We start from the raw sequence: 144,179 nt of genomic DNA on the forward strand, positions 1-144,179 counted from the left end.
AACAATTCACAATTTTGTTATAATTGAAGCAATATTATGCCCCACCACCTTAATGCCAGTCTGTCAGGAAGGGCACGCCAGAAGACAAGATGGCCCCCTGTGACAGATTCTTGTTCATGGCCCTTCACGTGCACTTAGAAAATGTTTGTGCATAGGACACACCGCATGAAAGATGTTGGCCCCAAATGGGCTATTTGAATTGTGCCAGTACTCAGGATCAGTGCTGTCTTGTCTACAGTCTTCCTATGCTAACCTACAACCTGTTACTCTGCATCTGGCTCCAGTTATTCACCTGGCCTGCTTAGACTTTTCCTGAATTCCCTCTGCATTGGCCTCGGCTTGTTCCTGACCTTGCTTCCTCCTGTGCCCATTACTGCTACTCTGCTGATTTGTTACCTACCTGGCCTGTACTGTAACTTCGCTCCTGTTTCCACATCTGTACCCGATCTGTCTCCCTTTGCAAGCAGATTTGCCCAACAGGACCTTACATATTGTAGAATGATACTTCATAGTGTTGTTGCATAGGTTCTCTAGCTACCATAAAGCGTTACTAAAATGCAAATACAATAATTCAAATAACAAGCATGTCATACTAACCTCTTCTTCTGGGATCTCTTGCTGGTGCTCTTGGCTCCTCCTCTTCACCACCATAGCAAACCACGCAAACCACTTGCTTATGGGGCCAGCCAATGTGAACTCTGAGCCAGACTGGGTGTGTCTAAAAACACACATAGCGTGGATCAGCTGTGCCCCCCCCACACCCTCCTCACTGGATTTGATGGACAGCAGCAGGAGACAATGGCTCCCACTGCTGCCTTTGAGTCTAGTCAGGATTGAAAGAAAATGCAGAGCTGTTCTTCTTGGGCAAAGCGCTGGATCGAGATCGGGCTCAGTTAAGTACTTTAGGGGGGCTGGGGGGAGCTAATCATGGAATTTTTTTTTTCTTAATGGAGAGATTGCATTAAGGTGAAAACCTTTACTGTTTAAAACCACTTTAAAGTGTATCTAAAACCCCCTTTTTTTTCTTTCAGATAGAATTGGGAATGCTTGAAAACGTTCTGCTTTTTAATGCTGTCTTTGTCCACAGTGGCGAGATTTTCTCTTCCCATTAGTTCTGGTGATTATTGTGATCAGGACAGAAAGTGAAGGGAAATCCAAAATGTAGCAGCTGTCAAAGGAATATGAAATATGGATCAATATTCCAATGGGGGACACCTGTTTTAGTGACAACTCTCCACTCACTTTTTGTTTTGTCTCTGTGACAGGACATTAAGGGAAACTTTCCAAATTGAACACAGGCAACAGAAATAAACTAGTTTTTGTGGTCTGGATTGATTTCAACCAATCCTTGCCAAATCAATAAAAAAAATAAAACAGAAACCTTGGGCCTCAAAGGATAAGTCAACCCTAAAGTCCACCCTAAATCCAACACTAAAATCTCTGCATCTATAGATCTCCATGTTCTAACACTAACCTATCCAGCCCCGTAAAGAAGAAATCAGTATACGTACCTTTTTTGAAGCTGATCTGACCTGATCCCACGCTGAGATGTCAGCCGCGGCTTCGCTGTGGAGGCGGGTGCAGAAGACACAGCCAACAATGGAAGCCCCTCAGTAAGTCTATGGGTGACGTCACATCCCATTCATTTCACAGCCATTGTTGGCCATGTCATCTGCAGAGCTTCTGCCGCTGGGAACCGGACTGAATCAGCTTCAAAAAAGGTATGTATACTGATTTCTTCTTTACAGGGCTAGATAGGTTACTGTTAGAATGTGGAGATCTATAGATGCAGATATTTTAGTTTTAGGGTGGACTTATCCTTTAAATATACCCATTAAGTCTTTCCCACTCTATCCACAGAAAAGAAAAACACTTTGTGCCAAGTTCAGATATATTAGGTTTGCTTTTAGCCTTTTAAGCTACGAACTACATTTTGTATCAGGAGTTAAACTACCAAATGTAATGGTGTCTGTCTAGATGTAGAAGATCAAAATAGTGTTGGGTCATGCAAGAAATATGAATCCAAAGAACAAAGAGTAAATCAACAATAACATCCTCAACTCAATCTGAATAAAATGTTGTGACATGAACTAAAGTGTGTAATTAATGTAAAACATCAGAACGTATACTGTATATATATGAACTTTAACTTAAAGTAGTATTAAACCCAAAACCTAAAATTTAACATTTTGCAGTGTACCTGTCATTAGATGTGGTGGCTGCATATTTTTTTTTTTTTTAAGACTTTTTCCCTCTGCTTTCACCTGGTAATCTGGGCAGTAACACATCTTCTGTATTGGACTGCCTCCACTCTCAGGGGCATCTTTGGACAGCAGCATTGTCAGTCTGGGCAGAGGGGAGTGTTAGATTTAACAGATTTAAATTCAGTAAGAGATTGAAGCTGATCTCCAGCTAATGCTAACAAGCAGTTGCAGCAAACAGTTTTTTTCCTTCTGGCATAAAGATATCACATGAATAAATAAAAACTGATTATTGTAAGCACCTCCGCCAGTGTTAATGGGTCTTTCTCATCCCTGTAACTGCAGAAGAGTGTGTTCTTTTGAAAAACAACAGACTTACTGGCTGAATCACCAGATGAAAATAGAAGGAGGAAAGCCTGAAAAAGAAAACAAATGCAGCCATTGCATCTAAAATTTGCTCCCTCCATGGCGAATTTGTTTATGGCCAAGTGGGAGGGTGACGTCGTCTATACGGACTCTGTTCCGGAGCTCCTCCTATGGAGGCGCTATATAGACGACGTCATCCTCCTATGGAAGGGCGATAGGACATCGTTGGATGCGTTTATGGTGACCCTAAATGCCAATGACAGGGGTATTGAACTGAAATATGTTGCTAGTGACTCTGAAATCAACTTCCTGGATCTAAAGATTAGAGTGGAAGGGGGTGAATTAATAACATCTACATACTTCAAAGAGACGGACCGTAATGGATATATCCATTTGAGTAGCTGTCACCACCGTCCCTGGCTCAAGGGCCCAAGAGTCAGTTCAGACGATTAAGGAGAAATTGTTCCCGTTTGGAGGACTATCAGGCGGAGGCTGATATGTTGAAACAAAAATTTATCTCAAAGGGATACAATTTGGAGGAACTGGATAAGATCGCTGAGGAAGTAGGCTCTTATGATAGGAAACACATCTTAAACCCTTCCAGCAGACCTTTATCGTTGGAGGTGGCCACGAGGACCCCCAAGGTTCCTCCTAAGTTTACTTTTTTCACTGGATATTCTTCCCAACATTATCTGGAGAAGAAGCTCCTTAATAAACATTGGGGGATCCTTAGGAGTGATAGACTTTTGGGACCACTCCTTCCTGAGGCTCCCCCTGTCACCTTTAGGGGCCTTCCTCCGTTAAGGTTGACTGTTGCTCCAAATATTGTTGAACCCCCTAAGAAACTTGGTCCCTTCTTTCAAATGAAAGGCTTTTATCCATGTAGAAAATGCTTGATTTGTAAATTGAACCAGCTTAAAAACAGAAAATATACTGAGTTCTCATCTAATGTTACCAATAGAAGGTATGAGGTGGAGCACTTTTCTACATGTTGCACAAAAAATGTAGTCTACTTCATTACTTGCCCTTGCGGCCTACATTACGCGGGCCGCACTATTCGTGCCTTTCAGACAAGAATGAATGAGCATGTAGCGAATATAAGAAAGGGCTTCCCTAAACATTCCCTGTCTAAACATTATGATGAAAAGCATAACAGGGATCCAAGGGGTACCTCCTTTATGGTGATAGACGTCCTCCAACCTTATTGGAGAGGCTGTCACATAAGGAGGGAGATATCGAGGTTAGAGACAAGATGGATTTTTCAGTTAAAGGTATACAGACCATTTGGCCTTAACATAGAATGGGACGTCAATGCATTCATCAATAACAGTTAGATCTTCCACTATGTCTTTAGCTCCTTTAATGATTTGGAAAGAGTTTTACAATTTTAAAATTTTAAAATCTTAAAAAAAATTTTTGGAATATTTTATCCTCCATTTTTTCCTCTGCTTATTAATTTATGGTATTAATGGCTTCATGTATACATTGTTGTGTATGGTTTTTATTTTATTTTATATATATTTTTGTCATACAAGGATTTTGTTTTTTTTTTGGTAAGCATGGTGGTTTGCTTGCAGCGGTGTTCCCCTCGGATATCCGAGTGTGGTGTTTTTTAATCTAATCTATTTTTGAATAAGGTCCGGTCTATAATTAGCCTCATTAGGTATTCGGGGTTGTGTCCCCTGTGAACCCGTTATGTAAATCTACATTTCCTGTTCCGATCGGATACTGGATGACTTCCTGGTTCCATGTAGTGGAACGCACGGGTCATTTCCGGTTCCGGGGCGGTCACGCCGGCACTGATTATTCATTTGTTTCAGCTGGATTGCGCTGAGATGGACTATTTAAGGGTGATGACGCTGGCACTCGGCTACACCCCCTCCTTTGAGAACGTCGTAATGATGAAACGCGTCAGAGGGAGCTAGCCGAGAGTCATACGTCACACTCGGACATCCGAGCGCGGCCATCTTTCTGGTTGGTTATGCAGAATGAACACCACTGCTGGGCAATCTCTGGCTTGCTACTATTTGTGATACTACATGCTTGTTTGTAGCACCTTAAGGGTGAGTGCACACCTGTGTCTTTTATTTTCAATAAACTGGTTTGGAGATAATGCACTATGGGCTTGTCCATTTTGTTTAATATCCCCCATTGCATGTGAGGAACGGCACCACCAGGACTCAGTAAGGGCTCTGTATCAACTACCTGACATCTTCGTTTGGGTTTTGGAGGCACTTGGGAGCTGCACGGTTCTGGCAAGTGGCTGCAGTGGTCCTTAACCACGCATTGCTCCAAACCCACCATTGTCTGGTAAGAGGCAGTATGTGGTGGCTGGGAACTCACTTTTTGTTTATGTTGATGAACACCTGGGTGGAAGACTTTTAAGTGTGCTACTATACATCCTTAAGTGCTCTACAGGTTGAATTACTGCTATCATTCACCAATATCCTGTACGCCTACATCTTCAAGCAATTGATCACTTGTGGACTGTTGGGTTCTTTTTATAAGTTCTAGCGCAACTCTCTCTTTTATATGCATCTAAAAATTGGCAAGCCGCAAAATAAAAAATAAAAAAATCTTGGTTTTTGGGATTATTACTGCTTTAAATAGTTATGTATACAGGTAAGGTAATAATTTTTTTTCATCATATCGGTTATGTTAGAGTGATCCGTGTTCTGAATTAGTTTTGTATATTCAGATTCGTTTCATATATTCAGATTCGTCTTGTATATTCGTTGTTCCAAATTGATTTGTATTTCAGAAGATGGGCTATATTCATTTTAACGTGTTAATTTGTTATTTCGGGAGATTACTTAAGCACTCTGTTTGAAAAATGTTAATGCAACATAAAAATAAAATGGTTCTGAATCCATTTGGATCATTTTTTATGTTGTTACATTATTTTGGATGCTTCAAACATTAACAAAAGGGCCAAACTATTGCATCATGTCATCCGAATGAAACAAATTAATACAAAATACATTTATTGTTTCGTTATAATTTAATTCTGATTCGTTGAAATTAATTACTATTGCGTTTCAGAGATTTGTATACAACTGAATTGACGAAAAACTGAATATTTGTCTGAATTTCGATTCATAACGAAACAAATGGCACATGTCTATATACAGCAATAGGTCTACATACTTCCTAAGATCTGCACAAATGTATTAGCATCTACAGAAAGCATTTGGTTAAAGTACACCTGCCGATATTCTACACAGTGTAACCTAGTATTAAAAATCAAATGCAGACACCCTGTAGAGGCTGTAGATACTTTCATCTCTTTTTATAAACGCCCTGGGAACCCCAAAGCTCTAGGTGTGCATTCAAAGTAGTCTCTTTTGAAATTTTACAGTTATCAGGATTAGAAGGACAAGGTATTTTTTTAAACACTTATGAAACTTTAAATTATTCTAAACCTTTACTCATCTATAATAACATGTTGTATAAATAGATCTGTAAGATGCCTGGAATAGTTTTATAACAATTTTTTTTTTTTTGGATTGTCAGATCATTGGGCTGGGCTGTATTTACAATATTAGCACGCGTAGGCCAGTGCCTAGGGGGCAGGGTTAAAGCGGACACCATTAAGCCTTAACATTTACAAACTCTGATAACTTTTTGCTGACTATGTTGCCCTCTTCTGGCCAGATCTAAATGCTTGTAATTATATCCAACAAGAGAACTATGGGAGTAATGCTGTGCAATGAATGTTGAGAGGAGTCACAATAGGTTTTCAGTTTTATAACATAAACCCATTTCTAAAACCATTTATTCTTTCTCTTTTTTGTTGGTCTGGTCAATTATAAAGCAGCTGTGAATATAAAGTAGACAGCAGGGTGCCTCCAATAGCACATTCTAGTAGTGGGTTCTGATAAAATATTCACTTGATACAAGGGGCTGTTAAATACAAAATGTATTGCTCATCTACCCTAATGTAATTGTAATATGTGAGCTTGCATTTTTATTACATAAACTATTTATGTTCAAAGTGAATCGGTGAATACTGCTTATAAATTTCAGCACAGTCATGATGGGGAGATTCCATGGGCCTTTTACAACACCGTTTTGGCACTAGGCCCCTTTGGAACTACCTGTACCTAATTTAGGGAAGCATTTGAACCAGCTTCAGTAACAATGCTGACATGTGTGATGAATTCAGGTAGTTCTAACTGCCCCTTTAGGAACATGTTGCTATGGCAGTGACAGATTCTAAAAGAAACAGTTCACAGATTAGCACACTGGTAGTAATTATGGCCAGCTCTGAGGGAGGTACACCAGTATTCAGAGTGGGGCATATCTGTACTGGGAGGCTGCCATGAGTGTGACAGCTTCCTACACCGTACTGTATTCCTAGCCCCATTTAGTTGTCAACTGGGAGATCCCACTGGCCAAATGCTTAATGTAAACAAAGGGGTTGGGGATATAAGTGATGCTATTATCTAAATATGGCAATGCCCAGATTTGGGAAATGGCTTGTGTGACTGGGTGAACGGAGCATGATGGGGAGCAAAGTGACGAGTTTCCAATTAGAAAAGTTCCCATCACACACCTTCCTGGATATAGGCACATCTGTTGTGGGTGCTGGAGCGATCACCAGCTGGACACTGAATCTATCACAGATACAGACATATTCGCCAGCACACCATGGATCTTGCAAAGTAGCCCGAAGAAACTTTTTATTGCAAAAGGATCACATCAGGAAACGTGCAACGTTTCAGAGTCACGCAGTACACCTTCGTCAGGCATGTGAAAATTTTACCAATCAAATCAATGGAAAATTGTAACACCCCCCCTCCTCTGACGTCATGTTCCCGCCTATGACCGTTTAATAAAATAATCCTTTGAACTGTAATGAATGTAGTAGTAACATATGAGTAAAACTGTATATTCATGGGGGCCTTTCCAATTTAGGTCCACTTTACTTTTAATTGGCAGTGTTTAAAGGCTATGGGTAGATTCGAAAGCTGCTATTGGACTGAACAGCAGCTATGGATCCCCCCACTGCTGTATGATGTCAATTAACAGCAAGGTGGATTTGAAGGGTAACTAGACCCTTAGTACCCCATCAGGTTTGTGCCTGGCTGTTAATTGACATCATACAGCAGTGGGCGGATCCATAGCTGCTATTCAGTCCAATAGCAGCTTTTTTGAATCAGCCCATAGCCATACACTGCCAATTAAAAGTAAAGTGGACCTAATGCGCCTGCCAGTGTAATGGGTGCAGTGGCCAGAGAGGGGGAGAGAGCACCGAGGATGGAGTGTCCAGTATGGATTAGCCTCAAGCGCTCACACTTTTGGTGCAGTGGCTGATGATGAAAGTCTAAAGGGTACCCAGTAATCTACAACACCCTTTATGAATGTCCCTGATCTTTATATGTGATATATATTCTTATATTCAGACTATAGATGTCATATCTAAACATATTTTCAATAACTACTATTTCATTTGCTTCCAACAGATTCTAATTGTCTGTTTTTTTTCCAATTCCAAGGGGATTTTGTAGAAAAAAAATCGCATTGCAATTGCGAGCCAAGCATTTGGCTCATGGCTACATGCACTTGTATTGAACCTATTGGTCAAGTTTGACAGGTGGTGAAGCCTGTCAAACTCTGCAATCTGAGTTACAAATGCAGCAGCTGTAAAATGTTGGGGCCACAGCATGTGTACAGCTCTTTCAGGCTATAACATTAGCAATTTAGTTGTGGGAGGGGGCTATAAAACTGCTGATAGGGGCTTGCTTTTACAGCCTTCCCAGACCACCCGTGTGAAAAAGCCCTACGGGGTTCATACCTTCTGCATACACCTCCCTGGTCCCTGTTACACACTCCTGTACTGCTCATGCCCACTGTCATACACTCCGCATTGATTTCCTGCACACACCCTCAACACTCAATGGCTTGTTGAATGCACATCAAAAAAGTGTGAATGGAACTTTTCTTGAAATGTTGGCAACTATGCACTTGTTGGGGATTCAGATCTTTAGAACACCTATCTTACGTTCCTTAATGCTGCTCCCTCTCTCCTACTGGGCTCATCCTGTAAGTTTTAGTTTGCCTCACCTGCCAGAAGCCAGTGAGAGGAAGCGGGGATGCATAACCCTGCAGCATGGGTATGTATTCTCTACTTCCCCTCACTGGCCAGCTAGCAAACTAAAATTATAATGCTGAGCCTGCCCATATGGGGGTTGCATAATGGAGGGAAAGGGAGGGGGCTGGCGGGAGTATGGTGGTGGGCAGCAAAATGCACCTTCGCCAGTTTAGACAAAGATCCTTGAACTTGGCTTGAACTTAGAAAAGACAAATTTGACATCATGGGATATTGCTTTAATATTCCATCAAGTTTCAAGTGATCAAGTGCATGCTAATTTAACCGTCAATGTATTTTTATGGTTGGGTGTCAGGGGCTACAAGGGTGAGTTCATTAACCATTGCTGTTTTTGCCAAAGTGTGTCCTATATCATAAGAGCAGGAGTGGACTGACAACTTATGGGGCCACCAGGCAATAGGAGATCACGGGGCCCCCTGTGTCCTCGCCCAAACTCAAGCCACACCCCCACAAAGCCACACCTACATATTGCAGCTCAGCTGCATAGAGGGGGCATTTAAATATCTACCACAGCATTGCCTGCATGGTTCCCCTCACCATCACTGGCAGTCCCTTGCTCGTTGGTACACATCTCTTTTCCACCTCCTCACCTGCTCCCATTCCGGGCTCTTCTCTGAGCCACATTCCTGTCTGAATAATGTGTCTGGGTTTCATATGGACACATTATTCAGACAGACCTAATCATACTACCCCTGTATTAGATGTGTGGAGACTCTCATAGGGCCTCCTGCTGACCCCAGGCCCTTGGGCAGTGGCCGAGTGCCCGAATGGTCAGCCCGCCCCTGCTTAAGAGTATGTTTGGTTAGTAAGGCTGAGGACAAGGCCAGGTTTTTGAACTGTTCCTGTGCCCAAAGAATTGTACCCAGATCCTGGCCCATGAGAATCTCTCTAATCTCAGCCCACTGCTTCCCTTGTTTCCTGTAATGGTAATCTATTGTTTAACCAACATTACTACTTGATAATATTTTCAGAAATTGGGTATGCCTAATCACCAGAAGACTTTTGCATAATCTGAGATTTTGGCTAAACCAGAAGTAGTTCTGATTTTGGCTCTTGGACCTGAAAAAGTTGTGGGTATGGAGATCAGCAACATTTCAAAGAGATGTTTGAGCAGCTCCGTTTGTTGTGTAAATGCTTGTACCTAGGGCTCCCCATGTCTTATGCTATATAATGGGTAGTAATAAGCTGCACATCTTTTTGCTACCTCATTTGAGGAATGTTTAATTGCCCCTGATGAATTTTTAACTTTAGGTATATAAAAGTGTGATTCTTTTTTTTTTTTAACGTATTCGTGGTTTCCCAGTCTTGTTTCTCCCTTCAAAAATGTTTGGTATGTATAGTAAAAAAAAAAATAGATTCTAAATCTAGTAATTTATTTGCCAAGCTAGGGTTCCTATTCTACCTATCTGTTGTAGATGGGTGTTCTGCATTGCTGCTATTTTCTAGCTGGAAAGACCACCTCTGTCATTTTCACTAAAGAATCATGAAATGTCCACTCACACGGTAAAACAAAACCTGAAAAATTCCCAGCTCAACTCACTTACCAGTCTGCATAACAACCAAATTAACCTGTCTAACAATATGCGTTAAAAACAGGGATTTAGTTGGCACACATTTGCAAACGCATGCGTAAGCTGCAAGGCCACATTATGGCACTCTATATTACTTGCAGACCTAACTCCTGTAAATTTATGAGTCTCCACAATGGAAGCACATGCATTCTAATGGATAGATAGGGGGCAGGTGGGTCCAGTCCTCCTTAAAGGCACAGTGTCTCACACAGTGTCTATAAAATAGGATCTGAGATAGGGGATTCATTGGGATGCCAATTAAAGGTTTAGGATTCATTGTTGCCTTTATGCATAAGTATATTTGTAACAGAATGCCCATTTACTCACCATGCTTAAATGCCAGTGAAGGCCCCTTTTCCTTTAATTATCACCACACCCCTTTGGGCTATTTAACTTTAATTCCCACAACATCTCTATGTTCCTGGAACTGGACATGTCCAGGGAAATTAAATACTTCCACATTCCTCCTCCAGCAGCACAGAGAGGCTACATCTGATGAGGCAGAGGTAGCTGGGCAAGTGATATGTAGCCAGATGAGTGGCTCTCCTTTGTTAGAACTGGGGTGCAGCTGGGGAGGAGACTAATAATATGTAGCATATTCAAAAGATCCATCCATTGTGGGGAGCCCCTCCTCCATTGCTAATAGAGTACTTAATTTCCAATGTGTGGCCCCTTGTCCTTGGGCATTGGATCCAACTGTTTATCTGTGTTACCAGAGTTGCCCTGGGATGGGCTGTCTATGTCTAAAGGGATGCTGTCTATGAGATAAATTGCAATTAGCTGTTTGTTTTCTGAACTCTTTGATTCTCTAAACTCTCTGTTGTTATATAGTCTTAAAGAGACTGTGCTGTGCAGTCACATGTTGCCCTAATCAAGCCATAGAAACATTGCAGTGAAGAATCCATGTTTGTACAGCTTTCAAAATTTGTTTTGTATTATTCTACATAGTATGCATACACGCTGCCATACTAAACCTCTTTTGGATTATTGCTTTTAAATTTGTACCTGTTTAGTAAACTGCAAGTTTTAGTTACCCTTGACTGATCTTTCAGCTGATTACCTATTCTGTTAACCTCAGCTCCAGAGCATTTTTTTTTCTTTGTCGCATACATGTAAAAATCCAAATTTTTGGCAATAACACCATATGCTGTAATACCCATTTTTGGTTAAAATATTTAAAAAAGAGGTTGCATTGAGTAAATAGCTACGTAACATTCCATGTTCTAACATTGCATGCACCCACGATATCACCAAAAGCGATGGTGCCCAAAAATCACCATAGGCGACGATCTAAATTGATAAGCTGTTATAGCTCATCAATTTAGAGTTAACTAGGAGATCTTGTGCTAGAATTATTGTTCCCACTCTAACAAAATGTCACATGTGTGGTGCGGTTTGCATATATGCGCCCTGGGCTTGCGTTTGCATTTGCGCAGGTGTGCGGGGCTACAGGGGTTTTGGGAATATATATATATTTTTTTCAATTTAATATATTTTATTATTATTTTTTCTTTTTGTGTCCCCTGGCTGTACTGGCCAAGAAAGTGTGCATATGAAACCGGAAGTGTCATCACTTCCGGTTTCATTGTTTGCAGATGAAATCGAAGCATGGATTTGAATCGGCCCCACTGCACTCTCTCATCCCGCCAGCAGATGTGTTTCTGGGTGTTGGTAAGAACTAAGCACTGGAATAGCCCAGGAAGCCATGGGAGGAGAGCGGGCTGCTGGCGGGAGGGTGGTCCAGGGGTTGCACAGCGTGGCCGGCTCTGTAAAAGTGGTCGGCAGCTATGGAGCTGCCACATCACTTTCTCTTTGAATTCGGTCGCCGGCTCTACAAAACTCACACAGGCTTATGGCTGCCACTGCAGTCATCATCTTGGGATAAAATTTTCGCTCTTTGGACGTACATAGTATGGCCAAAGAGCTGAACTGATTAAATACTGACTGGGTCTTTATTCAATATTGTGATGTTATGTATGTTGGCTTCTTAAATGTTGTCAAAATATTGCGATTTACTAGTATTGGATATAACCTAGAGTAGATAGAGTGAAGGAGTCAAGTAAGTAGGTTTTGAGTAAAATATACTGGAACATAATAGGGAAATCACAATTCAATTCCAATGCTTTTAGAAAAGTTTCTGGAAAAACACTTGGGGAATTTATTGGAGTAGAATCTGGGGGGATGTGTCATTGGAAGTGGTTTTCCTGTAAACACACTGTCTTCCCTTTAAGGTCGGATAGCTGATGGAATATCTTATGTCTCACTTTATCAGGGACACCAATCCTTTACCATTATCTGAGATTATCTTTTAAATATTCTTACAGCAGGTGATTGCTATTACACAACATTGCATAAGTATATTTGTAATAGGAGGACAGAAAAATGTACACATAGGGGGACAAAACAGTAGACTAGGGCAGGCCATACATGCTCAATTTGCTTTTATAATTTTTCTTTAGATTTACCAAAAACCATATAATATGAGGTCAAACTAACTAATAACTTTCAATTGTATCCGATTATGCACGCCCTTGCACTATAGCTTGAGGTAAATCTAAAGGGACATTTTACAAGATAATTCAACAGCCTAAGGTGTAGGGCCTACAGATCAACAATGCCAACATTATGACTAGAACTAACCAAAACTATTTTTTTATGCAGTCTATGGGGTTTATTTACTAAAGCAAAATCTATTGTGCACTACAAGTGCACTGCACTTGGAAGTGCAGTCACTGTAGAGTTAAAGAGGAAATCAAAGGAAAATAAAAAAAACAGCATTTTTGCCTGCATATGATTGGATGACAGAAATCAGCAAAGCTTCCCCTCATTTTAGATCTTCCCCTCAGATCTACAGTGACTGCACTTCCAAATGCACTTGCAGTGCACTTGTAGTGCACTATGGATTTGCCTTTAGTAAATATGCCCCAATGTTTAATCAGGACAGATGGAAAGCTACTAAGAGGTCTGATCAAAAGGGCTGCTCTGGTTAAGACCTGGCATACCATCATAATTACAAATAATCTAGTGAATTCCAAAACTGGTATACAAAATGTATACAGGATTTTTAAAACGGGAGGTATCTATTGCTCATGGCTAACTAGGCAAGTGTTCATACATTTAATTCTGTAATGCGATGTTTAAGCATTTAAATATGGCGTGAGATGGGAAAGGTGAAAGGATATAAATTAAAGGTAGGGCATAAGAGGGAAGTATGGAAAAAATGGCAAAAAGAGGATTATAGCCACTATAAATTGAGGAACAATTCCTTGAAAATCCTATGAGGTGCTAAATGCAGGGCCCAGGAAGAGCTATATCTTTGACAATGACTGCCTGGCTTTTTGTGTTTTGTGGAGCTTTCTGCCATGTGAGTTGCTGGAAGATAAGGAAGAGGTCCAGATGGTCCATCCCCTCCAGCAGCCTAACTTTCAGAACATCCAGTTTGAAGCAGTTTCTTTTTTTTACGTTGGAGGAGACCGTTATGGTCAAACCATCAAACTCCATTTAGAAGATCCCTCTTAGCTTCTGAATAATAGCTTCTTTATCTTCAAATTAGTGCAGGTGGAACTAGAACTTCTGATACATAAAGAGGATTTTGACAGCTTACATGACAAACTTACAACTGTCCAAGGGTATTCCCTGTATCAGAGGGACGGGGTAGGTAGAAGAGGGGGATGGGTGTGCCTATATGTGAAGAGTGATTAGATGGTGAATTTAAGGGATAACATTGCTAATGGGGCCAGTGAGAAAGTGGGATCTTTGAGGCTAGAGAGAGCTTCAAAGGGATGAAACAAACATTACATTGCTTGTGGGCGTTTGCTAAAGGCAAAAGAGGAGGAGATCAGTCTCCTTTTGCAGTCAGATATGGTGGGGAAGCAGGGCAATATTATAATCATGGGGGACTTCCAACTATCCTGACTTGTCCTTTCTTAAACTCAGGAAAATGTAATGAGTCAAATGGTGGAAATCTCAACTAGAAATAAGGCAAAAAAAAGTAATAAGGCTCTGTTAGACCTACAAATTAAAAAACAACACAAAGCTTACTGTTGACATGCTATAATTGGCTATAACTAATCACATGGTACAGGGTGCTGTGATTCACCCAGGTGCCAATCACAGCATCACTCTATAGGAATCACAGCTGTTATGCATGAAATTCATTCATAAAAGCTTTGTTGACATTGTGATATAGTTGATATATGTTGACATAGTGATCACATGATCCCCAGACCCTCATTGCGACCAGGTACCGGGAACTGTAATCCTTTGTGTCCTGTGGACACAGCTGTTATGGGAGGGGCACACCAGTGTGCATGTACCAGGCAATATACATTTATGTTGCTGAGCCTGGCCATCCTGCCCATCCATAGTAAAATTACTGTGGGTGGGCGGCAAGTGGTTAAGGACATATTAAACAATGGCATTTGTCAGTGCATTTCAAAGGGAAAAACATAAAAATGAACAAAAGTTAAACCTAGGTTGGTAAAAAGGAAGGTTAAAAGGAAAAAATTGAAGAAAATGGTAATTTTAAAAATATAAGGCTGAAGGGTCACCATCAGCATTCCAAAAATACAAAGAATGCAATAAGAAATGCAAGAGTGTGATTAGGGCAGCTAAGGTTGGTGATTATTGGCATCCTGTTTGAAATGTCCGAATGATCTAGAATTTTAAGCAGCGTACACCAGGGCCATCTCCTAGGACAAATTCTGCTTAACTTGTTCATAAACAATAAAAAGGTTTTCTAAGCAGGTAAATAACTTCACAACAGTATACAGAATGTTTACAAAAGGACCTAGTGGGCAGAAAGATGGCAGATGAGGTTCAGTATTGAAAAAGTTAAATGATTGCAAAAAATATGAAAAAGTACCCCCTATACAATAAATGGGAATATTTTGTGAAGTAAAGAGTATTGCTCCTATAAAGTGCTTAATAAATAAACATGAAGTGAAATTCACAAGAAAAAAAAAAATACTAAAACCTAATATCAGAGCATATTCATTCTAAAAAACTTTGCTATATAATAAATTATATAAGTGCATTATCACAACACATATCTTTACCAAAATGAATGTGACACAACACTCAAAAAAGTGCAAGAGCATAATATATCAATGTAAACAGTACAAGTGCGCATTGAAATATTTTTTTTTTTAAATCAAACAAATTTTTATTAAACTTATATAATACATATTCCAAAGCATTTGTTTCAACAATAGCACATATAAAGAAAATAACCTACAGAGGCATCTAAAGACATAACATCAGACTGTATATGTATACATAACTTTAAATACCAATGACAACCTATATAAGACCCCTCAGCCTCTCCCAACTAGTATATGCTCTATAACAAGCTCCACCAGAGCCAGGCCCTGTGTGTCCAGCAATGGTGCCCAGAGTCTATCAAATTTACCTGGGCATCCCCTATGTTGAAATATGTATTTCTCCAATCTCAGGGTATCCCCCATTAGGGCTATCCATTCTTTAACTGTGGGAGGGGTGATACATATCCAGTTTTTCAAAATTTGTTTTCAAGACTGAAAGAGTGCTCTAGCAATTGCTTGCCTAGAAAATTCATCCACTGGGAGACCGCCCAGGAACTCCAGCAGGCACATTTTTGGATCCTTGGACAACTGAATCCAAAAAACGTTATTTACTGTTTGGATAACTCCCTTCCAATAGAGATGAAGCTTTGGGCATCGCCACATCAGGTATATCAGATAACCATGGTCTCCTCTGCATCTTGTACAAGTAGAACTGTCCCTCCTATCCATACAGCACAATCTAGCTGGCGTATAGTTTACCCTAAGGAGCAAATAAAGTTGTGAGAGGCGCTGGGCAACATTTGGAGAACACTGCTGGACCGCCTGTAGGGCCTCCTCCCATTGCTCCTCCTCAAATGCACCCACATCCCTCTCCCACCAGGAAGATATGTTAACGTGTCTATGTTATACAGGCATTGTATACTGGAGTAGGTGACTGCACCCAGAGGTCCACTCCACCCTGCGCCTTCACCACATGCTGCAATTGCACATACAGTGCATTGCGAAAGTATTCGGCCCCCTTGAACTTTTCGACCTTTTGCCACATTTCAGGCTTCAAACATAAAGATATAAAACTGTAATTTTTTTTGAAGAATCAACAACAAGTGGGACACAATCATGAAGTGTAACAAAATTTATTGGATATTTCAAACTTTTTTAACAAATAAAAAACTGAAAAATTGGACATGCAAATGCATGCAAAAAAGCCCCCTTAAGTTAATACTTTGTAGCGCCACCTTTTGCTGCGATTACAGCTGTAAGTCGCTTGGGGTATGTCTCTATCAGTTTTGCACATCGAGAGACTGAAATTTTTGCCCATTCCTCCTTGCAAAACAGCTCAAGCTCAGTGAGGTTGGATGGAGAGCGTTTGTGAACAGCAGTTTTCAGTTCTTTCCACAGATTCTCGATTGGATTCAGGTTTGGACTTTGAATTGGCCATTCTAACACCTGCATATGTTTATTTGTGAACCATTCCATTGTAGATTTTGCTTTATGTTTTGGGTCCCAGTCTCAGGTCTTTTGCAGACTCCATCAGGTTTTCTTCCAGAATGGTCCTGTATTTGGCTCCATCCATCTTCCCATCAATTTTAACCATCTTCCCTGCCCCTGCTGAAGAAAAGCAGGTCCAAACCATGATGCTGCCACCACCATGTTTGACAGTGGGGATGGTGTGTTCAGGGTGATGAGCTGTGTTGCTTTTACGCCAAACATAACGTTTTGCATTGTTGCCAAAAAGTTTGATTTTGGTTTCATCTGACCAGAGCACCTTCTTCCACATGTTTGGCGTGTCTCCCAGGTGGTGGCTTGTGGCAAACTTTAAACTACACTTTTTATGGATATCTTTAAGAAATGGCTTTCTTCTTGCCACTCTTCCATAAAGGCCAGATTTGTGCAGTACACGACTGATTGCTGTCCTATGAGTCTCCCACCTCAGCTGTAGATCTCTGCAGTTCATCCAGAGTGATCATGGGCCTCTTGGCTGCATCTCTGATCAGTCTTCTCCTTGTATGAGCTGAAAGTTTAGAGGGACGGCCAGGTCTTCGTAGATTTGCAGTGGTCTGATACTCCTTCCATTTCAATATTATCGCTTGCACAGTGCTGCTTGGGATGTTTAAAGCTTGGGAAATCTTTTTGTATCCAAATCCGGCTTTAAACTTCTCCACAACAGTATCTCGGACCTGCCTGGTGTGTTCCTTGCTCTTCGTGATGCTCTCTGCGCTTTAAACGGACCTCTGAGACTATCACAGTGCAGGTGCATTTATACGGAGACTTGATTACACACAGGTGGATTCTATTTATCATCATTAGTCATTTAAGTCAACATTGGATCATTCAGAGATCCTCACTGAACTTCTGGAGAGAGTTTTCTGCACTGAAAGTAAAGGGGCTGAATAATTTTGCACGCCCTATTTTTCAGTTTTTTATTTGTTAACAAAATTTGAAATATCCAATAAATTTCGTTCCACTTCATGATTGATTGTGTCCCACTTGTTGTTGATTCTTCACAAAAAATTACAGTTTTATATCTTTATGTTTGAAGCCTGAAATGTGGCAAAAGGTAGCAAAGTTCAAGGGGGCCGAATACTTTCGCAAGGCACTGTAATAGAATTGCATCGAGCCAGGGAGGCATCCCTCAACTCAGAAAATGTGCGCAGCTTCCCATTTGAAAATATATGGCATAGATGCGTGATCCCACGTTGTTTCCATTTAGCTCCATACTGGAGCCTAGCTAGTTCCGAATAGTGGGCATTATGCCATATCTGGCTGAACTTGATAAATCCATTAACCAATCCATTAACCAACTGTAGCTGCTTGGCCTTATTCCATATTTTCTGCATGAGAGAGTATGTGGGGAAAGGTTTGTTAGATTTGCGGAACCTCTGTGCCTCCAGACCACTCGCCACCCCCCCTGGGCCCACTGTGTATGTTAATAAGTTGGCTGGCAGATATTTACGTAAGGTGATGGACACCTTACATATAGATATATATATATATATATATATATATATATACCGATCAGCCATAACAATATGACCACCCACCCAGCCATAACATTATGACAACCCACATGAGATATGATGAGTATGGCTCCCTTTTGCTAAAACAGCCCTGACCCATTGGGACATAGACACCAAAAAACATCCCCATGAATGGCAGGACCCAAGGTTTCCCAGCAGAACATTGCCTAAAACATCACAATGCCTTTGCCGTCTTGCCTTTCTATACTGAATCCTAGTGCCATCTCTTCCAGAGGTAAGTGACGCACACGCAACCGGCCATCCACATAATGTAAAAGAAAAGGTGATTCATCAGACTAGGCCACCTTCTTTCATTGCTCCGTGGTCCAGTTTTGATGTTCATGTGACCATTGTAGAAGCTGTTGGTCGTGAACATGGGTCATCATGGGCTTCACAGCTCCATACACTACAAACTGAGATGCCCATTTTTTTTTTCTGCTTTTACCACATCAACTTCATGGACAACATGTTCACTTGCTGCCTAATATATCCCACCAACTTTCAGATGCCATTGTAACAAGATATTCCCTTTACCTGTCAGTGGTCATTTTATGGCTGATTGGTACATATATATATATATATATATATATAAATATTTATATTTATATATTTATATACTAAGTTTTGGGATCAGGTTTTGAGATAGTGACAAAATACATATAAAAGACTTTAAAGAAAAACTTCTATTTCTTATTTCACTTAGGGCTGATTTCAAACATGAATACCATTGTTAAAAAATGTGACTCTTTAACATCTTTAAAATCAACAGAGACTAAACATGACAAAAGCTGAGCTTGATGGACTTCTTTCAAGCTCAGTAACTATGTAACTAACTCCAGATGCACTTGACTTCAAAAGCCTGCACTTGTTAATCAGGGCACTTCTACCCTGTCTGTATGACGCCTACAAGTTAACAAGATTGTGAACTTCTTGAAACAAGATCTCCCTTTTAATAACTTGTGACATTCTCAGAAACTGCTCCTATCTAAAATATGTGCTACAGCATATTTCTTGTTTTCCAGCTTTACGGCCTTCTATAGCACTGTATACAATGGGCATGTGATGTAAATGAAATATAAATTCAGTAAGCAAGCACCAGGGGCTGCGTATGAAGAGAAGGTTGGATGAACAGAGCTGGAACCGAAGCAGAAAGGATCGTTGTGTTTGTGCTTGAAGAAGCTGCAGTGTGTTTGACACGCAGATTCTGTGCTGTGCCATTTCATGTGAGGGAGATTAGGCCGCTTTGACTAAATTACCCCTCCGATCTCCGCTCCTTTCCCTTCCAGCGCTTTTAGCATATTTTCCACCACGTTAGCCAATCAAGACTTTAGTTACACTTACTTAAAAATCAAGATCCTGTGTTGTTCTGTTGTGTTTTGTTAGCTGAAGTAGGAGGCGGTAGAGGAGCTGTATAGTTGGAAAAGTATTGGAGATGAAATGCACATCCTCTTTACACTAATGCTGTCTCAGAAGGCAGCAGGGTAATTATTAACCCTATGATAGATTGTGTGCCGCATTAGCAGGGAGAATTTTAATGAAATAACAGAAAGCATTGTCTGTCAAATGACAGTCATTACATATTATAATATTTGAACTACCAAATTAACAACAGACAGCAGAGCCATGTCCTGAAAAGGTTGTACTGTATGGCATGGCAGACAATACAGATTGGATTCCTAAAAGGTATGATTAGTGAATCGGTCAACAGTCTTCAAATGACTGCTCGAATGACTATGCGTATGTACAGGTATGTACAGTTTTTTCTAGACAGTAAATATCTAAATTTGTTGTATTTACCTTTATGGCAATAGAGTACAAGAAATTTCATAACTAAACCAGATAGGAAGCTCTGGGGTTGCATACATATAAAAATGCCCAAAGTCCTACAAGAAGGGTTAAACTTGAGGACTAGGTCTTAGTAGATGTGTCTGGTTTCGGTTCATAAGGGATTCATCAAGTCCAGCATGGGGACACGAGACACACAACCTATATTGCCTATCTTCCTCCGTTCTGGAGGTTTGGACTAGTTGAAGGCTCGGTGCTGACTATCCCTGCTCTGCCCTCGCATACGGCTTGCTGTATTGCCAGACCAGCTGTAGCAATATGTAATTCTCTGCAGAGTTGCTACCTGCTTAGCAGGTGATCGGTAGTTGTCCTCCCCCACGTTCTCTTCTACAAAATATGCTATGATATTCTGAATGTATTACATATGAAGATATCATTCTACTAAATCCCCATTAAGTATTACGACCATTATTATATTTTATTATACGCCCCTGAAGAAGCCTCCGGCGAAACATGTTGGGCGCTGAATGCTGCCAGAGTGAATGAACCAATGGCATATTCACTTTGAGCAACCATCGGCCAATTGATGCTATATGGTCCCATATTTATATGCATGTCTGTTCATATGATACATTCTACTATCTATGTATATATGTGTTTTCTTATGATTTTCATGTCTCCATGTATTACGATATTCATCAAATTTTCTTACAAGATGAATTTTTTAACCTTTTGAATAAAGCTATAATGTTTTAAACCCCTCTTTCCATTCATTTTTCTGACTGGTACCGGTAAAGTCCCACCCAAATTGGTTTAACCAAGCCCTCCCCTTTCTCGTCTATACGAGTACTCTGTAAATTCAGAGTTTTACTTCTATTCAAGTTAAGGGATGTTGGTACCACAAATTTAAAGTATATTTGTATTGAGTTTACCTCAGACACACCTTAAACTCATTTCAAGTCCAGCATGCAGATGAAAATTTGCAAACTTAAGGTGGGTGCACACTTTAAAAAAAAATTGGAAGAATAATTCCGTTGGAATCATTGCTGGATTTTCGTATAGTGTGTACACAATTTCAACATCTGATTTAGACTTTCCAAACAAAAAATTCCCGAAGGAACAAGCTGCAAAATTTTTCTCGTGTGTGAACAGAACTAAGGATTTTCGTTTAATGTGTACTGTTTCTGTATGGTTTTTGTATGAGAAAAATCAAATACGAAAGACTGTGCATGATCAGAAACAATAAATAACAAAAGCAAGCCTTTGTGGTATGAAAAATTTCATACAACTATCCTCAGTTTTGGCTTTCTGTGAAACATCGATGAAAACTGGACAATCATTCGACTGATTTTCTTATAGTGTGTCCCACAGTCTATTGGGGAGGCAAATCTTGATGATTAATTCTGGCCATTTTTACGGCTAATAGGCAAGAAGTTGTGAAAAGGAGTTGGGCCCTGCTGTGGAGGACATGTACTGATGCAGCAAAATGGTAAAAAGAATACAGTTCGGAACAGTATGATTCTCAAGAATCTCAGGGGCATTACATATTTTGCTTGTGAAATTGATTTTTTTTACCTATTGCTTGATTTAAATATAGAAGCAGCACCTCAGCTTGATTTAATGGCCCTCCTGACCCTCTTGTATTGAATTGTATTGTAACTGTACTATTTCCCTTTATATTGTAAAGCTTTGCTCAAACTGTTGGTGCTATAAAAAATGCTGTAAAAGAATAGTAAAAATAATAGTATTACTTGAACAACTTTAAAAAAGGCTTTGTAGGTAGTTTTTGGCTGCAAAATGGGATTTTTTTTAATTCAGCGGTAATAGGCCTAAATTGAAGAGGTTGAAGTAGCAGCCATAACAAATCTTAAAGCTACAGGAAAGTGTACTCTTAAAAAGAGATAAAGCCCTCAAGCTCTTGTATATATTAGCCAGTAGCATAACAGTTTCATAATAGTTTGTGAGATACTTTTCTACATTTTTCCATATTTTTTAGTTTTGAAATGTTAATAAAACTAAAACAAAACAAACTTAAAAATCGCAACCACACATTCTTCAAACCCTCTCCCATTCCTATATCCCCAAGTATTCCCACAATTCTAAATATAGATTTCAGGCATGTGTTTGGAAGAAATTGGCTAGTGTCAGGATAGTATATGAGCGCTTGAATAGAGTGCAGATTAAAAGAGAGAAGGCAAGTTGTGTCTTACAATAAAAATTAGAGTGTACTATATCTGATACAATACCCACACATAAAAGTGGCTGGACATTATGCAAGCACTTTGATAAGGCTGCACTGTAAGAGGAATAGAAGAATCAGTTTTTATCCTAAAATAAAAATTAGAGTGTATTTTTTGACAGGACAAAAACCACAGATATATTGTACAGTGGTTGAGGACTATTTAAACAGATTGGCTAAGCCCCAATATGAAAGAGAGAGACGAGGCTGTGTTACAGTACTCACAGAATCCTTTCTGGTATTATCAGAATCCCAATATCAGAATCCCTGCTAGGACATCCAGAACAGTACTTACAGAACCCCTGCCAGGACTTTCAATGGTACTTGCAGAATTCCTTCCAGAACCTCCAGAGTTCCCTAAAACAAGGCTAAGCATGTTCTCTGACTTAAAGGGTATATAAGCTCTAGCCTTTGAAGTGGCTAGTGCTGTATCTTAATGCCAGCTATCCTTTACGCAAAAGTGCTATTGTACTTGCTGATTATATTGCTTGTTTCTGATCCCGATTGACATAACATTTGTCACGCCTTTGACAACGTCTACAATGACGAAACGTGTCAGACACGCATGACGCAAGCACGCTATCGCCGCGGCAACCTTCTATTTCTATTTTTACATGCTGTTTTCATCCAACAATGTGTGAGTACCTGTCTTTTATCTAATAAATAATATTTGCCAGACGTACTGCACTATTGCCTTGCCCTTTATTCTTGCATGTATACTTGTGGAGGAACTGGGGAAGGTCTTAGCATATACGATCCTACACTGCTGACCTGGTATGGAGAGTCGATGAATGCTGTTGATGATCCTTTGAGCTGATCCCTTATCTTGCATGCCTGTTTGACCCATCATTAAGTTGAGGGTCCACCGCAGTTGGTAAGAGTATATAGCTTGTTTACTACACGGTGGTAGATTATCCTTTTGAAGTGGGGAGCGGCTTCCTGTCATCACTATTTCCTTCATCCCAGGGACTGATTCATACCAGGACTGAGTTCTGTTACTTTCTTGCATCAGTTACATCTTTTGTATGATTCATGTCAGGATTGGTTTCCATCATTTTTTATGCATATTCATGTTTGTATGCAAGGTTTTATCATTATCACTCAATGATCATTTAATGAATGTTTTAATTAGGCGCTGCACTTTATTTTTTAATAACATTTGTCTTGCCTGCCACCTGCTCATGACCTCTGCCTGGACCTGACTTCTCTCTTGCCTGCCACTTGCCCACCACCTCTTCCCAGACCTGATAACTTTTCTGTCTAGTGTTTCATGAACAGTCTCCACACCTTAACTGTTATGTTCGAGCCATCTCCTTGGTGGGACAACCCTGAGGGCCACAACCTAGTGATAGCTTTCTATGAAGAAAAAAGTTTCTGGCCTATCTACACCTTCAGGAGCTCACATGAAGTCCAGATCACTGCTCCACTCCTTGGGTGAGCCTGTGTCACTTGCCAGGCAGTTTTTGTCCTTTATTACTACTCCAATAAAAATAGCCACAAATATTGTACAGTCACTGGATAATATGTATGCATCTTGATTAGGCCACGATGAGAAGGAGATATGAGACAGTTTTTATCCTAAAATAATAATTAGACTGTATCATTCCAGAGATAATAGTTACATATACGGTACAAAGACTGGAGCGTTTATAAGCAGTTTGGTTGGGTTGCAATGTAAGAGGGAGAAAGAGATGAGGCAGGTTTTAGTCTTAATTAATAATTAGGATTTATTATTATCTTTGCTAGGCTGCAGTATAAGTGGAATAGGTGTGCAGGAATTAGCTTATATTAAACATTAGAGTGTATTATTTCAGAGAGACAATAGCCAAAAAATATTTTTGAGTTCAACAAAACTAAAATCTGCTGCAAACTTAAAGGCACAATGCAGGATCTATCCTATAGCAAACAATACACATTTTGCAGCTAAGGCCCAGCTGCAGAAATGTTATGTGTTATACTGTTAACCACTTCATTACCACGCTAGAGCCGAAAATGGCTACAGCGTGGCTCTGTTGTTCCAGGGGGGTGTCTATGAACGCCCTCCCGGGAACTATGCCTCCTGTACGCCCCCTGGGGCACACATCCAGGGTGCTCTGTGATCGCTGTGTTCTTTGGGCCCAGCTGGTCACAGATCATGGTAAAGGGCCAAGCACAGCAGCCCTTTACCATGGGCTCAGCTGTGTCCAATCACAGCTGAGCACAATGGAAACAGACTTGCCGGTTATTGGCAGTTCTTTTTCTCACGCACTGTCACAGCATGAGGAAAGGAGAGAGAACCAGCAAGTGTGACAGGGGACATTTACACAGATAATTAGGGCGCTAATCATCAGTGCCTTTATTATCAGTGCAGCCCCATCAGTGCCTATCAGTGCTGCCTATCAGGGCCCAACAGTGCCACCTATCAGTGCTGCCTATCAGTGCCCAACAGTGCCTCCTCACCAGTGCCACCTATCAGTGCCCATCAGTGCCGCCTATCAGTCCTTATCAGTGCCCATCAGCGCTGTCTATCAGAGCCCAACAGCGTGGCCTATTATTGCCCATCATTGCCGCCTATCAGTGCCCAGCAGTGCCACCTATCAGTGCCAATCAGTACCCATCAGTGCCACATATCAGTGCCTCCTCATCAGTGCCACCTCATCAGTAACCATCAGTACCACCTCATCAGTGCCCATCAGTGAATCCTACCAGTACCCATAAATGAAGCTTATCAGTGCCCATCAGTGAAGGAGAAAAATTACTTATTTTCAAAATTTTATAAAGAAACTAAAAAAAAGTTGTTTTTTTTCCAAAATGTTCTGTATTTTTTACATTTGTTTAACAAAAAATAAAAAACTCAGTGGTGATCAAATACCCCCAAAAGAAAGCTCTATTTGTGTGAAAAAATACTAATATTTAACATGGGTACAGTGTTGCATGACCACACATTTGTCATTCACAGTTCGACAGCACTGAAAGCTGAAAATTGACCTGGCCAGGAAGGGAGTGAAAGTGCCCAGTATTGAAGTGGTTAAAGCACCTGAACACTAGAAGAGGCTGCAAACTTTGAGGCAAAACTTAGGATTTACCTTGCAGTAAACATTACAAATTTAGTAGCCGGGGTCCAGCTCCTGAAATATTACAATGCATTATACTTGCCAGCTGATCATAGAATACCCTTCAATTTTTTTAATTAAGTCCTACCTCTGAATTGCAGGCATTGGAAGTGAGCCCCTCCTCTCTTTCTGAAATGGAATAATAATGTTACACTGGTGTATGGAGTTGTAGAGTCCAATAACAGCAACCTGCCACAGGACTCTACTTCTCCAACTCAGCCCACTAGTGTAACATCATTTAGTACTTGTAAAGAGAGCCAGAAGAGATCTTTCACTACTTATTTCTTCTGCTATGCTTTGAATTGTATCACTTCATCTTTTACAGGAAAAAAATCCTCTTCTGGATCTTTAGGAGCCTACAGCAGCAATTGGTGAACTGGCAATGGTGTACCTAGGGGAGGGGGGAGGGTGCACGCTCCATCCTAGGTACCACTCTTGAAGGGTGCTGCTTCACTGCAGCCAGTGGGAGCGGGGGAAGAGGGAGGAGTTTGGGATACAAAGGTAAGCAGAAGGGGGTTACAGGTGTAAGAGTGAGTGGAGAAGGGTGGCTGTGGTGCGAAGACAAGCAGATATGGGATTTGAGAAGAAAGGGGGTTGGGAATGGGACAATGAGCAGGGAGTTGGGTTTGGGATGCAAAGGTGAGTAGAGATGGGGGAGGGGCATTTAGAGGTAAGCAGAGAGGTGGGTTTGGGTGCAGAGGTGGGCAGAGGGGGGTTTGGGACAAAAGGTGAGCAGAAAGGAAGGACTAAAAGTTGAAGCTAGCTGATTACATACAAACAATTTACTACTATCTACATAGTAAAATAGTTTGTGAGGTTGAAAAAAGACAGTAGTTCATTTAGTTCAACCAACAAGAAAAAGATATTGAAAAACCCCCATGTACACAATCCTATACCCACAGTTGATCCAGAGGAAGGCAAAGAAAAATCCCAATGAAACATGATCCAATTCGCTCCAGTAGGAGAAAAAAGAAATCCTTTCTGATCCCCAAGAGGAAATCGGATATTCCCTGGATCAACTACCCCTGGTGTTATTACCTCTAAATATTATTAATATCTAGTTATATTATGAGCTTTTAGGAATGCATCCAGGCCTTTTTTAAAACAATCTACTGAGCTGGCCAGAACCAATTCTCGAGGCAGTCTATTCCACATTTTCACAGCTCTTAGTAGCATCTCTGTATGTAGTAATCAAGGGAAAATAAATCCGGATGGCTGCACTCCCAAGCTAAGATCCAAAATGCCTTTATTAACTATTAATCATGATGAGCACAACATATACAAGCAGAGGAGGATAGAGTCTTTTTCACCCCGCACTAGGCGATCCAGCCGTTTGAGCCGACTCACCTTTGAGCAACATGACTATGTGTTTGTGAAGCCTTTCCGTATGTGGAGGTTAAATCTCTTTTCCTCCAGACGTAAGAGTGCATCCTTGTCCTCTGTGATGACCTGAAAGTGAATAACTCTATACCAAATTCACAAAATGGACCACTTATGTATTTATACATAATGAAAAATACCTTCTATATATACAGTATTTTACAATTAAATTGTACAATAGGTTAATGACATGCTTATTTTAGAACCACAGCTATTTTAAATGAATGCCCCTAATTAAAGCTGAACTCCAGGAATTATTTGTATTGCATACGTATATTGGTCCAGATAAACAAAATGTAAGTATGTAATACTCATACCTGATGGACAACTGGGGAAGTCGAAAATGAGTTACCTCATCTCACCTATGTACAGCTCTTGTGGTTTTGGAGGGGTGGATATTCTTCTCACTGACTGCACCCCAACCCTCCTCTTCATACTCCTCCACTATCTCCTGCTGTGCCTACTTCCAGTAATAAAGGCAGTAGGCAAAATATTGTGCAGAGTCAAAAACAGCAAGAAGTCCTGATTTTCCTCCTCCTGCTGTGCCTCCAGTGCCAGTCTATCACACCATAAGTGTGTGCTCCAGCAGGGATCATGTTGCTAATTCCCACCTCTTGGAGATCACCAATCTGGTAATCTTTTCCAAGAATGACAAGATGCTACAGTATAGGGATCCTGAATCAGCAGCAACTGATGTGGTGAAGAGAATCCCAGCTCTTCAGAGTCTGTCCTGATCCCATGCTCACACAGATACTTGCAACCACTACAGCATGGCCAACATCAAGTTCCATCCATCTTGGTAGTGGCAAGGCTTTTCAGGGTACTGTTTAGCATAATTAACATTTATGCATTCTAAAAAAGCAGTTCTTTACTTTTTGAGCTCAGTTTCACTTTGAAACCAGACAATTCAGATCATAGTGCTATAAACATCTATTACTTGTGATTTACATTGTTAAGCAATTTAATGTATTTATTTTTGTATTTAATTTATTTACATGTTATTTTTTAATTCTTTTATTTACATTATATTTATATTTACTAGGGGCCAATTCACAAAGCTAACACGCAATGATATGGATCATTATTTTCAAAAAAGTGACAATTATTTATTTAGTATAATAAAAATTTAAAATTACGAGGGGCGTTCACATCAAACCAGGACTTTTAATCTTATAGGTCTAAAAAGGGATGCTCGCATGGCAGTACTAAACGTAGTAGTAAGTAGTACATGTGTCCTATGACTGATACGTGGTGCACATGCCACGGGCTAGTCCAGAGACAATTAATCAACATGGCAGACAACAGTGTTAGTGTGTGCATGGAACAGCGCGTGGTCATGACGTTTCTTGTGAACGAAGGTGTAAAATGTTTGTGGATATGCTACACAAAAAGAGATGGACTTCGCTAGCGGATCTGCCTGTTCAGCGGAGAATATGTCTGCTTATGCCCGCTGAGCAGGTGAATGACAGATCCATGTCCGATCTGCTTATTCCTGGGTTGAACGGAAAAAATCTCATAATGTGTACCAGGCTTTAGATGCACTAGCAGATTTAAATACACTAACAAATTGAAGCCAAGCTCCAGATAACGCTTTTTAGGCAGGTACAGAAACATTATTTTTCTTTTTGGGATAAAGGTTTTATACAAAGAAAATAAAAGGCGATCATTGTAAGCAGCCCTGTCAGTATTAAATGGTTTGTGTCAACACTGTAACTGATGCATCTGCAGGGCAACTTGTTCTGTTAAAAGCAACAGACTTTCACCTGGATTACCAGGTGAAAATAAAGGAAAGAAAGCCTAAAAAAAATAAATAAATGCAGCTACCACATCTAAGAATGGGTAAGCTGCAATACAATAAACATTTGCTTTTGGGATTAATACTGCTTTAACAGTTTTGAACAACCTTTTTTATGCAGCAGGAAAAATGCTACAAATAATTAGTAATATTGCTGAAATGAGTATAATATACAGTGTATACTGTATGTATATAAAATGCATACACTTTTATCTTTGCGTTTTCAGTTTTGAAAGATAATTAACACCTTTAGTGTTGAAAGATAATTAACACCTTTAGCACAATACCAAATTTCAAACAGAAGCTTTGCATGAATTCAAGGGAACAATATAATCCATTGTTCTTGAAAAAGTTAAAGATTGCCAGGAAAGGTGTTACAAGATCAAACTATTTTCCTTCATTACAACTGAAATATATGTTACTAAATTAGACTACGCCTTTAATCTTTCTTAAAGGAAATGCCATGGCTTTGGGTGAATTGGTGAAATACCATTTTCCCTCTCTCTTTCTACTACACTCTTCTAAATGTGCCTTCAGGGCAGAACCTCGTTAAAGTCTTTTGCAACCGAAGCATTCCCCATAAAAACATATCACTCAATTTATCCCTTCCATGGCCTATGATTGGCTGCTTTGAAATTCCTTATCCTGCACCCTGTAACTTCTGAGTGATAGGTCCTAAACAGGCCTTTTATTTTGGAGCACTCAGCAAGCAGTGAAAGGAGAGAGACTGACATAGGATCTTTTTTTTCCTTTCTTCAGGACAAGTACAATGATACATCTATCCCTAGGCACTCAGGTTGGAGACTAAGAAGGTGCTATGTTCACTGGAATCATACAGTAGTACAAACACAGAACGTGACGGCAGATTAGAACCACTTGGCATGCTCGCTTTTCCTATTTACTGTAAAATCCTTGATTGTCAGTTTTCTTTTACACTCACTGCCTCATACTGACTCAAGTGACTCAACACTATAATCATTTACTCCTATTAGAAAAGTTCATGGACAGGATTTGAATAAGCAAGCAGAAAAACGCATTTCTCTATATACCAGTTGCTTGTATTAGATGAACATTCAGAGTAGGTTTGTTTTATATATACATATCCTTTACATTATGCAAGATTTAAAACTAAACTACACCTCATCTGAGTACCAAAAAACAAAAAAAGGCAATTTTTATTTTTTTTTGTTAATCTTTTTATTGTTTAGTAAGTAAAATGCCTACAGACTCCAAGTGGAGCTACCCACGAAGGGGGCCCACTTGCCTAAGCAAAAACAACCGGGCTAACAATTGACAACACAGTTGGCTCAGGTGTCAATTCACAACACTTCAGCGGACAGTATACATTGCACATTGCATAGGTCCCAGGGGATCAAAGGGAACTAAAAGCAGGAGGGATGAAAAATGGGACAAAGATTAAACCAAACCTCAAGAGTAACAGTGAAAAAGAGGGGTCAGGGACCTGCAGTGGAGGGAGCCTCCAGCCAGTGAGACCAAACAGAATGAGATTTTTTCTTCCTATCTCTATTCTTGTATTTCTCATGGTACAGTGGGAGGTTTGTATTAACTATATGCTTCCAGAAGGGAATAGAGGGGGAGCTGCCTTTTTCCAGTGCAGAGCTATAGACTTCCTGGCATAGTAAAGCTGTAGCCCCAACAACGTTCTCTCTGCTGCTGTGGGGGCCATGGCCTCCACCAGACCCAGGCACAACTTGGGGTCTAGGTAGGGAGGATGAAGCATCAAAAGCACTATTTAATACATATTTAATATTCAAGAAATAAAAACGGAAATAATAATATTAATACAGCTGGGACACCAGCGTCATGTCACAACCCACACAATCCACTTACAGCATCTCTATTGGCGCTCGTTGTCCAGAAGAATCATCTAAGGAAGCGCAGAAGACACATAGATGTTGTAGTCACTGGAAAACTGGAAATTGTGCCAGTAATACCATGTTTTGCGGTGCTACTCTTCTTCGTCTCATAGCTTCCGTTAAACCTTCTTTTTTGGTACTTCCATTCACCACAGCGATCCACTGGCCCATTGTCGGGGGATCTGAGCAATTCCATTTTTGAGGGATACAGATTTTTGCTGCGTTCAGTAAGTGTATTAAAAAAAATCTCTTGTATCTATGCCACAAGTGCGGAATTAAGTGAATTAGGTACGTTTTTGGCCTGTTCTCTAAGCGTATGTCAGTAATCTTGAAGACTAAATCTCGAATCAAGTCCCAGAAGGGGCGGATGCGATGGCACATCCAGAAAATATGTTGCATGTTACCATTATCTTGTTGGTAATGCCAACACATTGGTGAGATTGCAGTAGGGTGTGTTTAGCTGGGAAAACCCCTACCTCCCCTCCTGATTTTTGACATAATTTGCCTAGGCCTGGAAACCAGAAAGTAACTGAGGAAATGTAAAGGTGCAGCTGTCCTTTGAGCAGCATCATGTGGTGGAAAGTGTAACATTATTCTTGAAATCAAGACAGATGTCAAAGACACAAAATGATGCAGTGATATTTACATTAATAAATCCTTAAATGCAAGTAGTGTAAGTACCTGAATTTGGTTTGACTCTTCTAGTCCCTGTACAGCAGAACTCGGGCGGAAGAAGTGGAAAGAGTCAATCAGTTGCACTGAAGTACAAGAAACATGGAGGAGAGAGCAGAGTGACAGAGTGACTTTGACTGGCGGTAGAAGGAGACCTGTAAGTGTTACTGAACTATAAGTCTCCATCCCTGCCAGAGAGGGCTGTGCTGTGTAGCAAATAATACCAGTGCAGCACATTACTGGATGAACAGAAATATGAATTCTTAGTTAGATAAACCAGGTCAGTATAAGTATTTCATTGGTGTATTTATTTTTTTGCTAAAATAATGAAAACTTATACTTACCTGCTCTGTGCAATGTTACTCCACAGAGTGGCCCCAAAACCTCCTCTTCTGGGGTCCCCCTCCGGCACTCACCACTCCTCCTCTTCTGTGTGTGCCCCCATACCAAGCTACATCGATGGACACACAGAGCATGGCCTGGCCCTGGCCCCTGCTCTCTTCTCACAGGATTTAATTGACAGCAGCTGGAGTCAATGGCTCCCGATGCTGCCTCTGTGTCTTGTGTGGAGGGGTACAGAGATTGCACTGCTGTAGATGGGCACAGTGCTTGATTGAGACAGGAAGGTAAGTATTCAGGTAAGTAAATATGGCAGTTGAAAAAAAAATATGGCAGTTGAGGGGGGACTTACAACTACTGGGATATTTTTTACCTTAATGCAGGGAATGCATTAAGATAAAAATGCCCTGACTTTAAAACCACTTTAAATTACTTACCTTCACGTTATACTTTACTGGAGACCTTCTCTACAAGTCCTGCATTATCTGAACTAAAGAAGCTGGCTCCATAGAATTAGATGGGACAACTGCTACATACAATAGATTAACCACTTCAATACAGGGCACTTTCACTCCCTTCCTGCCCAGGCCAATTGTCAGCTTTTAGAGCTGTTGCATTTTGAATGAAACACTGTACCTAAACCAAATTTATGTAATTTTTTCCCCACAAATAGAGCTTTCTTTTGGTGGTATTTGATCACTGCAAGGTTTTTTCTTTTTTGCTAAACAAATAAAAAAAGCCCAAAAAGTTTGAAAAAAAAAGTATTTTTTTTTATGTTATAACATTTTGCAAATAAACACGTTTTTTCCTGCACTGATGAGGCCGCACTGACAGGCACTGATGGAGAGGCACTAATATGCAGCACTGATGGGCACTGATAGTCGGCACTGATATGCAGCATTGATGGGCACTGATAGATGGCACTGATGGGCACTCATAGGCGGCACTGATGGGCACTCATAGGCGGCACTGATAAGCGGCACTGATGGGCAATGATGGGCACTGGTGGGCGGCACTGATAGATGGCAATAATGGGCACTGGTGGGTGGCAATGATAGATTGCAATGATGGGCAGCACTGATAATGAGGGCACTGACAGATGACATAAAGGGCTTTATGCTTTGACAGGTCACCTAGCTAGTCACCTAGGAGAGCTAAGTGTCCAGTCAAAGCATAAAGCCCTTTATGTCATCTGTGGGTTGAGACTTCCCTCCTCCCTCAAATCCATCTGATGACTATCCATTGGAATATCCAAGGTTACAACTTTCATTGGAATTATCAAAGACCTACTGTATCAGCTTATCTGACCCGTTTGCCGTATGGTATTTTGGGTCCACAGTCTCTGGTGAGCGCATTATTATCTCTCCTCTGATGGTGTCGGGATCTGGCAACCACTGTTACCACGCTTACCATTTTTGGATTGTTTGCTGCACTATTGACATGGGACTTTCTTATTATTTGTTTATTAACCATTTTTGGTGAATTCTTCTGTTTATGGACTTATGTGTTTAATCACTATTTTTTTAGCGCTGCACTTTATTTATTTTGTTCATGTTGTCTACTAACCTATTTGTCTTGTTTTTGTGCTAGCAGCTTGGTCCATGTTAATTAGCGCAGTTTATCACATTTTTTCTTGCACATAGTGAATATGTGTCACACAATTCAAGCGAGTAAACATGGGAGGAGATTCACAAAATAAGTTTACCAATTGCAAGATCATTCAGATTAATAGGAAATAAAAAAAAATAATTTGAAATAATTGAAATACAATAAAGAATATATGATTTTATATTCTAACCATAGATATGCTTTAATTATCTGGTTTATCTCATGAAATATGCCGTATTTACCCCGACGGCAGCAGAGGATCTTGGATTCCATAGGAATTGGATAAGCAGGTTTGATTACCACCTATCTCAATAGTTGTTGTGCTCAAAAGCCCTGCCTATCAGCTAAATATCCCTGTGTACCCCCATATTCTGGCACCTGAGAGTGGTCAGTTTTTACACATAGGACCTTTAGCATGTGTCTGTAATTTGATTGCAAGCTCCTCTGGTATAGGGACAATGTCAAGGCTTTAAATCTGTGTGAGATTAGAATTGTGAGTAGCAGAAAGTGTTGTTTTAACAGTAAAACTCATTCCATCTATCACCTTATTATGCAAGCATGAATTTATCTGATAATATCAGTCATATCAGCCTTTTAGTTTCAGTAGCAGAGGTAATTAGAGATGGAAACTGAAAACAGGAGCAATAAAAAAAGAAAAAGAAAATAATAAAGAACGTCGAAGTATACTAATGTGATTTAGGTGGAAACCAAGCAAAAGTGAAAGGATGACCCCCTCCCTAACAATAATCCTTTCTACTGCAAAGCCAGAACACTTGAAATGAGCTTGGCCGACTCATGAGCCAACTGGTTTCCATTAGGGAGACCCTAGAAAGTGATGATTTAGAAACTACTGGCGAAAAGATGCCAACGGACCGAAGCGACGCAGGAAATAATTTGCCTCCCGCTGTGCAAGGGGGTAGTGGTTGTAGGGAATGGAACATAGAACCAATCAGTGTACACTCTTAACTTTATTTAGCCATAAGTCAGTGAGAAGTTCCTCATAATAAAAAATTACACAGTTAATCCACTTCAAAAAATATTTGCAGGTGTCAGAGATAGATAGATAGATAGATAGATAGATAGATAGATAGATAGATAGATAGATAGATAGATAGATAGATAGATAGATAGATAGATAGATAGATAGATAGATAGATAGATAGATAGATAGATAGATAGATAGATAGATAGATAGATAGATAGATAGATAGATAGATAGATAGATAGATAGATAGATAGATAGATAGATAGATAGATAGATAGATAGATAGATAGATAGATAGATTTTATATTATGACCTGACAACCTGTACAGAATCACAGTGACATACAGCTTCTAGCTAGAAATTATTTTTTGTTTTCTCATGTCTCATACATTCATTTTTATTGCTTCTGATTTTGCGTACTTCTGCTGCCTTAAAACTATTTTCTAGGCAGTTTTTAAAAAATAAACGTTGAACTCCCACTTTACCCAGTGCTAGCTAATGACAAAATAAAAAAAAACAAAAACAAAGACCCCAAATGTTTCCGGAAATATCAGTCATGTGACAGGCCACGTGTGGTTTTACCTTCTTCTGCTTTACAGGTAAAAGTACTTGTACTGATAAATATTACCTTACCCTGGCAAATATTACATTTCAATTAAATAAAAACTTTCCTGTATGTAGCAGGTTTTCCAGGCATTGGGCCTGAGGTAGGTCTTCCATTGTTACCGGTAATACCTTCAGCCCATTTAAATTGAATACCCAAGTGTGAGATTGGAGACAATCACTGGGCTAGGCTAGACCTCCAGGGGTAGTTTGCAGTACTCACAAACTGGGAATGCTTTCTTGAAACTGGACCCCCTCAACTCCGCTGGTCCTCGGCATACCGGATCCTCTCTGTAGCTCAGCTCTCCGTCCCCTAAGGCAAGTCGCCTGGGACACCGATCCTTCTGACAGGAGGAGAGACAGCCGTACTCTCCCTCTTGGGACTCTGCTTCCCGCCAAGGACGCTGCGTCATGCACTCCCCTCAAACCTATACCCACTCCCAGAATCCTGTGCGGTAGAACCTGCCTTTCTGGGGTAGATACAGATCTGAATGTGCCATTGATTGGGTTTCCTCCACTGCCCAATGAGAGTCCTCTCAGGAGCACAGTGGGGAGACTCCCCAGTCTCAACAGCCACACCTGGGAGACATGACAGCCCAGCTCAAAATCATGGCCCTGCTGTTAGGCAGCCAGGGCCCACTATACTTTACCTAGCACCTACTTTTTAGGGTGCTACATCCACCCCACACCAAACTGAGTCATGTCCCCATGACTCTGAGCAGGCCGCCTCCTATCAATAAAGGTGGCCAAAAACTCAGGAGTATCCCACAAACCTGGAAAGGGGGAAAAGGGAAAGAACAAATGTACAAATAAATTACGGTGGAAAAAATATTGCTATACATTACTCTGCTGTACAAATATACAAACAATTCTGAGTGCATGAAAATGATGCACCCCCACCAAACAAACTTGCTTGGTGGGGACTTCAAAGCAAACACAATATACATTCCCTAACTGACTGTCTCTAAGATGATCCCACCTGTAGAGAAAATGGAAGCAAAAGTTAGTCAACTGCATACATTTTAGAAAATACAAGACTAACTGTCTAAATAGTTGAATGGAAAGACCCTCCTATCAGGGCGACCTTTCCACTCCCTCCCCTGACTACCTCTGCTGACCAGTGTCTTGACTCGCCGGGTCCACTCTTTTGCAGATAAGAAGTCTATACCCTAACACTGGCTAACTATGCAGAGTCCTTTTCTGAAGTAAGACGCAGCGCCCCCTTGCTGTATCTCAGAGAACTTCTTGTAGGAAACAGGACAAGTCACTGAAGCCTGGGTGACCTGCAGTCCTCAGGGAAGTAACAACAGGGGTCCTTTAGGGCACCCCCCCACCAAACTTCCTAGACACACACTTGAATCTGTAGCAAACTGTATCTTCACTTTCACTTGAACTGTGGAAAGTTTCCCACACAGTATTTGTAATCCACAAAGATCCCGGCCCGGAGGCCCAAGGGATCTAACATAGCAACGGTTTTTCAAAGACCCTGGCCCGATGGCCCAAGGGGTCTGCACTGAAACTTGAACACTCTCAACAGAAACTTGTAAATTCAGCATTATATTTCTTTTCTCTCAATAGTTCCTTAGTCAGTTGTGATGGCCAGCCAGCCAGATATGCACAGTTTTGAATTTTTGAAATGAACCACTTGTTCCTTTTAGATATAATAATTAGGGTGGGGAGCCCGGACATAAGTGCCTTGTTCATCTTTTACCCTGATGGACTATGCCTGACCTGACCCATCTGGGCGGCGGACCTTCAACCTATCAATGTAAATAGAGCGCCCAAAGTTCCACTGAGCTTTTACAGCATTGAACCTTTCTTTTAACTTCTCTTCCGGTGAGTCTCTGTATGGTTTGGGAATAAACAGATAATCCCAAATGACCTTGTCCATCCAGAAATCTCTGTATTTCTCTATAAGTAACATCACTTCCCTGGGAGCATAAGGGTAATCGTACCCGTATTCAAGTGCCACTTTTCTCTGTATCCACCTCTTCATCCGAGACAGCCGGGGAAGAGTCCTCCTGTCACCTCTGCCAGGTGGAGAAAATGGAGTGGACACTCGCTGTATCATGTTTTTATAAGCAGCGTTTAGATCTCTCGCTCTAGCAATGTTTCCTGGAGGGGTGAGATCTGGGTTCCTCTCAACATAGATGTCACAGAATCCCAATTTTTGGGCTAAATCCCCCCTCTCCATAGCTTTTCTTGGCCTCCTTGTCAATGTTTACCACCACTTCAGGACCTGGGGAGCTGCTCCCAGCTTCTGACCCCCAGTTCCAATCTGTTTCATCAGCTGAACCCCAATCGTCAATCCCCTCTTCTATGGAGCCATATTTGTATTGGAAGGTTGGGGATCCTATGGGCACCAGGCCTGCTTCTTCCTCACCACTAGTACTGGTTGGTGAGGCTTGGTTAACGGCAGGCTTTGCAGTCTGCTGAATACTAATGGGAGCAGATCCTGCCACTACTGCTGTGGTAGATGCATCCTCCGGCCACCCTCCGGCCACCTGTGCATCCCCTCCCTAGGGAGCTCTGTGATCCAGTCCACCTCACAAACACTGAAGGCCCACTGGCTGCTGGCATGGCCTCCAGTTGCATCATCAGGCGCAACATGCCCCTTCCGCCTCTGCAGAGGAACTTGGATTCAGTCCCGGTCACCTCCTGAGTGAGGCCTGACTCCCAAGCAACAAACAACTTTTTTGGTCGGCTCTCGCTCTTTTCTGCCCGGAGCAGCAGATAGCCACACTGCCCACACTGGACCCACGCTTGCACCTTTAACGTTACAGCAGCACATTGAGGACATACCGCTCCCAGGAACTCCTGGCCGCCTCCCGTGCACAGTGCGAGTCTGCCTTCAGGCACCATCCGGATGCCTGTGTCCCATACTAGGGATAGACTGCTAGGCAGACCCGGGAGCAGATCCACCATCCCAGAGTTTTCGCCCATGGTGGCAGCGATAGTGATAACACTCTTCGGCTCTCTCACAAATGCCATGCTCCTTTCTCACAGTCACACCCGAAGCAGGGGGTATGAATAGGGCTCCCTTGATCCCTCCTGATTGGCTGGATGTTCCCGATATCGCCACCCTTTCACCATATTGGGCGATGACTCCTCCTGCTAGGCAGGTCTGCATGCAGCGCGCTTTAACGCACGGTACTGTAACTCTTCCCCTGCCATGCCATGTGGGCTCTAGCCCACAGGTAAGTGGCAGCTAAATAGATCACGTCACTTGCCAGACATGCATCCACTCTCCTCTATTGCACCAGGGCCACCACTGCGCCAAGCTGTCCCTCCTTGCTTGGCAAGAGTAATATCCCACTGTCGGTCGCACGGTCGATAATTCTCTTCCTAGCCATACATGTGCAATTTACATCTTCCATACTGTCTCCGAGGTTAGCCCCACTGCCCCTGACGGCATGGCCGACTACGATCCTCACAGTATCCGTGCACCCACTATAAAGGATAAATGTCCCGCTGTCGGTCGCACGGTCAACATCAGTCCATATAGCATACACACACACCCGGCCCCTGGCACCTCTCTTCCCGTGCCCCCAGCCTCCATCTTCACCGCCCCCACCGGGACCACTGGCGTCCTCTTCTCCATCCCCACTGGGACCCCTGGCGCCATCTTCACTGTCCCCACTGGGACCTCTTCCTGTTAAGCAGTTGCAGCATTCATGCACTTTCACTCTTTATCCCTCTGCTCTCCAATATCTGACAGCAGAGTACATATCATAATCCATATGGAAGGTTCTCATCCTTTTGCAGACCTTGTTTGAACACTTGCGTTGCCATAGGCAACCTTCCATGTATACTTCTAACTTCATCCTTCTCTCCCTGCCTCCCGCAGATCCGGCCTCACATTTGGGTTGATACTTGAACAGCTCTAGGCACAAAAATTGACTTTTCCGACTTAGTAACCAATGGCAAAATCCCAGACGAGCCCTCAAATGTAGCAGGTTTTCCAGGCATTGGGCCTGAGGTTGGTCTGCCATTGTTACCGGTAATACCTTCAGCCCGTTTAAACTGAATACCCAAGTGTGAGATTGGAGACAATGACCATTCCGGCATCTTTGGTTTGTTTTGTTTATTTGATAATGGGGATGGGAGAAGGGGATGAGTGGGATACTCCTCTGGCTCAACTAGGTACAAATGGGTCCCTTAGCAGAAAAATGCCTTTCTTGACGCCGGCTGGAGGCCGACCAACGCTTGTTGGCGCTTGAAAAATGCTGACTTGCTGAACTGTACTTGAACTTGACCTTTGACGCTCTGGTTAGCTCAACAAGTCCTGGACTATACTGCGAACTGACTCTTGACACTCTGGTTAGCTCAAAAGTCCTGTATACAGCTCCATCCAGTCCTTCCTGCTTGAGTTAGCTCTCTGTAACTGCTTGTGCTGCTGCAACTCTTAACACTGTACACTGCACACTGCATGCTGTACACTTTAGCTCTTCAGGGCCCAACCGCTGGCGCCCCTTTACACTTCAGGTCCTCTCACTAGGCACCCCCTCTACACTTCAGGGTCCTCTCACTAGGCAACCCCTTTGATCTTTAGGGTCAACACTGGCACCCCCTTTACCGCTAGCTAGCTCCTGGATCCCTTGGACCTTCACCGGAGCAGTCCCCTCTCAGCTAGGCAGACTCCCAGGGGTTTGCAGTACTCACAAACTGGGAATGCTTTCGTGAAACTGGACCACCTCAACTCCGCTGGTCCTTGGCACATCGGATCCTCTCTGCAGCTCAGCTCAGTTCTCTGTCCACTCAGGCAAGCCACCTGGGACACCCGATCCTTCTGACAGGAGGAGAGACAGCCGTACTCCCACTCCCAGAATCCTGTGCGGCAGGATCTGCCTTTCTGGGGAAGTACAGGTCTGAATGTGCCATTGATTGGGTTTCCTCCACTGCCCAATGAGAGTCCTCTCAGGAGCACAGTGGGGAGACTCCCCAGTCTCAACAGCCACACCTGGGAGACATGACAGCCCAGCTGAAAATCATGGCCCTGCTGTTAGGCAGCCAGGGCCCACTATACTTTACCTAGCACCTACTTTGTAGGGTGCTACATGTATGACACAAAAATTCCAACAGAAGCCAAATTCTGTTGCCCATGATAAAATACACAGAAAAAAATAGTCAGTGGTATAATTTGATTTTCTTTATAGTGGGAAATGTGAGCTTATGGTCAATGAAAAGTCATTAGATAAGGTAGGAGTCCAGCTTTTGTGCTTTTCACTTTTTCCAGAGCAGTTTGGCTATACCCACATTAGGCCGTCCAATACAATCTAAAAAGAATGCTGTGTTTCCCAAAAGCATGTTTTAGCCACCCCGTTTGGTCCAGGAGGCCGTGCCTAGTTTATTGCTATCACTGTGTAATGAACATAGCGAATGCAATTGAGAGCCTCTCTCTTCCATAGAGTTCAAGGGAAGTATGGAGAAGCATCTGCAGCTAAAGGAGAAACCCTATTCAGCTGTCCACCTGGACTCAGAAATGGAGTCAGTTATAGAAATCTTTCTGCCAGGCTGTCCATGAGGCCACTATTAAAGTGTGAAAACCCTTAAGGAACTGGATCTGCTGTGCTAGCCCTAATGGGGAATACTGGTCCAACTTTTCTCTCTCTCTCTCTCAAATTTTAATAACAAGCATTAAGAAAAGATTTAAAGTAACTGGTGTCCCATTTTTTAAAATACTACATGCTTATGATCAGCCCAGATAGGTCTGGGGGGATTTGGCTAAGTTAAATGTTAAAAACAGATATACAAGGAAAAGGGAATAGAAGGAAAAGCAATTTTTTTTCCTATTTACAGACACCTACTCTTACTTTTACAGAACTTCTGTTTCCAAAAGTAACTTCCTTAGGGGAACGGCATTCATCACTGCACATACTTCCCTGTTTCACTGTATAAAGCTGTGTATACACTAGTAGATTTTCTAATGAAAATTGATAAGAAAATTCTCAGTACATGTACCGGCCTGACGAATGTCTTTTAAACATAGTTCAAAATTTAGTTTGCTTTTAACATAAAATTTTGGAATTAATGGACTTTACTGAGCATACACTGTTAGTCCCCGTTCACACTGGGGCGACCTGTGAGAAAAAAATTTCTATCCTGCTCCTTTGAATTTTCTCATCAACGCGGTCAAAAACAATTTGCAATTTCCCCTCACTAACGATTACAAACTAGCAATTAGAAAATCAAACAAATGTAATTAAAAAATCTACTAGTGTATACTCAACTTAGCCAGAATCTAGTTGATGTGTCTATTTTGAATAATACAAACCCAAAAGTACAGTGTACACAATAAAATACATGACTAGGGTATAAAAGATGCTTTGTTCTCCTAACTGCTGGACCACCACTTCACCCCTAGTCTTTTCCTAAGAAAAAACACATGGAAACCTAGATGTAGTTTAATGGCCATAGCAGCCTTTTATTAACCAATTTAAAAATAACATATAAACATATGAACCTCTAATATATGCAACATATGAACATCCAGAACAAACTGACACATTGGAATCACAAGGTCCTTGTGGACATCTACTTCTAGTACCTGCGTAATCACTGCAAACGTTTAACACCGACTCAGAGACAACTACTCACAGATACCACCATCAATAATAATGAGAGCAGTACTGAGGACGGGTCCCAGCCATGATAATGAGAGCTGTACTGAGGACGGGTTCCTACAAATGTACATATTTTTCCATAATCAAACAAATCCCGGTTCCACCTCACACCAAAAACCACTGAACATAGTAAGGGTGGAAGGTTAGACAGTTGTGTCAAGTATGCTCTCCTCCTACTGAAAACTTACAAGACCTACCTACTGATCCCCTTTCTGCTGCCCCACTTGCTACCTCCCACCCCACCAATCATGTAAGTGCTACTTGAATAATGCTTTAAACTGCCCAGAAACACCTTCCCCATACCAAACCCCTCTTAACCCTGTCATGGTGGCCCTGCATTCATGCTTCTCCTTTCTAACTCGGGCCTTTCCAATTCTACACTCTTGTGTCTGCAGCCTGATACCAAGCTCACTACCTAGTCTAAGAAGTATACAGTAATGTTGAGTCAATTGCGCTGTGTATACAGAACCCTACAAAAACAGCAGACTACTACTTTAGGAAAATAGAGACTATTCCAGGGTGTGCAATACAATGCAGAGTCCATATTTCAGGTTTGTTTGTGCTACTCAAAGCTACTATTTATAAAGGTCAACAAAACACCTTTTTATTTTGGCATTCTTCATCATATTTTACCAATAAATTACTAAAAAATTATTTTCCCCACTTTAGAAAACTCTGACATGCAACGTTGTGTTATTAACCACTTCCAGAAAGCCCACCGTGTCTTTACATCGCTACTTAACGTTAAATACAGGTGTTAAGGCAGCAGATAGCTGCCATAACCTTCTCTACACGGCCGGAGGTCCTCTTTCACATAAAAGTGGTCCCAGCGGCAGATTCCCTGCGGGATCACTTTTATGGGCGGCGGGAGAGGTGCCCACCCCTCCCACCACTTCCCGGTTGTTTTCCCCACTTACCGGAGCCGTCGGTAGCGGGGAAAAGCATCCGGTCCTACCGGGTCCCAGGCAGGAAGTCGCGTGAGGGCAAGATGGCCCCCACTTGACTCTATGGCCTTGGAGGACTGGAGCGATGTCACACTCCCCTTCCGCCCAACGGCCTCAAAGGGCCCTTTTTTTTCACTTGAAAAAATTTAACTTTTTTTTTTGCTACATTAACCTGTCCTGCTTATTTCTATTACAAGAGATGTTTACATTCCTTGTAATGGGAATAAAAGTGATCGAAAACTTTTTTTTTTTAAAGGGACTGTGTAAAATTAAAAAATAATATGTAAAATAAATAAGAAAAAAATTAAAAATTTAAAGCGCCCTGTCCCACCGAGTTCGCACGCATAAGTGAACGCATACGCAAGTCACGCCCACATATGTAAACGGTGTTCAAACCACACATGTGAGGTATCGACGCAATCATTAGAGTGATAGAAATTATTTTGGCCCTAGACCTCCTCTGTAACTCTAAACTGGTAACCTGTAGAAACTTTTAAAGCGGTAGTATCCCGCTTTTTGGCATTTTACCTACAGGTAAGCCTATAATAAGGCTTACCTGCAGGTACAAATAATATCTCCTAAACCGGCACGGTTTAGGAGATATTTACAGTGCATGCAGCCGCTCGCGCGAGCGGCGCATGCGCTCTGAAGGTCCGGGGGGACCTTCAATTAACTTCCCGGGAGCTTGCCGGAAAAATCACTCCCGCGCGCATGCGCGGGAGTGACGTCATCGCGGCTCCGGCCAATCATCGCGCCGGAGCCGTCTCTTCTGGCCAATCACCGCGCCGGAGCCGCCGAACCCGGAAGAGACGGCGAGGGATCATGGCAGTGCCAGGGTCCGTGTCGGGGCTTCGTTCTAAGGTAAGTTACACATAATGGGCTAGTATGCGATGCATACTAGCTCATTATGCCTTTGTCTTGCAGGTTTTTTTTTTTTTTTTTATGTTTTAGGGTTTACAACCGCTTTAAAGTGTTGCCTATGGAGATTTTTAGGTACCAATGTTTGTCGCCATTCCACGATCGTGCGCAATTTTGAAGCGTGATATGTTAGGTATCAATTACTCAACGTAACATTATCTTTCACATTATAGAAAAAAATTGGGCTAACTTTATTGTTTTCTTATTGTTTAAGAAAAAAAGAGTATTTTTCCCAAAAATAATTAAGTTTGTAAGACCGCTGCGCAAATACGGTGTGACATAAAGTATTGCAACAAGCTCCATTTTATTCTCTAGGGTCTCTAAGTAATTTTCTAGCAAAAAATACTGAATTTATCTTGTACACAACAAGTGTCAGAAATAGGCCTGGTGCTTAAGTGGTTAAAGTGCAATGCAAAAAAGTAGTGAACATTAGAATGGAAAAAAAAACAGCTGAATTAGTCCAGTAACAGTAAAATACATTGTTTTTTTTGTTTTTTGTTTTTTGAACAAAAACATTTTAATTAGTATCATGTTAAATTATTTTTATATCTCAGCCATTATTCTAAATTTGGTACTGGCATCTTGCCTTAGTTGTACAGGCAGCATACAATCCCTTTTAAATTCGGGGCAAGTCTGCAGGGACATAAAAAAAAACGATGGTTTATATAAATGGACATCACTTTGAGCCAAATATAACAAACCTGTAAGATTTCCTTGTATTTGTTTTACATTTGTGGCTGTGCTTGAGAGGTTTACCATATTTCCCAATAGTCCTAATTCTCACAAGATTTTCAAAATTTCTCACACTTGTCTTTGCTTTCTTAAGCTGGATACACACTATCCAACTTTTGTGGTTAGATTTCCTTTAGATTTACCTTTTCTATGCAGTGCAAGGGCCTGCCAGATTGCATACAAATTGAAAGTGTTTAGGTTTGACCTCATATTATATGGTTTTGGTAAGTCTAAAGGAAAAAGTCTTCAGAAAATCTTATAGTGTGTATGGCCCATTAGTCTAATGCTGGCCTTGCACATGTAGAATTTTACTCAGACAAGAAGGTGTATATGATGGTACCTTCATGGACAACTTTTTGTTCAAGTGCCATATCAATGTTTCTATTTTTGCAGAACAAACATTCAACTTCCAGATTCACTTTGCCAAGTGCACGTGTATAAGACTATTTACAATATTCAACAATTACAAATTTGTTAATTCATATTAATTTGATGAAACTTCTCATTATAGTCATTTGATTTTTTTTTTTGCTTGATCTGTTTTAAAGCAATTATTAAATTGCCCTCTTTAACTCTTAGATAATTAAACAAATCTTATAAAAACGACAATTTTCTAACTAAATTCTATAGGTATAAGGCCAGTTTTAGTGGGAAAGGAGGCATTCAAATCTCCCAGGCTTCTCTTAATGGATCTAATCACAGACATCTAAAAGCTGATTGGATATTAAGGCTTTTAAAAAGACAATGCTCTTAGTACTGTCTTGCTGGATAAGATTGAATATTTTGGATATCATTTGCACAGAACATGTGTAACATGTAGGATGCATGTTACTATTTGAAAGCTAAATTTAAATATCTTTCTTGTCTACACTTTCACAGTTCAGTAACTTGCACATTCCCAGACCTTTAACCCCAGCTCTTCTTTAAACATAGAAATAATGCTTTCTTCAGTTCTATAGCCACAAGAGCTTTGATCATATACGGTCATCTGAAAAATTAGATCAACCAGACAGACAACAGCCTCCCACTTATGATCTTGCCGTGTTTTTTGTTGGGTCGCTGGCAGGCCACAGGGCTTTTACTAGCCTGAAGCCTAATTACAACCTGCAAACGATCAGGGAAAGGCAGCAGTCAACTAGACAGGGCAACTAAAAAGGGGAGGGGTTGTCTGTTGATTAGGAAATAGAGAATGATTAAGCTGGTATGATCTATAGAGCAAATTTCTAGGTCAAGGATATGAAAGCCAGATGCATGGGTATTATGAGACCACAAAAACAGCTAAGCTGTTGTTTAATACAGTGCTCAGAGAAGATTCCATTTTCTTAGATTTTTGGGAGCAGTTACTTAAAAGTGTATATATGGGGACATTTTTTTTTAAATCCTATTGATGCCTTATAAACACTGCAAGTACTGAAAAACATTTGATGATCCTGCCAAAAATCCAGTTAACGCCCACTTTCCTGTATTGAGCTGACAATGCTACTACTGTTTCTCTAAAAACACAAGTAGAATTTTCAGCCCTGCCCGAGTTCTCTGCTGGACTACAGAACAACTACCCCTCTCCTCATTCTCACGTCATACACGCTTAGGGTCCTTTCACACGGGGCAGACCGTATTTTCCTCCACTCAGGCACTTTTTTTTTTTTACACGGACACGGATGACACTCTGGAGTGTCCGTTCCGTGTGTCCGTTTATCATCCCATCCGTTTGCGGATGATAAACGGAGATAATGTATGTCAATGGGTTTGCGGATGACAGCGGATGACACCGCTGACATCCGTTTTTGAGTCCGTTCCGTTTTTTTAAACAGAAGAAAAATAGTGTTCTCTTCCGTTCCGAAAAATGGACCTGATCGGAAAGGACGCAAATGGTCATCCGCTGACTTCCGCAATCCCATTGACATGCATTATGTCTGTTTTTCATCTGCAATCGGATGGGATGAAAAACGGACATACGGACCGCCCGTGTGAAAGGACCCTTACATTATTTTGTGTAACTGTCTGTACAGTACTTTTCAGTACAGAAGGAGGAGTTCTTGGAATAGAAACAGAGAAGAGTTAGGAAGATGAGGAAAGGGGGAGTCATTCTGTGATCCACGTGGGAGAACTTTGGCAAGGCTGACAACACTTTGAATTTACTTTGGATTCCAGTGCAGCAGAGGCAGTGTTTTCAACCCATTATGTATTGCATGTTTTATTTTTGCTCACACATAAAGTTAATTTTGCATTTCTTTGGATGGATCAATAATATAAGAAAATTACATAGTATTTGTAGACTAGAGACAGTAGTAGTTTAACATTTTTACATGAAGAAGAGATAAAAAAATGTAGCTATTTCATGACCATCAACCAACACTATAAAAGATACATTATATTACCAAAAGCAGTCCCAAAGATGTTCTATCGGGTTGAGGATAGGACTCTGTGCAAGCCAGTCAAGTTCTTCCACCCCAAACTCGCTCACCCATGTCTTTATGGACCTTGCTTTGTGCACTGGTGTGCAGTCATGTTGGAACAGGAAGGGGCCATCCCCAAACTGTTCACACAAACTTGGGAGCATGAAATTGACTAAAGTGTTTTAGTATGGTGATACCTTAAGAGTTCCCTTCACTGGAACGAAGGGGCCAAGTCCAACCCCTGAAAAACAACCCCACACAATAATCCCCCACAAAACAAGGTCCATAAAGACATGGATAAATGAATGAGCGAGTTTGGGGTGGAGGAACTTGACTGGCCTGCACAGAGTCCTGACCTCAACCCAATAGAACACCTTTGGGATGAATTAGAGTGGAGACTGCGAGCCAGGCCTTCTTGTCCACATGAAAACAACAAGAGAAGGATGCACCGACCTTGTGCATTACCACTTAAAAGTTTATTAAAATCAAAGAAGGGTAGCGTACAATATACTCACAAATGTAGCATATGAACAAGCATATAGGAAATGGGCACCGCTCACTTCCAGGACACTTCTCTACTGCTGGATAGCGTGATGGCATCCTTAAAAAACCTGATGTGGCTTACGCGTTTCGAGGGAGGACCCTCTTCTTCAGAGCTAAAATCACCATGGCGAGGGTCCTCCCTGGAAACGCGTAAGCCACATCAGGTTTTGAGGACGCCATCACGCTATCCAGCAGTAGAGAAGTGTCCTGGAAGCGAGCGGTGCCCATTTCCTAAATGCTTGTTCATATGCTACGTTTGTGAGTATATTGTACGCTACCCTTCTTTGATTTTAATAAACGTTTAAGTGGTAATGCACAAGGTCGGTGCGCCCTTCTCTTGTTGTTTTCTTGTAGTGCCTTTTGGATACCCTTGGTCCTGAGGGGGGCAGCAAGACCACTTAATTTGTGTCATAAAACCGCCTAGAAGATTCACCTTCCCTCATACCACTCGAGCGCAGGAGAGATATTGTTGCTTCTTGTCCACATCAGTGCCTGACCTCACAAATGTGCTTCTGGAAGAATGGTCAAACATTCCCATAGACACACTCCTAAACCTTGCGGACAGCCTTCCCAGAAGAGTGGAAGCTATTATAGGGGGGGGCCAACTTAATAGGTGTGCCAAGCTTGACGCATCATACTCTTGAAGTTGTAACTGGTGCCAAAGGTGCTTCAACAAAGTATTGAGCTAAGCTGTGAATACTTATGTACATGTGATTTTTTTTTAAGAAATTTGCAAAGATTTCAAACAAACTTCTTTCACATTGTCATTGTGGGGTATTGTTTGTAGAATTTTTGTTTTTTTTTGTAGAATTTTGAGGGAAATAAAGACTTTAATCAATTTTGGAATAAGGCTGTAACATAACAAAATGTGGAAAAAGTGAAGCGCTATCAATGCTTTCCAGATGCACTGTACATAGAATAAAGATACACGCTGGCTTAACCTATGTTTATCCACATGATGAATTAAATAAAATTGTTTAGTTAAGTATAAAGTACAGTAGAAAATAATGCAAATGTAGGACCATAAAAAATATATATTGACCACTTACATCATTCAGAAAGACAGTCCATAAAGGCTATCAACAGCCTCTAGCAGAAAGGGCCCTAATTACTTCCAGCGCTACCAAACTACAATAAAAATAAATATTTTGACTTGGTCTAAGACAGGAATGCTAATCTCCCTTTTTGTTAGTGGCCAACATACAGCTCCATGCTCGAGGCCTGTCAGCTGCTGAGTGACTTTATGCCCTTGACATTGTTCAGAAATTGGATACCCTAACACCAATACAAAGTCACTGATCACTACTACTGCCTGTGTTACCAATTTTTATCTATTCTAGGAAAAGTGAAAAGCACTAAATACACCCAGTTTCCAACTGATAGCTTAGCCCAGGTTCATGCTGCTCCGACATGAAAGTCGCACAACTTCTGATCTGAACTTTGCCCTGCAACTTCAGTCCGACTTTGATCCGACTTAAAGAGGAACTGCACTGCATCTGGGCACCCCAAATCAAAAATTAAATTTCATCTATGTTTAGTATTTAAAACAAACTCCCCCGTCCATCCATTTCTCCATGCTTTATTTTGGTGAGAAAGATGTAGCACCCTCCTAGGTAGGTGCTAGGAATATGCATCTATTGCTCCTTCTGCTTATCAGGGGAGCCTGATCTACTAGGGTGCCTGTTGCATGTCTCCAGGTGTGATTCACTGGGTCTGAGGGAGTGTCCCCACTGCATCCAATAGGGGAGCCTGTTGGACAGTAGACAGTGGAGGAAACCTAGCCAGTGACACATTGGCTTTTGTGAGAGTCCCAGTGGGAGGGCATTCCTGGGATTGCTCATAAAAGCCGGGGCTGGACATGTGACAGGGCATCTTTGGCTGGAAGCAGAGTCCCAGGAGGAGGCAGACGGCTGTCTCTCCTCCTGCTGTGTTTGAGGAAGGTGGTCTTAGGCAGTCGGCCTAGTGAACCAGGTGTGGAGCTGAGCTGCAGAGGATCCAGTGGAGCTGACGGTGGAGCTGTGGAGCTGCTGGCAGAGTCTCTTGGGAAAAACAGTGTCCATGAGTAAGGAAGGACTTGCCATAGGGTCTGGCCCAGGAAGGGGGACCACTCCAATTAAGTCATGGGATCAAGGAGCTAGCTAGCACAGAGAGAATTACATTAAAGGGGGTGCTGTGTAGAACCCTGAAGAATAGGGATCAAGGGGGTGCCTAGTTGGGCCCTGAAGAGCGATTCACAGAGCAATATAAGTTATTTAATTCTTCTTCACTGCTAATGACAAGGTGAAGCAGTGGCCTTGCCGCACTCAGTTATCTCTAGACATCCCAGCAAATTGTGCATAGTTCATTCAAGTTGGAGTATCCTACTCATCCTATCTTCTATTCAAGTTCTCAAATAAAACTACAAAAAAAACAAAACCCCTAGACTGTTTCTTGACTGAGCCAAGCACTTTAAAGTCGCTAAACTATTGTGTTGTTGCTATGGGTAACCTAGGAGAACCTGTAACCAGCAGCTCCCAAGGGAGTAGTGCTACAAATAATTTAGATAAATGCCCCCTGGCATTTCTGGTCGTGGCCATCTTGAGTAAGGGCAGATGATCCATGTATCATTTACTTCCTGGGATCCGTTTCAGCCATTGGCTGAGCTGAGAACCCTCCCTCCCCTTCTCAAGACTCCTAGGATGTATGACATCATTTGTTGAGGCATGGAAACTAGAAGTAACTGAAGAAACAAAAAAAAAAGTGTAAAACAAGTAATTATGATATATTTTGCTATCTATTTACTAATGATATCAGAATAAGGATTAGAAATAGTCCAGAGAGAGTGAAGTTCCACTTTAATGTGACTTTCTACACTCTATGCGGCATTGATGTCGTATCAAAGTCAGACCAAAGTAGTGCAGGAACTTGTGCTCTCACAAGTCGGATTTCATGATGCACTGATGTGAACCAGGCCCAAGTGCTGAACTGCTACAGTATGGGTACACCCTCACCACTTGCCATTTCTGAGAATGATGAGGGATTTCCCTACTTTTTCTTATAGTAGAAATCCACTCAAGCAAGTCTTAGAAAAAATGATTCTCTATATGTTATCAAAGTACAAATTTGCTTTACAAAATAAGCACATTTAAAGAATTCTATTGGATATCATTATCAACTACACATGGTAGAAGGTAAGATATTAGAGGGACTTAGACAATTGATATGGATTCCTCAATTCATTTCACTAAGTGACTGTATTCTGTGTTGAAAAGAAATCAATGTATATCCAGCATGGACTGATGGATTGTATTTTTATATTAGGGCATAAAAAGCGTTAAAAAAAATACGTGCATGAGTAAAGATAGTTTTTTGTGATGACAAAAAATACATGGGTTCATATTTTCAGGGCCGGTTCACATTCCTGCGAGTGCGGCGATGGCATATAATATCGGAGCGCACTGCTCCTTCATTACATGCGATCGGATGTGCGGATGAGAATTCAGCCATACACTTTGTATGGCTGAATTCGCACTGTATCCGCACCGAACACGCACATGACCCTTTTTTTCCAGCCGCATCAGGATCGGATCGCACAGTGGTTCACACTTGTGCGATCCGATCCTGTGCGAACTGTCAGATCGCACTGCGATATGCGATCAAACTGGGGGTGTCGTTAACATTTAATTGACACCCCCTGCGTATCGCATATGGCAGTGTGAACTGCCAGATATGCGTTTGCGATGCGGGAACAGGCTGCGAATTCGCAGCCTTCCTGCATCGCACAAGTGTGACCCGGGACTCAATAAATACATAGCAGGATTTGATTCATAAACAATATTTTACTGTTCAAAAGGATCTAATGCTGTTAAAGTGTAATTTATCTTTAGTGCCCTTCACCAGAGTTCCTCACACAAGTCACATACTTACCTGTTCCTGCTTTATCTGCATTGGGCTAACTTGACCCATATAGTGGAAAGTGCATACTCAAAAAGAATTAGTGGAATAAATGTAGATAATGATGCACATTCACAGTTGTTGTGAATTTTGGAAATGTTTTGTTTGGGGCCTGCTTTGTCCTGCGTGTCCCTATCCAGTTGCCTATTATCATGGCGGCACTAACAGTGGTTGAGCTGTGACAAGTCAAGCTATCATTTGACACCTTTAGAACATAACTGTATGTGATACCAACCTATTCCATACTATATACATAAAAACAGTTTTAAATGAGTAAAACATGCCAATAATAGGGCAAAGCTTAGCAACCACAAGCTGTACGTGAAGTGTATCTAAACCCAGCATGTCCCTAGCTGATGACATCACAAGCAACCGGGTTACCCCACTCTTTAGTTATTTTAAAACGGTCAGTGGAACTGGGAGATAAGGAGAGCTTTTGGTGTGAGTAGACCTTTTTTTTTTTTAAATGACATTGAATGTACACCGGGGTACATTGATTTTTACTTTTTAAATAAAGGACTTGTCAAAAACGGTCTAATGCCTTTTTTACACTACACATTTTTTGGGGGTAAATGAGTAGGGGTACTATGTACCCCATACTCATTCACACAGGGAGGGTGGGATCTGAGGATCCACTTGTTAAAGGGGGCTTCTAAATTCCAATAAACCCCCCGCCCACAGACCCCCACAACCACAGGCCAGGGTTGTGGAGAAGAGGCCCTTGTCCCCAACAACATGGGGACAAGGTGCTTTGGGGAGGGGGATAAACACCCCTCCATGTTGAGGGCATGTGGCCTGGTTTATTTCAGGGGAAGGCCCTTGCTCATCCCCTCCCTTTACTGACCTACTGGGGCTGCATGCACAGGTAAGGGTCTAGTATGGATTTTGGGGAGAACCCACAGCATTTTTTCTTAAAAATTTGGTGTGGGGGTTCTCTTTAAAATTCATACCAGACCAAAAGGGCCTGGTGTGGAGTTGAGGTGGACCCCACAAAATTTTTTCCTGATTTTTTTATTCCTGAAAATTCTTTTTTTTTAGATTCTGCTGCCAGCAGGGAACCCAGCTGACAGCTGATGATTCATCGGTAGTTAAAGACGCAGCGGCTGCCAGCACCTTAACAATAATGATGTTTACTAGGACTTTCACTAAGGACTTAACAACCGGGACAACTTCCACAAATACCACATGCCTGGACCACTACTTAATTTCCTCATGTATTTAATAATTTATTTCCCTCCGTTAATGGGTTTTAACTCCTGTTTATGCGGCACTTACCAACTGTTTTTGTTGTTTTTCAGTAAATACCGCACAAATGGTCTAGTGAATTGACAGTTTTATGATCGCATGAGATATTTAGACAAAATGCTTCCTAACACCTAAATACCTCATGTGAATTTATTCTGTAATAGAAGCCCATTGTATCTTAGATATGGTAGTTGCATTAGTGTTCTTTTTTCAGTCTTTTTTTTTTTAGGTGGTTGTAAATCCTTACATATACCCAGTGAAGTGACTGGCCTCAGGTGATACACAGAGATGAACAAAATCCCCTACATAAGTTGTGACTAAAATATGGCCTTATAGAAGACCAAATACAGCGCTTGCTGGAACCAGTGAATGCCACTAACTATATCACTCTCTATATTGTAAATATAATAGTGTAAACGTGATATCTTATAAAATAATACAACATGTGATCATCAAAACCATCAAATGAAACTCCCTATAAAGGGTAATAGTGCAAATTAGTGCATGGTGAATAAGCATATAATTATAAAACCAGAATACATGAATAGATAAAATTACTAAAAATATTTTAAATATTATCAAAAAAAGTCCAAAATATATATAGTGACTTCAGTGCCAAAAATAGTAGTGAACGTCCTTGGTGACAATAAATCCTCGAATTCAAAAGTGCAAGTGCTCTAACGTGATTGGCCGTGACATCAATTCCTTTGTGAATAGGTAAATTGGATCACTTACCAGATTAAACGGGCTCTACATGCCATATGGCACTAGAACCATTCTCGCTTGAAAAGTCCCCTGGGCTGAATAGATATCCCCTTTAGGTGGTCCTATGGGCTGCTAGTGGTTCCTTTAAGCTCCGGGGAGATCGACCAGTGGTAGTGTATAAAGGAGAAAAGAAGGCTCCAGATAGTGTAATATAATTTAGGAAAATCCTTTATTCCCCATAAATCGGGTAAAATCAGCTTAAAAGGTTTAAAAACATCACTGGTGGACTGTTTGTCCTCCTCCTCCTCACAAAGCGACGGGCTTACTTCCGGCTTCCACTCCACCTCAACGCGACGTAATGACGCTATGCGGTCCAAGCTGACGCGTTTCGTCACTTCCGGTGATCTTCCTCTATCTTTTTTTGATAATTTTTAAAATATTTTTAGTAATTTTATCTATTCATTTATTCTGGTTTTATAATTATATGCTTATTCACCATGCACTAATTTGCACTATTACCCTTTATGGGGAGTTTCTTTTGATGGTTTTGATGATCACATGTTGTATTATTTTATAAGATATCACGTTTACACTATTATATTTACAATATAGAGAGTGATATAGTTAGTGGCATTCACTGGTTCCAGCAAGCGCTGTATTTGGTCTTCTATAAGACCATATATATTTTAGTATCCTTTATTTATACAGCAGCTGCATATTCATTCATTTTTCATTGTTTTTAGGCTCATAGCTTTTTAAAAATAACATTTTAATCAATTTTAATACCCTTATAGTTCCACTGGCGCGAGGAATATACTTTGTATATATTTTCAGATAAGTTGTGACTGTTTATCTGCAGCATTCTCTTCTCCACAGCAGTTCAAAGTACAGAATTTATACAGCTTGTCTGAGCTTTCAAAAAGCAGGGGGTGGGGAGCTGAAGTTACACCCTGCAGAACTCAGTGAGGGCTTGGGGGGGGGGAGACACCCACTATCCCTTACACAGCACTCAGGAACAGAGCTGAGACTGTCAATCACAGGCTGTGTGCTGCAGCTAAAAAAAAAAAAAAAAAAAAGAGAGAGAGATAAAGGGTGACTGCACTCCAGAATGCAAAGAAATAGGTGTTTTATTCCATAAAACATCCAACATCAAGAAATCAGTTCACAATAACATCATGACTTAGACAGAAGAAGGCACGGTTGACGTATTTCACAAATTGCTTCGCTTAGTCATAACCTTTAAGCACCTGTGAAATTAACTCCTAAATAGCCACACTAGTTAAAGATGTGCTACATTTGTTTGCCCAAGGCAAACATTTAATTTCTAGCAGAAAAGGAAATAAAAATAGAGAAAATAAAAACACCACAAAAAAAAGGGAAAACATACATATCCAAGTTAAACATTTGTCTAAAAGCCTTGGTGTCATGTGAATGCATATAAGTACAAATGGCATGAAAAAAAAACAACTATAATTGCACATACACAGACACCAAAGGAAAATGATCAATCGCACTATAACTGCCAATTGTACAGACAATGAATGAAAAACTTATCGTGCAGGAGATTACATACAGCCCTTCACATTGACTAAATGGATCCCCTGTATATGTCATAATAAAACCACACCTGGACCTATATTAACCTATGGACACAATGAACACTAAAAATCAACAGATGTTGAAAACAGCACGGTCAAAATGTATAATACTTTCCTCAAATATTGTAATGAGACCAAAGGAAAGAATATGTGTGTAAAAATATGCACAAAAGAATACAAAAAAAAATGTCACAGTTTCCAAAAAAATTCTGTGTTCCATAATGTGACAATTGGAATAGACATTCTTTCACAGTACGGCCATGTGTGCTGCAGCTCTCTCCCTTGTCACCTTTTTTCTCTTGGTGTCAGACAACTTGTCAGAAGTGCAGATAGCAGAGGAACAAAATATGCACTATAGAGAAATATGCTTTGTTTATATTTTATAGCAGAGGTTTACATTTACCTGAATGTTCACCTTATGATCCTGCCAGCAACAGACATCCTGACCTAGGGTGACCTAGGGTCATGCTAGGCTGCTCTGATAATTTGGCATGCAAGCATCAACTCTTTTTCTCATCTCCATTGCATAGGAGGGAGTTTTTTTTGTAGTTTTCAGAAGATAGTTGGGAAAATTGTTCGAGATTTCAGTTCAGGGCACAGGAAGTTTTAGAGATTCAAGATTTCTAGCCAGATCTTGGACTCACAGAAAATGTTCTTTAACCTGGAAAAAAGAAAACTAGTGCAACCATGTTTTGCTGTCGTCTATTAAGGTTACTTTGCATTATAAGCAAGGCAGCTTGGACCTCTGCAAGCTAAACAAGCCACTAAATCTAATAACTGGTAATCTACAATGAATTCAACTTTTGTTCTTGGGTTTTGATACACTTTAACAGCATAAACATGACTCTAAGGCTTCTTCCACACGGCCGCTCCGTGTGAAAGCTCCACTGCGGGACTTTTTTTTTTTTTTTTCACGGAGCGGATGACATTTGTGTCATCCGCTCCGTGTGCCCGCATATCATCCCATCCGTTTGCGGATGATATACGGACATAATGTAAGTCTATGGACATTGCGGATGTCAGCGGATGATACCGCTGACATCCGATTTTCCTTCCTTTTTTTACACGGATGAAAAAATAGGGTTCTGTTCCATTCCAAAAAACGGAACAGAACTGAAAGGAGGAAAATCGGATGTCAGCGGATGGTATTCCGCTGACATCCGCAATGCCATTGACTTACATTATGTCCGCAAATCCTCCGCAAAAAAATAGGATGATTTGCGGACAAGCGGAGCGGCCGTGTGAAAGAGCCCTAACTGCCGGTTCACACTAGTACGACTTGTCAGGCGACTTGTCAGCCTGACAAGTCGTGGACCATCGTGTAGTACAGGAACGGTTCTAATAGGAGCGACACAAGTCGCTCCGACTTAGAAAAAGGTTCCCGTACTACTTCGGGGCGACCTGGGGCGACTTGCATAGACATTCATTTAATGAAGTCCTTGCAAGTCGCGCCAAAGTCGCGGTGCACGCGACTTCACAGGTCGCCCCCGAAGTCGTGCCGCTGCAGTGTGAACCGGCACTAAGCCTGCAGGAACACTTTCTCCCTCCCATGCAATAGTACTCTTGTTCAATAATTTTGGAATGATCAGGCCTTTAAACTGGGCAATCACCTGGTAGCAATCTGTGCTATAAACTTTTATATACACATGCAAGTAAAATAATAAGCAGTCTGACAAAAATGCCCGATCCGCCAGAATGTGATATCCCGAAATATGTTACCATTGCTTGTATGCCATGTCCTGTCAAATTGTACTGAACGGTTTCAAAATCCTATCACGGGACAATTTGTTTGTAGATACATTACAAATCCACTGTGTATTTTTTGGCACATTTACATGAACTTAAGTATTTTGTTTAAATTCTTGAGTATGGCAATGCTAGTAGCCCAGCAATGTTATTGAAACATGCAGCACAGAACTGCAATAGCAAACTAGGTTTCTGATGGCCTGTCTGCACGATCACTGTAATCCCATCACTGATTGGGCTTGCTCTTTGACCTTCTTCTTGTCCCCAGGGAAGCTGGCTAGGGGTCATGGCCTGTGTCCAGAGAGAGTCATTGTAGATGTAATGACCAGTGGCAGGCCACAAAGGTTCTGTTAAAACACAAAACAGCAACCGCTTCCCCTGTCAGAGGAAAGCTGAAATTGCCTAGGGGTTAGCAAATGTTAATTAATTACATCATACATTCAACAACTCTTCATAATGGAGCTTGCTTGTGTAGCCAAGATTCATTAAGATATATGTGTAAAGTGTCAGTGTGCATCTTTAGCAGTGCTTCATCGAGCAAAATAAAAACACTTGCCGCTAGTTCAGCTTTTACAACGTATTTCTTGTATACGACTGCAATCTTTGTCTTTTGTTGTTTGTCTTATTATCTATTTCACACAACTGTACTTGTAAAATACAACACTGCCACTGATCACTGGTAGCCGCTAGCTACCTGGCTGTCATACTGATCCAGTGGCTTCAATTTCTAAGTCAGTGACCTGGAACAAATATGCTATTTAGGACTACTGACTTTTCTATGGCTTTCATTGTCTGCATGTTTTGTTGTTGTTTTTGTTCTTAACTTCTTATTTGAAAGTCAGTGAAGCAAATAATGAAGCCATACATAGCCAGGTAACTAGCATTTTCAGATAGAGGCCAGCAATGACAGCTTGCAAATTTCCCTTATGACTGTTGTACTCTGGAGATGCAGTTCACACAATTTGTTAGGCTGCCAGATTAGCAAAGTTTTACCAAGTTTTTACCAAGTACAACATTTTCCCTAGGCATGTGTTGTGTAAACATACAGTAAAAAATAGATTTTTAATTCATACTTACCTGTAAAATCAATTTCTTGACGTACATCACAGGACACAGAGCCATAAATTTATAACATATGGGTTATTTAGCCACCTATAGGTGAAGGACACTGGAAACCAATCAGAATTGAGGACCCCCTATATAACCCCACCCACACAGGAAGTACCTCAGTTTTTGTAGCAAGCAATAAAAGACTCCATAAACAATGGGAGGGACCTCTTTGTCCCGTGACGTACTTCAAGAAATGGATTTTACAGGTAAGTGAGAATTAAAAATCCATTTTCCTTTTGTACATCACGGGACACAGAGTCATAAATCATAACATAACTAAAGCAGTGCATTTGAGGGGAGGGGGACACTAAAAAATACCGCCATCTGACCCTTAACAGAAGGATTACACATCCGCCTGCAGTACACTGCGGCCAAAAGCAGACTCTTGCTGGGTCCCAACATCCACTCTATAGAAACGAGTGAACGTATGCACCAGCGACCAGGTCGCGACCTTGTATATCTGAGCAACAGAGGCTTGATGGCGATGTGCCCAAGAGGCAGCTACTCCTCTGGTAGAATGTGCCTTTACAAGAAAAGGTGGAACCTTTCCTACTAAACCATATGCCTGGGTAATAACCTGGCGAATCCAACAAGAAATCGTAGATTTAGATGCTGCCAATCCCTTTCTGGGGCCTTCTGGCAGTAGAAACAAGTTCTCAGTCTTACGAATCTGAGCTGTTTTCTGTAAATAAATGAAAGGCTGACACTACCTCGGGCAAAAAATCTGGGTGAGGACGTAAAATCAATTTACAAGAGCTGCTAGTTCTAATACCCTTATAGCCAAAGTTAACACAATCAAAAAGATCTTCAATCTTTTCTGGTCAAAAGAACCAGGGGAACCTGCCCAAGAGGTTCAAAAGGCTGTTTTTGCAAAACTGCCAATACCAAATTTAGGTCCCAAGGACACAACGGTGGCTTCACTGGCCAAGCCATCAAATTTAGAGACTGTACAGCAGGGTGGAATATCGGACCTTGAGAGAGCAAGTCCGGATGCAGTGGAAGAACCCAGGACCTAGTCACTGCCAACCTCTGGATTTGTGCATACCAAATCCTCCTCGGCCAAGTCTGAGCTACCAGAATTACTGGTTTCCCCTCCAGCTGGATCCTCCCAAAAAACACAATATCAGCTGTACCGGAGGAAAGGCATAGATCAGGGAATACTCCTCCTTAGGAGTCACCAAAGCAATCACGCTTGTATCCCTGTGAAATTGTGGAGACATCCCAGTTGTCTTAAAATAACTCCACCCATGGCCCTGAGAACTGCAGGAGCCTTCCCCCCACCCAGGTGAGTGGGGGCACCCCCTTCACTGAGAGGGCTTAGCGGAAGACTTGGCTGATCTCTGGGCCCAGGGTTTTATCTGACCTTGCCCCGAAGGCTTGGGTCCGGATGCAGACGGTTGAGGCCATCGCCCCTGCCTGGAATTGGGTGCACTGGTATTATGAGTGCTGGGGATCTTAAAGGAAGGACGCCTGCTCTTCCTCTTTACAGGTAGCAACGTACTCTTCCCCGAGATCTTTTGGATATATTTATCCAGATCATCACCAAAAAGGCGTTCTCCCTGAAAGGGGAAGCTAGCCAGTATTTTTTTACATGGTAATTCCGCAGACCAGCTCTTTAACCAAAGGATTCTGTTGATATGCACTGTCATGAGAGAAAACCGTGACATTTGCCTTATGGAGTCGTAATAGCATCAACTATGAAACACAAAGTGCGAGGTAGATCTGACAGATCTTCCACAGGCTCTCCTTGAGAAGGAACTGTCTTGGCCACTCGCTTTATGCCGTCTTTCAACGACTGGCACACTCCTATGGCTGCTACTGCTGGTTGTACTGCAGAACCTGCAACCGCAAAGGAGGCTTTCAATAAATATTCCAACTGGATCTTCAAAAACCTGGGCATTATCCACAGGACAGGGTAAATTCTTGTTAACCGAAGAAATGGCTGCATTCACAGTGGGAATTTTCCATCTCTAAGAAAACTTATCCTCCAAAGGATACAACAATGAAAACCTTTTAGGAGGAACAAAGATCCTATCTGGATGATCCCAGTCATTATACACTTCTTGCTCCAAGAGTGGATGTATGGGAAATGACCGAGGAGAGCGCAATGAGCCTAGGGAGGAAAGAGAGGTTTCAGTTGTCTATAAGGGCGGAGGTTTAAACTATGCCCGGACCACCTCAGCAAGAGACCGGATAAACAATCTCTGGGATTGAGAGGCTGAAAGAGATTCCTCTGACTCTGACTCCCTGGAAGTGGAGATTTCAGCTTAACCTTCTATAGGGTCATCCTCATCTACATCTTCCACGTCCTCTGCCCAATCCTGAACTGATTCAGGGGGCGGCCCAGGAGAGGGGGATCTAATCCGCTTCTTTCCTCCATCTGGTGCTGCAATTATGTCAGCAATCCTACCCTCTAGGCTGGCTAATGCCAATGCCAAATAGTCAATGGTAACATAGGCTGTGGCAGAAGTACACAGAGTAGCTATTATGCCTGACAACTGTAATGGCTCAGATTGGCTAATTGCCTCTGGCTTATCAGGAGGAGTAGACACAGTGGAAGCATGACTAGGACCTTCAGGGCCTGAAGGTTGCATCATAGTGCCCTTTCCAACTGTGCTCCCTCCAGCCGCCCTTTTTCAGGCAGTCATTGCTTTATAGCAAGACAAACTTGAGGTACTACCTTTAAAGTGTACTCAAGGTCTGTGCCAAGCTTATACAGCCTAATGCACACATCACTGATTGCCTAAGATACAGGACCTATTGGTGCCAGTAACATACACCCACAGTGACTCACGCAACCCAGCTGCTGCTGTTCTGTGTCCCTTTCAGCGTGTGACAGAGGCTAGTGTGTTGGAAACAGTTCCTTGCAGAACATGCCCTTTTATGCATGTGCGGCGTGGTATCCACGTGCATGACAAATTGCATTAGAACATGCCCACCACACGGCGTACGCCTGTAAATGCGAAGATTCCCATGCGTGAATAGGCCTATGTCATAGACACGCGATCCAGCAGAGATGAACATGCAGAAGCTTATGTGCCAGGGTGAACACAACAAACAAATGGGGTGAGAGCAGTTTAGGCTGAATCTTGTTCGTCACAGCTGATATCTTTCAGGTGATCAGCCCAGGGTAAGAAACAGTGTAACAATATGCTTTAAACATTGTCTTGGAGGCCTTTAAGGACTGGGTCCCCCGTATAAGAGGGGCCATGGCCTTGGACCTGTAGAGCACCCTGCATTGAGCACCTTTGGGGTTTGGTATTCCAAGGGTCTGGATCCAAGGGTCCAGCGCCTAAAAAGGACAGCATTACAGGCAAAACCTCGTATCTGCATCCCGAAGCTCGGGTACCACCTTTTTAGTCCACTGACTGTTTTAGATGGATCCGATAGCTAACCCCTTAGATCCAGTGATCTTTGTTTGGGGTATGTTAGCATAAACTTCTTTCTTCTTCTTTGAAACATAACAAACATGTGGAGCACCTCTCCACAGCAACCTTCACCTTTTAGACACTGGCACAAAAACTGAGGTATTTCCTGTGTGGGAGGGGTTATATAGGGGGTCATCAATTCTGATTGGTTGCCAGTGTCCTTCACCTATAGTTGGATATATAACCCCTATGTTATGATTTATGGCTCTGTGTCCCATGATGTACGAACAGTAATACCTGTATCGCCAACATTGTCACCCTACTTATATAACTTATATGCATAGTACAGCATGCGACATGCCAGGATCGACGAATTACAAGCCAGAATTAGGATTGCAGGGAGAAATATTAACAATCTGAGATATGCAGAGGATACCACCTTAATGGCAGAAAGTAAAGGAGAACTAAAGAGTCTCTAAATGAAGGTGAAAGAGGAGAGCGCAAAAGCTGGCCTGAAATTGAACATTAGGAAACTAAGATCATGGCAACCGGTCCCATCACTCCTTGGCAAATAGAAGGAGAGGAAATTAAAACAGTGACAGACTATATCTTCCTAGGCTCCAACATCACGGCAGACGGTGACTGTAGCCATAAAATTAAGAGGCGCTTGCTTCTTGGGGGAAAAGCAACGACAAACTTACACAACATTATAAAAAGCAGAGACATCACCCTACCGAAAAAGTGCCATATAGTCAAAGCTATGGTATTCCCAGTAGTAGCCTATGGCTGTGAATGTTGGACCATAAGGAAGGCTGAACACCAAAGAATTAATGCTTTTGAACTATGGTGTTGGAGAAGACTCTTGAAAATCCCTTGGACAGCAGGAAGATCAAACCAGTCAATCGTGAAAGAAATCAACCCTGACTATTCACTGGAAAAACAGATCCTGAAGCTGAAACTCAAATACTTTGACCACTTAATGCGAAGAGAGGAAGAGAGCCTGGAGCTGAGAAACATGGAAGGAAAAAGGAGAAGAGGAGGACAGAAAACAAGATGGATAGATAGCATTATCGAAACAAAGAACATGAAGTTAAGCAAGCTCTGGGAGGTCATGAAGAGTCGCACACAATTATATGATTAAACAACAACGACATACTCTTGTGAATGGATGCCTACACTGTCACATTCAACACTGTACATCCAAGCAGATGATTTAAAGCCCCATTCTGAGACAATTTTCATTCTAGCCAATCCATTAATTAAAAAAAAAAAAAAAAGCTAAATTCCCTTTTTAACTTAACCGAAGCCACATGAAATTGCCAGCCCAAGCCTTCTGCTCTTCTGTTTACTTCCTGAAAGGATCCTTCTTAGGGTGTCAAAGGCACCTGTGGGCCGTGCTCACTGAGCCCATACAGGAACCTGGAGTAAGCACTCGCTAGTGTCTCCAGAGGACATGGCAGAGTCAGTTCAGCCTAAACTACACTACGGTCACCCTGACATGGCAGAGTCAGTTCACCCTAAACTACACTACGGTCACCCTGACATGGCAGAATTCGGTCACCCTGATATGGCAGAGTCAGTTCACCCTAAGCTACACTACATTCACCCTGACATGGCAGAGTCAGTTCAGCCTAAACTATACTACGGTCACCCTGACATGGCAGAGTCAGGTCACCCTAAACTAAATTACGGTCACCCTGACACCTAAAGCTATCCCTACAAAAACTAGATTTTTTAAATCTAACTATAGTGGTATATAGTACCCTAACTACACTGCATATCACTTTCCTCACACTAAAAGAACAGTTCCATACAGCAGAGAAACACAAATGCTTCCACTCCCTTCCACAGCCCCTGTATTACAGTGCTAGAGGTTTGGCGGGGCTATGTTATATACTGGGGGGCGTATGGGGGGCGTATTCACTCCTGATTGGCCTCTGGACCCCGTAGTCACTACAATAACATTCCTAGCAGACTCCTGCCCCCTCAATTGGCTTTTACTGAAGTTTCTGGGCCAATCACGGGCTTTTAAAGCCCAGTTCCTGTCCCATTGCATTTTGGGCGGTTCTGGTGGCCGAATTCCGAACTTTTAGCGCAAAAAGTTCGGAATTCGACCGAATTTCGAATGTTCGGGTCGAACCGATGGTCGACCCGAACCGTTCGATCATCCCTACTCAATAGCCCACATTTGTGGTTCGGTAGGCTGCACTCTGTGAAGATGAATATCCTACCCAGGATATTATACCTGTTCCATACTTTACCAATAATGGTTAACATGACAGATTTGAGAGCTTTCCAGCAGAAGGTATTGGAATTTATATGTGGAGACAAGAGGCCTAGGGTGAACAAACATACTTTGTTCGACCCAAAATCGAGGGGGGCTGGGGGTACCAGATCTAGCTAAATACTTCTATGCCACCCAACTGACACAATTAATTTGGTTTCATTCAAAGCAATCCTGTCCGATCTGGATGCAGTTGGAATCCTCTCACCTACCTAATACTCAAATCAATAATCTTATGTGGCTTAAAGCTAAAGATAGACAGAGAATACTGTGCCCGACCCTGTCCCTTTCATTTGGAATATAGGATATATTGTCAAAAATACATAACTTCAAGTCCCCCCCATGCCCCCATGGCTCTTCTTTTGAGTAACCCAATGTTCCCCCCTGGGCCTCAGTCCCTCCACGTTTGAATCATGGACAAACAAAGGGTTCCTTCGGCTAGTGGACCTATGCAATCACAGGGGAATGATCTCTAGGGACACATTACAGGAAAAACATTCGCTGCCCTTTAGGCGAAATGTATAGATATTCCCAGATTTTGCATCTCATAAATACCCTCAGGCATACAAGTGATATCACTACATCGACCCCCATGGAATATTTATGCGGTTCGGTGGATAAACACACTAGTCAAATATCCATAATTTACAATATTTTGTGTGAAGAGACAACTAAATTACCATATATGCTACGATGGGAGGAAAACTTGAGGGAAGAGATTGACATGGGGGAGTGGGGAGTGGGGAAATTTAGCCCAGCTCAACTCCAGATCATACATCAACACTTCTTTAATAGAGGCGAATTATAACGTTTTCCTGAGATGGTATATGGTCCCAGTCAGGTTGGCATCCGCTGTCCAGGGAGCCTCTCCTAGGTGCTTTTGAGGGTGTGGACAGGAGGGAACAGTCCTACATACTTGGTGGACATAAAAGTGGCAAAAAAGTTAGGCAGTTTTGGATCTGCACATACAACTTTATTTATTCTCTCACCCAGATCAACTTAGCTTTATTGGGGAGGCCGGTTGAGGGGGTCCCGAGACATGCAAAACGCCTAATAGCCTTTATTTTTACAGCAGCCAAGATTTCTATAGCTCGCTCCTGGCATTCACCGGTGATCCAGTTTGATCTGCTGAAGACTAAATTGACCTGGATCATGATTAACCACTTAAGCCCCGGAGGATTTGGCTGCTCAAAGACCAGGGCCTATTTTGCGATTCGGCACTGCGTGACTTTAACGGACAATTGCGTGGTCATGCGACGCTGTACCCAAATTAAATTGACGTCCTTTTTTTCCCACAAACAGGGCTTTCTTTTGGTGGTATTTGATCACCTGTGCGGTTTTTATTTTTTGCGCTATAAACAAAAAAAGAGCGTAAATTTTGAAAAAATAGCAATATTTTTTAACATTTTAGGCCAATTTGTTTTCTGCTACATATTTTTGTTAAAAAAAATCGCAATAAGCATATTTTGTTTGGTTTGCGCAAAAGTTATTGCGTTTACTAACTAAGGAAAAGATTTTTGTCATTTTTATTGGTTTTTTCTTTAACTAGTAATGGCAGCAATCTGCGATTTGTTTTGCGAGACTGCGATATTGCGGCAGACAGATCAGACCCCTGACTAACATTTTTGACACTTTTGGGGGTACCAGTGACATTACTACAGTAATCAGTGCTATACATATGCACTGTTACTGTAAAAATGACACTGGCAGGGAAGGGGTTAACTTTATTAGAGATCCAGGGGTTAAGTGTGTGCCTAGGGGCGTGCTTCTAACTGTCAAGGGGTGTGGCTTTTGATGTAACCACAGATACATATGATCCTACATAGCAGGATCGTATAGTCTCTGCTGTTACACCAGGGAGAATGACAGACGGCTTTGTTTACATCAGCCGCCTGCCTTTCTCCCTCTCCAGCGGGAGATCGCGAATGACCGGCGGACATTGGAGCCACCGGTCACTCACGTGGGGATGGCCGTGAACGAGCGGGGGCGGAAGTGCGCCTCTGGCAGTGCGCGCTCGCCCCCTACAGGCTCCTGGCGAGCGACGTAGTACTACATCGCTTTGCCCAGGAGGGGCTGACTGCCGCAGTAAATGTACTTGCAGCGGTTGGCAAGCGGTTAATGAAAGAATGGTGGCCATACTAAAAGATAAGCTAACCCTCTTTTGGAAAATATGGGAACCTTGGATGAAATACCTGTCTGAGCCATCATGATAGAGAGGGAGAGATTCTGACTTCTTCTTTGGTGGAGCAATTGTTAGACAATTTTTACACAGACATCTTCTTTTCTTTTCTTTTATTTTTTTTCCTTTCTTTTCTCTTTACTCCTTACTCTTTATTCCTAGCTGCTTCTAAGCTTTTCCTTTCTTTTTGCAACCATACTATGTTACAATCGATTTCTGATTGTCCTAAGTAAATATGTTATGATATAATGTCTTCAGTTGGAGGCTATGAAGATAAAACTGTTTAGAAATAGCATAGTTAGATTCTTAAATGACTACTGTGGAAATTAAGGCTGGGGGCTGGGCGGGTCGTCCTCTGCTGTGGGACACAGTTTGATCCCAGTGGGGTGCGATAGGGCCTGGTCGAACCAGCACTGCTATTGATTGTATTGAACAGATTTGCCAACGAAAGACAAAATATATTGTTGAGTTTTGACAGAAAGCATTGAGATAATTGTTTTAAAAAACAAAATATATTAATAGCCATTGAATGTTTTGTATACTTGTCTACCTTTTGAAAACAATAAAAACATTTAAACATAAAAGGAAAAAATACAACTCTACATTACTGTTAATATAACTCTCCAAAAATGTCAAGGAATCTCCTGCACACGTTTTTACTGTTTCCCAAAAGGCAGAGGCAGCTGTTATTGTACTCCATAGTGGATTATACATATCAGCAGCTCTGTGCAATGTATCAGTTGATGCAATGAGCGCACTCCACTTACTTAGAATCACATGGGGGCACACTGTCAATGCACTGCAAACACATTACAAACCTACTGACAGCACAATAGCCAATACTTGAGGATCTAAAATACAACAAAAGCACTATGTCACTACTGACTGATGGCTCTGTCTAATATGTGCTTGCTATGTTTCTGAAATCTGGTCATAGAGACAGCAAATATTTAGGATTGTGGGAAAGAAACTAATTGTAGCAATGCACCTGATAAGGATGTGTCTGTGCTCACTTCCTCTTGTATGTATGTCATTTGACAACCATATTTACAACAAAGCACTGAAGGTTTCCAAGGTGTCATAAGAACCAAGGGGTTGATTTATAAGGCCCCGTTCACATTGGGGCGATCCGACTTCCCAGTTCGACCTCCGAGGTCGCGGTGCGAGCAGCGCGCCGCGACCTCGGAGCGGCCGGCACGGACTTCATAACATTGAAGTCTATGACGGTCGCTCCGGGTCGCCCCAAAGAAGCTCCGGACCCTTTTTCTAAGTAGGAGCGACTTGTGTCGCTCCTATTAGAACGGGTCCGCAGCTTCCCTATGGAAGGCGACCTACAGCGACCTGTGAGGCGACCAGATCGCCTCACAGGTCGCCCCAGTGTGAACGGGGACTAAAGCATTACTATAGCTCAGTGTTTGTAAACCTTTTTTCAGTCAAGGCACCCTTTAACCTCTTAGTACTGGTGCCTCCCAGCCCTTCAAGAGGTTTAGGACACGGGGAGGTGGGGGCATGGCTTAAGATCACATGACCACCGTAAATGGCTGTCATAGCGGCCACATGGTCCGAAAACTCCCGATCACGAGTTAACCAGAGCTTTCGGTTAGGCGATGGTAACTGTGCTGAGAGCTGTGCTGAGAGCAAGCAGTGTGCGCGCTCTCAGCACAGGTGTATAGGCAGCAATTCACACAAATATGCAGCCCCTCGGCGCTAAGAACCAGGCGCCAAGAGGTCGCATGTTTGCATACGGCTGGCGCCAAGGGGTTAAAATTATTCACAATTCCGAGGCACCCCCTTCTAAAATTGAAAAAACAAAACTCATATACAGCAACATCTACAAACGCAGGGCACCCAACGTTAGTCGCTGATTTTTTTTTCTTCCAAAGCAAAACACACCTTTGGACATTGGTACTGATTAGTATTTTAATGTTTCTTTTCTCACTTTCTGTCCCTCACTCAGCTAATGTGACCCCAGTGTTGATGGACAGGGATGGGGGAGGGGAGGCAGGTGCCTGACGTTATCCTTATTAACCGATGAAACCATTGGTTGTTAGGACTCTGGCAGCTGCCTGGTTGTAATGGTGCATAGTGAAAACCTGTGGCTTCATCAACCCACTGGCTTGCATACAATTATACAAAATTATTTTTATTCTTTTATTCAATTTTTTAACATTGTACCAAGACACCCCTGAATAAATCTGAAGGCACCCTGGTTGAAAAAGGTTGCTATAGCCTAACCATAGCCATACTACTACTTTAAAAAATCATCTTGCACATTTATAAAGCACCACTGAATGAGTGATAAATGTGCTTTCCACTTTGAACAACCAGAGAGGATTGTTTTTTCTCAACAAATGTTACGTTACTCTTTAAAAGGGAACTCCAAGGAAAATAAATTCGTTCACATGCAGTGGGACTGGGGCTGCCCCCAGATAACATAGCCTAAATGCTTATTTAGGTCTAGGGGAACAAGAAAAGCAGTTTTACTAAAACTAGCCATGTATTGGTAGATTTTCTTGTAAAATTTGTTTATTAACGTTTCGACAAATCAAAAGCAATGAAGGTACAGTAAATGGATCATAAGTGGGCATAAGCATACACCAGTTTAGAACAGTGATGAGAAAATAAGGAGTATGTACTGTAAGTCGAGTACATGTATAACTCTAGCCGGAAGTTGGTATTATGAAGCTACTATGAACGAGGCTGCAGGAGTGGCTATCTCAAAATAAAGGCGAAGAAGTCATTGTGGGGTACCACGCAGTCAGAGAAGCCCTCAGAAATTTTGGGGCCCCTTACACAGCTTTAGACCTGGGCCCCTCCGGGCCTGACAACAACCAACATTCTCCAGGGCCGTCTCGCCACTCCGCCCACTAGCCATCCCACTGAGTCCTTCAGTGCACCTACTTTAGTTTGAACATTCTTACATCTTAATATATGTAAATGAATCCATTCCAGCAAAGAGACATCTCCATATATTCAGCAAAGAGACAGCCCAATCCTGCAAAAAGAAATTTCCATATATTCAGCAAAGAGACAGCCCAATCCTGCAAAAAGAAATTCCAATCGAGACACCCCAATCCAGTAAGAGACATCCCTTCCGCTGCATTGGCTTACTCTGCGGCCATCTTGCTTTAGCAATTGCTAGTTACTACAGCAGCAACAACTCAATCTCGTTGGTTGGGTCTGGTCCCCAGGCCCCTCGGGACGCCTGGGCCCCCTACATGTGCATGGGCTATCCCCCCCCCCTGATGGCTGCCCTGCACGCAGTCATCATACTAGATAGGGACTAGCTGTGATAAACTAGGGTGAAGAAAGGTGAAATGCTTGGTTTGGAATTATACTATTACTGTACCATGAAGTACTGGTAGATTTTCTGAATGTCTATGCAAATATCTTGCCAGTACATTCAATAATACCAACAGAAACTCTATGAATGTTGTTTGTAAGTACTTCAAATTTAGTATGCCTTTAACATTTGATTTTTGGTAACCACACATACTGTTAGAAATCTGTTAGTTTGGGAACATTTTCCATTCTGTTCTTTCAATTTCTCTTATCACTATAGCCAAAAATAATTGTTGATCCAACTCCTCTGATGGTTAGGAAAATGAAAAACCATTCTGAAGACAAAAATTTTCATACAAAATTCCACTAGTGCATGGCCATCTTTACTCGATCCTCTGTACCTGCAGGATCCCTCTGTGCTGTAAGACCAGTCCCTGCAGCCTCTTCTCCCCTATGTTCCAGTGGTGGCAGGTCCTCTGACGTTTTCAGGACAAAACGCAAAGCCCATAGCCCGTCTTTAGATGTGAGGATAGCAAAGAACAGTTCACTGCTGAAGGAGGAGCACCGGTTGCTGTTGTGGGAGAAAATAATTTTAAAGGCAAACTAAATTTTAAATTACTTACAAACTACATCCCTAAAGTTTCAGTTGATATTATTAAATGTACTAACCAAATGTAAGTGCAAACATTCATATGAAAATCTGCCAGTACATGGCCAGTTTATGTTAAACTGCTTTTCCGGCCCCCTAGACCTAGGCAAGCAATTAACCCTTTCCAGTGTGGGTGCAGCCTGGATAGATTTTTATCCTCCCTGTAGATGGGCTTTAGAAGAAGTTGCCTTGAAAGGAGCAAGAAGTGTAAATAGACAAACTTAACATATGCATACCACCCTTCTAGGTAGGTGCTAGAGAAAGTATCGTTTTAGATTTTATTCTGCTTAAGGATTGCCAGGTAAATCTTAAGGACAGGTTAAGGTGTCCTTAAGGTTAAGGACAGAAGGATTGCCAGGTAAATCTTTATTGTTCTCTGCCTACCAGAGACCAGGATCTGCTAGTGAGGTCTGCTCATTGTGCTCAGGTGCAGCTAAGTTTGTCTGAAGTGTTTCACATTGGTCCAAAAGGGAGGCATATTGGACAGTGGGAGGAAACCTGGCAAATGAGTGCACAGGCATTTAGTACAGCCCTGGTAATTGGCAGAGGAAAGTGCCTCTGTGCATGCTGGGATACTGTATAAATGCCAAGAGCACATTTGCTCGGGGGCTTTCAGCTGGAGAGCGGGGTCCCGGAGGGAGGGGGCGGCTGCCCTTGTCCTTTGTAGAGGATGCTATGCGAACTCTGGTGGTCAACCTGAGGGCCTAAAGAGTGAGGGGAACTGAACCTGGAGGTCCTGCAGGGCTGACTGGAGGTGAGACATTGGAAAGGATCTGATTCTGGATACAGTGAGAACAGATCTGTGTCAAGGGGTCTGTCCTGAGCCATCCCTTCAGCTAGAAGAGTCAGTGGACGGGTGTCAGAAAAGGGGATGCAAGAAAGTGTCCTGAAGATGATGTAGTTCATCAAGTCTGTTGCTGGAGAGAGAGCAAGTAGACTTACCTTTCTCATACCTGTGGCAGTATGGTTAAAACTGTGTGACTGCTTCCACAATTTTCCTGGTGAGGCCAAGTGAGAGTTTTCCTTATCAACTGTAAATAGTTCAAGTTGAAGTATCCCACTATTCCCTTCACCCATCCAAGTTCCACAATAAATACCAAAAAAACAAAAACCCCTGGACTGTTTATTGAGTAATGAGCCATTGGGAGTAAGGATAGATGTGTAAAATGTCCCTAAGTGACTGTCTGCAGATAATCAGAGGAGGCCCAACAAGTCATCACACAGCAAGCCCTGCGGGCACAGTGCTACATATGTAATAAAAGAAGGTACTATTGTCATGGTAGGGGCTGGCCTCAAGATTTTCAGGAAGAAACTAGCTACAGATATGTTCAAAAGTAAATTATGGAGATTACTGCTCCTATTTTGTGCTACATTTCTCTGAATGTCTGCTAATGCAAGGTTTCTGCTTACCTAAATATTGTTTATGTTCACTCTGTGTATGTGCAGGGTTCCTCCTGGTATTCCATCATCCTCTCGCAGAAAGAAAACATACTGGTAGCTTAGGAGGTCCCCAATCCACTCATTGTCTCTACTTTGTATACAAGTGTACAAGGAACATTACTCTGATGAGAGTATGTCTATATTCTTTATACAATTTAACCACTTGCCGCCCACCCGCCGTCATATTACGGCAGAGAGGTGCGACCATTGTTCTGGGCCGCCTTCATATTACGGCGGCCCATTCAAGCAGGGCAGGCGCGCGATCGTGCCGCCCTGCACTGCCGGTGTCGGCATGTCCCCGGGACACAGCCCGTCACCGGCAGGGGGGAAACAGCCAATGGGCATGGCTGTTTCCCACATGATCGGCTGTGTTCCAATGACACATCTGATCACAATAGAGGAGCCCAGAAGATGACCGCGCATGCGCGATCGGGAGCGCGCATGCGCGATCGGGAGCGCGCAGCGCGGTCATGTCGCTGGCTCTGTGTTCCCTAGGAACACAGCTAGTCACCGGCAGTAGTAAACAGTCAATGACAGTGACTGTTTACTATGTGATCGGCTGTGAATCCATTCACAGCCGATCACAAAATGTAAACACAGAGCAGTAACTCACTGTTACTAGCTCTTCTCCCCTCACACAGTTTCCAGTGTGAGGAGAGCAGAGCCAGAAACAGTGAGTTACTGTTCTGTGTACCTGTCACAATGTTAAAGCACACCAGTAAAGGTCCACACACAGTCCTCAGCCCCCCCCCCCCCAATTGCACCTGTCACTCAACAGTCACCTCATCAGTGCCCATAAATTGACACCCATAAGGCTACGTTCACATGTGAGCGTAGCGATCGCGGACAGAATCACATCGATTCTGCCCGCAATCCGGAAATCATTGCAAATCGCTGGGGGGCCTGTGCGTTGCCCGTGATTTGCAATAGCACCCCAAACGCTGTGCGATGTTGCCGCGATTTCTGCCTGCCGAATCGCGGTAACATCGTGCAAACAACGCATGACGCCCAAAAAAGGTACAAGAGTTTCTTTGGGGCGTCATGCGTTGTTTGCGCGATGTTACCGCGATTCAGCAGGCGGAAATCGCGGCAACATCGCACAGCGTTTGGGGTGCTATTGCAAATCACGGGCAACGCACAGGCGTCCCGCGAATTGCAATGATTTCGGGATCGCGGGCAGAATCGCGGTGATTCTGCCCATGATCGCTACGCTCACATGTGAACGTAGCCTAAAGTTTACCTGTCACCAGAGACTGCCATCAGTACCGCCTTGCACCATCGCCCGTCACCTGTCACCCATCGGTGACCATCGCCCGTCACCTGTCACCCCATCAGTCATCGTCACCTGTCACCCCATCAGTCATCGTCATCTGTCACCCCATCAGTGATCATCACTTGTCACCCCATCAGTCATCGTCACCTGTCACCCCATCGATCATCGTCACTTGTCACCCCATCAGTGATCGTCATCTGTCACTCCATCAATCATCGTCACTTGTCACCCCATCAGTGATCATCATCTGTCACCCCATCAGTGATCGTCATCTCTCACCCCATCAATCATCGTCACCTGTCACCCCATCAGTCATCGTCACCTGTCAACCCATCAGTCATCGTCACCTGTCACCCCATCAATCATCGTCACCTGTCACCCCATCAGTCATCGTCACCTGTCAACCCATCAGTCATCGTCACCTGTCACCCCATCAGTCATCGTCATCTGTCAACCCATCAGTGACCGTCACCTGCCACCTATCAGTCACCTGCCACCCATCAGTGATCATCCGCAGTCAACCGTCACCCATCGCACAGCCCATCACAGCCAGCATGTCAAAAAGGATGTACAGCAGCGAGGAGGCCCTTCAGGTCCTCTCCATGACTGATGAGAGCACCGGGGAGCTCTCATCAGTATCCGAAACCATATCTGAATCCAATTCGGAATTTGAAATCGCTAATAGTAGTGGATCGGAGATGGACTCGGACTATTCCTGTACACTTTCCTTTATACAATGTATTTTGGGGTGCAATTTTTGCTATATACATGCAACCACTTACCGACCGCCTAACGACTATATACGTCGGTCATTAAAAGCTAAATACTGGGGTTATAGCAGCAGATAGCTGCCATAACCCCGGTATTTTTTTAAATGGCGGGCGGTTGGCTTTCAGATAAGGGTGGTCCCAGTGGCGGATTCGCCGCGGAATTACCCTTACGGTGCAGGGGAAGAGGTGCCCCCCCCTCCCACCGCGTCCCAGACGTTTTCCCAGCTTACCGGACCCGCCGGCAGCGGGGAAAACTATCCGGTCCCGGATCCTCAGAGACAGGAAGTCGAGTGAGGGCAAAATGGCCCTCACTCGACTCTATGGTCTTGGAGGACCGGAGCTACGTCAAAAGTCATTTTTTTTTTTTTTTTCTTTTTCAACTATTTTTTTTTCTTTTTTAGTGTAGTTGTGAGTTGGGAGGTCTTTTTGACCCCAGATCTCGCAATAAAGAGGACCTGTCATGCCTATTTCTAATACAAGGGATGTTTACATTCCTTGTAATAGGAATAAAAATGATCAAAACATTTTTTTTTAAAACTGTGTAAAATAAAAAAATAATAAATAAAAAAAATAGGGAAAAAAAAAAAAGAAAGCGCCCTGTCCCCGTTAGCTCGCGCGCAGAAGCGAACGCATATGCAAGTCCCGCCCACATATGTAAACGGTGTTCAAGCCACACATGTGAGGTATCGCCGCAATCGTTAGAGTGAGAGCAATAATTTGAGCCCTAGACCTCCTCTGTAACTCTAAGCTAGTAACCTATAGAAATTTTTAAAATGTTGCCTATGGGGATTTTTAAGTACCAATGTTTGGCGCCATTCCGTGAGCGTGCGCAATTTTGAAGCATGACATGTTGGGTATCTAATTACTCGGCGTAACATTATCTTTCACATTATGGAAAAAAATTGGGCTAAATTTACTGTTTTCTTATATTTTAATTAAAAAAAGTGAATATTTTTCAAAAAAATTGCATTTGGAAGACTGCTGCGCAAATATGGTGTGATAAAAAATATTGCAACGATCTCCGTTTTATTCTCTAGGGTCTCTGCTAAAAAAATATATATAATGTTTGGGGGTTCTAAGCAGTTTTCTAGCAAAAAAATGATTTTAGCTTGTAAACACCAAGTGTCAAAATAGGCCCAGTCTTAAAAGTGGATAAATGGACAACTTTGTGTAAAGTGCTACTTGGATGTTAGGCCTCTGTATGTGGTTAGACTGTGTAAAAGTGTTACACATGTGGTATCGCCATACTCAGGAGGAATAGCAGAATGTATTTTGGGGTGCAATTTTTGATATGTACATGCTATGTGTTGGAAATATTTCATAAATAGACAATTTTGTGTAAAAAAAAATGCATTTTCATTTTCTTTCCACAGTTTCCAAAAACTTGTGGAAAAAAATGACACGTTCAAAAGACTCATTATGCCTCAAAAATTATACGTTGGGGTGTTTTTCAAAATGGGGTCATTTTATGGGGGTTTCCATTGTCCTGGTGCTCCAGGGCCTTCAAAAGTGCGATAAGTTGTCAGGAAATTATATGTGTAATTTATGCTCCTAGAATGCCGGACGGTGCTACTTGGATGTGAGGCCTCTGTATGTGGCCAGGCTGTGAAAAAGTCTCACACATGTGGTATTGCCATACTCAGGAGGAGTAGTAGAATGTGTTTTGGGGTGTAGTTCCAAGTATACATATGCTGTGTGAGAGAAATAACCTGTTAATACCGTCAATTTGTAAAAAAAAAAAAAAAAAAAATCTTCATATTGCAAAGAATTGTGGGAAAAAATTACAACTTCAAAAAACTCACCATGCCCCTTATTAAATACCTTGGAATGTCTACTTTCCAAAAAGTGGTCATTTGGGGGGTATTTGTACTTTCCTGACTTTTAGTGTCTCAAGAAATGAGATAGGCCTTCAGTACATCAGGTGTGATCAAGTGTGATCAATTTTCAATGAATAGCACCATAGCTTGTGGATTCTATAACTTTCACAAAGACCAAATAATATACACTTATTTGGGTTATTTTTACCAAAGATAAGTAGCAGTATAAATTTTGACCAAAATTTGTGAAGAAAAATTACTAATTTGCAAAATTTTATGACAGAAACAAAGAAAAATGCGTTTTTTCACAATATTTTCAGTCTTTTTTTATTTATAGCACAAAAAATAAAAAACCCAGTAGTGATAAAATACCATCAAAAGAAAGCTCTATTTGTGTGAAGAAAAGGACACAAATTTTTTATGGGTACAGTGTTGCATGACTGAGTAATTGTCATTCAAAGTGTGAGAGCGATGAAAGCTGAAAATCGGTCTGGGCAGGAAGGGGGTGAAAGTGCACTGTAGGCAAGTGGTTAAGTAATGTGTTGGCTCTATAGAAATCCTGGAAAGAAAGAATTGAAGCTTCATTTATATCCATATGATCTAATACAAGAAAATCTATCATTCTCCTTACTATAATTTACAGTTTTTCTAATAAACTTCTTTATACTTTTACTTTTATATAGAGGGCTTTGATATTTTTACCCTCATGTATTAAAAGCGTATTTATTTATTTATATGACCCAACAGGTAAAGAAAGCTTTTTTTATCATGATATATACGTAAAGCGAGTCAGTGTATGACCTGTAAGGAAGGTAGGAAGAATAGGCAGTTTGTTTATGTACAACAAACAGCTATATTTGAATGCAAAGAAAAAACAGTTACAAATGAAGGCCAAAACAGAATTAATTTTGGTGGTCGCACAAGGTAAATTGTCAGACTGAAAAGTCAGACATATTACATCTTCTTCAATAGATTGCTGTCCACATATCAAGACATCATGGGCTATCAACTTATATTCAGTACAGAGCTCTAAAACATTTTTAAAGCTTTCCTCCAGGACTCACAAACAAACAATTTGAAATCATGTTACAATCGATCACCAAGCTACTGGCTGCATTGGCAGGAGCCCATAATAGAATGATCTGGCCTACGAGTCAAGTCCTTTAGGTGAACACTCAGACAAGGATGTCAATAAGAATTCAATTGTCCGCGGTCTCCAGTCACTTAGAGCCTCATAGCATCCCCCTCCTGCCTCAGTATGCAGAGTGCAGCTCTTTGACTTTTCAGGAATGAAATATAAATAAGTATACACATACAATTGTTGAAGTGCCATTAACTCATTACAGTTTCCAACTACGCAAGTACATTGTCAAAACCACTTTTAAAGAAACTGCATTTATTGCTGCACAGGATGTCTACTTTTTTAAAATTACATTTAAACCAATCCCATTTCTGCTGTAGGAAAAGGATTGTGGATTTAAAAAAACACATTATTTTTAAATGTATTGGTGACTCCAACAGTCACATTTCTGTCCCTGAATTCCAGGTTTGCTTACATGCCAGGTTTAATTTACCTACTACAAGAGGTCTCGCATTACGAGTTTGATATTGCTATTACTTTAATATTATACAGTATAACAGAAAATGCAGAAGAAGAAAGCTGACACCTCCTGCTGTAGCTGGTAGAGAGAGATTATTTGAGATTACATTGAGATCATAATCGTGGAGTCTGCCCACATCTAATAATCGTTTACCTGATAAATAATGACAATAACACTGGTGGACTGGTTTCTTTTAGTTTTGGATAGATTAGGGAATGGTTATATCCCCTGACCTATATTTCCATTTTCTTTCCCCTCTTTTCCTATTCCAGTAACAGCTAAAAGGTTTGGATTTTCTCTGAATTTTAAGCTCACCAGTCTTCAAAATGATTATGTATGAACTTTTTTAGATCTACCACATAGCTCCCAACTGTCCCTGATTTTGAACAAAGTTCCTCTGTCTCTTTCCTGGTCATTTGTCCCTCATTTTGGTCTGATTAATTAAGTTATATAAAATGCACTGCTTATCTTTCAAAAAGTGTTTCCCAGTGCGGTGGCAATAACACACACACCATTTGCAATTGAGAGTACTTGTAGTAGAGGCAAAACTTTTTTCAACAGGCCCGGTGGGAGGAAGCCCAACCAGGGACACTCACAGATGACAACAGTGTGTGGTGGAGAAGGTTTCAGCCAAGCTGACAGCGTTTGTCTGGAGGAGCAAATGCAGCCTGGCTGGTCCACACCCAAGTAGGGAGGTTTCCAGAAATAGAAATGGATCCCTATGCTTTCGCTACCCACCTGGAACCTTTCCCTGATAGATGGGTGACTTGTCCCTACACTATCCACAGGCTAAAAGCCTGCCAAACTCTTAAAAATACCCAAGATGGCTGTCAAAATCACATGAGCTGCCAGCATGCAACCGGAACACTACCCCAGTGACCCAGGAAACCTTGACTTCCTCTCCCTCTGCACTTCTGCTGCGGTTGAGTGCCACCTGCAGTGGAGAAGGTAGACTGCGCCTGCCTCCAAGCTAAGATAAAGTGATACTGAAGGAAACACTTTTTAGATATATTGCACCAGTGCTGGTCATGATATCAGGTATCATGGTGTTTCCTTTCCCCTGAAGGGTACTATGAGTGCTCTTATGTGCACACTCACAGATAAGACTAGTACAAAATGGATACACATTGATTCAAACACACATGCCATACAAGCCTCTCCTATCCTCCTTTCTCCTCCAAGCTGATTGTCTGCTTGCAGTCATGTTATTGTCTTTTCCTGGGTGAATGCAAGCTGTCACCCAAGAGGAAGTTCAGTAAAGCTGCACTGAGGGACACAGAGCCGCCGGCAGTGAGTATGGACGAGGTATTTTGCAAACATACCATGCATAATAAGTATTGGGGGATTTTTAGCCTGCTTGATTTCAGAAAAAAAATAACGTTTAGTATCCCTTTAACCCCTCTCTTCCCATATGTCTTAGATTCTCCAACAGTAAGATCTCCCTACTATAGTTGGAAATACCTGTGCACCTGAGCAATACTTTAAAAATATCTGTTTTGGCTGGACTGACCCTTCAATAGATGCCTGCACCTGAATCCAGTCATCTATCACATATTCAATTACCCCATGAAGGATCTATAGACCTTACTTTGCTTACTTACTATTAGTTACCTATGGTAAATAAACCTTTGCCATGTAGTGTTAGCAGGTATATTAACACTGTGTAGCACATGGCATATATGCACAATGGAAAAAAGATTTACACTTGCCAAGTTGTCTCCTAATCCCCAGTGACCTACGATGTTTGTATTTTGTTAAAACTTAGGGGTGAGTTGACGGCACTTTTCTTCTAATAGAGGAGCCTCGCAGATTTACAAATCCAGCTTTTTAATAGCTCTCTAAACATTGATTTGGATTGACAGCACACTGCCACACGTGGCATTAATTAGGAGACTCAGCACTGCACTAGATAAAGGCAGCAGTCAGAGAGGATGCAATTGGGATGCTTGCAGACATAGCACCCCCAAAGGGCCAGCAATCGCCTTTAATGCATTGTGACTTTGGGCATCCCAAGGCGCCTTTCCCTAAAAGAGCAGTGGGTGCTGAATAATCAATCTGCCCACTTAGCAAGGAGACACAATTCGGGCAGAATTCCCTTACTGACACGGAGTATGTTCATCTAAGGGTGTTAAATAATTAAACAGGAAGGAGAAACCGTATTTAATTTATACATATCCTCTGTTTTAAATGTACATGATTTAAAAACTGTTAAAATGTATTTCCCCTGGCTTTTTTCTTAGTTCTCTTTTAACTCCAACTGTAAGTAGTGGGTTTAAGATAATGAATAGTTAAGCTCCAGTGGTGTAACACTAAACAAAGTGAGATATAGTCATATACAAAGCCTGCATTAAAATATGTACAGACATTTTAACCCTATATAATTGTGGTGTACAGAATGTTGAGGATTATGTCTATACTGTATAGTGCAGGTTGTTTCTAGAGTTTTCTACGGAATGGTAAAAAAAATAAAAATAATAACGTTACAATACTTGTACTAATTCAGCAACTAATAGAGCAAACACTTGTTGCATTTTTATACTAATTTGACATCTTCCCCAAAAAAAAAAATATATATACAAAAAAGTTTTAACAAAATAAAGATGCTCTTTTCTTAGCATTTCTTGGAAGTGAACATCTCCTTATAGATGGCAACCATGCATCTATTGGCAACAAATAACTTAAAGTGACTCTTATGCTATTTTATCTAACAGTACCTGTAGAGAGAGGTTGTGGTAAGCTCCTTATTGCACTCTTTTCACAGCTCTATAAGAATGTGGGTTTGAAAACTCAAAACTCGATCAGCTTTGCCTTCCAAAAGTCTGATGTCTATGAGGTCTGCCCAGATGAAATGACCTCATCCTTTCTAATTGCCTAGAATTAGGTTGGGCACTGACAGGTCAGCACACATTGACGAGAATAGTTGGAACCTTGTTCTAAAGACTATAAGCTTGAACAATGATCTCTTTACGCCACTATTAAATTGTGAACCAAGAAGCTGGTTCCCCTTATGGTGACCATCAAATTACATAAAAGGAGTCAGTTTTTCTAATGGAAGCAGTGGCTGAGATGTAAACTTATTCAGCATAAAAAAAAATCTAAGCAGTGAAAGGAAATCTCCTTCTGATGTGCTGACATCGGACAGAGAGATGCGAGACCAATGTCCTGTTTGAGGTGAAAAGTCAAAACTACCTTAGAAAGGAAGGGAGCTCTAAGCCACAACACACTTTTATCCTTGTGTAAGACCAAGAAAGGCTCTTGGAAAAAGCCACCAGTTCAGACACACATCTTGCAGAGATGATGGTAACAAGGAACATAACCTTGTGAGTGAGAATGGAAAGGGAATATCCTGTTCAAAAAATCATCTTTGAAGGGCTGACAGAACCAAATTTAGATACCATGGACACACAGAAGGTTGTGCAGGAGAAGCCACAAGATAGACACCCTATACAAAATCTTGGCCAAAGAATGAAAGGCTAGCGGTCTTTTGAATAATATCACAAGGGCTGAGATGTACTCAAGACCAAATGTTGATTCAAACCAGATGGTACTAAGGTCAGAACTCCTGCCATGGAGTATTTGCTCATGTGAAACTTTCTTTCTTCACACTAAGAGAAGCAAACCTTCCAAGCGCGGTAGTAGATCTTATGGGAGGTATAAAGGGTGGGGATTAACAAATCAGAAAGACACCTATCATTCAGGACACTGACTTCAACAACCATGCCTTTAAATGTAAACAGTGGACATGGCTAAAACATGGAGTTCTTCCCAGACTAGAATCCTTTTTACCTCTTCTAGTTTCTCCTGGTTATTCTGGTTCCTCCTTGATGTATGTTCTTGTTGTGGAGTTGTCTGATGTTAGACTGTGGTGTTGGACTGCTCTCAAGCCCTTTAGGGTGGTATACATTGTGATGATCTTCCATCACATTGATAGAAAGGATTGTCCCAACTCCACTTGATACTCTAAAGTTTGGACCAAACCCAGTTCATCCCTGCTACTATGTAGAGTCGCATATTAGCAGTTGGACAGTTCAAGGACTGCAGTTTCCAGGCCCAGGTGCAGAGTATCAAAAGCTTTTCTTTGGCGAGAAAAATGTTAGCCTGGGCTATGTCTAGAATGAGACCCAAATATATCAAGGAATATGTCAGTTCCAGCACTGATTTATTTAGGTTTAGAATTTAGCCACATCCATGCTCTATGCCTTAAATCTGCCATAGATGGTTCGTATCTCGGCTGGTTCAGCAGGAACCGGCTGAGATTCCAACCATGTAGGGGCAGGCTGAATGTACCCAAAGTATGGGCAGGCTGAATGGTTGATCGATCAACTTGGGTACAACCAGCTTTTATATGCATTTATAGCTAGATGCTAGTATTATATAGATTATAATCACAATGGCTCAGTGGAAGGGATTCCCCTATCAACACTGACTGTGTTTTCAAGAAAGAAAATAGTTCTGTCTATAGCTGACCTTACGCTCAAAAAAGTTTTCAGGCGTTTTGATCCCATAGATTTTAATAGGAATGTCTGTAAATACATGTTTTAGAAGTAAATTTTGCACCTGAAGAAAGCCTCTTCTAAAGAGCTGTTTTTCCCCTTTTTCTCACCCCAAAAAATAGACTTGAAGCATGAAACAAGCGCAAAAACACATTGAAAATGCTTGTAATACTCTTGTACAGCAGCTGAAAAATCCTTATCCTCCTTCCTCAGTAAGCTCTGCTCTGGTGTGAATGAAGGCTAATGTAAACCTAACCATTGGCTAGGTTTACATTATTCAAAATATATATGGATATATATATATATATATATATATATATATATATATATATATATATATATATATATATATATATATATATATATATATATATATATATATATCAAGGTATTCAAAATAAATCCACAGCACCAGAATTCTCTGTACCAAAGACCAACCTATCTTTGAAAGATAATTTCCTCTTTCAGGAAAAATAGAACCATTGTCAAAAATTAAATATTTTAATAAAAAGAAAGTACATATCCTACAACCCAATGCATCATTTTTTTTAAAAAATGTGTCCTTAAATAACTGATGAGGGGATCTTGACATTGAGGGGTACTTTCTCCAAACGAGTGACAACGCTTCAAAACAAAGGAAGAAAAAAAATGTTTACATACTGAATACGGGGGAAAAAATTTGTAAGCAGACAGGCTCTTTATTGCAGACTAGCCATGTTATATCTCTCCTGCAATAAAACAAACTCACTTGCTTATTCACAATCTTCATTACAATGTTACTGAACCTGGCATGCTTAGCTCACTGTAAATGCCTGGCATGCCTCTGTTCCAGATTTTATGAGCGCCTGTGAGCATGCATGGGAGTTACATCATTCCGACCCAGCCAATTAAGAAGACTGAAGATTTTGAACCTGGAAAATGACTGGGGATAGATATTGGCACTGACAAGCGAGCAAAGGAAGGTGAGCATAGTTCCGCTTTAGGTAAAAAGTAACTGAGTATAGAAGGAATTTAATACTGTTTCCAGAGCCACCACCTATTTCTGAATTAAAAAAAAACACATTGGCTATGCATTTTTTTAAACTATATGTCTAATAAATTAAGCTTTTTTGGAGAATATATCAAATATTTTTAAGAAATCTGTCATAATCTGTCATTGCTAGCGTCTATTTGAAAATAATAATTGCCTGACTGTATCTGGGTTCAAGACTTTTGGACACTTTGACGTGGATCAAGCATGTGACTAGCAAAGTCAGAGTCAAATCAGAAATCCTGATTTACTTAGCTGTTGTAGAGCAGTGACTCAGAATCATTTAATTATTATTTGAAGCTTTTTTTTGATCAAGTGCTTACTCTATGGGAGATTTTATGGCACACATGGGTTACAGAACTGACCATGGCTTCTTCACATTCTGGAGAAGAAAATACATGGCACATGACTATGACTATACTAAAAATACTTTGCTGGATACTCTAAAGTTGGCAATACATAATACAATCTGATTGCACAACCTATTTCAGATGTATCAACAAGTATATAGTGCAAGGGTTTGCCTGATTGGATACAAATTGTATGGAATATTCAGGCAGGCCTGCATATTATATGGAATTGTTATATTTAAAAGAAATTGGAAAAGACTCTCACTATCATATTGCATAGTGCATTGCCAATCTTTTGGCTCAAACAGAGCGTTGGGGAAATCAATACTTTATTCACTGTCACTACAATCAGTGTATCTATGTATAAATTCAACTGTTTACTATTTTATCAGACCTAAGGTGTTACTAAACCCACAATAGTAAAATCAGTCAGTATATGCAGTAAAGCATGCTTAGTATACTCACTGTGGAACCTAAGGGGTTAATCTTCTGCATTGTGTAAAAAAAGCTGTTTGATCCTGTCTCCTCTGATCCTTCTTCAAGAGTCCCTAAACCATCTCTAGATAGTACAGAAGATAGGGGCAAGCTGCACATGCTCAGTTTGGTGTGTATTGCTGGAGAGTTTTTTTTTTCACTGCCAAACAGAATTGTCCAGACAGCGGGTCAGGAGTCCTGCAGACTCATAGGACAGTCAGATTAGAATGAAAACTCCTCCTACAAGCTTTAACGAAGTCACAAGACTGCCATATACTGCTGATGAGAAAAGGTATTTAGCAGTTTATATTTACTAAAACGATTGCATTTCCATGCTCTGTGTACTGTGGGAGACCAGATATAGTGAATGCAGGCCCCTGGGTTTAGTAACACTTTAAAGTGGTTGTACACCCTTACATATACCTAATGAAGTGACTGGCATTAGGTGATGCACAGAGATAAAACAAATCCTCATACATAAGTTGTACCTGATTATCTGCGGTCTTCTCTTCTCTACAGCCGTTCAAATAGCAGAAATATAAAGCTTGTCTGAGCTGTCAGAAAACAGGGGGCAGAGAGATGAAATTACTACTGCAGGGCTCAGTGAGAAGAGCTCTGAGAGCTGATTGGAGGGAATGGACACAACCCCTTCAGACAGCACACAGAAGCAGAGCTGAGGTTGTCAATGACAGGCTGTGTGCTTTAGATCCCTCCCCTGACACCTTTTTTTTCCCTTGGTGTCAGGAAAATTTGTCAGAAGTGACTCATGCAGATTGCAGAGGAACGGGGCAGTAGACAGAAGTGACATTTACTGCTCTGGATTGAGACAAGTACACAATTGGAGGGTTATGCTTTGTCATATTTCATGTCTGAAGTTTACAACCACTTTAAAGCAGAACTAAACTCTCCAATCCTTTACAGCCAAGGAAGATGCCATCTTAGCCCCTTTTTCTGGTACAATGTTTTAATTTTATTGGCATATAAAGGGAAACCAGATAAAAAATTCCCTTGCAAGGGATATAAGCATGAATAATAAGACAGAAGTTCACACAAAAACACAAAGTAAAACGTGGTATAGGTCAGGGGTCAATACAGAATGCCTGTGCCTGCAGGCACAGGCATGAGATGGACAAGGAGAGTGGAACTGTCTGCAATAATGGGGATAATAAAACCAAACTGAGCACAGGACAAACAAACCATAAAAAGGAGAACCCCCCCCCCCCCCAACAGACGCACACAATGACGAGGAGGGGAGAGGGATGGGGAGAACAAAGCGGAGGGCAAGAGGCCCAGAAATAGGGTAGGAGGAAAGGTGACGAGGAGGTAGGAAAAGGAAAAGGAAGGTTCCCCAGGCTGGGGGTGGGGTCAATCAAGTCTGAGAGGCCTAGACTGGTCGGGTGGGAGTAGGCATTGCATAGGACCACCATGGGGCCCATCATCTTAGCCTCTTTTTGATCTGTAGTTGCCATGGGGTATTACACGTGTGATCAGTTATGACACCAGCCATATGATAGATTGACAATTCTGTTCACAGCACATGCAACTGCGACAGTTGCCATTCATGGCATGCCTTGGGAAACAGTTATTCGATGGGTTTAGTTTCACTTTAAGCTGGTTTTGTTTTTGTCCATTTAGAAAGTTCATTGGTTCTGACCCTGGAGCCACTGTTAACAGGAATTTGAAACTGCGTTGATGTAAAAGGCATTAAGATTAGAGAGGAGGAACATAAGATAGCGGCATACACAGATGATGTCCTATTCTATACCTCCAATCCAAGGATATCCCTGCCAAATTTAATGAAAGTGTTGAAAGAATATGGAGATTGGAGAATTATCAAATTTTAGAATCAATCTGGCAAAATCAGAGATATTAAATATAAACAAGCAGGATGAACAAGAGTTAAAATGGGAATTCCCATTTATATGGAGGAAGTCAGAATTAAAATATTTAGGAATAAAACTGACGGCCATTGTTATTTCTGGTAAATTCCATTCCATTTGTCAACTAAATAAAAATGGAAATAAAAACATTAAAAACGACACCTCACTTATGGTTAGGGCGGGGAAATATGGTAAAAATGGTTTTATTACCTAAAATATTGTACACATTTCAAATGTTACCTCCTCCCCTGCCCCAGTGAGTGGACAAAAGATGAACAGTACTAGAGGGAACAATGAGCGGTGTACAGTTGGGAAAAGTTGCTTGGGTTCCACAACGATTTAGAGATTTAGATTTGAATACACATGTAAGGACACGGGAGGTTTTGAAAAACTGGGATATAATTCACATAAAAGCAAACTAGAAGTTAAACTCACCATTAATTCCACTAAAAGAAACAAGGTTTTTTACCGCAGGGATGGGGAGTATATCGGGGGAATGGATAAAAGATGACAGTACACGGTTGAAATATATAATGAATGTTGGGGCAATATGGACAATACATGAGTTGAAACAAAAAAAAAAAAAGAAATGTTGTTGATTGATGACTGGTGGCATCTTCAGCTAAGATTGGAAGAGAATCTCTTACCTTTAGTACAGCTGTGTAGCTCTGTAAATACTATACACGGCATCGCCCGGATCTATAAGATCTTGATGACACTGGAAGGGCCGAGGACACCGCCATACATCGAGAAATGGGTGAAGGAATTGGGCACATGGGTGGATGATCAACACTTACACTGGCCATACATGTTCAATTTTCTTGTACAATTTTCCATTAGATTTACCTTAAACCATGTAGTGCAATGACCTGCCTTATTGGATACAATTAAAAATTGTTTAGTTTGTTTGACCTCATATTATGTTTTTTGGTAAATCTAAAGGAAAATTGTACAAGAAATTTGAACATGTATGGCCAGCCTTAAAGAAAAATTTAAAAATGGTACATAGTTCATCGGTGGATATAAACACTATATAAATGAACTATAAATGCCTTGCTAGATTGTATATTACACCACAAATAGTGCATAAATATCACATAGGAAAATCTAAAAATTGTTGGGGAGACTGTGAAACAACAGGAAACATGTCCCACATATGGTGGGAATGCCATAAAAAAAAAAAAAAGAAATACTGGAGAGAAGTTTTAATCAAATTAAAAGAGATCACAAATATAGAAATTTCCAGGAAGACCCATGGGTCTTGTTTATTTCATTATACAGACAAGCCAATTAACGAGTATAAGAAATCCATAATTCCATACCTAATGAACACAACGAAAAGTCTAATTCCACAATTTTGGCAAAAACAAGAGTGTCCCACAGTAAGAAATTGGGTGAGAAATGTAGGAAGTAGATATAATATGGAACATCTGCCATGTAGCGAAAGGGTGGAGAGGGAAACATTGTCTATTACTTGGGAAAGTTGGAGTGAATACAAAAAAACAACAAAACATATGGAGTTAATGGGCGCTTAGAAAATTAATAAGGAAAGAGAGGACTGGAGATTGAAGGAGGAGAAGGGAATGGGGGATGGGGATATTGGGATGGGAAGGGGTTGTTGCATATTGAAAATGTACAGTGCCTTGCGAAAGTATTCGGCCCCCTTGAACTTTGCAACCTTTTGCCACATTTCAGGCTTCAAACATAAAGATATAAAACTGTATTTTTTTGTGAAGAATCAACAACAAGTGGGACACAATCATGAAGTGAAACGAAATTTATTGGATATTTCAAACTTTGTTAACAAATAAAAAACTGAAAAATTGGGTGTGCAAAATTATTCAGCTCCTTTACTTTTAGTGCAGCAAACTCTCTCCAGAAGTTCAGTGAGGATCTCTGAATGATCCAATGTTGACCTAAAGGACTAATGATGATAAATATAATCTACCTGTGTGTAATCAAGTTTCCGTATAAATGCACCTGCACTGTGATAGTCTCAGAGGTCCGTTTAAAGCGCAGAGAGCATCATGAAGAACAAGGAACACACCAGGCAGGTCCGAGATACTGTTGTGAAGTTTAAAGCCAGATTTGGATACAAAAAGATTTCCCAAGCTTTAAACATCCCAAGGAGCACTGTGCAAGCGATAACATTGAAATGGAAGGAGTATCAGACCACTGCAAATCTACGAAGACCTGGCCGTCCCTCTAAACTTTCAGCTCATACAAGGAGAAGACTGATCAGAGATGCAGCCAAGAGGCCCATGATCACTCTGGATGAACTGCAGAGATCTACAGCTGAGGTGGGAGACTCTGTCCATAGGACAACAATCAGTCGTATACTGCACAAATCTGGCCTTTATGGAAGAGTGGCAAGAAGAAAGCCATTTCTTAAAGATATCCATAAAAAGTGTTGTTTAAAGTTTAACACAAGCCACCTGGGAGACACATCAAACATGTAGAAGAAGGTGCTCTGGTCAGATGAAACCAAAATCGAACTTTTTGGCAACAATGCAAAACGTTATGTTTGGTGTAAAAGCAACACAGCTCATCACCCTGAACACACCATCCCCACTGTCAAACATGGTGGTGGCAGCATCATGGTTTGGGCCTGCTTTTCTTCAGCAGGGACAGGGAAGATGGTTAAATATGATGGGAAGATGGATGGAGCCAAATACAGGACCATTCTGGAAGAAAACCTGATGGAGTCTGCAAAAGACCTGAGACTGGGACGGAGATTTGTCTTCCAACAAGACAATGATCCAAAACATATAGCAAAATCTACAATGGAATGGTTCACAAATAAACATATCCAGGTGTTAGAATGGCCAAGTCAAAGTCCAGACCTGAATCCAATCGAGAATCTGTGGAAAGAAGTGAAAACTGCTGTTCACAAAAGCTCTCCATCCAACCTCACTGAGCTCGAGCTGTTTTGCAAGGAGGAATGGGCAAAAATTTCAGTCTCTTGATGTGCAAAACTGATAGAGACATACCCAAAGCGACTTACAGCTGTAATCGCAGCAAAAGATGGCGCTACAAAGTATTAACTTAAGGGGGCTTAATAATTTTGCACGCCCAATTTTTCAGTTTTTTATTTGTTAAAAAAGTTTGAAATATCCAATAAATTTCGTTCCACTTCATGATTGTGTCCCACTTGTTGTTGATTCTTCACAAAAAATTACAGTTTTATATTTTTATGTTTGAAGCCTGAAATGTGGCAAAAGGTCGTAAAGTTCAAGGGGGCCGAATACTTTTGCAAGGCACTGTAAGATGTTAAATAGCACATTCTGTTTTTGTATTGTGGAAAATGAATAAACATACTAAAAAAAACAAAAAAAAAAGTTGATTGGCTGCAGACGCTGATCGGGAAAAAAAATTCCCAGCATGTCTATTCGACAAAAGATGTTAAAATTATTGACTTCTGTAGAACAAGGACAGCCATACACTGATCCAAATTTGGCCATTCCCTTCCAAATTGTCCGCATTTCGATCAGCGTGGGCCAACTTTATTCACAGAACAGGTAGCATCTAATCCCAGAAGGGTGACATTTACAGAGAAAATATAAATCCCTCGCAGAACACCACTGCCCTTTTACCCAAACAAGAAATGTATTTGTATTTGTAGCAAGGGGCGGCCCCACCATTTGACCCAGGCGGAACATTAAGAGGGGCGGCAGAGGTTGTGCTTGTTACATCTTTCCCTGTACCTGTCCCTGATATCCGTTACTGACATCCTTTTGCTGAAAAATACAGAGGCTATAGCTGCTCCGCCTCTCCACTCCCTCTCCAGCCAATGGGAACACAGTTTACCCGCCCCCTTCCCCAGCGCGCCTTATTTGACTTCAGAGCAGGAGATGTCAACTGCTGGAGGACCGCCTGCTGTTTAGGACTGGTGAGCTGGCTAAGCTAAACTAAATATATTCTTGTCAGTGCTTACCCTGGTGAGCAGGAGGAGGAGGAGGAGGAGGCTGTGTTTTCCTCTAGCAGGGCTCCTCCTGTCTCTGAAGCTGTTAGATGGATTTTCTGTGTGAGTAGCTGTGCACTGCTTCTAGAGGAAGTACCTGTTCTAAACTTCTCCCCCAATCTCTGCTACACCTCCCTAATCATTACCTGCTCACCTTCTCCTCTCTTGCATTACCACAGCGTGTCTGTGACCTGCTGGAGCAGCACTACAAGTACCAGCATGCCAGGAGATGGGGGCAGCAGCAGTAGTAAAGTGTTTGATCAGGCTGATATTTAGATGGAAAGTGCTGGGGGTCTGTGTATATATACTATATGTGTGTGTATATATATATATACTGAATGTGTGTGTATTGTTTATTGTATATTGGGTATGGGAGAAGGGAATGAGTGAGATACTCCTATGGCTCTTCTAGGCTTAACTGGGACAAAAATGCTCACTAGCGCTGTCTTGGCGCCAGCTGAATGCAGACCAGCGCTTCCTGACGCTTGCAAATACTGCTTCTAAGAAAAATAATCTGTTTTTTTTTGTGATTCATTTTATTTTATGTATAGTTGTCACTGAGGCTTTATCAAATGTGAAAATCACCTACAAGACGCACACTGCTATGCGACCCAAAGTTGTCGCTAAATAAAGCAGATGTGTGTGACGCAGTGTAGCAAAGCCTTTTGCAGTGGACTTAAAGCCTCAGTGACAAGTAAACGCCTGTTCTTGTTGTAAGCGTTAAGTCCACTGCAAAAGGCGTCACATCTGCTTTATTAGGAGCAAAAGAAAGGCGCGGTTAAGCAAAAAAGTCATTTTTGAAGGTTTGGCATGCTATAATTCTGGTTCTGGACATGCTACATAGCTGAAACTTCACAGGTACACTTTTTAGACCCCCCAGACACTAAATCCAAAGAAATCTCATTTGTTTGTTTTTTCAATAATTTTTTCAATAATTGGCTCTCTATCAAAAACGACAATTTTTAAGAACTTTTTTTTTGCCTGATTCATAGTCCCTGGGGCATGACCCAGAACCCTAGGCACTTTTTAGGGGCATTTGTTAGGTTTTAGGGCTTCAAAATTGTGTTTTTTGATTCCCGAAGTTCGGGTCCCATTGATTTCAATGGGGTTCGGGAATCCGAACCGAACTTTTGGGAAATTCGGGTGTTCTGGTCGAAACAAACTTTTCAAAAGTTCGATCATCCCTAATGCTCATGTCATGTGTGGGGGTCTGGGGGGGCTCCCTATTATACCTGGTTGATTGAGGGCCGGTTCACCCCAGCACACAGTCGGTGCAGCTAAGATGTGATGTGTGCGCGTTTGCCACGCAGCAGGTGAACACACTACCCTTGAGATCTGCAGTATGTGGGTGCCAATGTATTGTTAATGGAACTCCAAATGCAGAGCACAAATGCAGTTTGTTTACAAGCACAAAATTGCATGGCACCACAATACTTTGCAGTTTGGTGCAGTGTTTTTTTAAAAGTAGTGCAAACACTACTTTTTCGGCAGTCTGTTACTTTTTGCAGCCCATTCAAAGGAACAGACTGCCAAAATGCGCCCCACGGGGAAGCGTGTGTTCCCATGTGATCCTGGTATGAACTGGCCCTTAAACACTTCTGGACCGGAAGGTTTTACCCCCTTAATGACCAGGCCATTTTTTGCGAAATTGCACTGCGTTACTTTAAGTAACAATTGTGCGGTCGTGCGACACTGTGCACAAATAAAATTGATGTCCTTTTTTTCCCACAAACAGAGCTTGCTTTTGGTGGTATTTGATCACCGATTTTTTTTTTTTTTTTTTTGCGCTATAAACAAAAAAAGAGTGACAATTCTGAAAAAAAAATATATATATATATATATATTTTTTTTACTTTCTGCTATAAAACATTCCCAATAAAAAACATTTAAAAATTACATTTTTTTATCATTTTAGGCCAATATGCATTCTGCCACATATTTTTGGTAAAAAAAATCCCAATAAAAGTAAATGTAATGGCGGCGATCAGCGATTTTTAGCGGGACTGCCACATTGCGGCGGAGAGATCGGACACCTAACTGACATGTTTGACACTTTTGGGGGGACCAGTGACATTACTACAGTAATCAGTGCTAAAAATATGCACTGTTGCTGTACTAATGACACTGGCAGGGAAGGTATTAACTACAGGGGCGACCAATGGGTTAAGCGTGTCCCTATGGGGTGCTTTCTATCTGTGGGGGGATGGGCTTGCTAAATGAACACAGAAACCTGTGTTCCTAAATAAGAGGAACACAGGATTCCTGTGTTCATTACTGACAGAACAGCGGTCTGCCGTATTTACAATGGCAGGCCGCCGTTCTGTCTCCACGGGGAGCGATCGCGGTAATCACAGCCACCGGACCCACTGATTGGCTCCCCCTGTAGCCAATCGGCGCATGCGCTCACTAGTGGTCACACGAAACGACGTACAGTTAGGTTGTTTCGCGGAACAGACCCGACTTGCCGCAGTATATGTACTGCTGGTGGTCCGCAAGTAATTAATCTAGGTTAAGCGCCGGTTCACACTGCAGCGACGCTACTTCGCACCGCGACCTCCGAGTTCGCGGTGCGAGCAGCGTGCCGCTACCTCGGAGCGGCCGCCACGGACTTCATAACATTGAAGTCTATGGCGGTCGCCTCCGGGTCGCCCCAAAGAAGCTCCGGACCCTTTTTCTAGGTCGGAGCGACTTGTGTCGCTCCTATTAGAATGGGTCCGTAGCTTCCCTATGGGAGGCGACCTGCGGCGACCTGTGAGGCGACCTCACAGGTCGCCCTAGTGTGAACCGGCACTCACACTTATGTGTTTAGTGCAGGCTATGTTTGTGTGGGCACATATCATGATATAGAAATAATGGATGTAGGTGCCTTTTGGTGGGCATGATTTTTTTTTTTTTTTAGGTGGGGGGCAGCATTTTATACTTGGACCCAGGCAGCACAATATCTTGGGCCAGCCCTGTTTGTAGCCATTGAATTTTGGAGAGAAGACAAGTCTTGAAAGTATTTTGTTTACTGTCACAGCTAGAAGCGCCCATTTACAAGGGTAAAGCATGTGTCCTCACAGCATGGGGTAACGGAGCTAAAATGGTTAAAACAACTGCATCTGAAACATCTGACACGTTACATTTGCTTTCCTGCAGACAGCAGATCAGAAACACTTGTATCTGTAAATGTGACAGGCCCAGTTTGTGCTCAGATCAAGCCTCCTAGCATAAAGGTGATGTGTGATGGTGAATTTAATAAGAATTAATGGGAAACAAGCACTGATGGACGGGATGGTATCAAAATTAGCAGCTCCAGTCAGACTTCCAAACAAGTCCAATTTGACTGAGCCCTGAAGCATCAACTGGGAGTCAGAGTATCTTTTCTGTTTGATGGAGAAACCCAGAACAAGAGAATTCCAATCAGATCAAACGCAGCTCGGGCACCAATGCAAAAAGACAGAACTAGCTGATTGGGAGAGAAGGGGGGTAGTCATGGAAAAAGAGAATCAGAAGGGACTTGTACATATGAAGACTGAATAAAAGATAAAATTAAACACTTAAAGTCCAGACAGACAGCTAAATACACATATAATATACTCTACATTATCAAAAGTATTGGGACACCTGCCTTTACGCGCATGTCGTTTAATGGCATCCCAGTCTTAGTCTGTAGGGTTCAATATTGAGTTGGCCCACCCTTTGCAGCCATAACAGCTTCAACTCTTCTGGAAAGGCTGTCCACAAGGTTTAGGAGTGTGTCTATGGGAATGTTTCACCATTCTTCCAGAAGTACATTTGTTAAGGTCAGGCACTGATGTTGGAGAGAAGGCTTGCCTCGCAGTCTCCGCTCTAATCCATCCCAAAGGTATTCTATCAGCTTGAGATCAGGACTCTGTGCAGGCCAGTGATGTTCCTCCATCCCAAACTCGCTCATCCATGTCTTTATGGACCTTGCTTTTTGTACTGGTGCACAGTCATGTCAGAACAGGAAGGGGCCACCCCTAAACTGTTCCCACAAAGTTGGAAGCATGAAATTGTCCAAAATGTCTTGGTATGCTGATGCCTTAGGAGCTCCCTTCACTGGAACTAAGGGGCCAATCCCAACCCCTGAAAAACAACCCCACACCATAATCCCCCCTCCGCCAAATGATTTGGATCAGTGCACAAAGCAAGGTCCATAAAGACACGGGGGGAAAAATAGGGATTTACTCCCACCATATGGCCATATCGTGTCTGGTGGGCTTGAGCACGATATGGCCATATGGTGGGACTAAATCCCCATTTTTATTTATGGATTGTCTCCATATTTGATAGTCATTTCTTTTGCATGGGTGCGCTTTTCTTTTTTAATATACATGTCGCTTGGTTCATAGCTGCACCGGCTTTAGATATACATGTTCAGGGTTTGCTCCCCCAATTTTTTGCTTGTTTATTATATATATACCATAGTTTGTAGACTTTGTATAACTTTCCAACAAACCATTTTATATACATTTATTGGGATTTCTTTTTACCAAAGACGTGTAGCAGAATACATTTTGTCCTTCATTTATGAACAAATTTGACTTTGAAATTGAATATGTTTTATAACAGAAATTAGAAAATATTGTTTGTTTGTTTTCTTAGTTTTTTTCGTTTATACAGCAAAAATTAAAAAATTGTGGTGATTTTCGGCATTTTCGGTCTTTTTTCAATAATACAGCAAAAATGAAAAAACCCAGTGGTGATCAATTACAAACAAAAGAAAGCTCTATTTGTGTGAAAAAAAATTATATACATTTAATTTGCATAAAGTATTGCATGATGACATAATTGCTAATTAAAGCAGTAGTAAACCGCAGCCTACTTTTTTTTATTTTTTAAACCTGCAAGGTAAATGCATAATGTGCTAGTATGCATTGCATACTAGCGCATTATGAAATACATACCTTAGAACGAAGCACCCTGGCGGTAAGCTGTCACCACTGACAGGGCTTCCATCTTCACCTGGTCTTCCTTTGGGGTTCGCGTCCTCCAGGCCTTCTGATTGGCCGTGCCACGATGGTGCCAGCCCCGCACATGCGCTTGGGAGACACAGACCGCGGCATGGAGCTCTGAAGGAACAGTACGGGTATTCCATTATTTCCGAGCGCATGCGCCTATGATGTCACCAGCTGCATGTAGTTAGAATATCTCCTAAGCCATACAGGTTTAGAAGATATTCACTGTACCTCCAGGTAAGCCTTATTTTAGGCTTACCTGTAGGTACAAGTTCAAAAATAGGGTTTACTATCACTTTAAAGTAGCACAGTACTGAATAGCAAATAAATGCCCTGGTCATGAAGGGGGTAAAACCTTGGGGAACCTAGGTGTTTACCCTATGTCTTTTTTATCTGCCTGGAGTTTACCTTTAAGAAGACACAAGACCTAAAACCTTGCTATCATCTTGGTATCTAATACAAAAAAGAACATAAACAATACACACAGTAAAAGAAAATCAATCCATAAAGCTTTAACACAAAGATATGTATGTTTATTTTATCTGCATGGCTTTAATTTGCAATCTCATCTGCCTTAACTGAAAATAACTGACACTTTCTTGCAAATAAGTATTCTTATAATGATATGTTAGCTTTATTAATTGATCAGTTTTTCTTCAAAAGTATAGTGGGTTAAATCATTGATAGCTGCCCTTAAAGCTGAACTCCGGGAGAAGCAAGTATTGTCACGTATATTCCTACTTCAATCTTGGTGTGCTTTGTGTATTTATTCCATATCTGTGCAGTAATCCAATGTGAGACCTTGTCTGTGTGCAGGAGCTTCCTGTCATAAAGACTGGTCACTGCTACTCCTTCTCCCTGTGCGTGGTGACTGGTCTTGTCTCCGCCCCCTCCTGTAGTTTTCTGCAGGCAGCCTGTTGGGTCCCCTCCACAGCTCTGCTCTCTGCACAGACTGATAATGTCACTGCTACTTTTTCAAGGTAATATCTGGGTTTGCAAACGCATTTGCTGTACACAGTGGCTATTGAGGACAATGTTTAAATGAAAGTTTTATATGCCTGGAGTTCAAGGGGTTGTAAAGTCAGAAGGTTTTTTTTTTTTTTATCTTAATGCATTCTATGGATTAAGATAAAAAGCCTTCTGTGTGCAGCAGCCCCCCTGAGCCCCCTTAAAACTTACCTGAACCTCCTATCTATTCATTAATAGCCACATGTGCCTCAGCCGTCTGGGACTCTTTCTCCTGATTGGCTGAGACACAACAGCGGCACCATTGGTTCCTGCTGTTGTCAATCAAACTTAGCCAATCAGGTGAGAGAGGGGGTGGGGCTGAATGGCAGCTCCATATCTGAATGGACACAGGGAGCTGCAGCTCGGCTCGGGTGCCCCCATAGCAAGCTGCTTTCTGTGGGGTCACTCAGTAAGGGGGGGGGGGGCAGGAGCACCGAAGAGGGACCCAAGAAGAGGAGGATCCAGGCTGCTCTGTGCAAAACCAACTGCACAGAGGAGGTAAGTTGTTATTGTAATAGAAAAAAAGAATGAGACTTTACAATTACTTTCAGCTTTATTTTTAAGATAAAGGAAAGCTGTTAACACAATGGGTTTTGTTGTAAGCCTTAAATCAACAGTCTCTTAAAGTGTTACTAAACCCAGAATCCTGCAATCACTATATCTGGTCTCCCACAGTACACAGAACATGGAAATGCAATCGTTTTAGTAAATAGAAATGGATAAATACCTTTTCTCATCAGCAGTATATAGCACCCTTGTGACTTCTATCAGTTCCTAGTAAAGCTTGTAGGAGGAGTTTTCATTCTCCCCTGTCTGGACATGTCTGGACAGTGCTGATTGGCCCTGTGCTGATCACATGCACTCTCCCCCCCAAAAAAATAAAACATCTCTAGCAATACACACCAAACTGAGCATGTGCAGCTTGTCCCTTGGCTCTGTAAATATCAGGGTTTTTTTTTGAGATAGTAAAAGAAGAGGATGATCAGAGAGACAGGATGAAACAGCCTTTATACACACTGCAAATGATTAACCCCTTAGGTTCTACAGTGAGTATAACAAGCATGTTTACTGCATATACAGACTGATTTTACTGTTGTTGGTTTGGTAACACTTTAACCACTTAAGCCCCGGAGGATTTTCCTGCTAAAAGGCCAGGGGGTATTTTGCGATTCGGCACTGCGTGACTTTAACGGACAATTGCGCGGTCGTGCGATGCTGTACCTAAACGAATTTGGCGTCCTTTTTTTCCCACAAACAGAGCTTTCTTTTGGTGGTATTTGATCACCTGTGCGATTTTTTGATCACGCGCTATAAACAAAAAAAGAGCGACAATTTTGCAAAAATAGCAATATTTTTCACATTTTTTTATATGAAATTCCCCCCCAAAAAAATGTAAAAATCAAAATTTTTTAACATTTTCGGCCAATTTGTTTTATCCTACCTATGTTTGGTAAAAAAAAATCGCAAAAAGCGTATTTTTATTGGTTTGCGCAAAAGTTATCGCGTTTACTAACAAAGGGAAAGATTTTTGTCATTTTTGTTGTTTTTTTTTAAACGCGTAATGGCGGCGATCTGCGATTTTTTTTGCGGTACTGCGACATTGTGGCGGACAGATCGGACCCTTGACTAACATTTTTGACACTTTTGGGGTTACCAGTGACATTTCTACAGTAATCAGTGCTATACATATGCACTGTTACTGTAAAAATACACTGGTAGTGAAGGGGTTAACTTTATTTGGGAGGGAGGGGCTGTGTGTGTCCCTAGGGGCGTGCTTTCTACTGTGATTGGCTGTGGCTTGAGCTGTAAGGACACTGATCAACGGATCTACATAGTAGATCCGTGTGATCAGTGTCTTTACAGCAAGGAGAATGACAGGTGGCTTGTTTACACAAGCTGCCTGACTTTCTCCCTCTCCCCCGACGATCGCCGAGTGACCGGCGGACATCGGGTCCGCTGGTCACACGCGCGGGGGGGTCCGTGACCGCGCGGGAGCGCGCCTCCGTGGGCGCGCGCTCGCTCCCCAGACCCTCCCAGGCTAGTGACGTTAATTAACGTCACTCTGCCTGGCAGGGGCTGACCGCCGCAGTAAATCTACTTGCGGCGGTCGGCAAGCGGTTAAGGCTCATGTACCTATCCAGTCTCATGCACACTGGGCATTTTTACAGCTACTGTTTTGGGTGTCAGACATTTTTTTTCTGCAGCCAGTAAACTCCCCAGCATGTTATCCAATGTGTCCATGCACTCATAGGCTCTTATAAGCGTTTTTTGCTTTTTCAGGCTGGAAAAAAAATCCCAGAACTAGTCGGTTTGAAGAGTTTTTCAGCTATAAAAACACTCTAATGCTAAAAATACATGGCAAAACGCTATCTGGTGTTTATGACTGTTTTTGAGCCTCAAGCTTTTGTGGGAGTATAGTTTTGCTGCAAAACTCATGTATTTAACGCAACATTCTACAACTAACACTACTGCCATTTTTTAAAAAAATCCAGCGTGCATGAGGGAAGATAGATGATTTGCAGTGACGCTAGACAGCTTCAGTGAAAATCAGGGAAGACTTCTCTAAAGAAACTTACTGGAGTTCATGTATGTGTTTGATCATCAATCTTGTGAATATTTCCACTCGATTAGAGGACAGAAATTGCTTATTGTCTTTTTCTAATTTCTATATAAACAATTGTCCAGAAGGGAACCCAACAACATATGCCATCCTTCACATTCCTTGCATGAGATTGGGTGCTAAAATGGTTATAGGTTTTTGCAAAGATGAGATCTGGGTGGAATTTATTTTTGTTATTAATTCTGTGTGCAATAACAGTTTACTGTGCAGTGCAATTAATACATGAAGCACATATTAGTATTCCTTTAATCAATGGCCACATGTGAATTCCATAGCTATCACAGATTGTGCCACCTGGGTTTTAATGGCTTTACTATTCCAAATTTATTATTATGTTATCGGCTTTAACCACAGTCCAGGGTAACCCAACCTTAAAATTTTACTCTTTATAGTTGTTGTAAATATTGTAAGCTCTGACCTCTGATGTAACCATTATCGACAATTGCAAACATAGTTATCACTGTTCACATCATTGTAAACATTGTAAACACGGTTTATTATTGTAACCGTTAAAAACTTTGGCTCCAGCTATAACAGAGTAACCACTGTGCTCTGCTATGACTCAGTCCCTGGCAGTGGCCCTGGCAGTGGTTAAACTGCATTGCATCTGTTTCTCGCTACTCTATCCATTTTACCTATTGTCCACTAATGCAAAAGTGGTAACTATTGTTCTACAATCCAGGCACTGTATTTGTCATACCATTAATAAGCATTGTCCATGGATGGTAGCTTGGCACATTGATTGTGGTGCAGAATTTCATCTGTGTGCAATATAATAAATGTGCAATATTGTAAAAACTGTACTGAAGAGAAACACACACACACCTTCTATAATCCCCTTTTTCTCTTCAGTTTTGTTATACACAGGGATGGAGATGCTGAGCAGTGCTCGCCAGTGTCTCATCTAAAGTCCCAACATTGCCCAAATTGTATATATTGTAAAAACTATAACCCAATGTAACCATTAGGGATGATCGAACGGTTCGGGTCCACCATCAGTTCGGCCCGAACATTGGGTGTTCGAGGTTCGGCCGAATTTAGAACTTTTTGCCCAAAAAGTTCGGAATTCGGCAACCAGAACCGCCCAAAATGCAATGCTTCAGGAAATGGGCTTTAAAAGCCCGTGATTGGACCAGAACCGTTAGCAAAAGCCAATTGAGGGGGCAGGAGAATGCTAGGAATGTGATTGGAGTGACTAGGGGGTCCCTAGACCAATCATTAGTGAATACGCCCCCCAGTATATAAGATCGCCCCCGCCATATTCCTAGCATTGTTATACTGGACATGGAAGAGAGTGGAAGCAGTTCTGTTAATTTTACTTTAAAAGTGTCATTTAGCATTTATTAGTGTGAGGAAAGGGATATCTAGTGTAGTTAGAGTGCTCCTTTACACCTAAGTTAGCTTCAAAAATTTAGTTTCTGTAGGGAAAGTGTTAAGTGTAAGGGGACCGTAGTGTAGTGTAGGGTTAACTGACAGTGACTGCTATGGAAGGGTGACAAAACCCTTATTTTTCAATAATTGTTTTTTATCAAAAATGACAATTTTTAAGAACAATTTTTTGGGTGATTTTGTGTCTGGGGGGTCTAAAAGGTGTACCTGTGAAGTTTCAGCTCTGTAGCATGTCCAGAACCAGAAAAAAAGATCATATAGGTGTAAAAGGAGGGTCCCACATCCCTGTTCTACTGAAAAATTATCTTTTTTTTTTTCATGGTTCTGGACATGCTACAGAGCTGAAACCTCACATGTACACTTTTTAGACCCCCCAGATACTAAATCCAAAGTCAAAATAAAAAAATCTCTCTCTCTCTTTTTTTTTTTTTTCAATAATTGGCTTTTTTTATCAAAAATGACAATTTTTAAGAAATTTTTTTGTGTGATTAATAGTTAATGGGGCATGACCCAGAACCCTAGGGACTTTTTAGGGGCATTTATTGGGTTTTAGGGCTTAAAAATTGTGTTTTTTGATTACCGAAGTTCGGGTCCCATTGATTTCAATGGGGTTCTGAAATCCGGGCCGAACATTCGGGAAGTTCGGATGTTCTGGCCGAACCGAACTTTTCAAAAGTTCGATCATCCCTAGTAACCATCATAACCCCCATGGGCCCTATGTATCAATGTGTTCTTACTAAGAACTAAAGTTCCTTTTTCTCGACCACCAATCAGCATCAGACCGAGCGTGGAAATTTAAATCTGATTGGTGGATGTGGGGAAATAGCTCTGGTCATAGTTGGCCATATACCAGTAGAATAATAACACACAAATGCAGCGCTTAAGACCTCTTAAAAAGTCCAATATGCAAATGAAGAACATTATTCCAAAAAAGAGTCCATAAATGTGCAAAAACACATGCAGAAGTGTTGAGAAGAATCCGCCACAGGAAGAAAGAGTTCACACTGACCCTTACCCCAAAAGGTGGACTACTTGTGCAAGAGTAGTCAATAAAGTTTAGTCATATCTCACTCCAACTCTCCACTGTTATGGCATCAAGGATCTTCAATAAAATGGGATTTACCACCATATATAGACTCTCATAACAGATATATGTAGGGATAAGCAGAAAAGAACCTCATTGCACAGTATTACTCATAAGTAATTATTTATTGGTAAGATCCAAAATACTCACAAACAGAAGCATAAAACTGTAAATGTAAGTTCTCATATGATAGCTGATGTTTCCATCTAACAGTAAGGCAGACTAACCAGCGTGGCGACGTCATGTGACCTAGCTCTTTCCAATGCGTTTCATCATAAGCAGACTTCATCAGGGGCATGGCGACATACATGCCCATCACTCATTTTGTAGGGTAATGGCCAGAAATGATAAATCTACTTATAGAGACACAAGTGCAAATCAACAAAAAGCAACAGAAGCGGCGTTTCGGAAGGGAGGCATGAAGCCTCATCCAAACAGAAATTACATAAATATGCTGCAGACTGCATGGATGTAAACACAGGTGAACCAGAAATAACCTAAATATATTCCGGCGACAAACATGTCCCAGCACCTTAACCGGAAGTAATATAAATGTGTTTCATATATGACACAACAACAACAACATTGTCACTTATGCAAATGCATTCCATGAAGAAGGCCAAAAATAGCGGCAAATCATAAAACAATGTTTTTTGGCCTTCTTCATGGAACGCATTTTGCATAAGTAATGAGGTTGTTGTTGTGTCCTATATGTAACGCATTTATATTACTTCCGGTTAAGGTGCTGGGACATGTTTATCGCTGGGATATAGTTACATTATTTACAGTTCAGCTATGTTTACATCCGTGTAGTCTGCGGCGTATTTATGTCATTTCTGGTTGGATGAGGCTTTTGCCTTTTGTTGAATTGCTCTTGGTTCTCTATGAGTTGAGTGACATCACCACTCTGGTTAGTCGGCCATACTGTTGGATGGAACCATCAGCTATCATAAGAGAACTTACATGCGGTTTTATGCTTCTGTTTATGAGTAGTTTGGATCTTACCAATAAATAATTACTTATGAGTAATACTGTGCAATGAGGTTCTTTTCTGCTTATCCCTACATATATCTGTCATGAGAGTCTATATATGGTGGTATATGCCATTTTATTGAAGATCCTTGATGCCATAAAAGTGGAGAGTTGGAGTGAGATATGCCTAAGCTTTATTGACTACTCTTGAACAAGAAGTCCACCTTTTGGGGTAAGGGTCAATGTGAACCCCTTTCCTCCGGTGGCGGATTTGTCTCCACACTTTTCCTGCATGCATTTTTGCACATTTATCGGCTCTTTTTTTGGAAAATAATTTTTTATTTCCATATTGGAGATTTTAAGAGTTCTTAAGCGCTGTATTTGTGTGGTATTATTTTGATATTCCCTTACCAGGGTTATAGTGTCAGCAGCTTTTGACTATAATAATATTTATTTTAGTGCCAACGATTTCTTGGTTTTTAACATATACCAGTAGAATTTTGTTTGTATGGAAATATTGAAAAATCGTTTCTCCAGAGCATTCAATCTAGTCAACTAATTTCATACCAAAGCACTTAAAATTTCAATGAAACCTGCTAATTGAATGTAATAGAAGATGTATTAAATAGGTTTCTCTTGTGCCTAGTATGCACATTATCATATATGCTGTTTTGCCTGAATGAAACCCACATTCCCAATTAGAAAATTATTATTTTGAGAAAAATCTAGCAGCATGTCTGAATTTCTTGTCAATGCAGTCAAAAACGATTATTAATTTGACCCCAATTGGAATTAGAAACTCGACTGAATGTTCCAAAAGCAAACATTTTAAAACAAAACTCTACGGAGTAGCACAGTGGCCTGGCAGCACTAGGGTTGTCAGTTTTAATCCCCAACACGGTTCAACCTGCCTGGAATTTGAATGTTTTCCCTGTGCCTGTGTGGGTTTCCTCCAGGAACTCCTGTTTCCTACCACACTCCAAAAGAAATGCTGATAGATTAATTGGCTCTTGTCTTAATTGGCCCTAGTATGTGTATGTATGAATGTGAGTTAGGAACCTTATATTGTATGAATGTGAGTTAGGAACCTTATATTGTATGAATGTGAGTTAGGGACCTTACGTTGTATGAATGTGAGTTAGTGACCTTAGATTGTATGAATGTGAGTTAGGGACCTTACGTTGTATGAATGTGAGTTAGTGACCTTAGATTGTATGAATGTGAGTTAGTGACCTTAGATTGTATGAATGTGAGTTAGTGACCTTATATTGTATGAATGTGAGTTAGGGACCTTACGTTGTATGAATGTGAGTTAGTGACCTTAGATTGTATGAATGTGAGTTAGTGACCTTAGATTGTATGAATGTGAGTTAGTGACCTTAGATTGTATGAATGTGAGTTAGTGACCTTAGATTGTATGAATGTGAGTTAGTGACCTTAGATTGTATGAATGTGAGTTAGGGACCTTAGATTGTATGAATGTGAGTTAGTGACCTTAGATTGTATGAATGTGAGTTAGGGACCTTACGTTGTATGAATGTGAGTTAGTGACCTTAGATTGTATGAATGTGAGTTGGTGACCTTAGATTGTATGAATGTGAGTTAGTGGCCTTAGATTGTATGAATGTGAGTTAGTGACCTTATATTGTATGAATGTGAGTTAGTGACCTTAGATTGTATGAATGTGAGTTAGGGACCTTACGTTGTATGAATGTGAGTTAGTGACCTTAGATTGTATGAATGTGAGTTAGTGACCTTAGATTGTATGAATGTGAGTTAGTGACCTTAGATTGTATGAATGTGAGTTAGGGACCTTAGATTGTATGAATGTGAGTTAGTGACCTTAGATTGTATGAATGTGAGTTAGGGACCTTACGTTGTATGAATGTGAGTTAGTGACCTTAGATTGTATGAATGTGAGTTGGTGACCTTAGATTGTATGAATGTGAGTTAGTGGCCTTAGATTGTATGAATGTGAGTTAGTGACCTTATATTGTATGAATGTGAGTTAGTGACCTTAGATTGTATGAATGTGAGTTAGGGACCTTACGTTGTATGAATGTGAGTTGGTGACCTTAGATTGTATGAATGTGAGTTAGTGGCCTTAGATTGTATGAATGTGAGTTAGGAACCTAAAATTGTATGAATGTGAGTTAGGAACCTAAAATTGTATGAATGTGAGTGTGGGACCTTACGTTGTATGAATGTGAGTTAGGGATCTTAGAATGTATGAATGTGAGTTAGTGACCTTACATTGTATGAATGTGAGTTAGAAACCTAAAATTGTATGAATGTGAGTCACCTTATGTTGTATGAATGTAAGTTAGGGACCTTAGATTGTATGAATGTGAGTTAGGGACCTTACATTGTATGAATGTGAGTTAGGGACCTTACATTGTATGAATATTAGTTAGGGACCTAAAATTGTATGAATGCGAGTTAGGAACCTAAAATTGTATGAATGTGAGTTGGGGACCTAAGATTATAGGAATGTGAGTTAGGGACCTAAGATTATAGGAATGTGAGTTAGGGACCTTACATTGTATGAATGTGAGTTAAGGACTTTACATTGTATGAATGTGAGCTAGGGACCTTACATTGTATGAATGTGAGTTAGGGACATTAGATTGTATGAATGTGAGTTAAGGACTTTACATTGTATGAATGTGAGTTTGGGACCTTAGATTGTATGAATGTTAATTAAGGACCTTACATTGTATGAATGTGAGTTAGTGACCTTAAAATGTATGAATGTGAGTTAGGGAACTTAGATTGTATGAATGTGAATTAGGGACCTTTCATTGTATGAATGTGAGTTAGGAACCTAAAATTGTATGAATGTGAGCTAGGGACCTTACATTGTATGAATGTGAATTAAGGACTTTACATTGTATGAATGTGAGCTAGGGACCTTACATTGTATGAATGTGAGTTAGGGACTTTACATTGTATGAATGTGAGTTTGTGACCTTAGATTGCATGAATGTGAGTTAAGGACCTTTCATTGTATGAATGTGAGTTAGGGACCTTACATTGTATGAATGTGAGTTAGGGACCTTACATTGTATGAATGTGAGTTTGGGACCTTACATTGTATGAATGTGAGTTAGGGACCTTAGATTGTATGAATGTGAGTTAGGGACCTTACCTTGTATGAATGTGAGTTAGGGACCTTACATTGTATGAATGTGAATTAGACACCTTACATTGTAAGCACCCTGCAGGGATTGATGTGAATGTAGAACATATATGTAAAGCGCTGTGTAAATTTGTTGAGCCTATATATGTATCTGTAATAAAATACCAGATAATGGCCAGCTTTAGTAAAAACACATACTAAAACCCCAATGTCCATGACTTTAACTATTTTCCACTACTGCGACAACTGCCCACTGCTGTAACCTTGGTACACTGCTATGACGATTGTCCTATAGAATAACCTGTAACCACTGTAACCACTATAGCGGTTTCCCACTAGTAGAGCAGTTTTTCTTTTGTTTCCTTGAGTATTACCAAAAGTTAGTGGTTGCCAGTGGCGTATCATCCATGTATGCAGGGTGTTTACTCTGCACTGTGACCCACCCTGCACACATGGATGGCCCCCCTGGTTCACAGCTGGAGCGGCAGTGGGGGGGACAGCTGTGAGCACCGATCTCCCTGCATGGCTCTCCCTGCCGCCTCTCCTCCTCTCCCTCCGCGGCTGTCAGCTTAAAAGCCATTGAAATATGTAATTTACCAGCCCTTTCCTTTTCTCAAGTTGACACAACTTGAGAAAAGGAAACTGAGCAGAATAAACTGTGTTTACTCTGCTTCCGTTTGTGAATGAACAGGAGCCTCTGTCTCCATAGTTGCCATCATTTGAAAAAAGTTTCCAGGGACACTTTACAGCACAGTTATCAATTACTTACCACACCCACTTCCCGGAAGCTCTGCCCACTTCGCATAATTAATCTCTGCCAACTTATCATCAGATTATAGGGTCTACTCAATAAAGAGACAATCACAGGAAATTAAAAAGGAAATTTCAAACTTAAGGCCAAACTAGCAGAGTTGGAATAATTCTACTATTCAGCTACACTACTTCTGCCTAAAGTTTAAAATTCTCATCATAGTTCCCTGCAATTCTAAAGTGTCAAATACGCTCAGGTTTGACCATGCAAAAAATTTAATATGTAAATATAAATAAAGTTCAAGGTGTAAATAAGTACGATAAAACCTAATTATACTATCTGGCCAGGACAATGTAAATTACCCGGGATGGGCTCCTATTTGCCGGGACTGTCCTGGCAAAAACGGGACAGTTGGCAAGTATGTGTCTCCTGTCCATTCATTTTCAATGCTGAGTAGTGTTGAGCGAACACGGACTGTATTATTCGTGTTCGTACCGAATAATTGGATTTTTGTTACCCGAACACGGACCCGAAAACTTTACTGTATATTCGGGTTTAAAATCCATGTTCGGTCATTTTATTTCCTGTTTTGTATGTAATGGCGCGCTTTAATGGCGGGCTTTCAACAGCCAATCAACAAGCGTTTAACTGGTGTGCGCCATCACAGCCATGCCTACTAATGTATTAGTAGCTGTGATTGGCCATCTTAAGCATGTGACCATGTCTTTATAAGTTTGAGAGCCCCAGCGCGCGCCGCGTCATTCTGCTGTAGTTTAGGGACAGAGCACACATCATACGTGCTGGCTGCTGATTAGGGACAGACAGTGATTCTGTGAAAAATTGTGTCCGAAAAGAATGCAGGGACAGGTCGGAGTGCAGGCAGGGAAAGTTATTAGAGCATTTTAGGGCGAGGCTGGAGATTAGGCAGGGTCAGTCTTCTACATCGATTTTGCTGTGTGGGGGGTGGTGCAGTGAACGATCTTATTGAGCATATTAGGGACAGGCTGGAGATTAGGCAGGGACAGTCTACATCGATTTTGCTGTGTGGGGGGTGGTGCAGTGAACAATCTTTTTGCCCTCACTTGAGCCCACTGAGGAGGAGGAGGAGGAGGAGGGAGAAAAAAATAAATTTTTATCAGTCTGTTGTGTGCAGCGTTCAGCTATATTTCACTACAAATTGCTGTTCTAATCTGCTATTAAAAAATTAATTTAAAGGGGAATTTTTAAGAGCACTTGCCATGCTCTTAACTACATTTTGCTGCCATTTGCAGCACTCTAGCCCTTTCCATTGGTGTTTTAGAGCCATTTTAGTGCCTGAAAGTTCGGGTCCCCATTGACTTCAGTGGGGTTCGGTGTCCGGGTAAAGTTCGGAAAAAGTCCGGGACACGGACCCGGACTTTTTTTTCAAGTTCGGCCGAACCCGCCGAACACGGACATCCAGGTGTCCGCTCAACTCTAATGCTGAGGCTTCTGAGAAAGGGACTGGGGTATCTCTGTCCTCAGTCCCTTTCTCTGTCTCAAAAGGGAGATGTTAGAGGTCTGTTTAGTTGCCTGATATCTCACCAAAGCCCACCAACAGGGCTGATAAAAAAAATTGCAATAAAAATAAAGAATTGAAGTTATAAAAAAAGAAATAGAAATAGAAAAAAATCTGACACTGTCCATTGCTCTACTGCCCTACTGACACCATCAACTGCCCCCCGAAAAACATTTTGAAAAAATTAATACTAAACATTAAATTGTAAAAAATATAATAAATAAAAAAAATAAAAAATAAAGAACTACTGACACCATCCACTGCCATACTGACACCATCCTGCACATAATACCCACCACTTTACACATCATACACCTACATACACTCTGCACTCCTCTTCTGCACATACTACCCCAACGCCATACACTCCGCACTCCTCTCCTGCACATACTACCCACCGCCATACACTCCCCACTCCTCTCCTGCACATACTACCCACCACTATACACTCCACACCTCTCTCCCTGCACATACTATCCACCACCATACACTCCACACCCCTCTCCCTGCACATACTACCCACCACCATACACTCCACACCCCTCTCCCTGTACATACTACCCACCGCCGTACACTCTGCACTCCTCTCCTGCACATACTACAAACCTCCATACACTCCACACCCCTCTCCCTTCACATACTACCCACCGCCGTACACTCTGCACTCCTCTCCTGCACATACTACCCACCTCCATACACTCCACACCCCTCTCCCTGCACATACTACCCATCGCCATACACTCCGCACTCCTCTCCTGCACATACTACCCACCGCCATACACTCCCCACTCCTCTCCTGCACATTCTACCCACCACCATACACTCCACACCCCTCTCCTGCACATACTACCCACCACCATAAACTCGCACGCCTCTCCTGCACATACTACCCACCTCCACACACTCCACACCCCTCTCCCTGCACATACTACCCACCACCATAAACTCCACACCCCTCTCTCTGCGCATACTACCCACTGCGGTAAACTCCGCACTCCTCTCCTGCACATACTACCCACCGCCGTACAATCCGCACTCCTCTCCTGCACATTCTACTCACCGCCATACACTCCACACCCCTCTCGCTGCACATTCTACCCACTGCTGTACACTCCTCACTTCTCCCCGGTATATAACACCCACCTCCAAATACTCTGCAGTCCTCTCCTGCACATACTACCCACCACCGTACACTCTGCACTCCTCTCCTACACATAATACCCTAGGCCATACGCTCCACACTCCTCTCCTGCACATAATACCCTCGGCCATACACTCCACACTCCTCTTCTACACATACTACCCACTTCCATAAGCTCTGCACTCCTCTCCTCCTGCATATCCTACCCACCACCATACACCCTGCACTGCTCTCCTACACAAACTACCCACCACTGTACACTCCGCACTCCTCACCTGCACATTATACACCTACCTACACTCCGCACTGCTCTCCTGCACATTATACTCACCACCATTAACTCTGCACTTCTCTCCTGCACATACTACCCACCACTGTACACTCTGCACTCCTCACCTGCATATAAACTTCATTAACCTAGGATTATTACTTTTAAAAATGGGATGATTGTGTTAGACAGAGCAGAGCTATGGAGTGAATACTGAGAAAATAAACTAAACACTAAAAACGCAAAATTGTACATGTTCAAGCTGTACATTAGAGTTTTGTAACTGTAGTATCTGTAGCTGTAGTATAATTTTGTTAGAAGATTTTAATTTTAAGAACATTGTTTGTTTTTCTGTGCATCAGTGAGGTCAAACAAACATTTGCTTTCAACAACAAAATTTGAAGGAGCAGGATGGAACTTTTTTTTGAAAGAATACTTTTTTAATAGTGAAAATGGTTTTCATTTGGGAAAGTCCATTCACTCCAAAATCAAATGATAAAAGCAAGGTAAACTTTGAAGTATTTTCAAGCCACGTAGAAACAAGGCCGCTCCAGATGATGTCAGAGTGACGAAACACATAGGGCGGAGCCAAGCGTCATAGCGTCACTTCCGGTTTTCGTCTGTGGAACGCAGGAGGGTTCCCGGACATCCTGCATAGACGAGACAAGCGCTTTTCACTGCTATCTTTAATGTAAGTGAGTTTTATTTAATAAAAATATTTATTGAAACTACTACACTATGGGTACTCTTCGTCTTCATCTATGAGGTACTAACCTCCTGATATAAAGTGCGGGGAGAAGGAGCCGCTCGCCTGTTGGACCACTACATTGAGACTGGTTACCCCTATACAGGGGTTTCGGAATCTGGTGAGTGTTAACCCCTAAGGGGGAGGCACGAGTGGAAGCCCCGTTTAACGCACTTTGGGGGGGTGTGATCCTGGATCTGGAATTACCAGAGAAGACTGGGACTGTAACTCAACTTTGGTCATATTGTCTAGTGGGAGACTTGATAAGGGATATCAGGCCCTCACAAATGAACTACTACTACATATTGCTACTTGCCACTGATCCCACTGTATGGTCATAGGGATTCCCCTTTGAGGGATCCCCGAGGCTAAACGTATTCACTGGGCACAAGAGTGAATGTATGTGTTTTTTTGCACATTGCACTAAATCCTTTGCACTTTTTGCATGTTGCAGCATTGAACTTTTTTGCACATTGTATCATTTATTTAGAACATCAGCACTTTTGTACGTAACTTTTTTATTGCTTGTATGTGGTAATTTATGTTTAAAAGTATTTATGCATTCCATATAATTTATGAATTCCTACAATTTTTTCATCTTTACATACACACACTTTTCAGTGTGATGGTATATTTAGTACACCAACACTGGTACACACACATTTTGTCATTAATATTTTTAGATTTAATTTACCTCTCTAACAGGCAGCGTCCCTACTCACCTGCACTTTAGGCCCCATTCACACTAGTGCGACTTGTCCCGCGATTTTGGACCGCAAAATCGCATGACAAGTCGTTTTTCATTATTTTCAATGAGCCCCATTCATATCAGTGCGTTTTGAAGTCGCACCTACTTCAAAGTAGTTCCTGCACTACTTTGCCACGATTTTAATGCGTTTTGAGGCATATAGCCTTGCCATTGCTTTCAAAATCGCGGCAAAAGCGCGCCGCAAAATCGCGGTAAAATTGCATCGCATAAGTGTGAATGGGGCCTTAGCACTTTTTATACGTTCAAGCTACGTTTGTCAAGTCATCGAATGTACTGAGAATTTTTGTGTGAATGTTCATAGGAATATTAATCCAAACATGCTTTTGAAAATCTACTAGTATCTGATTAACTTTATTTTACATATATTTATGTTCCTTTTTTTACATAAATTGAAAAAAAATATTTAAGTAAAATATTTTCAATAGTTTTAGTATCTAATGCAATGTTTGTTGCCCATTTTTATGTGCAGGGGTACAATCTGCCAAAAAATTTGAGGTATGCACAAAGGTGTGATTTTTTTTTTTGGTAGAGCAATCATTGGCCATGATTACCCCATGATTATGAGCTCATTCACATTGATGCAGAGGGCCATACATGGACAGAACTCAATGGCCCTAGGCACCGTCAGCTTGCATCCAGGGTTGTTCATCTGTACCTGCATGCATGTAACTGATTGGATGTGTGTACAGCTGTGGCATCTTGTCAGCCTGCCATTGATTCATACAGGCTGCTAACTGCAGCTGTATGCAAACACATGTGGCTCCCGGGTGCAGAAATATGCTGAATTCTGTCAATGTACGGCCCTTTATGCCTTTCTGAGTTCTAACCACTAATGATTAGCAATCTATTGCTACTCATAGGTACAATGTTATGTAGCATGTAGTAGTGATTAATTGCAAATGATAATACCCAGGGGTTGATTTACTAAAGGCAAGTAGACTGTCCACTTTGCAAAGTGCAGTTGCACTCTGCAAGTTCAGTTGCTCCAGAGCTTAGTAAATTAGGTGAAGCTGCAAGTTCAGTTGCTCCAGAGCTTAGTAAATTAGGTGAAGCTTCACTTTTCAAAGAATATCCAATCATGTGCAAAGAAAAAAAAATAAGCATTTTTGCTTGCACATGATTGGATGATGAAAGTCAGCTGAGCTTCTGATCATTTACTAAGCACTGGAGTCCAATTGCACTTTGCAAAGTGCACAGTCTTTTTTGCCTTTAGTAAATCAATACCAATGCTCCAAATTTGTGTGATTGATCAACTTTACATGAAGTTGCATGGGTAGCAATCGCTACTAATTCAATATGGGAAATAGTATGTGAATTTAGTGACCCAATTATAATAGCAAAAATTCCCTGCGTGTGCTGAGCCTCAAAAACACTATGAATGCAAAAAGAGTGGGTATGGAATGCAAATTAAGCTTTTATTCAGTAAACTAACAGATTGAAATTTATTCATGTCATCAAGGTTTAATTCACTGCTGGACAGAAAATGGTTAACCTATAACATATTTTGTGTCAATCCTTCGAAAATGTCATTAATGTCTTTAGGAATGTAGTGCCAAGTATTAGAGAGAGTTAATCCAGTAAGTGTGGGACTCTCGGCCGCTCATTGTCATATGGGTAGAGAAGCCAGTGAGAGGAACATAACATGGCACTGTTAATAATAGCACGTACACAAAGCAGGGAAGACAAGGGCAGGCTTGGTGATAAGGTGCCGATTTGACAACAAAGAGACAGAGAAGGAAATAGAAAGAGATGTGAAAACAGAAGGAAAAGCGGAGATGAGGGGAGGGTGGGAGTGCACGCCATAGACATCAGACAGAGGGAGATATAGGGAGAGATGGACAGTGGACACAACAAATAATTATACATAATTTGCTTAGGTCTCTGAAAAGGACAAAGATAATCTTTATTGAAAAAGGTGCGTGAATGACTAATGTGTGCATATGATTTTCAACTACAGATGCACGCACATTCTCTGTGTACTTACTGTACGAATCAGTTAGGTTACCTACAGTGAGGTTATCTAGTGGATTCTGTGAATAAGTATTTGTATAGCACAGTCCAAAGCATTTTTTCTTTAATATATAATGTTAAACATATATACAAATAAGGTAACTGACATAGCTATTTAAAATATTTTAAATGACTATAATATACTGATTAAAGAGACTGTGATGAGACGGAAAATGTGTTTCTATTTCACCTTTCCTCTATGACGACATGTGACTATGTACTTATGTCTATATGTACTTATGTCTATATTGGCCAAATGTCGAATGTGATGGACATCTTTATCACTGAATGTTGCTCCCTCATGCAGTCTCATAGTCTAAATAAAATATAAAAAAAAGACTTGGGGAAAATATCTAAAATATGAAATACAGAAAGGAACCATATAATATCCTTGAACTCCAGTTCATCTAATAGTCTAAAAATAATAATGTACTAGCGATTTCTTTTATTAAATCAAGGCTTCTCAACCAGGGTTCCTCCAGAGGTTGCTAAAGGTTCATTGAGCAATACGGAATTTCTCCCTCTCAGATAAGTTCCCTCTGACACCAACGATCTTTTTATCTATCTGTAAGGGGTAATTCTTCCCAATTACCACCAGTGTAAGGAGCATTCTTCCCACTGACCATCACACTAATATATCAAGGGTTGTAGATATAGTAATTTTAGCAGAGATTCCTTGAGACCAGAACATTATTTCAAGGTTTCCTCTGTGTTGAAAATGTTAAGAAATGTTGTAATAAATGGTGTAACATATAGTGGTTGTAATCCTCTTTACAGAAAAGCTCAGACATGGTACTCTAAAAGGTAGACACCTGTTTATCAAATTTGTTTCCTAAACCTCTCATTAATAGTGTATGTATATACATTGTCTGGATGTAGTATAATTTATCAATGATAGAAAAAAAAAAAGTGTAAAAAAGAAAAGCAGCCACTTTAGCTCCTCCGTTTCTTTCTCACTTCTGAGGATTTTGCAACTATGTCTGAAAGAAGCGAGGGTATGAATGTCCAAGAATATTTTAGATAAAAAATGCCAAATGCCAGTCCAAATGCCTTGATGATATTTTTACCCCAACACACTCAAGGTACACAGCTACTGTATGTTGCAGCACACCCCAATGCACTACGTTATTGTGTGCTGCATTGTGAAAAAGGTGCATTATAGTGTTTAGATACATTGTGGTGAGCTACCAGCACATTCAAATGAACGGGCTCCTCCCTGGCGGTATGATTCTTTTGGATTTTAGGTGCTAAAAGCGGTACCATTATTTTGCATGTAATTCTTGTGAATGAGCAGCCCAAACCAACTGTATACATTTATTATATATATTATATATATATGTATGTATACATATATTATGTATACATATATTATATATATATATGTATATATATATATACATATATATATATATATATATATATATATATATATATATATATATATATATATATATAATGTATACAGTTGGTTTGGGCTGCTCATTCACAAGAATTACATATATATATATATATATACGTATATATATATATGTGTATATATGTATATATATATATATATATATATATATATATATATATATATATATATATATACTGTATATATATATATATACATAAAAAGTACAGTAAAACTGCATGCAGGAAAGGGCACTGGGGGGCAAACTAATGTGATTTTTTTTTTTTATTTTGAATGGTATCAGTGTGTTTGGTGTGTTTTTACATTTGAATTTGCCACCGGTTCCACCCCCCTGCGAACGTCACGTCGCAGGAGTCGTAAGCCGGGGCATGGAGACGATCGGGAGGAAGATCCGCCGCGAGACACCGCCGAGACACATCGCTGGATCCCGGTGACAAGGTAAGAAACCTCTTTTACAGGATCCAGCGATGCTTCTGGCGGTACCCCGAGTGTGGCTCGGGGTTACCGCTTTTGGCTCTGAAATTTAACCCCGAGCCACACTCGGGAATACCGCTAAGAAGGTTAAACAATACATGTTATTACGCCTTTATGCACCACAACAGACAGATAAATGTGAATGGAAGGTCTCTCTCTTCACCGATACTGGGTTTCTTCATCTATTTCAAAAGAAAGAAAATTTGCAACCACCTCTTAACTCAATAAAATAATAAATAAGTCAGTTTGTTCTCAACACTAACATTAGGGGTACAATATTCAAGAAATTATTCACTGTCAATTTTCTTTTTCTATCTGTGTACCATTAGGGAGATTTCCCTCCATCTCCTGTTCTGTACACACAGAAATAAAATGACAAGAAATCTTTCAAAAATTAAGGGAAATACTAATTTAGTAGTTATAAGGAGAACAAGTGCCCCCATTGTAAGGCTCAATTCTATTCCTGTTGTGTTGAAAACTAAACATTTTGGATTTTCCATACCTTTCAATCTCAGTGACAATGATCATCATGATAAATAGGGAAAGTGGATCCCCTAGTTGGGACAAAGACAACAATAAAAAGTTGATAAAGGTTCTAAACTTTAAATAGTTTGACTAAAAAGTTTTAAAAAAATTACTTTTAGATGCATTTTAATAATTCACGTGTCAGGTGCATTTAGTTTAGTTATATGTTACATATATACTGAAGTTTTATGCAAAACAATATTGGAGCCCCAAAAGCTTAAAAACGTTGCTAAAAAAAATAAAGAGCCAACAAAAAACTAACATCAATAAAGCACAACAAATGAGTAACCTTTTACAAAAACAAAATACCATCTTGTGTAGAGAGCCGCCCTGCCATCACATACCCTGAAAAAGCGAACAAAAGTTATTTTCTAAAATTTTCATACTAAACATACTTTAAAGGGACTATGTCCTGAAGCAAAACAGATTTGTGACTATTCTCTAATACAATAAAAACGTGTGTGATGTATACCAGTTCAAAGGCAATAAGTGCTCCAAAAATAGCATGCAGCACATAAGAGGAAATAGTTGCTTTAGTAATTCCATTCAAAGTGAGAATGTGCTGTAGCACAGTTTCATTGTTAAAGGACTAACATTTCAGGTCCAATCTTTTAACTTTGACTAGGTTTATCCAAAAATAAACAATAAAAGAAAACTTAGCAAAAGTAGTTGGGTGCAAAATTGTTGGATAAACAGTAACTACATTCTATCTGGTGCAGTCACTGTTCATTTGGACAATCACGGGTCCTGGCAACCCAGATTCCTCCATTCACACTGTTTAGCGGTAATGAGGCAATCAACTGATTTCTCTTTTAAAGAGAAAGTAAACCCTCGGCAACAACATGAGAAAAAAAAACCTGTAAAGACAAAGGCATAATGAGTTAGTATGCATCGCATACTCGATCATTATTAAATACTTACCTTAGAACGAAGCCCCCGCAGTGCCGCCCACTCAGCAGAGACACGGCCAACATGTTTGGCCATTCTGCTTCCTGGTTTGCGTCCTCCGGCCATCTGATTGGCCAGAGGAGTGATTACATCACTCCCAGGCATGCGCGCGGGAGCCACCGTTCATGGCACAGGGCTCTGAAGGAACGGCACGGGTAGCCGTTCCTTCAGAGCGCATGCGCCGATGAAGTCATCGGCTGCATCAAAAGTAAATATCTCCTAAACGGTGCAAGTTTAGGAGATATTTACAGTACCTATAGGTAAACCATATTAAAGGCTTACCTATAGCTACAAGTTCGGAGAGAGGGTTTACAAACACTTTAACCTGCAAAAAATCTAAACGTGTACGGATAGCTTAGGGGAGAAGCAATATGAGATTTCCTTGTTAGAGGCAAGTCAGCCTTATCCAGAATCTGATGTGAAAGAAACAGAAATATACTGTAAGGCTGGCCAAAGTACTTTATCTATAACAGAAGGACAACATTTACTGCTACCAAGAAAAAATATGAAGGTGCATATGAAATATTGATATGGTTTTATTGATGCTCTTCAGCTCCTCAACTCTATGACAATACTTTTAAAAGGTAATATTTTTAAAATGCTGGCCTCCTGTTACACTAAAAGGCCTAACTATATTTGATTTTGTTAAAAATTCTTTAGCCCAGTGATTCTAAAGGTTCCTTTATTAAAAAATAATAATAATAATAATAATAATAACAAACATATTTATGCAGTGGTTTTTCACAGAGCAGCCCCAATCTTCTCAGGTCCCCTTACAGTGTTCCTGGCTCGTCTCCCTTGACCAGCACCCCATATAGTAAGTCGCTTGCTATGGGGACACTGGTGCGTGCATGCACCTGAGTCCTGCTCTATACATCCATGATACACATAGAGCCATGGCTGGGTCCCGCCCCATGCTCTCTCCTCATTGGCTCACTGGCCAATGGCTCCCACTGCTGTGTCCCACCCAAAGAGGAGAGAGAGGCCCAGGACAACTGAGGCTTGTGAGTGCACATCATTGGATCAAGAAGGTGCTTAGGTGTGTATTAGGGAGGTCTGTGTGGGGGAGCACCACTCAGAAGGCTTTTTACTATCATGCATGGAATGCATGGAGATAGAAAAAACTTTCAGCCTTTACAACAACTTTAAATTTTGGATCTGGACCCAAACCGGGTCACAAATGTATATTTGATGGGTCCCTACATGATTGTGTAGCCTAGTTTGTACAATCACAAAATCAATGCTGAGTGATATAGCACTCTTTATCTATGTTTCAAATTGTATACTACCTGAGTCCGGAACATAGCCTATAAACAATGAGGTTAATGTATCACAGAGAGGAGTGTTCATTTTTTTGGGATTCAAATATAATAAATATTTCAGCCCATAACACCACCCCTCTTAAAGCCAGTGAAACAATAAGACTGATATGAGACTTTGGACAAGGTGGTGAGCAAGGAGTTTGGAGGGAATTACAGAGATGCGGTTGTAACATGAAGAGACCCCTGTACTAGTTGAAAATGTCAAGAAGGACATATAACAAAGAATTGTATTTGTCTTTATTTTGGCTCTACTGGCCCTTTGGCAATAATTCTCTTCTTGGGTTCCAGAACTGTACCAATTTTCTAATTTGGGACTTAATATTAGCCCTTACTAGTAAATATTTGGGCTTTGGGAAGACATTTTTTTCATGTATAGACACCCTTGCCAATAACAATGTAAAGTTCATACAAAGTCAATAATGACAGTGTCCCTGATGGTCAGCAAACTAGGACCCAAGCACTGGAAGGGTAAAATGCTCACCACTTAGCCAGTGTGTGGTGTGTTGTGAAGCTACTGTATATGCTAGGTGTGAAGAAAAATGGAAGATGTCAGCAGTGCTGTATCTTGGCCTAGGCCAACAAGGCCCAGGCCTAGGGCAGCACTTTGCAGGGGGGCAGCAAAAAAACTGCACCCCACATAGAAAAAAAACAGCCTCCTCCTGGCTCCCGCACAAAAAGGGTCCCCATTGGCTTGCACTACACTTTTAGTATAGTACCAGTCCTATAGGGCAAATCAGTATGGCATCCCCATAAAGTGATCACACTGCTACCTGCTGGTACTGATGGGTACTAATAGGCTTCACTGATGGCCATAGATGAGGTGGCACTGATAAGCTGCACTGATGGGCACTGATAGGCTGAATTAATGGGCACTGATAGTCTGCACTGGTGGCCACTGATCCGGCTGTACTGATGAGGCCGCACTGATGGGCAGTAATGAGGCTGCACTGATAGGCACTGATAAGGCGGCACTGATGAGGCTGGACTGATGGGCACTGATAGACTGGTTGTGGTCTGTAGTTTACAGATGACAAGGCGGGTCATAAACAGGAAGGGGTGTGGCCTTTACAGGAAGAGGTGGGTCATATTTAAATTAGGGGCTACACAAGTTTAGTCAGGCCTAGGGCAGCAGAAAACCTAAATACACCACTGGATGTCAGAACGCCCAATCCATAATTTTTCTTTAAATCTAGACTAAATAGCACATTTCTAAAAGGCATTTTTCACACCTATTACTGCTGTTTAAAAAGACAAGTTTTATCATACCGAAATCACTCTTAGGAGATGTACAGGGTCAACAAAAATGACTTGTTTTGGCAACTAAAACCCAATATTTCATTCTTGTCTGATAAAAATATAGAATCTGTCTTTTAGAGATCATTTAGCATCTCAATAGGAAACCTGTGCTTTTCCCATTTATAGCAAAGAAAGAGATTAATGGGATATCCCCACATCCTGCTGCTGCTGATATTTTAAAGCACAGCAAAATGTTGGGCACTGGAAAAATTTAGAAGCATATCCCCCCCCCCCCCCCATCCAGCAGCACTAGGTGATTGGGTTGTCAAGAGTCAGATTTGAGCACTGTCATTTAGGGACAGAAGGAGGATCTTTTACCCTGTGTTGGCCCAAGGGATTTTGAATGGGGGTCAGGTAAGTAAACAGAAGCAAAGGGAGGATATCAATAGCGAAGGAGGTATGCTAACCAGCAAACCTGTTACTCTACCCTAATTGAGCAGAGTATAGGTTAGCTTTAAGGATCAACTCTGGCTTTGATTTATTGTACACAGGATATTTAAAGCACAGAAATAGGTCACTGTATAGAAAATTTGTAGCTGCAGCCTCTAATGCACTACCAGCTGGTGGCAAGTGGTAAACAAGGAATTATATTATTTGCCAGGTTAAAAAAATATATATACCTGTATATTGGGTTTTTAGAAATATAGTACTGTGCAAAATGTTTAGGAAGGTGTAAAAAAATGCTGTAAAGTAAGAATGTTTTGAAAAAAAATTATATTTAATTTTTTATTTTTATCAATTTATAAAATGCAAAGTGAGTGAACAGAAGAAAAATCAAAATATTTGGTGTGACTACGCCTTTGGTTTTAAACCAGCATCAATTCTTACACTTGCACACTTGCACACTTTGTACACTTGCACAAAGTCAAAGTCAGAAAATTTGTAGAGTCATATGTATGATTAATCTATTATACCAAGCAAGTGCTAATGATCATCAGTTTCATATACTGTATAGGGAAAAACACAGTCATTAACTTAAACAGAAAAACAGGTATATCAAACAAAAAATCTCTTGGTATACAATAGAGAAATAAAAATTAAAATTTGTCAGTTCAAAATTAAAAAAAAAAAATTGTTAGGAAGTCTGTGAAAAATAAAGTCCAGTGATGTAATGAGCAATATCACCTACATAGAGCAGCTCTTCTCTGAAGTGAGGAAAAGATAAAAAAAGCAGAAAAGCGCTCTAATAGCCGCTAATAATCAGGCTTTAGACAAGGCTAAAAACGATACTCCTCCTGGTGATGCCGTCCATCCACTCAAAGTATGCGACCGGGATACTAGAGTCCGTCACGGAGAAAAAGCGGGCTATCTCCTGTGAGCTTCCGGGTCCCGGGCGAGGCCGTGATGAGAGGTGGAGTAATGCGTGTGGCATCACTGGGGCGCTTGTTGCAACACAATGCGTTTCTGAGCATGTGCAAGGTCCCGAATGGGCATGCACTCTTTCATCAGGTGTATGTAAGTGAAGATACTACAGAGTCTTATGTAGGGAAGGTTGTTACTATGTGAAAAGTAAGGGGCAGAGATACAACACTAATGGCCGTAAATGAAACAGTATACAATTCTATACAAAACTTGGCAGAGCGGTGATCGGTGGTGCGGTGTGTCACTCTGACAGACCACATCTCCGATCCCAGTAAAGAGCCTATGACATAGGCTCTTTTCCATGTCACCAGTTGTGTCCAATCACAGCTGGTCACATAATAAATAGGAAGATGAGAGATGATCGGCGTCTCTCCTGACAGGGGGGGGGGGGGTCTGTGCTGGTAATCAGAGCATTGATTACCAGTGCAGACCCTTGGGGGATGCCACTAGAGCCACCAGGGATTGTCCACCCATGGCCACCAGGGATGCCCACTCATGCCACCAGGGATGCCAATCAGTGCTCAGGGAGCCTGTCAGGGCCCTCCTCATCAGTTCGGCCCCTCATTGCCATCTATCAGTGCCGCCCACCAGTGCCCATCATTGCCATCTATTAGTGCTGCCCACCAGTGCCCATCATTGCCCATCAGTGCAGCCTATCAGTGCCCATCAGTGCCGCCTATAACTGCCCATTAATGCTGCATATCAGTGCTACCTATCAGTGCCACATATCAGTGCCCATCAGTGCTGCATATCAGTGCCGCCTATCAGTGCCAATCAGTACTACATACTAGTGCCTCATCATCAGTGCCTCCTCAACAGTGCCTGTCAGTGCAGGAAAAAACATGTTTATTTACAAAATTTTATAACATAAACCAAAAAACTTTTTTTTCAAAATTTTTTATTTGTTTAGCAAAAAAGAAAAAACCTTGTGGTGATCAAATACCACCAAAAGAAAGCTCTATTTGTGGGGAAAAAATGACATAAATTTGGTTTGGGTACAGTGTTGCATGACCATGCAATTGTCATTCAAAATGCAACAGCGCTAAAAGCTGAAAATTGGCCTGGGCAGGAAGAGGGTGAAAGTGCCCTGTATTGAATTGGTTAGGTAGTTCTTGCCATCAGCAGTAATATGTAGGAACTACACAGCTTGCACATATATCGCTGAAATTAAAGTATTTCTAAACTCTAGCAACAAAAGTCTCCTATCTGCTCCCTTTTGGTCTTAACCGTTTAAAGAGATGTAATATATCTGGTTCATGATTGCAACAAAAAAAATCAGCTATTTTTCCAACCAGAAATCTAGTGAGCTAATAACTTCTTTTTTCCTGCCTCTGGACTCATCAATTTAACATTGTTCCCTGCTATCTCCATAGACTAAAAAAAACCTCTACTGTTATGGAGAAGAGGGAGGTGTTATGTAGTCCTAACACACTCCCTATCTTAGGGTGACAATGCTGCTCAGTACAGTTGTCACCATAGGACAGGAAGTGAGTTAATGCACGATTACTAGATTAAAATAAAGGGAAAGGTGTAAAAAAAGAAATTGATTGCAGCCACCACATCTATGGCCTGGTAAGCTGCAATACTAAAACTTTTGTTCCATGGATTTAGATATGCTTTACGCTATAAATATAGATTCAAAATGGTTCATACTTTTCTCATAGAGAAAAATAGCATTCTCCCTTTGATGCTTCAACATAAGCTTCTAATCTTTATTTAGTTATTGTGAGCCCTTATCCTGTCGTGCATGTTTTTACCCTTCTGAATTAAGAAGCAGAGGGCAGGCTCCCTGGAGTCACAGCTTTTGTGGTAGAATAAATGCGCATCTTTCCATTTTGGCTGAGTGTGGTCAAATGACGCAGTGTCCATGTCCCTTTCCTCCCTTAGAATAGAGCCGACTCCCAGCCTTGCTGTGGCTCCTGTATGAAATATGACATTCCTTTTTCCGGTCCAGAATGGCAGAACATGGCACTCTTCATTTGTCTCTCTCTGTTACTTGTCACCACGTCCTTTGTCACCATATCTTATCAGTAGGCAGCTTTCCTGTGTTTTTTCCTTCTACCATCTGCTGGGGGGGCCAAGGGAAAAGGTACTAGGAACTGAGTTATATCAGAAAACAATATAAGAAGAGATTCTACCTATCAAAATCAAAGCAACACTTGAGTCAGCTAATATCTATTCCAGATTGGATTTCTTTATTAAATTTACACATATGTTTATGAGTATAAATAATAGCTAAAATGCATGCGACTATGCCCTGCCAACTTTCAAGCATATCAACTTGATCCGTTTATTATTATCTTATAGGATAAAAAGAATACAGTGAACATTAAAAGTAAACTATAAAAAGAATACTATATTACATCAGTAGCAGAAGGTAACACAAGACTAACTTTGAAAAAGCTATTAACTTTTTTCATAGTTTAAACCTATCCTTTACATCCAAAGCCATTATAGCCTCCATTTAGATTTGTAGTTGCCATAGTGCTGCACGTGTGATAGGCTATGACTCCAGATGTTTGAGGGTTTAAAAAGTCTGGTTGATAGCTGACATAGGCACATTGGCAACTGTGACAGATATCACCAGTGGCATGCGTTCGATTTAACTGTTTTGGGAAACAGGTAAAATGATGGTATTAGCTCCAATTTCAAGGAATCCCCCCCTCCTAAGTAAAAATATGAGGCCTTTTTTATATCTTGCTTGTGTATCTATGATTGACTTGCTGCTTTTCCAGCGATGTTACAAGTAAAATATTAGGCATCCCATTAAAAGGACATAGTAGGACAAACAGCAATGTTTTCATGAAAGGTAGGAATCTGCGAAAGAGTCTGTAATTTTATTTTATTTTTTTCAATTACCAATATATATTTTTGGAGGATATTTAGGTACAATTTAATAATAAAAATCTGATTCCTTTAGCATTTTAAAACCCCCTTCCTTCATTCTGTCTATCCAAATTTTGTATATCAGGCTATTATAAATAAAGTTTGCTATCAAAGCCACCAATCTGTATTTTGGTTGATTTCTACTATTCTCAATCTCAGTTCTTTACTGAGAAATTCTGCATAATACACAAAGATATCCTTATAATAATGCATCATAGTTACTTTAGTCTAAGAAACTATACATATATATGATATAAGTTTAACCATATCCAATGAAAATTTGGGCACATCATTTTGTAAGCACAATAATTTTAGCATCAATAAAAATAGTGTGAAGGCGCCTGGTTCTTATAGGTTTAAAAATGCTAAAACCTGCTGCCCTTTTAATTGTAAAATACAATAACTCGGTAAAATAAAAGTGGTAAAAAGGCGCTGATGTCCTTGGATGTTATTAGTATTGGTAAAGTGCAATTCTATGAAATAATTGTGATATATATATTGAAATGCATAAAACCTAGTTCTTTTATCTGGTGTGATAAATAATGTAAAAAATAGGTACAACAAAAAACAATTTTCATATACAAAATCACATAAAATAAGTGAAGTGCTAGTGGCACATAAGTGTGCTGTGCAATAAAAAGATATATATATATTTTGTGATAAAATTATAGATTAAACTTGAATGACCAATAATTATAAAATCACTAAAAATGTTTAAAGTGCTAGTGACACACATATGTGCTGTGCAAAACAAATATGTAAATAAAGTGCTGGAAAGTGCAATTGATGCCACTAAAGTGCTATATAATACCTTATTAAAACATTTAGGTACACAACACAAGGTAAAAAATGAATTTATAACAAAGAATATTATAATTATATTGTATTTGGATAAGTGCTTATAAAGTGCTCCAATTGTGGACTGTGATCCAAACAGTTCATGCAGGATAGTAATATTGCTTGTATATCAGGTGCTCCAGTGAATAAGGATGATAAGCGTTGCTTCTTACCAGATACAGGTGGGTCACACAGACCCCAAAAGCCTGTGATCCCTTTTCCTAGGTGGATCAGGCACACCTCCTCTCCACTTGGATATTAGTATGGTTTTCAACAAAATATTATGCTCCTTCTCCTCACTCCTCCTTTACTTTACCTCACATAGGTGTAAATTAAGCCCATATGCAGGGAGACAGATAAGAAGCCGACATAGTGTGATACTGTAACTTTATTTGTAAATTATATCAATCATAAAAAATGGCTACTTACTATTCGTTGTGCCCACCTGGCACAGGGCAATCGGCATTGGTTGCTATGGGTAGCAGGATCGAGGGGACAGGATCTGCAGTTTCCTGATGCTCTCCTTCCTGGTTTACCCCTGTAGCGTGCAGCAGTCCGGCGTGCGTCCCAGCATGCGTTCCAATGCGATCGGAGGTTCCTCTTTCCTTCAACTTCTGGGTTTAGCAGAGACCACAATGCATTTCACTTATGCTAGCATCATCAGGCGGATTGGAATCCCAGATGTCAAAAAGGCTGTTTAGGTCCTAGCGGCCTCTGATTTTCTGGTGAGCATTAGTGTGCATTGGTTCACAAGGTAGAATGGCTACTAAGAAGTGATTCTTCAGGCATGGTGTTGGCGTTTGGGATAGACCATCTGTCTATATAGTTTATGGACCTTTTAATCTATTTATCATATACATATTTATCTGTTTTTTTACTTATCGATTTTTTTACTCATCATATTTATGCACTTGAGCACTCTTTTTGCATTTATAGTGTGCACGGTATTATGTGAACCATGACATGTTTATGAAATGACTATGGTTTATTTATGAATTTATATATTTATTGAGTTTTTGCACTTTGTCACTTTAAGATACACATGGATGTTTAGCGTCCATCTATACACAAGACAGTTTTATGGTTTACAGATGAAGATAGTACAAATTCTCAATTTGAATACATTTTTGAATCCATGTACATTTCTAGATGCACATATAACTAAGAGCGCCTTACTTTTTTATTTTCTTCAAGCAAACTTTCTCTTGGAATCTCAAAAAGCAAAACCAATGGCGAAATCAGCAATTTAGTTGAAATCACTCTGCTAATCCCTACAATAAAAGACAGCTCTTAGAATAGTCTAACTGATGCCTGACTTCTAAATTCATTTGTCTCCCATTTTCTTATAACTAAATTGATTGCACTCCACATCCTCTCTCATGACATGGAGTGTTGGCACTGCTTGTAGTGCCCTTGTATTTGTACTCTTATGGCACAAGATACTAATTAATAATCACTAATTAATGACAAATCACATGTCCAAGTGCTTATTTCTTGGTATCAGATTCCTTGGTAGCAGGTAAGATTAAACACAATGATCCTAACTTGTGAGAACCAAGTGCTAGATAATTACAAAACATATATGTAAAACTGTATACATCAGGTGTAGGCTAGTCTTCATTTGGATGTATTTTACGTTTGGTGGCATTAAAATTACCTTGAAAATTTCATGAATGCCTTTTAAAACCTTTTCTGAGAAGTTCACGTAGTGGTCAAATTGGGGTCTGCTATTAATCTTTCCACACTCTCCTTACGTGGAAATGGAAGAAAAATGACTTAAAATTGGAAACTGGCAATGATTAGAGGAAAGCGAAGCTGGCTGCTGAGTTACACGAAGTCTGTAGGTTTTCTTCCTATAAATAGCACATTAAGAGTTTGTATCAGATTCTGCTTCTGACATGGCTTGGTGTGCAATGAACAAAGCAGTTTTCATGAAATACAATAGAGCTCTGTTCTGGCAAATGAGGAAGAGTTGATAGATACAGACATCCCCATCTGAGACTGGAACAAGGTGTTGTTATTCTGCTTTAGAGTGGAGCTGATGAGTGCAGCAGAATATAAGGCTGAAAACTTCACAAAGCCTTCTCATACAGGCGTGTATCGTGGTGTTACTCCTTCGTTTCCATAAAGTTTCAAAAATGTAAGCCGGTGCATAAGTTGATGAAATACAGGCATGAACCAAGGATACCGAATACTGCTTGATGTCATTTATTACCTTCCTCTTACCTTCGTAACCTTTCTAGTGATTAAAACTTCTCTAAGCATGTGAGTTCTGCATTCTAACCAGCATAATGAGGTATGATAAAGGTATCAATATTTCAGTGATGTCATCAAATCATTGGCTGACCAAGATCAAATAGTGATTGTGATTCTAGATATTTTAGTGAAACACATAGCGCAGCTTGCGTTGGATTAAATAAAAAATAAAGCAAGCATTTGACCCCTTGGTGAAGTCCAACAATGCTTAACTCAATTTTGAAATGGGCAGCTAATCATACTATATACATACTAAATATATGTTCAAAACAAAGAATGTCTGAACTACTCATATTAAAAACAAGTTTTTGCTGCATACATTTGTGAATATACCGTGAAGCCAAATTAAGGGTGGTCCCTAACACAAAACTATCAGAATCCCAAACTATTAAACATATTCAGCAATGCAGAGACATAGAGTAGGCTCATCTGGAGGTAGGTGGAGTAAGAGAAAGCTGAATAAAATGTGGGTTTAATGGAAAAGAGTGCAGGTATGACTTAAGAGAGGAATGGTATAAATGGTGGAATGATTTCTAGAGTGGGTGGCGTGTGTCAGGAAGAGAATTCCCTTATATCTGAGGCAAGTAAAGTGAGTGCGGATGAGCGTGGGAATCACACATAGACACTAAAGGTGCATCAGGATGAGTCTGTGACATGTACAGGATAGGGGATTAGGTTCAGGTTTGGCTCAGCGTAGCCAAGCCAAACCTCTGGCTGCAGTGAAATGTGCTACATTTACAAATGTCACAGCTTCCTGCTCTGGATGGTTGCTAGGAAGCCAGTGGTTGCCAGTATTGTAGCTGAGCAAATATGGTCATAGTCATATTTGATTGATGACATTGAATGAATATTAAATTAATAATAAACATGTAAATAATGTCCATAAAAAGTCCAGAGAGTACACTGTAGAATGTACTAGTGTATACACCTCAAAATATGTGATGTAAATAAGAAAAAAAGGTCCCAACTAGAACTCCATGTTAGATTGGAAAGAAATCCAGGAATAGTTGATGTAACACTCAAAAAATAACCATGCCAGAAGCTTACCAGAATGCCAGTAATCCCCTTATTCAGGGTGGTCAGAAAACGCTCAACCAAACAATGAGGATGAATCCCGTGACAGGAGCAAGGATATCTGCCTCGGTAACTCTTGGTATACAATCAAACAAATCCTAACCCGCACTCAGTAGATCGCACGTTATGCAAAATAGGGGCTCAGCATAGTGAAGTATTGTAAAACACCAGAATTTATTAAAAAGTATTGCTCTTACATTTGTGTGGGTTATAAAACAGCATGTAAAAAATGCCAGCATCGAGCATATGTCTTTCTCCAGTAACCAAAATGGCCAACACTCAGCCGCCCATTTTTATGTTTATTATTCATATTGGTATTTATGGATTGTAACTCATTAATCATGTTTAGACACATAATTTGATATTATGTGCTGCACTTTTTCAATGGTTTTATATGTGCCTAGTATCAGAGGTATAGTGTTCAGCAGCTTTTGTTTTATTTATCACAAGCACTTTTTCTTTCTTTTTTCTTTTCTGGTTGAATAAATTTGGTCATAGTCATACTTGGTCAATGTCATCAGCCCCCATCCCTATTCCTTTGTTTTCAAACCAGCTATCAGAAATCTCTCTTCAGCAAGGAATAATGATAGGAGCAGCATTAGGACCCCCGAAGGTTCCCTAAAATACATGCCAGAATCTTTAGGTCTGCTATGTATTTTGGTGGGATCCCATGACATTTTCTTTTACAAAGAAAACCAAGCTGGCAGGGAAATGTCCTTTATTAGCAATTTAACTATTATTTTAATTTGTATTTTTTTATTTATTTATTTATTTTCCTTGTTAATGTCAGTTTTGCTGTAATGGGTTGTAGTAGGTTGTACACATTGTACAAGTGCAGCATTTCACAGGCAGGTTTTTAAAGGTATTGGCTATATTTTAATGTTTCACTTTAGGCCGGATTGCCTATTACAATTGAGAATGGCCGCAGCCAGTTTTAAAGATTTGCCTCCTAATGACTTTAATGGGGTTTAAATAAACATTGTGAACTTCAGCACAGTTTGGCTCATCCCTAGTGCAGGGATGAGTTTAGCGCTTCAGGGTGAATGGGTATGAGTTGTATATGAGAGGAGGTGAGTGACTGAAGTAAGTGTGATGCAATTTCCTCTGTACCTAACTTTAGTGACAAGGGAGATGTGTAGATTGCCTCTTCACTGAAACTAGGTAGGGACATTAAAAATATTAGTTATGAAGAAAACTGTGCCCATATCACAAAGGCCTTCTCTATATGAATAGCTCTCATGGAAGTAGCCAATATGCCTAAGCAGCAATCATTGTCATAGACCAGTCATGATGGCTATTGCTGCATGAAAAGAAGCTTCTTACATAAAAAATTAGGTTAATTAACAAAACAAAAAAATAACAATAACAAAAAAGTGTAATGTAACGCATATTAATTATTGGTATTATACAGGATTTATATAGCGCCAACAGCTTGTGCAGCACTTTACAATGTGAGGGCAGACAGTACACTTACAATACAATTCAATACAGGAGGAATTTGAGGGCCCTGCTCAATTAGGGCTTACAATCTAAAAGTGAGAGTCAAGTGATACAAAAGGTAATAACTTTGGGGGATGAGCTGATGGAGAAAATAAAAGTACAGTTTTTAGGGAAGGCAGGATAAGCTTCTCTGAAGAGAAAAGTTTTCAGGAATGTAGGACAGTAGGATGTAGGGACAGTGTAGGAGATAGTCAGATAGATTGGGGTAGGGAATTCCAAACGATGGGAGAGGCTTGGGAGATGTCCTGGAGGTAAGCATGGGAGGAGATGACAAGGGAACTAGAGAGCAGGAGGTCTTGGGAGGGATAAAGAGAATCATTCGGTTGTTATTTTGAGACTACGTTAGTTATGTAGCTGGGGGATAAGTTGTGGATGGCTTTGTAAGTTATTGTTAGTACTTTGAAATTAATTAGTTGGGTGAGTGGCAGCCAATAGAGGGATTGGCAGAGATGTTGGCAGACACTGAGTGGTTGGTGAGGTGGATGAGTCTGGCAGCAGTATTTGTGATGGACTGAATAGGGGATAGCCTATTTAAAGGAATGGAAATGAAGAGGGTGTTGAAGTAGTTGAGGCAAGAGATAGCCAGAGACTGGATTAGGAGCTTTATGGTTTCATTGGTTAGGAATGGGCACATTATGGAGATATTGCGGAGGCTTAGGTGGCAAGCTTTGGAAAGTGATTGGATGTGGGCCCTAAAGGAGAGTTCAGAGTCCAAGACTAGACCCAGCACCCTGGCATGCGGGGATGGGTGTAGTCATATTACTGGGTTTATTCAATAAGTAGACTAAGAGGCAGCAAAGAGAACTCAATTATTGGAGGCTGGTTAAATAACTTTATCAAGTCTTGTTACTAAGATTTCAGAGTCAGTACATGAACACAGATACAGTCAATCTGGAAAGTATTCACAGCGCTTCATTTTTTCCACATTTTGTTATGTTACAGCTTTATTCCAAAATTGATTTTAATTCATTATTTTCCTCAAAATTCTACAAACAATATACCATAATGACAATGTGAAAGAAGTTTGTTTTGCAAATTTATTAAAAATAAAAAATGAAAAAATCACACGTACATAAGTATTCACAGCCTTTGCCCAATACTTTGCTGAAGTAACTTAGGCACCAATTACAGCCTCAAGTCTTTTTTGAGTATGATGCTACAAGCTTGACACACCTATTTTTGGGCAGTTTCTCCCATTCTTCTTTGCAGGACCTCTCAAGCTCCCTCAGGTTGGATGGGGAGCATCGGTGCACAGCCATTTTCGGATCTCTCCAGAGATATTCAATCGGGTTCGAGTGTGGTCTCTGGCTGGGCCACTCAAGGACATTCACAGAGTTGTCCTGTAGCCACTCCTTTGTTATCTTGGCTGTGTACTTAGGGTCATTGTCCTGTTGGAAAATGAACCTTCACCCCAGTCTGAGGTCCAGAGAGATCTGGAGCAGGTTTTCATCAATGACGTCTCTGTATATTTCTGCATTCATCTTCCCCTCAATCCTGACCAGTATCCCAGTTCCTGCCACTGAAAAACATCCCCACAGCATGATGCTGCCACTGCCATGCTTCACTGTAGGGATGGTATTGGCCAGGTGATGAGCAGCGCCTGGTTTCCTCCAAACATGACGCTTGCAATTCAGGCCAAAAAGTTCAATCTTTGTTTCTCATGGTCTAAGAGTCCTTCAGGTGCCTTTTAGCAAACTCCAGGTGGGCTGCCATGTGCCTTTTACTGAGGAGTGGCTTCTGTCTGGCCACTTTACCATACAGACCTGATTGGTGCAGTGCTACATAGATGGTTGTTCTTCTGGAAGGTTCTTCCAGAGAAATGCTGGAGCTCTGTCAGAGTGACCATTGGGTTCTTGGTCATCTCCCTGACTAAGGCCCTTCTATCCCAAACACTTAGTTTGGCAGGACGGCCTACTCTAGCAAGAGTCCTGGTGGTTCCAAACTTCTCCTGTTTATGGGTGATGGAGGCCACTGTGTTCATTGGGACCTTCAATGCTGAAGAAATGTTTCTGTGCCTCAATACAATCCTGTCTCGGAGGTCTACAGACAATTCCTTCAACTTCATGCCTTGGTTTATGCTCTGACATGCACTGTTAACTGTGGGACCTTATGGACTTTTTTATGATTATATATTTAATAATAATTTAAAGTTTGTGTAATTTTGCAACACAGAAGTCATTTTTCACTTAGGATTATTTATTTTAATTGTTTAATCACATATAGTAATAATTTTCAATTGGTATCATATTTATATAACTTTACAGAGAGGTTTTCCATTATATATATCTTTTATACTTTCTACACATTATATGAATTTGAATTTATACATTGATGCCGTATTTATTTGCACTGTTTTGCACACTTTGCACTGATTTATAACACTAATGAGAGGATTTTTATGGGTATCTGATGCTTTAATATATTTATTTAGAAATCAGAGTTTCAAGCAAGCACTATATTTGATCTCCTCCTGAGATCATACACATTTTTATCACTTCTTTTATATATAGCGGCTGCTATATTAATTTTAATAAACTAGAGTCTATTTTATACCTAATAATTTTATAATCATTCCTTGGCGCGTGGAATATACTTTGTATATAATTTTTCAGTCTCATACATCTTTATGTGCCCTTTCCCAGATCTGTGCCTCCATACAATCCAGTTTCAGAGGTCTACAGAAAATTTCTTGGACTTCATGGCTTGGTTTTAGCTCTGAAAAGTCCTATTAACTGTGGGAACTTATATAGACAAGTGTGTGCCTTTACAAATCATGTCCAATCAACTGAGATTGCCACAGGGGGACTCCAATCAAGTTGTAGAAACATCTCAAAGATGATCAGTGGAATCAGGATGCATCTGAACTCAATTTTGAGTGTCATGGCAAACGCTGTGAATACTTATGTACATGTGATTTTTTTTCATTTTTCATTTTTAATAAATTTGCAAAGATTTCAAACAAACTTCTTTTACATTGTCATCATGGAGTATTGTGAAAGAAAATAGGGTGCGCTAACCATACAATTATGCAGTAGCACGGAAATGGGGAAAATAAATGTGAAAAATTTGGAGTATTGTTTGTAGAATGTTGAGAAAAATAATGAATGTAATCCGTTTTGGAATAAGGCTGTAACATAACAATATGTGGAAAAAGTGAAGGGCTGTGAATACTTTCCAGATTCACTGTATGTCTGGTAATCTAATAATCTCTCTCATAATAACCGATTGATAAGTTTAGTTACAAATGTAGTTGTCGCTGCCTTTTCAGCCCATGAGTTGATGAGTGGGCAGGCATATACTTCACTGAGAACAGTGTGAACTGAGAAATTTTTTCCTACTTCACCAAACTGCCAAGACACATTGGGGGCATCAATAAGCAGGTTGGTATCGTGGTGGTGTGGTGAGACAAACAGCATAGCACAAGCAGCAACAGCCGATATCCTCTCAGGCACAGGCTCAGGCAGTGCAACGTTCCGTTTGTCCTTGCCCCTCCCCTACGCGTGACAGCACAGGGACCTCATGTCTTCATCAGTGACTGAGAGGCTGTCGGCTGTTGCTGTTTATCTCACCACACCACCACGATACCTAGGGGGTGCACAGGTTTTTGGGAGAGATCTTCGCTGTGGCACCTTTGCAGCACATTGTCACTTTATGTTGCTTTATACCTGCATGTTTTCAGCACTACTGGCACTTTTGAAGAATTTATTTTTTAAGTGGCAAAACTTCATGCATTGGGGCTTATTTGCACAAAACAGATTTTTGTACACGTCTGTTTACGTTCATTTTTTATTTATTTATTCATGTGATCGGTCTATATTGACGGTTTTTATTTTTATCACTGTTTTTTCACTTCTATAATATTTTTTAATTTATTGATTCACTTATATATTTGACCACTGATTGGTTCACTATTAATTGCGCAGCATTTTTAAGATATATTGTGATTGCACTTGTGAGATAGTGGAGTACTTGCAGCAATTAATCTCATCCTGGTTGCTCGTGGGATTTTTCTGATTACCTTGTAAGTTTTACTTTGGTTTCTCTGCTAGCTTTTTAAGTAAAAATGGGTTATTGCACTCATTACATAATACAATCCCAATACAGTATACTGATTTATTAATAGATCCAATCATATAGGCATACATCACTCCCTTTTATTGAGATTCCATCCTTTTTCTTTCCACCCATGATTTCAGTTTATAAATATTTTTAAGTGAAACTAAATAAGCAGGATGACCCTGCTCCTTATTTAACCGATTTAAGCGAGCCAATAAAAAGTCTGCTTGTTAATAAAGCCGTATGTGCTGTTAAATCCTATTAAATAATTTGCAACTATGTACTGCCCCCCCCCCCCTTTTTTTCAGTGGAATATAGTGAACACTGTAATACATCTTCTTTTATTTTAATCCTTTTACTATAATGCCCAGAATAAATATGCAATTAACAACAATGTGAAAAGTAATAATAACTGTGTTTATATATTTTTTAAAAATAACGATGCAAAATATTGTTAGAATAGGAATGTGGAGAGGACTTTTTACCTTACCGAGGGCTCCCTAGTAGATTCTCCTTGTGAGTATGGAGAAGAAGAAAGCTCACAAAAGTACCCAGTGATCATAAGGACCATAAATAAGGAAATTATCTCTAAAAGGGACATGGACATAGATCACCTACTTTAGCTTTGGTTAGATGTTCATGCTAAGTATTACAGTATGGCCCTAGAGAAGGTTCTAGAATTCTTGCCATTCAGTCTTCGTGTCTCAGATCCAATATAGATAGCAGTGTTCATTTATGGTGCTCATAGGTATTAGATGCCTGATAACTGATTCTTGCAAAAAGTCATGATCAACTGGCCTTTCAAAGTGACACAGTACACACATTTGGGGCACCACTATAGGTAGGAAAAGCACTCAACACAATTACACACAGAACATGAAACTTTGGGTATGTATTTGGTATTTCCGTGTCACTGCTTACCCAATACACAGTGTTTTTACTGCTGTACCCACAGTGGCTTATGAGATTTACAGTAAATATATAGGTAAGCTCATTCTAGTTTAACAGCAGTGATACAGGTCAAGCACTGCTTCTTTCATCTGTCACTTGTATGACCTCTGACCCTATTGCTTAACCTTTAACCTAAGCATTTGATCTCCCAGTAGAAATTCACTATGCAATGCCAACAATAAGCCATGTAGTCAATAGCTAATTGCCTTACTGAGATACTTTCAGCTAATAATCCTGTTCTCATTTCCCAACCAATGATTTCTTGTATATTTATGAACATGGAATGTCACTGAGCCAATACCAAATTTAATAAACTAATAAAATGGAAAGTACCTTTGTTCCTTATAAGAAACAAAACTCTGCACGATTTTAGGAGTATAAGATACCTAAAGGTTAAAGGATTTATTAATTTACATATACAGTGGGTATAGAAAAGAATCACCCCCCCCCCCTTTAAAAAAATCACATTTTGTTGCTTTACAGCCTGAAATGAAGACAGACATAGTTTTTGTTTTACCCAGCTGTATTTTCTAGAGCATCCAAGCGAAAGATATAACACCAACACGTCATTAAAAAATAAAAAATAAATAAAAAACAGAATCACTGAGTTGGAAAAAGGATCACCCCCTTATTTCATTATTTTGTTGGACCACCTTTTGCTTTAATTACAGCCTTTAGTCTGTTGGGATATGTCTCTGCTAATTTTGCACATCTAGACTTTGCAATATTTACCTACTCTTCTTCGCAGAACTGTTTCAGTTAAATTTGATGGTGATCGTTTGGGGAGTGCAGTCTTCAAGTCATTCGATTTTATTTTGTTCTCTGACTAGGCCATACAAGGTCATTCACCTTTTTCTCTTTCAACCACTGTGTGGTCATTTTAGATAGACATGTGAAGAATAAGAAAATGTGTTTTGTTTCAGATAGATTCGTTATGTTACTAATTTTGTTTCTTGATTCATTTCGGAATTTATTTATTAATTTCTTCATTCATTTTGGAATTCATTTAGTTTATTTTTGTTAAGTTTAATTTAATTTTGTTTATTATTTTTCGAATTAATTCCACATTTTTGGAGCTATTTGAATTCGGATCGCTGAAAAAATTATCGACCAATTCCAATTCTGTCTGAAGAATACCTGGTTGTTAGGGGGTGGACCAGGAAGCCGGACACCCCTTCCTTAACAACCAATGGCTCATCAGCTGTCAGCGGCCTACCCCGCTGAGAGCTGAAATGTAAATAAAAGAATGCTGCCAATAGAAAAGTCAGAAAAAAAAAAAAAACAGTGTGAGGTCCCCCACAATCCATACCAGGCCCTTTGGGTCAAGCAATTTTTTGTTCTTTATCCTAGCTTTCTGCTTTTTTAGAGATTTGTCCTAAAGAAGGCCATACACAGTTAGATTTTTGCTCAAACGTTTATACAGAAATTTTGAAAAATCGTTCATCCGAACATTCTTCCTTGCTATTATTGAATTAGCTAACTTTTGTACAAAAGCCCATAAGATTTCATCCAGACCAGCTATCTGAATGGCACACCAGAATTTTTAAACAGGTTGCATTACAATATGTACAAACCCTGGAAAAAAGTACGGAATCATTACTCTTGGAAAATGTTCATTCAATTGTTTAATTGTATAGAAAAAAAACAAATCACAGACATGCCTCAAACTATTTTAATTTAACATTCCAACCTTCTGGCTTTAAGAAACACTTTTTAAAAATAAAAGAAAGAAGACTGTAGTCAATTGCAACTATTTCTGCAGATCAAGCAGAGGGAAAAAAATATGGAATCACTCAATTCTGAAGAAAATATTATAGAAACATGAAAAAAAAGAAACACCACAGTACACAACTAGTACTTTGCTGCACCACCTCTCACTTTTATAACCGCTTTCATTTTCTGAGGCATAGATTTAAGCTAAGCTTGAGCCTTGGTACTGCTAAGGTGAGTATACATTGCAGCATTGATGAAGCAATTTTAACTTGACATGCTGAGTTTGACAGGTGGCACCACCTGTCAAACACTCCTATGGAAGTGGATGAGACTGGGCCGCAACCTTGGTGCCAAAATTCAAGGACCCAATTCACCGGTTAAAAAAAAAAAAACATCAGGACATCGGGAGGCAGTAGTATCGCCTTTCACTGGCATCTGATAATTGTTTCATTATATGCTAGTATAATGGAGCCTTACAGTTTAAACTTTGCTCATTCCAAAAAAAAATTTCAATCCTGCTCCTTCAAATTTTCTCATCACTACCATTGAAAATACACATCGTTTTAACCCCACCCAAAATAAGAATATTAAACAAATTTTCTGAAAATTACGATTTTTATTAAAATTCTACTGGTATATGGCCAGCCTACGTGATCAACTACACTAATATTGTTTGGTTCTACTAACAGCTATTATCAGTATACTTCTGAGTAGACGTGCAGAATGAAAACATTTGTTTAGTTCTGTTTCAGATATGTTGTTATGTTACTAACTTAGTTTAGTTGATTTGTTTCAGAATGTGTATAGTTTAGTTTTATTTCATTTAATTTTTTTTTGTTTATTTTTTGGAAAGATTCAAATTCGGATTGGTTGAAAAATGATTGACTGATTGGAATTTTGTGTTAAGAATAGCTGGTTGTTAAAGTTGAAGTAAACCCATAAATTTTACAGTTTCAAAAAACAGTTAGATTCTCAGGATGCTGGTAATGCTAACTGTCGCATTGGTTGTGCTCTCAACCAAACTGTGAGACTATCCAATGGCTGGTCTCACAACTGAGCACATGTGCAGCATCATGGTAGTTGAAGATTAAACAGATGCCAAGACGCCAGCTTCCTTGGCTAAAAATGTTAGGAGGGTTTACTTCCACTTTAAGAAGCAGCTGGGAAGTTGGCCGCTGTGTCCTTAAAGCGGAGTTCCAGCCATTTACTCACCTGTCCAACGGTCCAGCGATGCGGCCGCCCGAAGCCTCGATCCTCTCCTTCGGCGCCGGCATCACTGCTGTGGGCACCCGGCTGTTACAGTTTGCAGCTTCACAGCCGGGTACCCACTGCGCATGCGCGAGTCGCGCTGCGCGCCGTGATTGGCCGGCAATCTTCTGGGACCTCTGACGTGTCCCAGAAGATTGCAGGGAGGGAGGGGGAGAGGAGAACTTCCGCTCAGGGCGCCGCGGCGCTCCGAGCGGAAGTGGGAGCGGGTACCTGTCAAAACTAGGTACCCGCTCCCCCCCCAAAAAATGACATGCCAAATGTGGCATGTCGGGGGGTCAGGACTCCCTAAAGCGGAAGTTCCACTTTTGGGTGGAACTCCGCTTTAACAATTGATAACTCATCAGCTGTCAGTGGGCTTTCCCACTGGGAGCTGAAATGTAAACAAAAGAATGCCAGCAATAGAAAATTCTGAAAAAAAAAAAGAATGGGGTCACCCCCCCTAATCCATACCAGACCCTTATGCAAGCATGAAGCCCGGCAGGCAAGGAAAGGGGGGACGAGTGAGCGCCCCCCTCTTGAACCATATCAGGCCCCATGCCCTTACCATGGGGGTTTGCTTTGGGGCAGGGGGGCTCTGGCACTCCCCACCCCAAAGCAGCTTATCCCCATGTTGATGGGGACAAGGGCCTCTTTCCCAAAACCCTGGGCTGTGGGTGTGGGAGTCTGCAGGGGGGGGGCTTATCTGAATTTGAAAGCCCCCTTTAAAAAGGGGGCCCCAAAATCCCACCCCCCCATGTGAATGAGTATGGGTTACATTGTACCTCACCCATTCACCATAAAAGTGTAAAAAGTGAATAAAGACACTACACCAGTTTTTAACAATTCCCAGAAAAACTAAAAAACCTCCGGACTCATCGAAAGCTCCCTGACGATTACCTGCTCCTCCGTCTGACATTTCTTAAATAGCTAAGGGCGGAGTCAACTGAGGGCGTCATCCGGTGACCCTGCCCCCTTGTGACGTCACCGACCAGGGCATGTTGGGTCGATGACATCACAAGGGAGCGGTGTCACCCATTACACCCATGCGTCCTTAGCTATTTTGGAAATGTCAGACAGAAGAGTATGCAGTTGGTAGGAGCCTTCAACGAGACCGGAGGTTTTTTCTTTTTTTCGGGTCCAGCGGTGCAGCGAGTGGGGTGTTTGATGATGGATCTACATCGAGGACATTGTTTTTTATTTTTTAATAAAGGAATTGTCAAAAACTTGTGTTGTGTCTTTATTCACTTTTTTATTTTACACTTTTTTGGTGAATGGGTAGGGATACAACGTACCCCATACTCGTTCACATGAGGGGGGGGGATGGGATTTGGGGGTTGTGCACAAACTAGGTCCAAAAAGACATGAATTAATGAGTTTGGGGTGGAGGAACTTGACTGGCATGCACGGAGTCCTGACCTCAACCTGATAGAACACCTTTGGGATGAATTAGAGCGGAAACTGCGAGCCAGGCCTTTGTCGCCCACATCAGTGCCTGATCTCACAAATGCGCTTCTGAAAGAATTTCAAACATTCCCATAGACACACTCCTAAACCTTGTGGACAGCCTTCACAAAAGAGTTGAAGCTGTTATAGCTGCAAAGGCTGTGCCAACTCAATATTAAACCCTACGGACTAAGACTGGGATGCCATTAATGTTCATGTGCATGTAAAGACAGATGTTCCAATACTTTTGGTGATATAATGTATATGTGACATTCCATGCTGTATATATGTGACTACAGCTCCAGTTACATAATTCTGTGATGTGCAACCACCCCCGCTCAGTGTGTGGGCTCCCCTGACTTGATTTGAGTTGATTGTTTAATTGACTTCTGTCAAAGGAACATGATCATTGAAAAGGAAAAGAAAACGTTTCCATCGATCAGTGGCTGCAGCTGCTGATCAGTGTGCTCTGACAGTGGCAGGTCCTGTACAATTTCTTGGAGAGGGAAATTCCTTCCACCTCGTTTGTGCTGGCCATACCCATGTATTTAAAGCTTTAAGCTAAAATTCTGGGCTATTCAGGAATTATGGACATTTATTCAGGAATTCATGTACATACAATAATTAATGGATAAACCGTTATGGCCACCTGGCATATAGGCAGAGATGTATAGTAACTAAGTAGAACTACTTCACTACTGTACTTAAGTACCGAAAGGCGGTATCTGTACTTTCCTAGAGTAGAATTTTTTTCTTCTACTTCCACTTTTACTTCTTTACATTTTTTCAATGATTTCAATACTTCTACTCCGATATTTTTTTTTTTGTGCTGCATAACTCGTTACAATTATAAAAGTTACCACTGCCAGAACAGTAGATGGCAGGTTTCATGAAGCTCAAAACATGTGTATTATCAGCGCATACGAAAATAAAATCTACTGTATGTATAAATAAAAGCTGCATTTGAAATAATAAAAAACAATAGGATGTTCAAACTTTTGACTTCTTTCTTTAATAACTACATAACACAGTACTTGTACTTTTACTTTCAGTACTTGAGTAGCAATTTCTTTTTCAAAACTACTGGTACTTTTACTTTCAGTACTTTTAAAAAAACTACTTGCAATACTTAAGTACAAAAAATGTTGAATACTTTAGTACTTCTACTCAAGTCACTTTTTGATCAAGCACTTCCACTTCTACTCACGTCACTTTTTGATCGCGCACTTGTACTTTTACTCAAGTATGGGTTTCGAGTACTTTATACAACTCTGCATATAGGCTGTATTCCCTAAGTTATTTAAAATGAATAAATAAATAAATAAATAATTTAGGTTTAAAGTGTATTTTCCTTCTAAATATCCAACTTGTATGGTCTATATTAGCACTTCGTAATAGCTATACTGTGGTTTTAGTTATGTATTTGGTATACATTCCATAGCTATCTACAGTCACTGCATGTTGTACATTAATTTATAGCCTTTAGATTTATTCATTTAGGTTTTACTATTTTTGAAACTGAGCTACGGTATATGATGTCAAACTGAAATCATATCACACAGAAAAAAAAAACTATTATGGACTGTATTGGCTGTACATCAAAGATGCCCTTGTCCATCATTGGTCTGCCCCACTTTCCTATATTTTACATCTGAGGCCAGGTTCCCATCATTCATGCATTGCCAAGGGATAAACAAACCTACCACTCCCGTCTAATGCCCAGCATGCTTTGTCTGGAGAATATATCTATTTCTCCACAGATTAAAGTAGTTCCTTCATTTGCTACTGTAAACCTCTACAGAGTCAGTCTTCCTGAAACGGCTGGAGTCGGAAAGAGATGGATAGCTCTGTTTGTGTCTCGAAGCTTGTCCCCTACAGATGCTATTGACATATTAAAACAGCTCTGCAGCAGACGATGCCTGCATTCAAAGCTTCCTTGATATGCTCACAGGAAACTAACATTATTATAACACAGGCAGGAACACAAGTTTATAATGAGTGAGTCCCTTTTATCTTCTGCTTTGTCTTTTGACGAGGTAAACAGCACATTTTAGAAAGCTCCCTACAAGTGCAGATTTCATATTCTACAACTTTACCGTCCAACTTTGGCTTTCTTTATGATGTTTTAATTATTGCGTATTACATTTGGCAGCAAAGAACTAAAAAAAAAAAAAGTAATATAGCACTTGCCAGTGTTAAAATTTTAATGCAATCTGCAGACTTACACTACCTAGACACACAGGCCGACCATATGCTCCTAGTTTGCTTGCAAGAATCGGGTATCTTTCCCAATGAGCAGGCCCAATTCATAACAATTCCATATAGTATAGATGGAAAATATCAAAAAAATTCTGATGTTTAAAGTAGTATTAGAAGGTCAGCGTTTTTTTTTAACCACTTAAGCCCCGGAAGATTTTACCCCCTTCCTGACCAGGGGGTATTTTGCGATTCGGCACTGCGTGACTTTAACGGACAATTGCGCGGTCGTGCGACGCTGTACCTAAACGAATTTGGCGTCCTTTTTTTCCCACAAACAGAGCTTTCTTTTGGCGGTATTTGATCACCTGTGCGATTTTTTGATCACGCGCTATAAACAAAAAAAGAGCGTAAATTTTGCAAAAATAGCAATATTTTTCCCTTTTTTTTATATGAAATTCCCCCAAAAATAAATGTAAAAATCAAAATTTTTTAATATTTTCGGCCAATTTGTTTTATGCTACCTATGTTTGGTAAAAAAAATCGCAAAAAGCGTATTTTGATTGGTTTGCGCAAAAGTTATTGCGTTTACTAACAAAGGGAAAGATTTTTGTCATTTTTGTTGTTTTTTTTTTTAACGCGTAATGGCGGCGATCTGCGATTTTTTTTGCGGTACTGCGACAATGCGGCGGACAGATCGGACCCTTGACTGACATTTTTGACACTTTTGGGGTTACCAGTGACATTTCTACAGTAATCAGTGCTATATATATGCACTGTTACTGTAAAAATACACTGGTAGTGAAGGGGTTAACTTTATTTGAGAGGGAGGGGCTGTGTGTGTCCCTAGGGGCGTGCTTCTAACTGTGATTGGCTGGGGCTTCAACTGTATGCAGAGTGATCAATGGATCTACATAGTAGATCCATGTGATCAGCTCTCATACAGAGAGGAGAATGACAGGCAGCTTGTTTACACAAGCTGCCTGACTTTCTCCCTCTCCCCCGCCGATCGCAGAGTGGCCGGCGGCGATCGGGTCCGCCGGTCACGCGCGCGGGGGGGTCCATGACCACGCGGGAGCGCGCCTCCGGCGGCGCGCGCTCGCTCCCTAAACCCTCACAGGCGAGCGACGTAGACCTACGTCACTTTGCCTGTGAGGGGCTGACCGCCCACGTAGATAGTCGTGCGGCGGTCGGCAAGTGGTTAACAAACATGTCATACTTACTGCTATGTGCAGTGGTTTTGCACAGAGCCACCCCAATACTCTTCTTCTCGAGTCCCTTGTCGGTGCTCCTGGCTCCTCCCCCTTGACCAGTGCCCCCCAATAGCAAGCCGTTTGCTATGGGGCACTGGTGTGTGCTCGCTCCCGAGCCCTGCTCTGTGTTCCCATAAGGCATATAGAGCCTCGACTCGGCATCGCACCCTGCTCTCGCCTCATTGGCTCACTGGCTGTGATTGACAGAAATAGGAGCCAGTGGCTCCAGCTGCTGTCTCAACCAGTGAGGAGAGGGAATCCCAGGACAGCTGAGTCTCTCGTGCACATAACTGGATAGAGAGGAAGCTCAGATGAGTATTGAGGGGGGGGGCTGTGGGAGGAGCTGCACCCAGATGGTTTTTTACCTGCGTGCATAAACTTTTTTCCTCTCAGTACTGCATTGCGTTGCTAGTGCTTAGCTATTATTCTTCCATACAATATATATTGTTTTGTTGCTTATGTGCTCTTTGTCATATTAATTGCCTTTTCTCAGATTGTTGCTGTTCAAAAAAAAAATTTTAAAATATCAAAATTACATACTAGAACATAGGGCCTTCTGCCTACAAGAAAATCCGGTCCTCTTGTGGGAAAAGGTACATTTATTATTGTGTGTTAAAGTGTCAAGTGATTGCAAAGGTTGTAATTTGTTTAACCGCTTCCATACAGAGCAGTTAGACCCCCTTCCTGCCCAGACCAATTTTCAGCTTTCAGCACTCTCACACTTTGAATGACAATTGCTCAGTCATGCTACACTGTAACTAAACAAAATTTTTATCATTTTTTTCACACAAATAGAGCTTTCTTTTGGTGGTATTTGATCACAACTGGGGTTTTTTTTTTCGTGATATAAGCAAAAAAAGAGCAAAAATTTTGAAAAAAAAAACCATTTTTTTTTAGTTTCTATTATACAATTTTGCAAAAAATTAATTTCCTGACAGACTCCATGGCAGCACACGTATGGGTAGGCTCCGCCTCCTCTCCTACCCTATAGGACCCCACTCCCATAAATCTTTGCTCCATACCAGGAGCCGTGTTCCTTTTTCGTCCTCCTCCTGCGAGAAGGAAGTCTTACCTTATAGGACGTCTATCGTTTCAGGCGAGCTGGTGGCGTGTGGACCTTGTTGATGTCGGATGCCTCCTGTTTTATGTCCAGCAATCTCGATATTTATCGGGTGGACCCGGGCAATATTATTTTAAAATGCTGAAGATGCCGTAAATCCTGAATGAGAGGTGGGCTGCATTGATGGCCAATACGTCCTTGCTATTGAGCGGATAGGCCCTGGTGCCCTGTCACACACGCATGAATTCATCCAGGCCTGAGACTGTTCGTTTATCGTCATGGTGGTAAAGTATAAAACTTTCTTTTGGTTTCATTGCATTTCCTGTTTGTGCGGTGGAGCGCTCCTGCGTTCCAGATCGTCGCTTAGGCTCCTCCCCCTGCCTCGCTGGACCTTCAATTGGTTGTCCAGGATGAGGCTTGGCCCTGGTATCGTCTGCGCATGCGCGCGCATCGCTCCCGATCTCCTATGACGATATTGCGTCGTTTGGGGCGTGGCTTTGCGGCGCCCGGGAGATTTAAGCAGCTGTCATTCCTGTTTACAATGGGATGTCTGCGGGCGTTGCGGTGGCTTCCCCGTGCTGTTTCTCTGCTCTTCAGCGGTGAGTCATGCTTGATCCAGGTGCCATTTGGGGTAAAAGGGTTGGTGTGGAGACGAAAGTCAGTACATGTATGCTTACTTTCTTCCTGTGCAGGCTTTTGCTTCTATCTGCAAATGGATGCTTCACCACCCCCCGGTGGCCAGTCCCTGCGCAACAGGTGAGCTAGTTTTTCTTAACCCTTACCTGCTTGCGTTGGCTGGTGGAATGGAGCCTAAGTGTGTTTTTCTTTCCCTATTTAGCCCTTTTAGGTCTGACCAACGCCCTATTTCTGGATCAAAGGATCGTTCTCCTTCAGCCCATCGGCATTCTTCATCAAAGTCTGGTCATAGGTCTAGCTCCAGGTCTAAACGACATGAGCACACTTCCAGTTCAGTCGCTCCGCGGCAATCCCGCCATTCTGACCGCAGTTCAGGGAAATCATGCTGGGGCTGTCGAGCCCATATCCCTGAGGATAGATCCCTATGTGATACCTGTTATTCCAGGGTTTTGAGGGAAAAGCAAGACACTGCACAACCAGTGGAGGCTATGGTCAGGCGGATTGTAAAAGAATCCCTTAGAGATTGGGATTCGAGCAGGCTTTCGGGTCACTCTTCAGAGGCTCCTGGTTTCCTCCCAAGGGATGAAGTGGAGCCAGGTACTTCCCAACCAAGTCGTCTGTCAGAAGATTCTACAGACAGTGAAGATGATTTAGTAGACCAGAATGTAGGTTTTGAACTTGCTATGGTCCCACCGCTAGTTAAGGCGGTTAAGGAGGCATTAAAATGGGAAGATCCAGCTGAGTCCCCAGCTAAACAGAAGAAATACTTCAAACATCTCAAAAAAGAGCGTTCCCATTTTCCCCTCCTAGGGGAATTGGGAGAAATTATTACAGACGAGTGGCAGGGAGTTGAAAAGAGAAACTCTTTGTCATCTAAGGTCTCCAGAATGTATCCCTTTAAGGATGATAAGGTGAAACATCTAGACTCCGCTGCCACGGTGGATGCGGCCTTGATGAGGTTGGTGAAACACGTAACCTTACCATTGGAAGACTCAGTCTCATTCAAAGACGCTCTTGACAGGCGGATTGACACAGATCTTAAGAAGATTTATCTCTCCGCAGGTATGGCGTGTAAGCCGGCTCTGGCTTTGGCAGCCACATCCAAGGCAATGGAAGCCTGGGTAGACAGCGTGGAGGCTACACTTCAGAGTGTCTCCGAAGAGGTGGCCAGGAGTTCAGCCATTCAGGAGTTGAGACTGGCAACGGCTTTCTTGGGTGAGGCATCCATTGATATAATCCGCTTGGCGGCACGGGTCATGCTGTCCTCTGTCACGGCCAAACGCGCCTTGTGGTTGCGCCCCTGGTTGGCCGACCCTGCCTCTAAGCAGGCCTGGTGCAAAATTCCCTTTGAGGGTTCCTCCCTCTTTGGTAATAAACTGGACAGTGCTATTACCCGTGCCACTGGTGGTAAATCTGGTTTCCCTCCCCAGGATCGCCGGTTGATAGATCAGAGAAGACCTCAAAACAGACAAAATCCTGATCGTGCCAGAGAGGCCCGTTTTTACAGGCCCGGTCGTGAGTTCAGGAAGAACTGGAAGCGCCCTCAGTCTACAGGGCAGAAGTTCTCCAAAGGAAAATCTTCAGCAAGCCGAGAGGCGACGAAGTCTTTTTGACATCGAACCTGTCCAGACGGTGCGGGTAGGCGCACGCTTGCTTCAGTATGCGCACGTCTGGGCAGCCTCGATCGAAGATCAATGGGCCGTCAGAACCATATCACACGGACATGTGTGGATTTTCGACAGAAGCCCCATTCTTCGCTTCATTCCTACGGCCTTACCCCGTTCAGAAGAGAAGAAGTCAACTCTTCTTACATATGTAGAATCCCTGGTTGCCCAGGGTGCGGCAGTGCCTGTCCCAACCGAGGAACGGTTCCAAGGCATCTACTCTCCGCTCTTCATGGTCTTGAAGAAAAGCGGCTCTTGGAGGCCGGTTATAGACCTAACACACCTAAACACCTTCATCAAGAAAGAGAGGTTCAGGATGGAAACACTTTTTACAATTCGACAAGTGGTACAGCCAGAGGATTGGATGATATCCATAGACTTGAAAGATGCCTACTTTCACGTCCCAGTCGCAGCAGAAATGCAAAAATTTCTCCGATTCGCAGTGGGTCAGGTGCATCTTCATTTTACCTGTCTCCCTTTTGGGCTTACCACATCACCTCGAATCTTTTCCAAAATCTTACTGGCTGTAGTAGCCCTGATCAGAGCAAAAGGGATTCGTCTTTACCATTACTTGGACGACTTGCTCCTTCTGTCAGAACATCAGGATCAAATTCTGCTTCACAGATCTCAAGTAATTTCCACCCTTCAAGAGTTCGGGTGGCTCCTGAATTTGGAAAAAATTCATCTGGAACCCACGAAGTCGTTGGTCTTCCTAGGGGCCCTCTTCAACACTTCCAGAGGCACTATCTCCCTTCCATTAGAGAAGATTCCGACAATTCGCAACAGGATTCGTCCGGCATTATCAGCCTCTCATCTCCGGGCGTCCCAGTGCATGAAGATAATTGGGACCATGGTTTCCACGGCTCCCATGGTGAAGTGGGCACAGTGGAAGATGAGGCCCTTTCAGATGGGATTCCTCCAACAATGGAATTTCGAGAATCCAGAAGTCCTCATTCGGATAACTACGTCCATGAAGGACAGCTTAACCTGGTGGCTTCAGCGAAAGAATCTTTTAAACTGCCATTCAATCGTTCCAGCGTCCTGGTTGGTCATGACCTCGGACGCCAGCAAGACGGGATGGGGAGCGCATTGCCTGTCGGAGGTGGCCCAGGGCAGATGGGACTTCCCTACATACGGGGTGGTCTCGAATGTGCTGGAGCTTCGGGCAGCGTTCTGTGCTCTCCAGGCCTTTCAGCATCTGGCGACCGATGCCTCGGTCCTCCTAAGACTGGACAATACGACAGCCGTCGCCTACATCAAGAGACAAGGGGGCACCCGCAGTCCTTCTCTTCTGAAAGAAGTGAAACCTATTATGGATTGGGCTCAAAGACATCTGTCCAACTTGTCAGCCGCCTATCTTCCGGGTGCCCAGAACGTCCAGGCAGACTTCCTCTCGAGGTCTGCTCTGGACAACAACGAGTGGTCACTCCATCCAGAGACCTTCATATGGATCATGTCTCTAGGTTACCATCCAGAGGTAGATCTGTTCGCATCTCCAAGCAATGCCAAACTGGAGAGATTCTACACGAGGTGGCGTTATCCCCAGGCCTACGGGGTAGACGCCCTGACGGATCATTGGAATTTTCAAACGGCCTATGCGTTTCCTCCAGTGCCAGTCATCTTCAAGTTTCTTCACAGAC

The sequence above is a fragment of the Pelophylax lessonae genome, assembly GCF_965119305.1.
Source record: "Pelophylax lessonae genome assembly, chromosome: 1".
NCBI lineage: Eukaryota > Metazoa > Chordata > Amphibia > Anura > Ranidae > Pelophylax > Pelophylax lessonae.